General features: G+C 37.6%; 1 protein-coding gene across 3 annotated transcripts; it reads right to left on the bottom strand.

Annotated features, from left to right (window-relative positions):
- Nucleotides 1-1,323: 1,323 nt before the first annotated feature.
- HERC2 (HECT and RLD domain containing E3 ubiquitin protein ligase 2) lies at nt 1,324-103,803 on the bottom strand. 3 transcript variants are annotated; one of them, XM_059493267.1, is made up of 93 exons: nt 103,724-103,803; nt 102,876-102,992; nt 92,511-92,625; nt 84,756-84,893; nt 76,759-76,978; nt 74,940-75,040; nt 74,036-74,192; nt 73,132-73,242; nt 72,648-72,819; nt 71,904-72,077; nt 71,093-71,281; nt 70,325-70,476; nt 69,332-69,489; nt 68,773-68,886; nt 67,163-67,414; nt 66,140-66,333; nt 65,403-65,603; nt 64,543-64,771; nt 64,344-64,468; nt 63,721-63,899; nt 62,616-62,800; nt 62,109-62,264; nt 61,667-61,852; nt 60,668-60,838; nt 60,458-60,561; nt 60,223-60,373; nt 59,403-59,617; nt 58,403-58,535; nt 58,170-58,297; nt 57,852-58,047; nt 57,127-57,263; nt 56,444-56,617; nt 56,218-56,354; nt 55,988-56,139; nt 55,376-55,567; nt 54,352-54,539; nt 52,923-53,115; nt 52,142-52,324; nt 51,417-51,601; nt 49,654-49,801; nt 49,365-49,561; nt 48,902-49,132; nt 48,094-48,229; nt 47,411-47,554; nt 45,885-46,027; nt 45,410-45,677; nt 45,014-45,156; nt 43,541-43,639; nt 43,277-43,445; nt 43,038-43,163; nt 42,319-42,427; nt 42,044-42,183; nt 40,455-40,645; nt 39,255-39,360; nt 39,006-39,097; nt 38,293-38,468; nt 37,731-37,842; nt 36,835-36,916; nt 36,593-36,736; nt 35,925-36,015; nt 34,350-34,527; nt 33,838-33,919; nt 33,584-33,755; nt 31,523-31,667; nt 30,638-30,863; nt 29,730-29,901; nt 29,005-29,191; nt 28,116-28,256; nt 27,769-27,960; nt 26,361-26,514; nt 25,150-25,257; nt 23,933-24,064; nt 23,253-23,411; nt 23,042-23,160; nt 22,535-22,660; nt 21,427-21,582; nt 21,164-21,279; nt 20,847-21,045; nt 19,457-19,671; nt 19,013-19,190; nt 18,023-18,184; nt 16,802-16,893; nt 15,797-15,936; nt 14,615-14,802; nt 13,749-13,946; nt 11,990-12,073; nt 7,776-7,917; nt 6,817-7,011; nt 6,607-6,719; nt 5,550-5,740; nt 3,720-3,825; nt 2,966-3,178; nt 1,324-2,326 (listed from the first exon to the last, which is right to left on the bottom strand). In XM_059493267.1, exons 2-93 carry the CDS (start codon nt 102,945-102,947, stop codon nt 2,054-2,056), a joined length of 14,520 nt encoding a protein of 4,839 aa, XP_059349250.1. In that variant the 5' UTR covers nt 102,948-102,992; nt 103,724-103,803; the 3' UTR covers nt 1,324-2,053. The 3 variants fall into 3 exon arrangements, with proteins under 3 accessions (XP_059349250.1, XP_059349249.1, XP_059349251.1); XM_059493266.1 differs by having other exon boundaries at nt 102,876-102,995; nt 103,724-103,797; XM_059493268.1 differs by having other exon boundaries at nt 74,051-74,192; nt 102,876-102,995; nt 103,724-103,797.
- Nucleotides 103,804-109,517: the final 5,714 nt, after the last annotated feature.

Here is a 109,517-nt window from a genome sequence, read left to right as displayed (position 1 = left end):
AGATTCCTTTCCTTAAGCATGCTTCCTTTTTGCTTTTCTTGGATAGAAAACCCTGACATTGTTTTTCTTTTCCTACAGCAAGCTATAAACTCCATGTTACAGTAGTCCATTTGCTTCTGAAACGGGGCTTGAAATTCAAGAATGGCAATTGAACTTGGTCAAAGATCTTGTACTGAGATTTGGGCATGACTCATTCATCCCCTCTCCTGAAAAGCTGGCTATAGAATCTCTTTGATTGGGCTGGATGCCTACAGGGCTCTGGTTTTAGCCTGATGAGGGGCAGCAGACAACCACATGAGCACTTCTGTACTACTTCTTCACTCCTCACCCTCAGAAGAAATTAAATTCAGCAGCTAAGATAAAAGAGATTTAAGATTTTTGAGTTTTGCATCTTAGAGACTCAAAAAGACAGAGCATTTTTCAGCAGCAGACAGAGAAAATTTGGAGGACCAAGCACAGGCCTGAGTTCTGGAACCTCTGATGATACAGAAGATCAGGAAAGGGGCATTTATTGCACAAGATCTTTAGCATTAAACAGAGGACTCTAAAGGTAACATATTTCAAACCACTGACATCTGACTACCAGTAGTTTCACCACTATAATGAAATACCAAGTCTGTCTTATGAAAACTTAGTTCATGATCACAGTTAATATTTAATCTAGCTGGAACAGAAGTCAAATGCACTCACTAAAAAATAATGAATCCGCTCATAATTGTAAAATGTTAAATACTCACATATACCTATCCTAATAATTACAGAAGCAATGGTATGACATCACCTACTAATAGATTTTAAAGTAAAATATTAGTGCTTTGGCACATTAATCTTCTTCCATTTTGAAAAACTAGTGCATAAACTGTGTGGTCAGGAATGGGCCATGATCTGTGTGTCCTGTTCCAAGGTGTCATGACCAGGCGTCATAAGGGTAACTAAATTTTCTCAGTGGTAAGATGTTACATGAGTATCATCAGACTCTTCTCCTCATGTTCAGGTACTTCATGACACCTCTCCCTTACACTTCCTCAATTTTCTTCCCCTAGTATCCAAGAATTCACCATTCACCATCCAGTAATTCACCGTTACTGACAACAGCATCCTTGGGAACAACTGCATAAACAAGGTGTACCTAATCACTACAATGATGATGGTATCTAGACTTGCTCAAGTTTACTGTAGCTCACAAAATCTCTCTGGCAATGCACCTACTATTGGTGGAGCAGTTTGGTCAAAGGCTGTGCATTGCAGAAACATTTCTTAGCAGAGCTGTTTCAATGTTCATCCCATGTCCGAGCTGCATTACCACAAAAAAACACATCCTGGTTCTTAATGTGGCAGAACTTTTATTTAGAGGGAAATTATAACTTTTGCATTTACATGGCACCAATTATATACAGTACACTTTCCATGATAAGAATTATGATGCTGTTCACAGAAAGGTATCAAATTTGAGATAAATAATGCATAAGCTAAAATATACAAACCAGGGGTGGAGGTGAAACTATTGGCCATTTTTAATTATCTATAGAAGAATTTCAAGGAATAATGTTTGTTCAATGTTCAAAAACTTTTAACAAACTTCTAGTAAAGTTAATTGAAATATTTATAATACTATTCCGTTGTTGCACAGTATTTCCAATATACAATCAAGAAGATGCACAGAACACAACACTTAATATGAAAAAACCTATTGCACCCACAATTTAAAGGTTTCACTGCCTTTTGGACGCTGCACTACCATATTTATATAAACATTTACAACACTTCAGTAAACACAAAGGTTCTAAATGTAGTGCAGCATTATGGGGGGCCATTTTCAGCTCTTAAAATAAATGTTAAATGCCCATATACTGTGCCATTTATTTTAAGCTGATGGATTAAGCTGTAATCCTTAAGTCCTACTGTGAGTAGCAAACACACTTTCCCCACGCTCAGAAGATTACCATCCCTCTGACTGTATAGTCTCTATTCTGAAACATAAACTGTCCTTGGCTTCATTATAATTTTGGCATTTTGCCTCAGTGTTTTTAACAACTATTCCTTATCCTACTTTTCAATGGCCTGTTAAGTAGTCCTGTGTAGAATCTGAAGCAAAAGAATCTGCATCCTCATTATCAGAGTCGTCGCTGCTGTCGTCGGCCGCCGGCTCCCCCGTCAGCGCAATGCGGGCGTAGTCATCCGTGTCGATGGACTTGCAGAAGTGGATGGCATACTTGAGCTTCTCCTCCAGCACCTGCTTACAGGAATACCTGGGCAGCTTCAGCAGAAAGAAGCATGTGTATGACTCAGGAAGGAAGTGGTCTGGAGGATTGTACTTATCCAATACCTGTTAACAAAAAAAAAAAAGAAAAAAAAAGCACTGTATTTTTGATTTTTGTTCACAGTCCAAAACACAAATAAGTATTGAAATAATAACTGCGATTGTTTTTTAGCACCTTGTGGTATTTTTTGATTCTGATGCTGAAGTTTCTTAAAAAAACCATGAAGATGCCAAATCCATTTTCCCTCCACCAAATCAATAAATAAACCCAGACATTTATGAGCTGCTTTGATTATGAATACGGGGTTGAGAGCAATCTAAAAAAGATCCTAATACTTCAGACAGTATCAAAAAGTGATTTGAAGATTGTGTGGTCTTAATTTAGCTGAAATTATTAACTGAACTGAATGAAATGCTAAATAAATGCCAGGAAAAACAGCTGCCTGACAGTGGAAAATGATCAAAATTCACAGAAACAAACAGCTGGAAAATTAAAGGAATATCCACTTGTCCAAGTCAAGAGAGAAGAAATAGTTCTATACATTATATAACTATCACAGACATCATTCAACTGTTGCACTGTTAAATCTACAATGTAAAGCTGCAGAACAGTTTAATGAAATCAGGCCTTTGTTATGCCACGCTGCTACTTCTCCACTACTAGCTTTTTAACTTCCCCATCCTACACAACAATACCTGAATTACCTGAATAACAAAGTCCCTCCCCCTGAAGTCTGCAATAGTCCTGGGCAGCCTCGTTCTGCCCCACACAAAACGCAGGAAGAGCGATCGCTCCGTGTTGGAGAAGGACTCCATCACTTCCCAGAACCACTGTATCAGGGAAGCTGTTGGTTCAATGCCTTTGTAAGTTGCTACAGATTTCAGGAGATGAAGTGGGATATCTGGGCTTCCACATACCTGAAAAATAAAACACAGTGATAGGCTAAAGAAGTCTGATCAAATAAATTACAGCTGATTTGTTCCCTGCCTTCCTTTAAAATATTTAATCAGCTTTTACACTGACAAACCTAGCATTCAGATCTTTGAGATGCCATGCATAGTCTCCTAGTACAAAAATAGTAAATATACATCTTCCCATCAGGCAACAGTAATGAACATTTTTCATACTCCTGAACTTAAAACAAGTATCTCCAATTTACTTTCTAGATCACTGGAATGAGACGACTGGCATGCGAGGTTTTTTTGGTTTTGCTTGTTTGTTTCTTCCTGTAATAATTATAATGAATTATTACATCACTGCTCAGCTATGTCAAAATAATTTTACTAGCACCAAGAGGGCAATTAAACATTTTCTGGTTCTTCCCTTGAACTGATGTTTTCAACCACACAGCAATCATTGTAAACAGCATGAAATGTGGGGTTTGTATTAGTAAAGCAAATGAATGAATAATATCACTCCAAGTTGATCTGTCAGAAGTAACAAAGCAGAAATTGATACCATAGTTTCCAGTTCATAGCCTGTAAAGAGTGAAAGTAGAGGAACTGGAACAACACGGGCCATCCCCTCACGAACTGCTGCAACTTGCTCATCAAACTCATGAAGCCTGTAAAAAAACATTTTCAGAGTTTCTGTGAATGTCATTTCTAGCAATTATTTATAGCAATTACTTTACTGTCTTATCAAAGCAACTTAAACCATTCTCCTCAAATATCCAGCTATGTACCAAAGAACATTAACATTTTTTACACAATACTTGATTTACTACACCAATTCCTATTGCACAGCAAGCTCAATATGGAGGAGAGATCTCCCAATGTTTTAGATATTTTATTTCCAGCATTATTCATGTGCTATACTTGGCAAAAACAAAACAATATCCCATTTGGAACAATATACTCTTGGAAAAAAGAGCGCCTGTATCTTGAAATTCTAACTTCAAACATTCTCGGCACTAGACAGATCTTACAGTATAAAAACAAAAAAGGGTCTGAACTAAAATAGCATGTCTGAGGGGACAGTAGGTTTTTTTATTTCAAGACAGACACAGATAAGTAACAGATTTTGCTACTTCTGATGCCACACATGATTTGTGTTTGGCTTTTTTCTTACCCAGTCAAATAATTTCTGAGATGTTTTACAGAGCCCTCCAGAGCAGAGACATCTCTTACAAGTGCTGTCCTCAGGCTATTCATCATCAAAATAAACAAAGATGTCGGGACAAGTTTGATCTTTTGCGTCCACTTTTCAACATGGATTCTATTCAGGAGCTAGTTTTCCCTCTCAAGAGATTCATATAATTAAAAAAACTTGATACTTAACCTTTCAATGTTTCTCCAAAAGGGCTTTTAACTGTAAAATGCTTTAGAAATGCTTGGGTCCTCTGAGGACAGCCACAACTGGCAAGAGAGCAGACATTTCTTCAAAGAAATATCAGCTCCAAATGAAACCTCTCTCTTTTCTGTTAGAAACTGGTCTAAGAATTTTTCCCACTACTTAAAGTGGGAAAAAAAAGAAAAACTAAGGCTGTGATTTGTAATTGCTGGCAGACACTGTAACTATGAACTAATAAGCAAGCATATAAGACAGTGATGATACAGTCTTGCTCAAGCATTCTCTAAAGAAGAGGAATATGGGGGATTGAATAAAACAAGCCTGAACCAATTTCTTATCCAAATTACCTAAATTTACATATTTCAGTAGGCATTAGGCCCACTGCTTCAGAGACAAGATGCTTATGATTGTTTCTGAGATGCACTCATCTAGATAAGCTACCTGGCCACAGAAGCAACCAAAGGCCAGTCTTCTCAAACACTGAGCACCTCACTGATCTCTGTGGGGCACCCAGGGATGTGCATCAGTGTCCCACCCAAGGAATGAACATTTTGGTTTGTACATTCCAACTTGGAGTAAGAATTCAGCTGATACTGCCCTTGACTGCAGTTGATGATTTGAAAAAGTATGAATGCAGCAGTACTAGATCTAAGCTCTCTCCACAAGGAGCTTACTGATCAAGCCTATTACTTTAGCCCACAGGAAGAATTAGACACCTGGGACATTACTCCACCAATAAAACTGGCTGCCAAAACTGCTTAGTCAGGACAAATCTAGAGGCACATCTGCTCGTTCATTTTGCTTCCAAAAAATCAAGTTTAAGAATCTTCTCCTTGGATAAAATAAGTGAAACCAGAAAATCAACACTGTAATTACATGAAAATATTTATATACTTGTATGTAAAAGGCTAAAGTAGCATTGTTTAAAAGCTGATATATATATTTTAAATAAAATGCATATTCATATCAGTAATTTTAATGATTTATTCAACAAACCTGTAGTTTATTGCCAGCCTCACATATTCTGCTCTGTTATCCAGTGTAATATGGGTGTACTTGGAACTCAACTGAATATCCTGACCACTTGCATTAGGCACAGTGAATGGGAGGCTCATAGCTTCAAATTCTTCTGAAGTAGCTTCATTGTCTCGAATGTACATAAGCCCAGGAATAAAATCTTTATCAACCTTTGAAAGCAAGAAACCCGAGTTAAAGGCAGTTTACTAGCACTATATAACAGCATCTCTTGCATACCAACAGCAGTGCATCATGTGTCACTTACCAAAAGCTTTGACCAGTGTCTGACCACAATTCATTTAACTTGAATTCAAAGCCATAAAATAGCCTAGTACTTTATAAAAAGCTTCATTATGTTGGATGGGGGAGAGTGCACATATTCTAGATGTCAATCTTTTTGGAGGGCATTTGCCAAAAAACTGTATCATACAAGAAAATTTATTTAAAGGCTTAAAAGCATAATCATCTCTCCCAGCACTGGATTTGGTACAAAAGGAATCCCCTCAATGACAAGTAAATGACTCAATGCTTTTATAGGAAATACATTTCTACATGACAGTATTTGAGAAGGAACTTTTCTTCATAATGAAGACCTAAGTCTGATTCCACATTTACCAAGCTCGGTAAGCAGAAACTGAAAGCTTGTGAAATTCAGTATGTGAGCACAAACTAGTAACAGACTGAACTGACTTTCTTGTACTTCAAATCAGTTATTGCATCTGGGTACAACAGACAGTAACAGCTACAGAAAGGTCTACTGGGAAGTAGGAACTGAATCACAAAGATTGTCTAGTCAAACCCATAGGAAGATTTGAGAATGCTCTAGAATTCAAACAGATTATTTAACTACTCTTGAACAACTTAATTTACAGTTTTAATAGTCAGTACAAATCACCCCTCTAAGGTGGCTCAAAATATAAAAGGCCAGTCAAAATACAAGGACATAAAAACCACAGAAACCAATCACTTGAGAAATTCATGCCAGAGTCTGCTTGTCTTCTCTAAGTTATATCCTACCCAGGAACTTTCTTCTCACCTCACTGAGATCAGCAATTGTGAGGTTCATTCCTGCAAGCTGTTTCCACACTGGCTCAGCCAGGTTGAGGCTCAGAGGGCTGCCCGTCCGGATAGCAATGCCCAGAAGTACACCTGTAAGTTTAAACACAGTCCATTGCTTTTGTTAGATTCCCAATATTCTGACTGCACATAAAGCACACAGAATGCCACAAAGTTGCTAAGAAATTACCAAGAAAGCGAAACATGTTCATATGCAGGAGTGACTTGGCAGCAGGATTTAACAGGAAACAATCTCTGTTTGCTCCAGATTCATCTCTTCCATTTGGAGTCACAATTAACAGAGGGGTCAGCCCATTCTGAAGTTCTTCACACATTTCTGCTATTGATTCACTATAACCTCCACCACAATCATCCACAGATTCACCTTGGAGAGGAAAAAAGACTAAAAGTTAAATATTCTTTCAAAAATAACTGAAACAAACTCTATTTCCTCTCTGGGGATAATTGTGTAAACAAAAGTTCAGTAAAAGCTACACTGTTGTATCCGTTCATATGAAAACCCAGAAGTCTGGCTCTGTATTTGATGCTTCCAGTTCACTGCAAAATGTGTCATTTAGATTATATGACATATCACAATGCCAAAAAATACTGTTTTAACAGAGTGTAGAAAATATTTTATGCCATATGCTAATCACAATAAAATAGAACAGAAATAGTATTGCTTTTTCATGAGTAGCAGTTTAAAGTAGGTATGTTTTATTTAGCCCATACACAATAGATAGAATGACTCTTCAATCAAAAGTATTTTTTATTAAAAAGCTCAGAGTGATAGGTGAATTGTAAAAACTACCCTACCAGTAAAACTAGCTAGCCAGGATTATTTGCCAATTCAGACAGCTGAAAAATTAGGTTTATATTTTGCAGAATGTTTGTTGTAAGCAGAAGAGCTGCCCAAGACGCTGAAGAGAATTACAGACACGCTTCCATTAATCTTGAGGGGTTTTATAAAATTTATTTGAAAGGTTTTTTACTTCCCAGCATTTTAAACACCTTCCTCTGCCCACACACAAACACTGTTTTTCTGGACCCCTTTCTTCCTTCTATCAGGTTCTCCAAAAGAGTAAGCCCCAAGAAAACTGTCAAGTTAAGTGCCAAGTAGGAGGGGTGGAGTGTTGAGAATTTTCTTACCAACAAACTTGACTTTCCAAACACGATGAGGAAGCAGAAGGCTATCAGGGCTAAAGGAGCTCATTTTAGCACACATCTGTCCAAAGACTGACTTTGTACCATCAGGTCCAGCCAGTCCTCCTTTACTCCTGGAACGTTTTACCTATTGAGTAAGCACATTATAAAAGCCACTGTAAGACATATTTCAACTGGCATGACTGTGCAGATAAATAAGGAATTTTCAGTTCCCCCAGCCACCAACACCTTATCTTGAATTTCCAAGCATTCTTTGTTCATCTGTCATTAATCAGCACTATATCTGTTCAGCTTTAAAGGAAAATGGAAAAAGACAGAGGGATAGCAAAGATGAAGTCTGATGATAAAGACATCTCTTGTTTCTAAAAAAACAGCTGATTACTTGGCTAATTAGGTTTTTCTGATTTCAGTCCATTTAGTTAATTCATCCTATCTCTACTCTCAGATTCAACTGACAAATCTGGGTAAGTTTTTCACTCACAAGACAGATTAGAGACTGGGTTGTTGGCCAGAAAACTGAATGTGTTATTCTTATATTCATTAATAGTAACAGCTAAATATGCATCTATGATACTTACTAGAAGCCTCTAAAAGAGAGTAAATACTACTAAAAAACATCTGTATATAGATACACAAATAATGTTTTCTTACAGAAAAAGTGTATTTTAATATTTGATGGAGATCCCTAAGATTGGCATGAAAGAAAATTCCCATGGATTTTGCTGCAAGAGATGCACACAAAGAGGGTAAGAATACAAAAATCATTTCACCACTATTGAGAGGAAAGAAATGGAAAGTGAACAGAGAGCTGAAGAAACACAAGGCTTTTTTTTTTCACCATTTGGTGTTCTGCAATTTATCTTTTCAACCTGTTCTGACTGCAAATGGACTCCTACATGCACACAGATCATCAGTATCTGTGAGAAAATTCATTCAGAAATAGCTGAAACTTATCCCACTGTATTTAGTCACACTACAAGCTACAGTGCATCTCAAAATCCAGTTGTTCTCATGCTGTGTATTTCTGACAGCTCCAGATGAAACAACTACCAGATTTCTTTCAGGTTTTAGTGAAAGGCTGACACACCCAGATCCTCCTCATGTGTAAAATGCTCTATCAACAGCTGGTTTAAATTCAATGGATTTCTACGAAACTTGTATTCCCAAGAAGTTTTCAATTGAGAAACTTTTTATTAATCTTAAGCAGCTTGAAAAATACTGGCCATCCCATGAGACACTCTTCAACCCAGAAGAATTCTCTCCCCAGAGCAGAGAGAAATCTAGCACACAAAGCCATGCACTGAGACACTAACAAAAAAGGTTTACAAAAAGATGACAGCTTCTGAGTTGGAATCAGCTAAGGAAGAGGAATATATGTTAAGACAGATCTATGAAGGAAACACAATTCAAAGATGTCACAAAATCACCAGAAGTAGTAGAGAAGTATCACTGTAATAATTTCAAAAGTACACTGTTCTCACTTGTACCCTGAGTTCCATTTTTCTATGCTCAAACTTAAACGCTACAGAATAAATGACAGTATAAAAACATGAAGAGTACAGAAAAGACTATTCTACACAAGGAGATAAAAAAACCTTAGTCTGATCAGTGTACAAAAATTAAGGCTGTCATGAAATGAATGTTCTTTAAAGGGACATTTGATAAGGGAGGAGGCAATAACCAGGAAGGAGGGATGTTATTTAATTTGAAATAACACTCAAAAAGAACAAATCATTAATTTAATCATATGCTGTGCCTACTTTAAGATCAGACCATTTTTATTTATCCTGTTAGTGAGATTCCTATAACCTACATTGCATAAGAAGTCCTTGTAAGGAGGAAGAAACTCAAAGTGGTACTTCATATATCCATACATATCACATTCCTCCCTTCAGAGTGAAGAACATTAAACCATGAGATTCTTTGCCATACTACATTCATGAAAGTAGACATTCTCCTTAATAGCTGACATCTGCATCCTTTTGAGAAGGAAGAAATCCTTTTCCACTGCTGTGCAAAGATGTTTTAACACAGCATTATGAAAGTATCTGCTTAGAGGCCAAAACACACTGTCCAATTGACACTGCATGAACTACAGCACAACTTAAACACTAGGAAAATCTGATCTGAAGTAAGAGGGTGAGTAAGTAAACCTGAGCACTGTAACCCTGTCTAGTCATTTAACTGTTAGTTCACTTCTGGCTTAGTTTTTGACTATCCATATCACACATTTCCAGAAGCACAAAATATCAACACTGCATTTTATGTTACAGAAACACCAGGGTGGCACACAGTTAAGTTACAGTACAGCCACCACATTGTTTCTCACATACCCAGAGCAGAAAAACCACAGAAAACCACCATGTTGCACCATTACAAGGCTCCCAACAGAAAAGAGCCAGGGCCAAGAAGTATGTAAGGTGGATGTGATCTACCCTGAAGGAATCTGGTCCCTGTATCACTGGACCCCAGGAGAAAGGAATGTTGCTTTGTTGGGTTTACACTGCTGTTATGCTCAGTTCTGCTATTTCCAAAGAAACCACTAAACAGCAAGGGACACTGGAGAGTATTGTAAAAGACAAGTCAATACCTGGAAAACAAGTTTAAATTAAAAACTCATCTGGTTTTTTTTACACCAAGGAAGATGAAGAGAACTGACTGCACCATATAATCTATAAACTGCAAGAAGAGTCTTCTGAAAACCAAGGGGTCTTAAAGTCCAACTGCACTTCGACTTACAACTGCAAGGAAGATTTAACACTGACATTTAGCTTTTCTGAGACTACACAAAGCAGCCTTGAACCTTCAATTAAAGGATCAAACAGTTTCAGAATCCACATTTTCATTCTGAGCAAAAGCTAACTCAAGAAATTGTAAGCCATATTTGGTACAGTGTAATCAGGGCACATTATGAATATGACCTTTTTTAGCCTTCACTTGGCTACACTGAGAGAGTTAGTTACAGCAATATTTTATTTCCCCTAGAAGCTATGAAGAAGGGAAGCTGCCAATGCTTTCCTAGGGTTCAAGACAGATTTAAATAATAAACTGAAATGCAAGGGAAAGCCTGTCTCAATTAACAAAGGAGGACACTAGGAAACTATCCCAAAACCTACTCATCACTAGTTTCCTTCTTAAAATACCAGCAATATGTATTGGACTGTCTGAATTCACACACTTATAAAGTAATTTCAAAAATCTCTGCTACGCTCTTCAGCTTCCCAATTCATACAGTTGGACTCAATAAGTAAAGACTCAGCAATTCTAAGGTTCTAATAAACTAGAGCAACACAGTCACAGAACATTAGCACAAGAAATTTAACATGTCCACAGAAAATTGTAAAGAAGTAGAAACAGGGTCCAACCAAAACGGGATATATTTCTGTTCACTAACAAAAAATAACAAGTTTAAATTTTCACATTTTCTCCACTCTAACCTCACAAATGGTAATGGTTTTGCATATTAAGGGAAAAAAAAAAAAAAAGAAAAAAGAACCCACCACAACAGGAAAGAAATGCATGCAGACTCTAAGATCAGGCTGCAGTCCATTTAAATGAAAACAGTGTTTTACTATTCTGTGTTACAGAAGTATCTATGGAAAAAAGGCACATCTGGCCTAAGGCACAACATTACATTTTCTAACATCAATGACAAAGAAAAAAGCCTTTTTGTATCAAAGACTTCTGCAATCAATATGACTACATGTGATGATCACCAAAGGACAAGAGTTTATCATCCTGAATTTTAATTATATTCAAGAGCTTTCTTTCCTTGCCTTTTTTTCCCCTCACCCTTCAGTTTTTTCTCCTTTTTTACCCTTCATTCAGCTGAGCATTAGGAAAGGTAAGAAAAGCATCAGAATCACTACTCTCTTAAACTGTGTAATGTAGTGAGCTCTGAAAAGGCAGTCTTTTATCAAGCATGACATACTTTGCTCCTTAAGAGCTTAAATCATTCACTTAACATTTCAACAAGTGCCACCCTCTCCCCAAACAACTGCAGTATGGATAAAAACATACTGAAAAGAATGTAAGCAGCCTTAAAACTGCAGTCACTTCTTTATTGCTTGATTCTCTGATAAAAATTCCACCCTTTAGCATTCAGATACCAAACAGCTGAAACAGAGAAAGGGCTTTGACCAACACAGCACTGTGGGCTAAACACACAGAGAGTGAATCAGAACTTCAGCTGAAGATACCTGTATCCTGTTGAGCTCCACGACTGGCCCATGCTGACGGTCTCTCACCATGGTAGCTTGCACAACTTTTCTGAAAGCTGCCTCCTAAGAAAAAAAAAAAAAAAAAAAAAACAAAATAGCAAAACTGAAATCAAGCAAGAACCCTGCACATATTCTGCAGATTAACACATAGTTCAACCCAGGAAATAAAAAAGCACCAGAATATGAAGATGCAAGATGCAAGTCAATGATCATATTATTTGTGCTAATCTGTATCACGTCTAAAACAGCAGGGATGCTAAAAAAGTAAAGAAATTCCATCTGTATCACTTTAAACCATGGCTTGAAAGGTTGCACTGCACCCAAATACAATTATAAAGCAACCAATGTATTGCTGAGTACAAGTATAAATTAGTTCATACCAGAAAAATGTAGGTATATAGAGGCTAATTAACATAGAGAACAGCAATAAAAAAAGCCAAATATGAGATCATCTTGCTATGGAAAGCAATAAATAAACAACAAATAATTTTTTTAAAAAGCAAATTCAAGTATCCAAGCATCCCACACTAAATATTTGGATATAACTTTGCAGTCAATTTCAAGCAAGATTAAGATGATTTTGAAGTATTTAGAATCTCTGAAGGTAATCTCGATTTAAATGCCTAGATATGAATATGGCATCACAACCTCTGATGCCTCGTGAATGTTTCTGGTGCATTTATGCCCGATATCCCACTTTTTCTTACATCTGAAGCATTTCTGCAGACTTGAAATCAGGTTCAATGTGCCTTCTGCACACACTTATATATAACATTATGTATGTAAGGACTTAGAATTAATAGCATTAACAAATAAAAGTCTCATGAACAGAACAGCAAGAATTTCCTTTCTAGTTTAGGTTTTGATGACTTCCCTTGGTCTGTGAAGTATGTACACAGCCTTGTTGTTCTACTACACAATTTTACTGGAGTCTAGAGAAAGAGACCCTGAGACAACAGATACTAAGTCGTCTAGTTACAGGCCATGTGTCTTATTTAAGGACACAGAACAGCACTGCAGGGGAAAGCTTCATCAATTCTCTTCTCAAACATATCTCTCAGCAATTCTCTCTGTATAATGTTTTCTTTTTCAGTTAGATGAATTATTGTGACAGTGAAAAAATTCAGACCCAAACCTCATGACTACACTGAAGGCAAACCAGGTTTTTATGGCTTATCCTGTCTGAAGTTCTGAATGAGTGTTGTGGCTTTGAAGCATTTTAGCAGTTATCTACATTTTCTCACGACTGACTTGACTTAACTACTAAAAACTCCTTTCACTACCACTTGGAATTGAACTCCTAAGTATTCTATTTTCACCTTTAGCTCAATCTAAAACAAGTTTGTGTCTGCACAGAGCTTTGGTTTAACTAGTATATCACCTGAACTTGATAACTGAAATACAAACAGGTGTGAATTGATCATTGTCTACTATCTTACATTTTTTTCCAGGATATCACCCACTTAATACTCAAGAAGAATTCAGCTATACTACCAACTGAAGATTTACAGTGTAAAGCTATTTTCAAGATCAACACACAAAAGCACCATGATGAAGAACTGAGAAAAACACCGAAGAACGAACACAAATAAAGAAGTTTGCATCGCCAGATTGCAAATATCTGATACACAACTTACAGAACAAATTGAGCTATACAGCTCTTTTTTCTCCAGAAACAGCTTAAACAGCACTTCTCTGTTATAGTTACAAACCTCTCCCTTAGAGTTTGACACAATACCTTTCCCTGTGATATCAGTATTCCCCGTAATGTGTCAAACCCAACTGAGGGTCCTTGACCAGTCTCATCAAGTCTTCCTTCAAGATCAAACATTGGAATGCAAGGACAGAAGAGTTCTGAAATGTGATGCAGGAGCAGAAGCCTGTTTCTTAAGGAAATGATGGGAATTTCCTGCAGATGATTGTACTCCATAGGAACCTATGATAAGGCAATGATATCCAAATGTTAATTACAATTATTATACACTTTACTGTATTCAACAGAACAACAATCTTTAGATTTGTAGGTAAATTTGTATTAGAAATTCACATATTTGCTTATTCACACTGTTAAAACTTCATACATGGAGTTCAGTTGTTTATATAAAAGATACTAATAGTATCCATCTAAACCGAACCAATTATTTTATATATATGATGGCTAGAATACAAGTGGTGTTCCATATCTTAAAATTTCTCCATAAACAAATACATTTTACATCCTGTCATCAGTACTTCCAGGCATAGCTGAAATGCAGAATATTCAAAAAACAAGTCTTCTCAATATAAAGCAAGCAACAAAGAACTCCCTTGGAAGGCATAACATTTTCATAGCTGCAAGGCAGAACTAAATTCCTGCCAATTTTAAAACTGAGTTACTGTTCCACATTTGGATTAAAAACTGAATGAAGAGGCCTTTTCAGCTTAGAAAAATGGAATCCTTTGGAAATACAGAAGTAAAACAAAGTAACTGGCTCAAACCTGAAGTCAAACTAAAGCACACTGAGCTTATACAAGGATTTGGAAAGGAAGTACATTTACTGAAAGGTCAGCAATGAGCACACTAAGTATGCTTAACATCTGAATTCAATAAGCCAAAACCATTACCTGTGTAGGCAGCTTGCCAGCATTAGCAGGTTTACTGGTTGACCAAGCCAAAGTATGTGCTGAGCCACAGGCTACTCTGTTGATCTTTTTACCCTGAAGTGCAGCAACCAGGCGTGGTCTTTGGATGGCATTAGTTGTTCCATCTCCAAGCTGCCCTTCATCATTATCTCCCCATGTATACACTTCCCCTAAACCAATACAGATAATTTATTATCCAGAGGCTAATATACAACCTTTTATCAATTATTTGACCAGATAAGGCCTTGGGCTGTAAACAAGATTTCTGTGGCTGATGGCCATCCTGAAATCCACTATCTAGTGCAAGTAAATCTTGATTGACACAGTCAGATCCACAGTCTCTACAGAGCAGCTGCATAAGATGCATTTCTTTCCTCATAGTTTGTATAACAAAGGTTCTGGTCCAGAATAGGAGGAGATGGTAGAGCACTATACTCTGGAACAGAACATCAGGAACAGCCTCTATTTGACAGTTTCATAGCAAAATCAAAGCCAATATTAAAAAAAGGCTTAATAATTTATGAAAGACAAAAATCCTATAAAAAGCTCCATTACAAGACAAGATACTAAAATAGGTGCTTACTGTTGCAAGATAATTGGGAAACTTTAAAAGTAACAACCTCATTCCTGGGCATTTATTTTCTGCAGCTATATTCATTACTCACATTCATTTTCAGCTTGTATATTTCACTAGCACCTATAAAACACTCAGTTATTGCGCAGAGTTGTTAATTGTGGGAGCAAATCTCCTACAAAGAAGATTCACAAACTAAACCTGCTATACAAGAACCAATGTTGTTTGTGCAGTGCTTCATTTGGTACTTTAAACACTTCAACAAACCCACAGGACCCAAAAAAAGGCCAAGTCCATTCAATGCTACTGCTTGACCATTCTGTAATCACCTTCAGAGCTCTCTATTTTTCTTTGATCAGTGCTTATGCAACTTGAATTCTTTAATTTCCACTAATTTAGTTTTATGTGATCACTTTAATGTCATGCTTGCTGCTCAAGAAATATGCAGCATCTGCAAATACAAAATATGTCCATGCACACAGAATCAGCATTTTTAGCAAGGACAGCCTACCAAGAGTTGACTAAAAGACAAAGTTTTATTTTTTTCAAATTCAGTGCTAAGAACTAAGTAAATGATTGGATTTTTATACCATCTTCAGTGCAGCAAACACAGTGCAAAGACCCCGTAGCAATTGCAATGACTTTCTTTCCTTGCAGTCCCTGCACTTGGCGTGGTCTTCTAACGTGGTCATCAGATCCATGGCCTAAGCGATGGTAATCTCCCTTGCCCCTGCACAGAGAATTAAACATTTAAAAACTGAGTTTTAACTGTGGAAAAAAAGTAATGACAGGCTATGTCTGACATTTGACCTTTAGATGTACTTATTAAGTCCAATACCAAAATATTCTCCAAACATTCCACATGAATCATCTCTACTTTGTATGGATGCAATTCTGCTGACTCAGTACAGATTCTTATAGCTCCAATACAATGTTTCTACTTAATCTGGGTAGTTCTAGTTCCTTTTATCACTTTCCCAGGGGGTGGTCTTTATTTTTAACTCTTAAAGGAGTCAAGTATTAGAAGCATTTATCTGCAAAAACAGTGTATTTACTATCTCAGAGACTGGAACTTCATACAGTTTAAGGATACCTAAATGTCATACAAACAAGGTAGCTGAGGGAAGTTGGGAAGGTATTTTGCTAAGTCTTTTTAAACATTTCAGTCTAGCAGTTTAAACTACAAAATTTGGAATGGTATAAGGATGATTAAAACAATGATTTCTAAAATCAAATTCTCAAACTACAGCCACAAGCTAGACCCAGTTTTGATAATACATGAGAACACTATTTATGTTACTACTTTCTGCCATGCATGACACTTCATGCTTATCCTACAGACCTCCTTGCATCTTGCAGTGGTCAGTGTCTGGATTGACAACCCTGTGCTTACGTTTCCAAGAAAAAATACCTGGATTTTTCATTCATGGCAGTAGAAAATGTTTCCCAGAGTGGGAAAATTTATTACTAATCAAGACTCAGGAACTCAATTTTTGAAAGAGAAGATCAAAACAGTGAAGGAAGTGTAATGCTTATATCTGTTAGAGATGAGGTGACTTCTAACACTGTCAAAATAACAAATATAGAACACTCACCATGTATACACAGCTCCAGATTTGGTAAGGGCCACAGAAAATTGTGATCCACACTCTACTTTAACCACTCCAAGACCTGTAAGTGAATCAATCTAGAAAAACAATATCAAAGTAAAATTAAATTAGTTTATTGAGGAGACTGTAGACTCAACTGCCTTAAGTAAAATATAACAACCTACTGTATGTCTATATGTATATTTACAAATTAAAATGTTTATGTAGATGATTTAGAAGAATTCCACTCCTGTCATCTTTCTATAATTTACTGAAAAGAAGCTCAAATTTCACAAACTGTTGAAAATCAGCTCTAGAATGTTTTGCCCACAGTTACTCTGCTATCATCCACAGCAGAAATGACAAGGTTTTGTCTACTAACACTCAATCATCCTTAGCTTGTAAGACATGGGTGTGATTCTGCTGACATAATAAAAATATTTCCATCTCCAGCAGACCCTTCCTATTTATTCTGTGTAGGACCTTATGCTGCTTTACCATCGGTCCTACAGGACTGACTGATGAAACATAAACAAGCTATTTTTACTTTGTTACACCATGCTGGAAATATTTGGAAACAGAATGGGGATACCTGTATCCAAGTAATTAAGTGTGATTATCTATTTAGGAGCTAAAATCCGCTGTGCACAGGTACACACAGTGACAGACACATTTCTCAAACACAAGCAACATTCACCTTCATAACAAATGCTTTTTGTTATGAAGGTGAATGTTGCTTATGTTTAAGAAAATTCAGTGGCTATGGGGATTTCATCCATAAGATGTGAAGAAATTCTAAGTCAACCATGCATTCACAGAAAGTGTTCAATATAAAACAACATTATTTTTCAATGAATTTATACCCCTTTCTGGACTGACCTTATGACTACTGTAAATTTATTAACACAAGGAAACATGAAGATTTCTTGACAAAACCTAATGTTTTGACTGGAACCAAAATTAAAATTAGCAGTTTTTACACCAACAATGCTTTCCAAAGTGCAACTTGGCAGTCCATTAAAGTGCAACTTTAACAGTCAGCACAAAGCTCACAAAGCTTAAAGTCCAGTTACTATAGTCTACATATAGTCTACTATATTCTTAACCACCAGAAGAATCCTGATGTTCCAGGATGGATGAAAGTTGGCACATATTGACAAATCTGTCTTCAGCATTCTCCGCCAACACCATAGCTTCTAAAGTGATGAGAAAATTACACAGAAATACCTTCATGGGTACTTTACAGCCATCACTGCCTCCTCTCCCAAGTTTTCCATAATCTCCATCACCCCAGGACCAGACTGTATCATCATCAGTGAGGCACAGTGTCTGTGCATCTCCACTGCCACAGGCTATATCAATCACACGGTAACCCTGGAGAGCTTCCACCTGGAACGACATCACCCAGTTTTGTTTACCTTAAAATACTCAGTTATTTAGTTTCACAAAAGATCACAAACTCAGCTTAGAGAGGTGATGACTGGAACTACAAGTTTGAAACAGCACAGGAACAAGGAAATAAAGGCAACTCTAAGAGCTTTGCTCTTTTCAAACAGCAAAATGAAAACTAACTATGTATTTTAAATACAGGATTTATTGTCTTTTAATTGGTGAACTAGTTGAATATTTTACCTCAGTGTCAGGGAGAACAATACAAAACACCTAAGGTTATTAAAGACTACATTCTGTTGAAATAATTTCAGGCACTCTGGGCTTGTACTGAATACGGTATGTGAAAAAAAAATCTTAATTTCAAGTAATCTTTTACTAGTTTACAATTTTTGGGCACTTGCATGATAATTTGAATTTAGTCGACATCTTTTGAGATGATGCCACCTAGTGATGAAGTATGGGATCTGGAATCACAAAGTAAAAGGTCGGTGACCCACACACATCACTCCTACCACACATCCTTCCTATCCTTGCCACTACTTGAAACAGATTCCAAATGGCACAATCCATCATTCAAAGCAGCATGAAACTTCACATATTTCTTTAAATCTTTAAAATAAATTCCTTGTAAGCTGTTTGGCGACCACAAGCAAAGTTTTGCAGCTCCTCTTTCATTTTATCCTTTCAATCACAGCAGCTTGTTCATTTCTTAAAAACACATGCCACTGTTTTGCCCTTTCATTCTTTGTGCACAGAAATGCAAAAAGTTATAATCAGAAGATATTAACTGGACTGAGACTGCTGAGTGCTCCAAAGGTTTCTTACCAGTTTAGGCTTTAGCTGGTCCTCACTGTCTCCATGGCCAAGGCGTCCATACCGCCCCTTTCCCCACGTGAAAAGGTCTCCTGCAGCTGTAATGCAAGCGCTGTGTGCTCCCCCAGCAGCAATGTCAACCACTTCTATGCCTCTCAGAGACTCAATCACACGAGGGCGATCACAAGGGCTGAAAAGAAAACATCTGTCTGGACAAAACTTCTGAGATAGGCCATTCACATTCACCAGGGTATGGAGAACCCTCTCTTAAAATGAGAATGAGGACACCTAAAATCACTGAGTATCTGCTTTGCTCCAGTTTAATATCCTAAGGATTTATTTTTGACTAGAAAAATTCATTAATATACATCAACTATAAGTATCCATTAATCACTTTTTTAAAGCAAATTTTCAAGTTAATCACTTTTTTAAAGTACATTTTGAAGTGTTACTTGCCTTCGGTTTCCATGACCAAGTTTGCCATCCTCTGCTTCACCCCAGGAATAAACTTCTCCTTCAAAAGACAATGCCAAACAGTGCTTTCCTCCTGAGTTCACTGCAACTTTCTTTATGAACACGTGCTGAATGGATTCCAGTAAAGTTGGAGTAGAAACTGATTCTGTTCCTCCAATTCCAAGTCTACCACCTGCTCCATATCCAGTGGCATACAGCTTTAAAGTAAAGAATAAAGTTTAGTTTTGTTTGTCTCATGCAGAACATTCCCTAGAAATGAACTCTAGAGAAGAATTCTTAATGTATAGGTGTCAGAATGCAGTTCAAGGGAAGTCTAAAAAAAACCAGTTTCTTACAGGCTTCTTATTTTCTCTTTTGGAAAATAAGGAAATAATTTTAAATACTTGACAAAAATATTTGGGAAAACATGGCTACATTCAAGTCAATAATAACTCTCACTGACTTAATGGATTTAGTGTGAAATATTAAAGCTTATTTTGTAAAACTATCAAGGGACCACAGCTTTGCTTGATAGCATTACAAAGTCACCTACTACCTGTAGCTCTCCTTCCAAGCAGCACTATTCTAGTTTTCTTTCTTTCTTCTGTAGAATATACACACCTAAACACAGTTGCTTCTCTCCCTTCCATCTCATAAGTAGTTTTAATTACTGTTTTTTACTCTTTTTGTCTCTCTGAAAATAATTTCTTTCAACAGAATAATGTCAAGAAATGCCACTAATCTGCTCTTTACCCTTCTGTGAATTATTAACAAGGATGATACTGACCCCAAGGAATCATTACAGTAACTCACTAGATGAAAGTAACTGTTACACAAAGCTATAGCCAAAATTCTCTATCATGTCCTTAACAGCTGCCATCTGCATAAAAATGAAAACTTTTCAAATTCATGTACTGATTTTTTTCTCCTACACCTTAGACTAAATTTCTGCACTGAGATTTTTTTTCACACAGTATTTCAGCACCAGGAAATTAGATCCTGCAATATCTAACTTACTTTTAGCCAACTGTGAACAATCTCACATTACACCTCTCCCCTGTTAGAGAGAAATAATCACCCCTGTTTTAGGGAACTCCGTGAGCATGCTGCTTGTACCCAACTTTGTTTGACAAAATCTGATCACATTTTTGAACTGAGAACTCAAATACATTTCTTGTTTCAACTCTTTAATGCAATAGTAACTGTAGTCCTAGAAAATACTGGTGGGGTTGGTACAGTTCCGTTTCTTTAATAATAATAAAACAAAGTTACTACTATCAATAAAAATTAACCCTGTACTGTGCACACTATTTTTCATTTAGCCAAACCCATTCTGAGTGAGGGTGAAATATTTCAAGATAGTCAAATAAGCAATCATTTGTTATATCCTTACTTTCCCATCAGCAGTCACTGCAAACAGAGTCTGTTCGCCACCAATTAATTGCACTGGTCTAAGGGTGGCAAGAGCTTCACATGGAGTTGGGACTTTGACCTTTGCTCCTTCAATTCCACCAAGCTGTCCTCTGTGATTATGACCCCAACCATAAATGGTTCCACTGCCTCCAGCTGAAAGTGTCCAATCATCAGGTCGTCTGCAGGAAATGCAAAACAAAATCTTAAATGAGCTTTTTATAAGTCACAAAACCAGCAGTTTATCATTGTACAACAAAGTATCACAAGACCAAACCAGTAACAGGAGAAAGAAATTACCTATTCATCCACTGGACAAGCTGCTCATCCTGCTCTCTCTTAAAGACATCATGGCACTCATGAAGAACATCCATATTTTCATTATCTGCCATTAATTCTCGGATTTTCTTTGCCACCTGTGAAATATTGTGCATTAAACAACATTATTCATGTTATCAATTACTCCTATCACAGTTGGCATAAAATAACTCAAACTCATTGTATCTTTTTACATGAGACACTTTCACAGGTTCCATTAACCATGTGAAGTATTCCTGCAGTACCTCATCAAGGAACAGGCGAGGTAAGGGTGTCCTTTTATCAAGGGCCACAGCAACCCTGGATGCCATGCAGTATCTCCTGAACCAGGCCCATTTGTGTGTCTCTGCACAGCAAGGGAGTGTGTCCAACTCCAGATCACAAGCAAGAGCCACAAGCACCTACAGACAATTAAAAAATAAACATTTTAGAGAGGGATCAAAAATGCGCAATAAAAATCAGTAAGTGTTTGACATAGATGAACAGCTCATAGGCCAGTAGGGCCTGAAAAGTCTCAAAGACTTCAACAGCCTTAAAGTCACTAAGAACCATCTTCATTACCCTCATGGATGGGGTAACATCAAGTCTAGCCCCACTATCTCATATAGTTAGGTATCTAATTTCCTCTTTCAATCCAAAAATTTTCATAACCTCCTTGTGAAAAACATTCCCAGATTAATTACCTTTTCCTCATCAAACCCCACATGCTTAACATTTTACCTTCCATTTCTAAACTAAGTCTCCTTTCTACAATTCAATGAATTTCCAATTGATTTTCAGTTTGACTCAATTTTAAATCAATGTTCCAGATTAATATTGTGAACAACATATTACTTCCTCCTTCTATAAACTTAAGATTTTCTTTCTGTTTAAATAGGTACACCCTCTTAGTTTCACTTTTATTACAAAGGAGGCTTTTTCACCTTTTGTTCTTCTTGTTCTTCTCTAGAATTCCTCAACTTGTGCATTTTTACTTTGAAGTACAAGGGTCCATTTAAGACATCTTCATTTTTTCCAACCGGATATTAAAAAAACCTTCAGAGTACTAAACTAACTGAATAGAAATATACAACACTCCTATTAGGAAAACTCAAAATCACTAACCAAAAAGTGTGCTTACAAGATGTTTTCCTGAGTTTCTCTGCCTAGCTAAGTAGTCTTTGTTTTTCATTTGTGTATTTGATTTTCCTTTTAGAAGCAGGATTCTGGTTTTGTGTATTTGATCCTCATTTTAGAAGCAGGATTCTGATTTTGTCAGTAAACATGACTGATATAGGACTAAGTGAACTTAGCACATCTCAAAAAAATCCCACAACTATTTTAATGTGTTCTTTACTGATTGTCCTGCATTACCTTAAAGAAAGGGCTGTGGAGCAATTGTTTTCCACCTCTCACAATGGGGTCTTCATAATCAAACTGTCGCTGCAAAGCTTCTGGAAGACCTTTAACCAAAGCAGCTAAAGCACTCCCTGTGAAACTCTAGAGACACCACACAACAGGAAAGTTAAAGTTCATGTATAACAGGAAATACATTATTTACATGACTGTGACAAAACAAAAATAACTTCCCAACCTACAACTAGCTGTGTGAAATACCATTTCCATCCGTTTGATAAAAAAAAAAAAATTATTTCTACCCTTTTTTTGGCAATTCAGAAAGCGCACCTGTTAAGTCTTGGAATTAGCCATTTTTTGCTTTCTAAACTGGAATACTTTTTACACACTTGCAGACCTGTACAAGAAGACTATTAATTTGCTCATTTCCTATATTGCCATGAACACAAAAAATGTTGTACATCCAGGCTAGCACTTGAATCTTAATGTGAAAATGTGGAGAGGAGAGCACTACTGCCTTCTCACCAAAGCTCGTGTTTCTCCCTCATTGTCCCCCAGGATGCGGTTGATGTTAATGGACTGGCCAAACTCCGTGGTGAGCAGCTTCCTCAGCCTCTGCAAGGCCCACATTCTGTGGCCAGCAGCTAAGGGAAAATAAGCACACAAAGAACATAATTATTTAAAACAAATCACCATAACTTCAAAAAAACAGACCTAATTTTAAGACTATACTCACCTAAGGCACTCAGCTGAGCACAAGCTGCAAGGGAAGCGGCCAAGCGAGGAACTATGCTCCTGTTGGAAGCAAAATTTAGGCGGAAATCCAACAAACACGTAACCAAATCCATTGAGGGACATGAAAGAATGCAACGATCTGAGAGAAGGTCTTTAGGGCCTGCAAGAAACAAAAAGGAACAACAGAAAAAAAAGCTGGGTAAGGTTTGTCCTCAGACTGAAATAAGAACAGAACACAGGCAGGACTCAGTTGACCAAACACAGCACTCTAGAGGGCTCATCTGCCTGAGTTATCTATTCTACTTCCCTTTGAAGAGACAGGAATAAAGATGCGCTATCATGACTTAATTTACATAATTTTCAAACCAGATGGATTTTAAAATATAAGGGCATTTCAGATGACTTGTGTCCCAGAGGTATCCTCTCTTCGCTTATGAAGAGGCAAACGAGAGTGGCTATAAAATATTTTTCTCTCTTCTCTATGTACAAGTGCACCTCTCAGGACTTAGTTGAAAATGCTTCCAAAGGATGAATGAAAATGTTTTGTTAGCATAAATGTAAATGAACTATTGAACTTTGGCACGTAAATACCATGCAGTGAGTGCAGTGTAAAAAGGAAACAAAGTAGTAGTAGTAAAATCTGCTCTTGGCCTCCTGCAAATGCTGTATGTGATACCTTACCTGCAGCTGGCATGATAGGATAAACTGTGAATCGCCATCCCCATCCATTCACAGACCCATCACTGATGAACTTCCACTTCAACTCATCCCCAGGAATTCGCAGCTCACTAGACCAATCTGACCACTCACGACCTGTCAGAGCAGGCAAGACAAACATACTCAGCTACACTGTCTGAGCCATACAGAGCCACTCACCAATAGCAACTGGTTAAAAAGTATAAACAGCACACAAAGGCAATAAATAAAAAAAGCTACGTAAAGTACATGAACATAAATGTAAAGATGTTACATTGAGTCTTAAGAAGTTCAAAACCAAGTCTTAAAAGGTTCAGTTAGCACTGCTAGTAGACAGCTGAGTACCACAAGCAGGAGGCAACTATAAGAGCTTACTAAAATCCCTTGTCCTATTTTCAAATTATCTTTCATATTAAAAAAAATATATAATAACCTGTACATTAAATAAAGCTTTACAGCTTCCAACCAGGAACCAACCAGAAATATCTCAGTAATGAAACACCTTCGAGGAAAAATGGGTCAACATGAAAAGCCTACATTATGACTGCACAGGCAATAGCTACTGAGAGCCTTGCACATAATGTAGTGTATGGGCAGGTTCAACACAAAATTCGGTGAGATTAAAAATATTCCTCTAAAATCTACTAGAAATTAGTAGTGCCTAAAAATTAAATCAGAGATATCAAGATTAAAGATGTGAAGAATTCATGTAGTGTCACATGCAAAAGCCAGAGCAGGAAACAGAAAAACCGAGCACCAAGTTATTATTTTGGACATTTGACAGCAGAAGAGCATTTGTCTTGACTGCATGAAAGCTGAAATTTCTTTAAGTACTACCTGAAAAAGGAGAAAGCTAGCAAAATAAATATCCTTTTCCAATTTTTTGATTATACTGAAATTCACACATGTTGGCAGGGGCGCTGAACACTGAATTTTACACTCCATCCACGCTTTGGAAGAACTGGACTACCTAACATGCACTTCCCAGAGATTCTCCATATCCAAAGACACAAGATCGAACTTTGTGTCTACATCCTGCAAGACTTTTTAGTTTAAAAAACACTACCAATTTACACAGGTTTCCTTTCTTTGACTAGTCTATCCCTAACAAGAGGTCAGTTAGCAGCAGGGGCACATTTCATTCAGCATTCAGGAGTGAATCCCACAGGACACTTTGGGAAGGCCTCTCTCTCCATCCCTACCTGATCGGACGGACACGATCCTGTTGACGCCGTCCATTATGGTGAGGGGATCGTGGCGCCGCTCGGTGGAACACTGCCGGTCAAACTCCACCCTCAGCCCCTCAGCACCTGAACAGAACAAAGAGTTCACACTTCTACAGCAATCAACAGCACAGACAAATGCAGTAGTTCACAAACCCACATGAAATCAAACAGTTGTGTGGAAGCCATAGTGCCAATTAATAAAAGTAACTTCTTTTGATTTAATGACATTATTTGCCTGTAATTTCTTCTCATTCAAGGCTTAAATCACAGCAAGCTCATGTGAATGGGGCTAGCAGACAAAAGACCATACCAGAACATTCAAAACTAAAGTAGCAAAAGACAAAAAAATGCCTATTTACAGTTAAGGCAGATAGCTCTCTGTTGTCTGTAACTTTTGCTAAGTACTAGGTTATTGGTGATACTTTTGCCCAACATCCGGGAGCAATGATGCATCTGACTCCACTGATATCAGAAGGTTAATGAATTACTTTATTAAACTATACTATTCTATAGTATGTTACACTACATCTAAACTGAATCTGCACAAGCACTCAACTCAACTGCACAGAATCTCGTTACTGTCTGCTGACCAACAGTCTGCAGATGTTCTTGGCCCTGACAGGCCAAGGAAACAAACCACCATCACTTTGGGTAAACAATCTCCATATTGCGTTCCACTCCGGCACAACACACGAGCAGGGAATGAGATAAGAGTTGCTTTGATCATTCTTTTCTCTGCTTCTCTCAGGTTCAGAGAATGTGAATCCCACACTAGGTATATTACTGAAGGAAGCACTAAATAAAAGACAGCATTACAACAAAGAAGTATTTCCCTTGCTCAAGATTAGGAGATGAGTTTCCAATTACTAAATCTGAAAAAGACTCAGTCCTTCTCAGCTTCATAACTAAATGGAGAACAGAAATGATATGCAACTGGAATCACACCAGTGAACTCAGGAATACACACTGTACAGAATTGAGATCTTCATCAGCATGTAAGACATCAGCTTCAAGAAATACTTTTTTATAGCAACAGGATCATGGACATCAAGAGGACCATGCTACAGCAAAAGTCGTAACATGGCTTTAAAAGTTCAATACACATTTTTTTAAGCTAAAAAACAACTTAATGCAGGCAGGCTTCAAAATAATTGAATCTTAGCAACATAACTCTAAGAATTCTGTACCTGGTATTTTAACTGTGCCACTAGATGATGTATCATCAGTATATGGATGGCTGCTCTCTACCACAACTGGTTGTGAAGAGAGGCGACCACTTTGTGAATCAGTTGCTACATCTTCTAGTTCTGTGACACAAAGCTCCAACAACATATCAGCAACCTAGGAAAGGAAAAATACACATTTTATAAACTGTGTGTTGATTAACCCAAGAAATTTAAAATAAATAACTTGGTTTTGGAAATCTGATTCAAAACCATTATATTACCTCAAAAATACTCCTTTTGGTAGTGTAAGAGCTAGAAAAACTCCTAAAACTAAAGGCCAAAAAACTTCAGTTTTCAGTAAGTAAAGGACAACACAAATAATTGTTTTCCCTCACAGAAAAAGCAAACTATTAAATCTAAGCTATAGGGCATACACCAGCATGGAAAGGTATAAATATTTAACTAGTATGAACTATTGCAAAACCCTGTTTAGGAAGGAAATGCCAAAGGCATTAATCTTAAAGAGTTTCTAATAAAAACTCTAGCTCCAAAATGCTAAAAAGTCCACACAAACCCAAAGCTGTTCAGTTACTCACTATTAATGATAAAGAAAGCCAGAATTTATGTCTAAGTGCACATACAGCATGTACATAATTTGACTGGGAAAACTCAAGCCCAAAATAAAAATACATAGCTAATCACCACAAATTGAGCAGGAGGAGTAACAGTTTTAGAAATCTTAAAAAAAAAAAAAGTATTGTTACTCATTAGGAACATTATTAGTTGAAAGGTAAAGCTAGCAGAAATATTAAACAGCTTTCAGTTCATCACTGCACACACATATTCTAGAAATAATTTATGATTTGTTACATTCTGCCAGCTGTGTCAAAAAAAACCCCCAAATCCATGGATATTTTGTGAAAAATCAGAAGCTTCAATGCATGAAATGTACATCTTAACAGTTCAGAAGATTTATTGTATAGTTAACAATACAATATACTAACAGCATTTTTAGCTAGTAATAATGACTGCATCAATTTGAAAAATAAACTCAGATGCAAAAAAACTCCCATCATGGAAGTTTTTTAACTAACATTCTACAGATTAAGTGGATAGAACTTGGTTAATTTAGCTTCATTCCAATACCCACTGACACTTGGTCAATACGTAAATGCATTTTATCTTAATGTCTAATTGCAGCACGAAAAATGGAGAAATTAGTCTGTTACTGACATCTGCAGCACATGCATATATTCACATAGTATTTCCATTAAAACAGTTAAAGCTCACATGCATTTGAGCTCAGCTCAAATTTTCATGTGTAGCAAGTTTCTCAGGATGCCAAACTGCATTTCCATTTCAAGAAAGTATTCCAGCAAGCTAGTAATAAAAAGGGCACAGTTAAAATGCAACAGAAGCAAGAGCTGACCTGTGGGTAAGCTGTGCCCATGCCAGACAGCACAGCTGAGAGAACATCTCGTCCCTTCTCGCCCGCCCGGTTGGACACCGCAAGCTTCAGCAGGTCAACCATGACTCGCGTGTCATCTGGTACCAGGAGACTTGTAAACTCATCCAAGTACTGTGGCTCTGGGCCAGACACCTTACTCTGGCTTTCCACATCCTACAAAACAAACAATAAACATCCCTCTGTCTTTGCACAGATTTTTAAAATTGCAGTCATTTACAGAGTCATTTTTAAAGCGTAAAAAACAGAAAAACTGCTTGATAAAAGTATGGTAAGGACTTAAGTTTTGAGAAGAGTATTGACAACATTACTTCTTTGGTTTTTGTCATGGTTTCTGCAATAATACTGGCAGCTCCAGGATCATCTGTGACTGGAATGAAAGGACGGGAAGAGGCAGCAGCAGCTGAGGGAGTCACAGCAGATGGCGTCACAGCATCTTCTGAAGGAACAACCTAGCCAGAACAAATAATAACTTATGAAACCTTCAACAAGACACTGTAAAACCTTGAAGAGTTTAAATATTTATTAGAAGGTCTAGTGCTCAAAGACAGCAGCAATTTAAAACAGCCATAAGTTCAAAATGAACAGATTCACTGCCTGTATTTTTAGCTCCTATTTTTTTTCCTAGTGTGCATAAACCAGCAAACACTCCCCTCAGTGCCAGCTGCTACAAAAACATAAAAAAAAAATCAATGCCTGCAGAAAAGTCAACAAAGCAGAAGGCAAGCCCTGAAAATACACCCAGTTCACAGTTTATAAATGCAGAAGACCTGTTCAGTAGCAAGCCTTTTCTTTTTTCTGCTCTGTTAGCAGTTAGGAATCAATATAGTACAATTTCATTCAGGGCTTCATGTCTACATCAGTTATCTAAGTTTACAACTATATTTCATTCATTAATGGTCAAATATTCTGCTATTCTTGACTTTTTAAAAATATCACTCCTGCAAAATGAATTCAATACCTCTACAATATTGCTAGAAATCATCATGATTGCCTTTAAATGACACAATGCTTTCTCAAAGTTCAAAACTGATCTTACACTAAAAGTTTAGTTTTTTCAAATCTGACATGTGCAGAGAACCTAGTCCTGAAATTAGAGCATGAAGGCATTTTTTATTCTCTGCTACTATCAGACTAATTGAGATATTTGTCAGCTTTACAGTTAAAAACTACTGAAAACAAAATAAAGTGACACTTTACCTCCCCTCTCCTGTCCTGCCACGGGTTTGGGCTCAGCCTCTCCTCGATATCTCCCACAAGCACACACTCATCTCCATTTGCAGGGCTTCCTGCAGAAGTGGCATCTGATGGGGGGGCTGGTGATGAAGAGGGACATTCTACTGGTGCAATCATACTTGCAGGCATCAATGCTCCAACAACTGCATCCCTGAAATCATTTAGGATGGATTAACATAAACCTCATTATACTCCCTTGTTGAACTTAAAAACTTATTATTAGCTTGTCTTAACAAAATAAGGTAAGTTTTCCAAGCTGTAGAATCTAGATGGTAGTTCATTGATATTCTCCCTTGGGCCTGATGCTTCAATGTTTAATATGAGTTTCTCTTTATAAATTTTAGCACAAATACTCTGTTCTCTACTAACAATGATGGTACTGCAAAGTTTTATTGTTATTTCCACTCTGCCCTCTACTGCTTCCTCCATATCATCCATCATGATTTTCTTACACGGCTTCTACATTATTTACTTGAGCATTTCTGAATGAAAGATTTTTTTCTCCAGGCAATAAAAACTTCTTTAAACATAACAACATAAAGCTAACATCAACATCAAAAGAAAAGTTAGATGAAGCTTAGGCCCATCCTGAGGAGTTAAAACAATTTATACCTGATTCAAAAGTCCCTAATAGATGGTAAGCTACATCATCCTTTGTTCAGCAACAGAAAGAATGTTCCCATGCCTACCTGGCATACATGATCTGTAATGCTATCAGTATGTGAGACAATGCCTGCTGTTTGGCAACGTTCCCATCAAGTGACAGGAGAATCTTAGCAAGGGAAGGGCGATTCGGCTTGGAACTGTTTGCGCCACTGATTTTGTTACTGGCAGCAGAAGAATCTGCATCTGAAGGAACACCTAAAAAGAGGCAGGAGGAAGGAGAAGGTAAGCACTTTTTAATGGTATAATACATAAAAGGACATGGTTTATCTAATTTCTTGTTAAATCAGAAGAGATGACTGAAACTAACCCTACAGGACATTCGTAAACAGCAGTACCTACAGTTACAATATTAAAGTTAATACTGTGGCTTTGCAACAAGGGCTTTCATAAAATAGTATTTGGTCTTGTTACTCACTTTTGAGGATTAAGGTAATAACAGATAGAAATATTTTAGTGATCAGCATGTAAAACAAGTTTTACTAACACAAACATTCTGAAATAACAAGAATATTTATTAGGTACAAATTGCTTTGGTCATGAAAAGGCTTAATTTGCAAGATGCTTGATGCTTTCATACTCAACACAAACCACTGCTGTTTTGATTCCCTAATTCTTAACTCACTTACCTTAGAAACAAGAGGTAATGCATAAGATTAATACTAGTGTAACATTCATCTATCATTACCTCCATAAAGAGAAACTCCTTAGGGTGTTTGAGGAAGCATGTTGAATTTTAATCTAAAAATTCCGCTTCCATAAAGAGTTTTGGTTGACCACTTTTTTTTTACCAGAGACACATTTTGTTGTTTTGTGATTTTTTTTTTTTTCTAAACCTTTTTTTTTGCACTCTTCTATCACCTACTAAACCACACACAAAACAAACATACCAATGGCAGTAAAGGAAAAACAATGTAAGGAAACAAATACCAACCAAGATAAGAAGCACCTAAAGGGTCCCTGGCTGTCTGGAAAAGCACTGGCTCATGAACAGACGGTGTAGCTACATCCACCGTTGTCCACGCTACACTGTGGGAAGACCCACAGGCAACCCGAGTGATCTTCTGGCCTTCCAAGCCCTGGACAAGAGTGGGTTTTCTATTCACTGTGGTAGTTCCATTGCCTTGTTGCCCATGGTCATTGTCACCCCAAGCATAAACCTGCATGGAAAAATGTCCATGTATTACTTGGCTTCACTGCTTATCTCAATTTAGTGCTTTCTTAAAAACTCCTAAAGAGAATGTTTGTGATTTGTGCTAGTAATCTAGGACACTTTGGACAGTCTATTGTCATTACATTTCCCCCCTCCATTAAATAATGCAGGCATTATCATACAGATCATACAGTAAAAAAAAAAAAAATCAAAGCAGCACTTTATCAGATAATTCATAAATTATCACCAAATTATAATTGATCAGTTGATTCCTAAATGACTCAATGTTCACAGTAAGTTAGAAGAATTAATTGCCTAGTAATTGCACTGGAGACCTGAAACAATATTATGATAAAGCTGAAAAATCTGTCCAGAATACTATGACTGCTGCTACATTTCCAGAGTAAGAAGAAGAAAACTGATCATGCGATAATACAAGGAAAACACTACAAAAGCTACTATAACAAAAATATTTTAACTCCAGTACTAATATTTTAAATACCAATACATTTTAAATTACAATTGTGCTTATATTTATGCCGGACTTTTAAAAGCAAAGAATAAAATTAGGAATTTTTATTTCATTTAACCAATTCTGTTATAGTTCCCTTCCTAAACAGTTCCTTCCTTTCTGCATGGGGGAAAGGAGGGTGGCACACAACATACCTGTCCAGTGTCAGTCACTGCCAGACAGTGGAGGGCTCCCACAGCCACGTGCACAATCTTTTTGCCCCTCAGTCCTTCCACGACCTGCGGCTTTCGCACGTGCACATCTGTGCCATGGCCTAGCCTGAAGTAATCACCCTTACCCCTGCAACAGACAGCAAATGTAGCACTCAGAACAACGGGACTGTTCACACAATCCTCTTCAACACAGGTCCCAACTGAATACACTTCATTTATCACTGCCTGAAACACACACACCCCAACTAGCAAATGCTTCAAAACTGAATTCCATAGGCATAAGAAGGAGAATAACTGCAGTTCTATAACACTGTAGCTTCTCACCTCAATACAGAAGAGCATGATTATGACTCTTTTTATATGCAAAGCAACTGGTATTACATTTAATTTCCTCTACTGCAATTGTAAACACTTCCAAAATTCACGTGGTTTGATAAGACTTGGGCATATTTAACTATGGAGGATAAACCTTAAAACAACATAACTTTTAACTTAAGTCTGCTCCCATGAAACTAAACTGCTCACAGGAAACTAAAATGTTTTGAGAATCGAGGGGTTTTTTCCCATTGTCGGAAGCCTCAATATAGATTCTGAAGTCTCCATAATTTAAATTTACCCAAAATTGTTATACACAAATGGCACTAAAAAAAAATAGCATACACAAAAGTAAACACCTTAAAATGCTTCCACCAAGAATATCAGTAAAGAATAAAAAAACCCTGATATTTCTTCCATTATGTTTTTAGTAACCACTCACTTGGTTCTTTTGCTTACCACCCATTTTTCTGAAGAAAGGTTATATTATGCTAGAGAGAAATATGCTATAGAGTACTGTTATTTACCTATAGACACAACCCAGAAGCTATGATTTTTTTCCTCAAACCATTAAAAAATTCAAGGAGAATAAAAGTTTAAAAGCAATTCAGCCATCCCCAGCTGAAACAGACCCAAAAATCTCCTTGTAGACCTGTAATGTCATGAAATAGCTGTGGATTTATGACTAGATGTAGCAAGCATTGAGAAAAAACTAGGGCAAGGAAGGAACAAACAAGAATTCTGGCATGAGTTCTTTAAAAAAAAAGATTGTCAAATTATCTTTCCTCTTGCTCCTTTTGTCACTACAAAAGAAATTTAGACAGAGAGCAAAGAAAAAAATACAATTTTCAGTGGCCACTCTAAAAACAACACCTCTGTTAAAAACTTCTCTTCCTTTTAACAGTAGTAGCAACTTATAAAAATGAAAGTTTTGAGGATTTCTCTTTATGTTATTCAGCAACTGCTGACAACACAACAAAAATGATTGGTTTAAGTCTGCTTAGTTTTGATATACATCAAATAGGTCACAGTCTTATTACACAAGGATGGGGTAAGACCTTGATCTGATTAGTGCCCTAAAGTTGACCTGCCATGCAGTAAGCTCTCAGATTTTACAAAAAGGTTTATAAATTCAAAAAGGCAGATTTGTGTTCAAAACAAAGCAGAAGCAAGCAGGCAAAGAGGAGAAAAATAAAACCATATCTGAGTAGCTCTCAGTGATCATCTCATAGCAATTCTTGCTCCAAGGCATCATTACTGACAATTCAGGGGCCTTCTGAGCAACAACAAGCTGTTGCTGTGCTCCTGTGCTCCCAAGGAAGTTCTTCCCATCTGCTCTGAATTTCAGCTTACTTCCTTACTCTCTGACATGCTTACTCTCTCAAGTCTCTGCTTTACCTGTAGGCTTCATAGTCCAGGCTATGGCTCTCAAGTTTTCTTTTTTCCTCTCCACTCTCAACATTCCTTTACATGTCTCACAGTGGCCAAGAGAAGAAATGATCTTCCCTTTCTGCCTCTAATTCAATAGGAGCCAGGCATTCTAACAGAGTACAGCACACAGGAAAGCATGCTACAATGTTAAAGTGATTGAATGGATGCAGCTCTCCTGGAAGAGCTGCCAGTTTAAAAGAAAAAGCACACAGGTAAGGCACAAATGGAGTTAAAAAAAGCATTAAATACAGCACAGAGCAACTGCTTGGAAGATACTTCCTGGCAAATTTAACATACCATGTCCACACCACTCCTGACTTGGTCAGTGCCAACGAGAACTGTGCACCACACTCGATCTGACAAACGCCTTGGCCGTTCAGCCTTTCGATGTTCTGAGGAATGTTGCATCCTTCACTTCCTCCTCGGCCCAGTTTTCCAAAATCACCATCACCCCAAGAAAACACCAAACCTAACAAACATCAAATTGCAGGTCAAACAACGATCACAGTATTCCCACATGCTAGAAAGCTTCTGGAACAAGATAATCCTACCTTCATCTGTCAAAGCAAGAGTCTGAGCATCTCTGCTTCCACATGCAACCTGAATGACTCGGTGGCCAAGGAGCACTTTAACCTACCAAACAGAAGGAGTAACAAAGAAGTTTTCAAAGAAATTATGTTTTAAAACCTTACAAACATATCCAAGGTCTTATGACTCATCTCAGTCACTGTGCCCAGCCTGAGCAAAGAAACACCCAGCCATGTCCAGAATCCAACACTGCTACATGGCAGCTTCCAGCTATGCATCAAAGTAGATGCAGGACATGAATGCTGAAAGCAGCAGTTGCCATTTTACAACACTTTACAAGAAAGAAACTGGATCTTTTTGATTTTTCTGAAATAGCTTAACTTTCACCAGAGGTATGGACACCAAAACCTAATTTAGATCACTCCAAAACAATGCCTTCATACAGCCTCCGTGGTTTTTGTTACTTTAGCTTCATGCTGCTTTCATTTATTTAACACGTTTGCATTTCATCAGAAACAGGAAACATCAATTTTACCATCTTAGGCTTCAGCTGTGTGGTATTATCTCCATGTCCTAGTCTTCCATACTCTCCAAGACCCCAGGTATACAGTTCCCCACTGGAGGTAATGGCAGCACTGTGGGAGCTGCCACAGGCAATATCACGGATGCGTTTGGTTTTCAACGCTTCGATCAGCCTGGGTTTATCACAGTTCCTGGAGAAAAGGAACAACAAACCCATTGTGTTAATCAAAAAATAGCCACACAATATACTCCAACTCTTGCAATACACATCTTGTAGTAACTAACAGCAATCTCAAGATAAAGTAATATGCAACATGATTCCAAGATATACTTTTTAGCAGCAGCATAAATCTAAATTTTATGCTGTCTTAATGTACTTCAAATTTTATTTAAAGAATATTTTATGTATATGCTGCCAAACTTAGGTGAGAAATTCAAAATCAATCAATTAAACAGCACATAACAGAAAGTGAAAACCCATTTCCTGTCACTGCCCAAAGCTCAGTGACTTATTAGCAGTGGACACACAGTAAAATTAGGAGATGACACTCCCATCCCAACTTTGCTCTTCACAACAGAGAAATCAAACTAGAATTTAGTGTTAGACTTCTATGTGAGTACTGCTAAGATTTATTCTTCATGTGGTTACAGTGTTCTCTTACTTCCACAAAAGGATTCAACTCAAGATTTCCTAATATTGGTGTACCAGAAGCACTAATAAGATCCTACAAAATTATGCAGGGCCTCTGGTAATATTTCTACTATGAAATGCCCATGAGTTCCAAATCTCACTTTCAATAAAATTACATAAAATATGAGTCACTTGAGCAATAAACAATAATACTGCTCTCATCTGGACTTCCCTTTCCATTAGTCTGACCAAGCCTTATAAAAATTTATTTCCTGTAACATATTAACTATCTGATTTAATTTTTAATGTATTATGGGCAGGTCCTCAAAATATATCAATGACAAAAGTATTTACCAATGGGCTTTTTTTTATCAGGGTTTTTTCTTTCAAAACATTGTTCTGTGCATACATATAAAGTAAAATCTTGTAAAATTCAAATTTTGTTAAAGCTGTCCTGTGGAAGGTTAAACTACCATTACTAAAAAGTGGAAGAAGTTAATTTCTGCCTAACAAGTTCACAGTCTGTGAACTGAAGTCTAAAGAAAGGGCTACAAAATGACAGCTTAAGTTATAAGCTGTTACAGCTCAGGAATACAAAATTGCTATGGTTTTACTCCTCAAGGTGCATCTGAAAACCATCCCTTAAAAAAGTAAACAAAAACTGTATGTCCAAAAGTATGGAATTTCATCAGTGAAATTTGAAAATACTAGTCAAGATTTTATCTATCTTTCTAAGTATTATATTAATTTAATGCCTCCTTTCTAAATGGCTGAAGCCTGCTACAAATGCTGCAGCATAAATTGGAATATACTGTGGGGGGGAAAAAAGTCTTCTTAAAAACCATTTTTTTATTTCTACTGTGTTTTTAATATGGTAGAAATTGTTGTTGTTTTCAATAGTGGTGGTCAGCTGTGCTGTAATAATCAACACAATACAGACAAATTTGGTGTCCTCACATTCTACTGAAGTGACCAAGTTTTCCATCATCTCCTTCACCCCACGAAAACACCTTTCCATCAACAGTCAATGCCATAGCATGCCGGCCACCTGAAATTGTAAACATACATTTACATTTTTGAGCTTTCAAGCAGGCAGCAGGTCTTAGCAACAATTTAACATTGCTGTTCTTCTACAATGCAACTGTATGAGCATTTCAGCTCCACAGACATTATTTATTTTCTTTGAAGCTTTCATATGATTTAATTTAAAATAAAAAATTTTTGTGACAGTAGGTCTCCTGGCACACTTAAAGACAAAAAACCACCAAACCAATAATCACTCAATTTACTATTTTCAGAGCTGCAAGAAAAAATAATGAGAAAAACAAACCCACCATCTGGAAATATTAAAAATGAAAACACCTTCTTTCAACCAAATGGAAACACCAAAGTTACCTTCCAGCAAATAAGAAAACTTGTATGGTCTAAATTCACAGAATTTAATAACAGAACCATTAGATTTAATCTGACATAGTATAAAACAGACAGAATTCAATCATCTGTATTTATTAAAAAAACAAAATCTGATATGCTAGGGCATCACAGCACCCAAGAAGACTGCAAAGGAACTATTTTCAGGTTTAATATGTCACATTTATGAATATAAGGACAGCAATAGTCAATACCTGAGTGAACAGCCACCTTCTTTACCACGTAGTTGCTGAGAGCTGTAATCTGGCGGGGAATAGGCACAGTTCCACTGGATATTCCCAAACCCAGCCTTCCATTTGTGGCTTCTCCACAGGCATACACTTTGCCCTCTACAGTCACTAAAATGAAGAAAAAAGTTTGAAACACCATTAGTGTTTCACAATTCAGAATCTGCTTCTGCCCTTAAATAATAACATTTATTTTAAACTTATGTTACCTGCAAAAAGGCTTTTGGATCCTCCAGCTACTTGCACAACATTCAAGGCAGACAGGGTTTCAGAAAAGGAAGGGACTTTTATCTAGAGCAGGCAGGAAATAGAAACCATTACAATTCACTTCAACATTTTACACTCTAAAAAGAAGAGCTCTTAAGTGATAAACCAGTTAATCTAACAGGTACTTTCAGATGCTTCACCCATGCCAATTAATATTACACCAGGCAAAGGACAAAAACCAATTAAAAAAATTTAATACTGAAACTATGATAAATATAAAACCTGATAAAAAATGAAAGGTTATATAAACAAGGATTTTCTTTTAGTAAAGTTTTCTTCAGAAAACTGAAGAATCCAGGAAAGGTTAACTTTTTGATTCTTCAAGGTACTCTACGGATACAATATTATACTTTGACAACATCAACTGAAGAAATGCTCTGAACATAATTTTTAGATGGATGAATGACATTTCAAATTGATAAGCATTTGGGATCTATCTCATCTTGTATTATATTAAAACTACATGTAAATGGCTGCACACTGGGCCTAAGTTCCTATTGTACAATTGCCAGATACAAGTAATACATAGGAAAGTTCACCGGAAGTTTTATTTTATGTGTGCAGACTCAATAGGAACAGAACATGTCAAGTGTTAGACAATTTTTAAACAATTAGTTCATTATGATCTAAAACACTGAGCGGCTGCTGAAAATCAAGCCAGATTTCAGACTACCAACCAAAATGCAAATTTTCTCCAATTTTCCACCCAGCAGACATCTACATGTCTTAACACTAAAAAGCTATCAAAACCTAATCTTTGTAGCTAATTTTAAGTTGTGTAACTCATACATTTTATTTTTCACTGTTTCTCTCGTACTTAAATGTGAAAATAACCTACCTTGGAACCTTTCAGCCCTCCCAATTGGTCTTTGTCATTCAGTCCCCAAACAAAAACTTTGGTTCTTATTGTAGCTGCTGATTCAAGCCCAGCTGCCTTCTTTCTAACAAGACTGAATATATTGAGAAAAGAAAACAGGGTCAGTTTAGTAAACAGCATGCTGTAGCACAGGCACCTTTTTATAGTATTTACTGGTTTTTACAGTTGGGAACAGTTTCAAGACTCAAACTGCACTACCACAGTTGGGAAAAAAAAAAAAAAGAAAACCAAGTATCAAATATAACCACATCAAGTTTTTAGCTCAGTTTCCAACCCTAAGTATCCACCAAAAGGGAATGAGTCATACAAAATGTTACACCTCACCAGTGTAATCATCTCAGAGAACTTATTTCTTGAGAAAGGATCTACTTACAACTCCAATAAACTAAGACACCGATTTCTCTTTACTACCATTCAACCTAATCAATGTGTTCTTCCTCCAATCATCTCCAGAATTATAGGAATATATAGACACTAAGGTTGTTTTCCATTTCCCCCTGCCTTCGCACCTGCAGTTACCTACCTCCCAGTGTTAGCTTTATCATCATCCTCTTCCTCATTATCTGAAGCCAGGAAAGGGACTGCAGCCAAATCTTCATCCTCAGCACGTACACGTCCCAGTATGCTGAGGCCGTGTATTTTGCAATCAATGCCAGAGCTTCTGCACTGCTTGATTGCAATCTCAATGTATCTGTGGTACTAACAAGAAAAATACTCTGTTAACATCTTTTGGGTTCTATGTAACGTCATAAAACATAGGAAAGAATTAGATCTTTTGCTTGACTTTGTCACTTTAAGAAAATGAATCTGTCAATTTAAATGCTTGTCACTTCAGCTCTAAATAATTCATGCTTTATCATTAGCATACGGCCTCATTCATATAAAAAATTTCACTCCCTATCTCAGAAAATTCATTATGCATTTCTCCTTGTTGTTAGAAAAGATCAGAACTGCTATCCAAAATTATCCCAAACATTTAAGTTTATTGGAATGTGTTACTGGTTCTCAGGTACATCAATTTACATAAACACCCCTAAAATATCTATTCTAGTGTTACTTTGTGATTATGGTAAAACTTTTTAGAATAATTAACTTGACTAGCTTGCCAGAAATACTGTTAAGAGTAAAAATAAAATATCAGGCTTTAATGATCACAACAATACTTTTCATTTATCTCTTGCAGCACAATATTTTTCTGCTGTACACAAGAGTAATTCTCACACAAACTTCACTTACTTCAGTACAATCACTGAGTAGAGGCACTGTGGTGTCTGTAGGATTTATATTGATTGTCTTTAGCTCTATAAGGTTATTTAAGGAATTACCCCCTAGAAAAGAAAGCACAGAATGAAAAACATTTTAGGATATAGTGTTTGTTTCACATACAGGCATCTGTGTAACAGATGACTGTCAACAAAAACCAGATAAATACCTGCTATTGGGTGCAAAAAAAAAAATTTGACTTCTTAGAGAACATACACATACCTGAAACTACAACTAAGGAGGGCATGTAGCTGCTGTCTGCAGGGTCCACTATCATCTTTAGTCTGTGAACAAGAACATCTGGAAAAATCTCCAAGCGAATCCAGTGCTAGTGGAAACACAGAATTTCATCTTTAAATAGTATTGTTATGACCACCATATGATTAACAAGAATATATATGTGATGTTTTTGAAGAAAGAATGGGAAACATCTCTGAATGGTACACAACAGCTGCAATATATGGCAGCTGGCCAAAGGGAAATGACCTTGTGAACTTCTTGTTTGTCCAATGTTCAATTACAAGAGAAACAGTTGTAGCAAACAATTTATTTCAGCCAAGACCAACACCACTGAGAACACAGAAAGCACAGTACCAATGGAGGTTAAGTAATGGGACATAATGTAACTACTAGGTTACAGTCTGTAGAAAACCTGGAGTAAGAGTACTTAGGCATACTCTCAGCATGGCCATCAACAGAGCATCAAAACACACTGGAGAGATGCCCAGCTGCACATCCTGGTGCCTAGGCTGGTCACAAAGCACTGCTGCCAATGAAACTGATAAACCATAAACTAAGGAACACCACATTTTTTAAGTTATCTGGCTGCAGGAGTCAAATGTACATTAAGTAACTTTGTCAAAGACACTAAACCACGAGAAGCTGTTGACTCCATCCAAGGCAGAGAGGCCTTGATAGACCAGAGGGCTGAGTAATCAACAATTGTATGAAATTTAACCAGGACAAGTGTGGCATTCTCCATCTGGGATGGGGTGATCCTGCTCATACTAACACTCTGGGGGATGAGGCTGGAGACTGGCCCCACTGAAAGACAGCTGGGGGTTCCAGTGGATGAACAGCTGCACACAGGTCACCAGTGTTCTCTCACAGTCCAGAAAGTCAACTGAATCCTGGGCTGCATCTAAAGAGCTGTGACCAGCAGGTCAAGGGAGGGGATTCTCTCTCTCTGCTCCTGTGAGACCCCAACTGGAGTGCTGCAACCAGCTCTGGGGTCCTCAGCACAAAACCCCTCATGGGCCTGACAGACGGGATCAGAAGAGGGTCACAAAAGCAATCAGAGATGGACCACCTCTCCTACAAAGACAGGCTGAGAGAGTTGGGGCTGCTCAGTCTGGAGAAGGGAAGGCTCTGGGGAGATCCTTTTAAGCATGAAGTATAAAAGCATTTAGAGCTTAAAGTTACCTTTCCTTGTGAACCAGAAGACTGCCAGCACTGCTCACTACCGTCAATGAGACGGGAAGCCTGATTCACAGAGGATGAGACATTCAAATTCTTGACTATCCTTGACCAATCATCCAGTAACATCCCCCGCTGGCTACTGTGCCGTCTCTTCAGCTGCTTTCCAGAACGCCCACTGAACACAGGAGACTGACCTGCAGGGTTAAGTGACACATTTAGCATGCCCCTCGCAAAGAAAATTGCTCCTTTGAAACCCATAAGCAGGTTGAAAGGCAATGTAAGAAATTTTGGAGATGTAGGGGTACCCATTTTGAGTATGTAGGCTGCATTTAGGACACAGGCACAGATCACATTAGCATGTTGATGCTCCTTTTTTTAAAGAAGTTTTAACTTTCCAAGTTCTTGACTAGACAGCTACTTGAAAAGGTCATTCCCTTTAAAACAAATCAGATCAAAACTTAGGATGATATGTAATTCAAAATACAGGCCACAGCACACCCATTTTTTACACCACTACAGCATATGAAAACCGCAACTAAACCTCAACAAAAATCCCCTACTAAAGAATAGAAAAAGAAAAGTTGGAACACTGGAAAATTCAAAGTTCCAGAAGAAGGTGGTTTAGTGAGATGTGGATTTCCTCCCTGCAAAAACCTTACTTCCACTACCCTTCACTGATTTTGTAGCATTTTGATGAAAAGAATATTTTAACTTCTCTGCCCTACAGCACAGGGCAAGGGGAAGGATTACATATTCACACCATTCTAGTTGCACAGCTCTATCAGCTGACTCATTAAATGAATGTCTTTCTTGCCCACACAACCCATGCTCACAATCTCTAGGTGGGAATCAGGTTTGTTCATTTTCCAAAACAATTACACTGGCAATGTGCAAATACAAAGAAATTTAGTCCAGAAGTCAGCATAATCCTGCAAATACCAGGGATAAGATTAATTGTTAGACAGGTGGATGAAAAAGAAGTAAAACAAAACATCAGGTAAGTTTTGCATAACAAAGCAAAGCCCCAAAATTTTGGAGCTAAAATGGCTGTACCTGTTCTTGCCCTAGAGAAAAAAAGTCTGATTATGAGTCTTTCAAAAGGCTTCCCTTTCCCTCTACACTCCTCTGCAGCCTCCACATCACAGAGGAACTGAGGCAACAGCCATCACACACCAACAGGCAAAACAGCTGAAGAGCAACTGAGGCATAAGAAGACATCTTAGGTATTTCCAGCTGCCCCTGGCACTATGAGGATTCTATTCATCTACATCTAGGCTGACAGCAAAAGGCAGGAGGATTAGAAAATTACACAGTTTATTCTTGGTGTAAGTAAAAATGCCATTCTGACATGTAGAGTTACTGTCATATAGACATTTTTTAAACTTTTTAACACCACAGAAAAGGTTTAGGGGTTAATGCTTTGTTGAAGTCCATCACATGCAAGTGCAGCAATGCCATAAATGTTTCATTGTCCAGGGGGTCAATCTGAACACTAAGTTCATCATATTAAGGAGCTGAAATTTAAAACTGTGTTTTCCAAAACAACTTAAACACATTTTAAATTAATCTAAGAGACACACAGCAAAACTTACCTGGTTCATTTATTCTGCCAAAAGTATGCCGGGTGTTATGCTTCCTGGTTTTAAAACATGTTTCACAAAAGTCAAAATCATCACAATTTCTGCATTTGAATCTAGGCCCATTGATAGGAAACATCTGACAGCCATCACACCTGATTTGACAAGAGAAGAACAAGTCTATATAACTATGGTACAAATTACTTGTTAATGAGACAAGATAACAGAATCAAGACAATAAGATATAGAATAACCCTTATACACTAAGATAAAAGGAAATCATCACTTACGTGACTCCAGGATGAATGCTGGGAACCAATTCCATTTCTGACAACAAGCCAGTCCAGTGTGACTGCTGAGGGAAGTCTACAATAACATCTTTTCCATTGGCACTAAAGGCTGTGACAAAAGCATGGAGAAAACACAAGGTGTTGCAAATCTATATAAAATGAAGCCGAAAGTCCTTAGAGCAGTATTCCATTTCAATTCTTCTACTCTGATTTTTTTATTTGTTTTAGAAGCAGTTCCCAAGCAAGCACATAATTCTAAGCACAGATACAGTATGAGCAAAATCTGTACCTCCTCAAAGAACCTGTGTTCCACAGATTACTTTAATTACATCCATTACAGCCTGACACAAGTGCATCCCACTTTCTCCTGGCTTCCTTATGAAGCTCTCAAGCTACAACTACTTCTTAAAGGAAAATCATTTGTGGTTCATCCAAAGTGTAAATGAGAACTATAACTAGAAGCTGCGCAAATGCTCAAAGACTTTTACTGTGTGCAAATAAAGTGGCTCAAAAGCAGATGGACGCGCTAACAAAATGGGCTGCCACAGAGCACGTCTATGAACTCACCACAGACTTCAAATGCATTCTATATTCTCTATCATCATACAACACTCCACAAAACAGTGGGATTTTTAAGTGTTTCTAGAAGAAAGCATGCATGCTCTTGAGCTTCTTACCCCTCCATGCCCCATGCTGAATATATACTGGATACACATTACCTTTGACAATGCCCACACTTCGGTGAGTGACTGATCCCCACTTGTATTTGGGTGTGGTGACAGAGCTTTTCACACGCACTTTGTCACCTATCTTGATATGGGAGGCAGAGCTCTGGGGCGGGAATCCTAGCAGATGCAAGAATAAATGGATTGTGAGTGGGGTTTCCCCCTCCAAAACTACATCTACCTTAGTCTACCATTCACTTTTTCAGTTAGAAAGCAGTCAGAAGTGAACTCACCTAAAAGCTCAACGTGGATATATCTGACCCAGTAAGTACCACCCTTTTGTTGCCAATCACACTGCACATTCAGGTCATGCAATCCATCTCGATCCAATTTAATAACTTTGCCTACATCTCCTTCACAAACTTCCTCATAGGTTCTGCAGCACCTAACCATCATCCCCACCTAGGGAAAAGGGACAACAGAATGCAATAGATCTGTAAAGGCTTTAGTACCAAGAGAAAAGCAGTTTCTATGTTGCTTTTGATCATCATACTTACCTGAATATTCTCCCTAACATAGACAGCATAGTCATCATTGCTTAAGAAATCAGCTCGTTTCTTATAGGTCTGGCTCTCTGTTACAACAGCACCACTTGACTGGAAAAAAAGTCCAAAATAAATATGAAACAATTACACAATTTGTTTTCAACTCAGATAAATAAAATTGTTGGCAAAGACTGAAGATAACCCAACAAAAATAAGCCCTTACAATATCCCAGCTCCATGCCAGAATGGGAAAAAACTTCAACAGGTTCAACTCACAGTAAGGATAACATTTACAATCTACTTGATTTTAAATTAAAATTTACTTTCCAAAATTACTTATCAAGGAACATAGATGCAAATTTTCAAAATGTTTGAAGGAAGCTGCAAATTGCTTTTATGAAACGTGATTGCCAAGGAAAATCAGAACAGAGAGGATTTGTCACAACTTGAATTAGCCTTGAAGACACACATTCACATTCCCCTTCTTAGGACGTTTGTTGGGAGAGGAAAAAAAAAAAGTGGTAAATGGTAATGTCTAACCTAAAGTTTAGTAACTTTTCTTTAGATAGAACAATGAGATTTAAAGTACTCCTTTAGAAAAATAAGCTAAAAAATTAAATTGTATTTGTTAAAAATTATTATTTTCCAGATTTGATTAGCTTAATTTCTTTTAAGAGAACTACTAAATTCCACCTGTAAGGACAATTTTCAGAAAATTTTGTTCTGTTTTGAGGATTAAATGTTTTTTTTCATAAAAGGCAATATATAGCAGTTTTTCACTGCAATCCTGATAAAGATAGCAAAAGTTTTCAAGTTAATCTCCTTCAAAATATAATGCATTAATTTAAATTACAAAATCTCACATGTGAATGAAAACTCAATACGAGTCCTTCAAGGATAAACAGAAATACGAAACCCACTTAATTTTATTGACAAATCCTTTTTTGAAACAGTTCATGAAAGTCAACATAAGACTAACACAAATTCACATTAAAGCTATCACACTTAATAGGCACTGTAATGGTAATTTTATCATCAGTAAGAAGGAAAAGGCTAAGTTATTTAATAGACTTTTTGCCATTCATTCACCAGTTCTTAAGTTCTTTCTTGTAGGTAACATATGTTGGTTTTTCAGACCAAGGGAAAGGAGAAGGGAGAACTCCTTCACCAATATTACACTATAACATCAACTATTTTTATAGAAACTAAGACCATCTATCAGGGATACTTGGAACTACCACCTGCATGGTGAAACATTTAGCTGCATTCTACTCTCCCCTGTGCTAACTCACAAACTGTTTATGGATTATCCTCAATTGTTTTACGTCATGTATTAGAAACATAGGGCAAGCATGATCCTTGTTACTGTTCTGAAAGCATGGGACAGCAGGTTGTCCTTGTACTCACGCCATTTTCCCAAAAAGGGAAGAACTACAAAATTTGCAGCTAGCTAGCATAACTTAGGTTTACTAAGTTAATACTCACAACAGGACAAGCAGCTTCCGCTTCTTCCACTTCTTCTGCTATTTCCTCATCTGAATATTCATCAGAGATAGTATCAGCATCAGAAAGATCCGTGATTTGAACATCAGGGTGATCCAACAACCAGCCAACTAGGGCTTCCACTCCTACCACAGAAAGCAAACTCAGCTTATCTCCAAGGGATTCTCTGATATTGTTAAGATTGTATTCTAAAAAAAGATGTCCTGGTTTAGGACAAAGAAGAAGAGAGAAGGCACAGCTGCCAGACACAACACACGATATTGGGATAAAGGCTGTCAACCCACGACAAAAGATAACTTCTTCATCCTAAGTACTCTTTTAATCAGCTTACAACTCTTCTTTTCCTTCTAATATTATTGATTTTACTAAACAAAATACCTGGTAATCCAGAAGCACTTCCAGAGGTTCCCGACAGAGATTTTAGTGCAAATTCTATGTTTTTCCTAGGAAATCCCATTTCCATAAGCTGAACTACAATGGGGAGGGGTGGAATTGGAGACTGCTTGCGTTTCTTCACTTTTGTGGGTCGGATATGTTGCACTGTGATGGGTGTTGTAGCTTCACTAGAGCTGCAGTCTTCAAACAGTGGAGTTGAAGGATGTGTAGACTCTACAGCCAGATACTGGCACACTGCCAAAGCAGCAGCCTAGAGGAGAAAAAAAACCAATCAGTCCAAGCAAACCAAGAATATTTAGTATGTTTGTGTGTGTGAACATGCATGCCTTAAACATTATTTGCCCAAAAGGGTTCAGAGTAACTTCTTTTTTAAACCTATAGTTTAATAAGCTTCAACTGGAATGCAGATTACACAGAGTTATTTCTCAGGTTACTTAGCAGAAAACACAGACTCTACCTCAAGCTCCTGTTTGTCAAATATGGCTTTCACAGGTGATGGCTGCGTAGCAGCTGACAAAAGCTGCTGCAAAAGGATCATGGGAGGCTGAGGTCCTTCAGGAGACATATCTCCTATGTCTGGAGAGGCAGCTGCTCCATCCTCTTAAAGAAAAACATTATTTTAACCAAAACCATGTAACACAGTTAATCAATCAAAAGATTTATTCTAGGGTTTATTGTTATTTCTCATATATTTCTTCTCTAAAGATACAATGCATTTAAGATTAAGACATTTGTACCATAATCTCTGGACAAAAAAACCAAGTACATACAAAATTTATAAATAAACAATATATTTATTAAAATACACCTAAGACAGGTCTAACAGAAACTACTCAGTGGACAGTGAATTTACACCTTGTATCTTTTGACACCTTTTTTTCACAATAAGACTATTAGCTAGAGATACTTCCATGATAAACCACTTGATACAGACAACCAAGAACTTTAGTGATCCCAAAAGCATGCTTTCTGGATTTCTTTCAAAATATAATGCATTAATTATAGGAGTTATTTTCCGTATTATGTACCTCTTGGGAAGAGATCCCTTTAGGTATCTTTGTACCTTCAAAATAGGCTAATTTTATTGAACCAACTTGATCACAATTCTGCACCTTTCATATTTAATTTTGTATTCCTGCTGGCATAAACATTCATGTTTCCTAATTCTTTACAGTGACTACCACGTGAAAATGTTCTCTTGTCATTAAGCAATAATAAAACAGTTAATAGTCCTCAACATATGTTGTTCGGGTTAAAAAGAAGTGTTACTTTTTTTCCCCCCTTTAAAAATGATGGTAAGAGTGAAACGCTGTTCCATTCCTAAAAAACCCCTGTAGATTCTGTTGACTTAAAATCTGGCTGGTGACAAAAATATGGATATTTTTTCTGGGATTTAAGACAAATATATTATTATATTTAAAGATATTGCATATTCACAAATACCCAAGGAATTAATACATACTCCAAAGGCATTAATAACTATCTCAAAAGCTGATACAGTTATTGTATTTATTTTTATATGTAGAATGCAGGTAGAAGAAACTACAGCTCTTTCAACTCCTTTAATATTATGATTAAGAAATTATATTTCTATACTTGTTTCACTGGAAGCTGAAAGATATTTGAAGTAAAATCAATAGCCAATTTTAACTTTTGAAGCAGAAAAATAAAACCACTGCAAAAAGTATTAAGTATTTTAAAATTACTTACAAAGTTTACCAACTATAGAAGACCTACAAATTTAGCCAACTCCAGTACTTAGAGCTTCAAACACTTGATAATGTTCTTGATTTTCAAAACTTAAGTTAAAAAGTCAAAATCTTTTTAACATAGAAGCTTAAAACTTGCAAGAATTTTAATTTTTCATCTTTACAGAGCAAACTGAATTTCTACCATCCAACTGCCACTAGCAAGGGTTATGGTCACATACTCTATCTACCATCTAAACCAAGACCAGCAGAGTCAGGTAGCACTCCAGAATACCTGCAGGATTTGATGCACACTCCTGAACAGCTGGCTGAGATAAGATCTGCCTGAGTGTATCCTGGTGAGAGAGCAGAGCTCGTCCAGCTTTTAGTATGTACAGCTTCAACTGCTGGCACCGCAGCAGATCCAGATCAACTTGACCTAGCAGAAACATTAAGCAGCCATTAGTGCTAGAAATCTCTGGTATTAGGGAAGATTATCATTCATACAACCTCAGTCCAAACATCAGTTTACATCTTAACTCACTGTGTACTGCTCACATGAGTCAGTTTAAACAGCACATGGATCAAAAGTCTGCACACATTGTACGACTCATGGTGTTAAAAATACTGCCTTCCTACTTTTCACAACCTGGACAATCATACAGCTGATTTATAACACAGTCAGTGCAGATAGAGATGTTACTTGGATCTGGTATTTTAAACAACTCAGCAGAGTAAGATCAGCCCCAAACTTTATTTACAATTTTCCATCAAAGATATTTCACTTAAAGCACAGAGCAATTCACCATCTAGCTAAATTTGTCTTTTAAGTGCCTGTTATCCAGTGCTGAATAACAAAACAGGTGAGGTTCCAGGACACCCTTTTCCTTATCTATGTTTGCTGATACTAGTATTTTTCTCAGAACATATTCATCTACTTCCAAAGAAAACAAACAGCAAAAAAGTCCCCAGCTGTACCTGAAAGACCTTGATTGGGAGACTTCATTCTTTGTTTTTCTATTTTACTTCCAGCCAAATTCACTAGCTGAGCCCAAATGGATAGCATAGGTTCAGTGAAAGGCAAGTTGTTCACATTAAAAGCCACAACTGGAAGCTAGACAGTGGGAGAAGAATCAGACAAAAAACTAACAAAAAGAACAGGTAAGCATTTTCCTAAAATCTCACTGAGTCACTAAACAATTTCAACGGTTATTAACTGTGAAAGACGAAAAGTTGCATTTGTCTTACTGCTCTTGACCAGGAAAAGCTACAGGGGATTTCTATTCCCTACACAGCTCCTAAGCCTGTATTTGTACCACACAATTGCAGGCCTTCTTGGTGAAAAAGCAGAACAGAGTGAGAACAAGAAAGAACTCCAGACTCTGAAGCAGAACCAAGCACTTGGCCGGTGCTTTCACTAAAGTCGTATCAACCAAATCAAGATTCAATTGCGAATACCCAAGACTTTCTAAGATGAATTAGCAAATCAAGTTAAATAGAAAGCTCCTCTCATCTAAGAGCTATAAAACACATGACAACAACTTGGGACTTTACATCAAATCAAACAACTCCAGCTTAAATCCCTCTTCTTTTCACCTTCCCAGCAAATGAGGATGGGATTTAAAGGTCCTAAGAGGTTTGCATGAGGACCATCTTAGACATCCATCCAGAGCATTGTGTGTACTGAATGTCAGTGTATTTAGCCAATGAAGAACTAATGTTTTCTTTGGTCCATATCAGAGTTTTACACCTTCCCAGTGCTGAAGCTTTAGTAAAACAAACTCACTGGTTTCAGTTGATTCAGAGGGCACACTCTGCACGTCCGCATGTCATAGAACTGCACAGTGATTTTCCCTTTTGGGGTGATGCGTGTCACCGTGCCTTCTCCAAATTCATCGTGAACTACTTGTCCACCCAGTCTCAAGCGACTGTCTATGCCACCAATCACAGCCAAGACTGCCATCAGAGCTCCCACCTCTGGATTCTCAGTGTCAGGGAAGTAGTCATCCAACACAGCCTAACAAAGAACAATAAAATTTAACTGTAGGGAGAAAACACACCCTTCCATCTGCTTTAAAATACAAAGTAAATCACACATATTTCAACTTAAAAATTACAACACAAATATATATAAAAGTAGAAAAATGGTTTCAATATTAAGCTTAATATTGTTTATAAAGATTTAGTATTTATAATTTCAAAATAAATATTGCTATAAAAATGAGCTTATTTTAAAACGTGGAAACTACCCCTTCTGACTGTTTTCCTGCAAAGATGTGGGTGATGGAGGTTAGCTGAGAGTTGATGTACTTGTTTATGAGTCCATTCCACTGGCTGAGCGAATGCAGCGTCCTCAGCAGTGCCACTATCTCTTCTGCTAAAGTACTACTATGAGTGGCAGTTAGAGATGCTTGGGGCCTGGCCTTTCTCCTCCTCAGAGTAGATTCTGCAAAGACAAAGCAGTGGCAGAACAGTCAGGAGTTTAATGCACACACTTCCCATACAGAAAAACAAGCCACTGAGGGAAAATTCCTCTACCTCTGAGTAGTGGGATATCCGAAGAACAAGTAGTAAGCAGGCTCCCTAAAAATCCAAACAGTTTTTCCACAAGAAATTTCATGTCTCTTGACCTTTCATTTTTATCCCAGGATGGAAGTACTGCTTTCAATAAATGTACAGCAAGGATCTAAAAAGAGAACAAAATTAGTGTTATTCTAGTCTATGTTACCAAATACTAAAGAAGCTCTCAAGAAGAATGATGTTTTTAAAAATCTGCTTTCCTTTGTAGTTGTTTTTACAATGCTGATTTCTTTTGTGCTGCAGAAATTACAGAGCTACTGATCTTGAGTTTGCTAAGGGATATTTTAAAATAAGTGGATACAGTTCGGAGCCAGTAACAATTTTACTGGCACATTATATTAGTGAACAAATCTCCTAGGACATGAGACACACACACTGACAAAAAAACAAATAGGAAAAATAGGAATACAGAATGGGAAAGCGTTCAGGCTGCAGAGTCAGAAATTAGTACTAAGATGTATTTCAGAAAGAAAGTGTTCTGCAAAGAAGCTGTAATAGTTAACACTCATGAGATATAAAGCTGAATGGTGGAAGGCAGGCAACAGCAGCCACAGTGACACTCAGAAGTAGGCACTGTGAAACCAGGGCCTCCAACACGGTACAGAAGGAACAGGCTGGCATCCCTGAACCCAGACACCCAGTGCAGGACTGACAAGGAACAGGGGAAGGTGCAGCACTGCAGTATCAAAGAACAGAGGGGATTGCATATTTTGAGTAGGAGCCCTTCAGGTTTTGAGTTTCCTCATCTTCCACCCAGAAGACCAATACAAGTGACTAACAGCAAAGATAACTCTCCTCTTGCCAACTTCTGCCAATAACATGTCTTTATAGAACTTCAAGGTCTCATCTTTTTGCTGTTCTTCAGTTGGTACATGAAGTACATGAGGAACGGTCATTTCTCTTGAGTATTCCCTGGACAGCACAGATTACTCTACTGCACTAAGTCGAGGATGATAACAGAAATATCAAACAGGCATATTAAAAATACTGGTAAGAATTTACTGCAAGATCACACAAAAAAGAACAGGCCTTTATGATACAAGGCTTTAGTCAACAAATGTTGATTAGCTTATCAAGGAAAAGAATAAGATGATCTTTTGATCCCCAAGCCTTAAAATTTGGCAGTTATTCCATAAAAAAATTTCTTTTCAGTCTCATGTAAAAGGCACTAATAACATGCTAAGGAACAGCAGAAGAGGAAAAAAAGAGATAAAAAATAAAAGAAGAAATTAGAAAAGGGCAAAGATGCCAAGGGAAATACAATACCAAAATAAGATGCAAAGATGCAGCTTCTTAAGAGAGACTGTAATTTAAATAATATTAACAGTTTCCGATGGAAATAGGGGCAGTACACAATACATAATTTGGAAAGTTTAAAGGAAATGTAACTTTTTCCTAACCATATACTTGTTATTCTTTCATTTATTCAACTTGTAGGAAATATTATATGGGAGTTTCTGAAGCACAGTTCTGGAACACTATTTTGACCTTTCTTTCAATAGAACAAGGGAGTCCATAGTATCCTGAAGGCTCAAAACTCAAGAGATGTAAATTTAAAACAGTAATTCCTAAATATGAAGAAAAGATTATCTTTTTCCCTAACTAAAATCTGATTTATGGACACCTCACAGCTGTTTTGTAAAATATACCTTTCTTTTTAAGAAAACTAAAGTCTACTAATTTTATTGGCTATTGAAGTAATTTGGAAATGCACACATTACCTGTCTCTGTAGTGAAGCAGCAGTGAAAGATTCATGCCCCTCAACAATTTTCATTAGCAAAGTTATCCACTGAGAGGTACTCAGAGTGCTGCACATCTGAGGCATGAGTGCTATACTTCGAATGAATCCCAACGTGCACCAACTCCTATGCTGTTCTTTATAAACTAATTTATTTGGCAAGGAAGCTAAAAACAAAAAGATATATATATGTAACAGTTGACTTTTTCACCAGCTATGTAGCTATATGCTACACTGGACATTTTTGGACAAATCAGAACACCAAGCTGTTTCACTGTCTTTATGTGAACTGTTAATTTCAATTTTAGAGCCTGTAATTAATTTTATAAAATAAACCTTTAAAACAATTCTCATCATTACACTGTTTCCTCATTTCAAAGTAGTTAACAGCATTACTTCTGAATTCACACAAAAGCTACAAAAAGGAGTATGACACACCTAGTCATACTGTTGTTGCCAAACACAAAAAGATTGCTAATAAATTGTCTAAGTCAACAATTCACATCTCATGCATTTTTTCTGCTTTTACTGTTTATATTCTAAGAATGCACAGGATCACTTACATTACCTTTAAAAATTAAGATTTTAAAAGCTCTGAAAATGCATTTTCCAGCCATTGGCCATAAAAGGATTAAAAACAGTAATAAAATATTTACAAACTTACAAGACAAGCAACTGCTCAGTCAGATTGCTGCTATGTAATATACCTGATTTATCTATTGTTCCACTCTCCACAAGCATGCGGAGCAGCCCACACAAAGTCCGAGTAGCATCACTCTGCATGACTTCAGCATGGACACCAGCAGAGAGACACAGTGTCTGCAACAGGTTCACAGTGCTGGTCAGCATCATGGAAGTAGGGTGGAGATTCCTTTCAACTTGCTCTCCTTCTGAAGGGGGACACAAAAGGCACAGGAACACATTAATACTGAGTTACTTTATTTCAAAAAGGTTCTCAAACAAACATTTTGTGAATGATTTGCCATAAATAGTTTCTCTGAGATGGTCTGATATGAAGAAGATTCCTTACTGCCAACTCCTAAGCAGTGCAAAATATAAACAAGGTATTTTGCACATATATTTTCAAGTTTTTTTCTAGCAGTACCCAGCAGAAAGGCATTCCAAAGTATTGCCAAGAATAGGGAAACACTCTAACTAAATGTATAAGTAGACCATATATAAAGCCCCCTTCAGAATGCTATTAACATATGTTAAAATATATACCTCCAAGTATCTGTAACTATTTCAACCAAATAATATTATTTCCTCTGACCCATGAATGTGCAACAATGGGACACCATCCTGTTTATCTTCCTTTCTCTCAGTAAAGTTACATTAAGAAGATTCTGGTCAGAAGTGCACACCTATTAAATGAATCTTCTTTGATGAAGCACTTGCTCCTGTGAAAAAACTATTTTATATTACAAGATATCAATTGTAAAATTCAACTACAACTGTGCCTCTACTTTTATAATTTGTTTTTTTTACCAGAATCATCCTCAGTGTCTGAATCCTCTGTTGTGGGCTGCGTTGCAGGTGGTGGCTCAGCTAGTTTGAGATCGTATTTTCCCTCCTTTCCCATTCTGTAAGAATTTGTACTTCCAGTATCCCACTGCACTCTAATCCAGCCATCTTCTCCCAGTTCTCCAATCACACGACCCAAACCTGGTGTGGGTCCATCCTGACAGAAGAGACAGGTTCAAGTTACTCAATCAACAACATTAATTCATACCAAAAGCTCATAAAATAATAATGCAATTGCTCCTTTTTGCTGCTAACCCAATGATTGGGCAGTAAACATGCAATGGGGTTTTAAAAAGCAAACATGAACTTAAAAAGCATTTCACAATTTTCAAAAGAATCACCTCAGCAAGCTGCATATTTGGACACTCATTAGATCTCTTTTAATATGTCTTACCATAAGTAGAAGCTATGTCCTATATAGTTGGAAATGGACACTATTATAGCATAGTTTTAAATTCAGTTCCTTCAGGAGATAAGGATGCACACCAAGACCCTCTGATGAAGGCCAGAGAGCCCCTACTGTTGCCTCAGTACATGGAGGAGGACCAAAGTGTTTATTCTACCTCTTCTGTCAACTATAAATTCTGACAGAAGGTAACTGAGACCCTCATTGAGCCCTATTATTGACTTAGGCACCCCTCAGGATACAGATGAAGGGAAACATGGGATGTGCAATAATGACATACGGCCAAAGTGACCAAACCCCACCTACAACATGATTGTTACATCCCGTGGGGACAAAATTTACAGTATAAAAAAGAGTGGCTTTGGGAAAATTCTGCCTGCTCAAGATCTGTTAGCAGACTACATCTCTTTTCTTTTCCCAAAGAGAAGCCTTTATGTGAACTTTGCATCTCCAACAGCACTGGGAATATTAATTTACATACATACATATATATGTGTGTGTGTGTGTGCATATATATATAGTTCTATTAGATCTCTTGCTATACTTTGTGTCACAACACATGCTAACACTCTGTAGTTAGTGCAATTAACAATCCTGAGCCTGCTTTTCTGGTGCTTCAATTAACCACACTACTTGTGAATTGGGATGATGCAAGTCCTTACTGAATCCATCAGACCTACAGAACTGCACTGGGAAGCTGCACTGTTTGTGCTTCTGTGCTCATGCAAGTTCTCCTCCAAACTCAGACTTACAATGCTAGACTGGGCTACAATCAGAATTCAAGCCCAGCTGCAATCAGCTCCTCTGATTTCTGAGGACCAGCTGGAATGCAAGGTTTATTTTCTGTTAAATTCCCATATCCTTAAATCAACATTTTTGGAGTGTAAAATGCCCTTAAGTTTGATGGACCAGAAACTTCACAGACAGTCCACTGAACAGAGACTTTAGATATTAACACACCCAACACCTGTATGAAAGAAGTTGTACCTGATCACCCCATTTCCAGTCTACCCCTCTGACCACTCTGGTACCAATTTTCATCATGGCTGCCAGCTCTGGTCCAGAAACAGGGAGCTGAACAGGTGTAGTTTCCTTTCTTGACTCCTCCAGGACCGTGGCAGAAGCCCCATGAGAAGAGGCAATCATATCCTCTTCAATATTATCAGAACTGGGTCCTAACAAGGAAAAAAACACAAAAGAGGTTTTATCCAGCAACACATGTATATATGTACCTTTGTCACATGTAAACTTACAGGCACATAAACTTTGTAATATAAAAGCAGCAACAAACAGGAAAGCTGACTAGCAGGTGATAAGTCAAATGACCTTTTAGAAGACTGGGGTGTAATGGTTTTGAATGCACAGAAATTGAAATACTTAATTTTGAATGAAAAAACAAGTGACAAGTAAAAGACATTAATAATGATGACTCAATTAGCTCAGTGAGTCTACAAACAGATTTTTTTTAAAAACTTTCGGTGCACACTTCAGTTAAACACAAGTTACAGGTACAAATGCTTGCTATTATATAAGAAAACAGAGAAAAAACACAGCAATTTGAATCATAGCAAAACACACCAGAGAACTTGTATAACAGAACAAAGAAAGCTTCAAGCTTAAATATGCAGACTGGGAACATTTTTCATATATAGAATAAATGAAATAGAGAGTAGAGAGTAGGCAGTTTTTACTACTTTAATTTTAAATTTTCTGGTTTTAATTTAGTTGCAACAGTTCCACCAAAACTACACATTAACTGAAATTTTAAAAGAGGATGGCCAAAGCAAACACCTAATAATAAAAAAAAAGATTTAATATAGACTGCAATTAAATAAACCTCCTTCTCAATCACGCTTGCAGATGTGGTTTCTGTATCAGGGTAAAGGTAAATAGCATTAAGCACTATCTTCAAGTAGCACAGTGATTCTGTAATTTGGGTACACCAACAGGCAGAAAACACAAGGGATTTGTAAAGCAAATGCTTTCTCCAAGTAAGAAAGAAGAACTGTACCTATCAGCCGCAGTGTGGTTTGTGTCAAGGCCAGCATGCCAGAATTGAGGAGCAGGCTCAGGGTATTTGCACCATGCTGCAGGGTCAACATGTTCAGCATGACCAGCAGAAAACGTGCTTGGGGAATGGTTCCAAGACTTGGTCCTGCTGGATTCTCATTAGTAATTGTTTGAAGAGGAACAGGCTGCAGACCTAGTTCAAACATAACATAAACAACAAAGTCAGCTGGCATTTGGGAGCTACAATAAAATAGGCTATAGATTTGTTTGATTGATGGTTTAAATTATTTTTTATTCCCTGCTTGGCTTTGAGAACTTAAAAGCAGAAGTTCCAAGAAACTGACTAATTTGTATTATAATGCTAAAATGTTACTAATGAGTAATCAATCACCTGTTGCTGGGAAATCAGCAATATACTCAAATACTGAGAAGTGAGTTAACACATCACGGTGGGAAGGTAGGAACAACACACAGAAACAAACACAAAGTAATTCTCAACACAAATCAAGGGAACTGATTTCAACAGCCCAATTATTTGGAACTTAAAACAAATGCAATAATATTAATGTAAAACAGTTCTCTCCACAGAAAACAACAAGGAGATGAGATTCACCTAGCTCTTTAAACTTTGCATTAGCATCCAGCAGGATGTTCCGGACATTCTGAATGGCCCAGGCATACAACTTCCCAAAAGTCACTTCCAGCAGCATCCTGTTAAACGGTGGGATCAGATCAACGTCCTTCAGGCAGTCGGTGAGAGGCTCCCTTCAAAGAAAAACAACAAAAATAAATATTGTTCTCTCATTAAAGAATTGTGGAAGCAAAAGCAACAAGAAGTTTTACCCTATATTGGCTCCTTCTGGGATAAGCCTCTGCCATCCACAGAACATGGCATACTGCACAGATGGGAGCAAGAAATTTTTAGCTGACAATTTCAGAATAGTGTCTATTCCCTCCAGACGAACTTCTGCTCTTTCCAACTGTCAAAGGGAAAAAAAAATTGTCATGCTTATGTAAATTGCTAATAACTGTCAGAATTATGTAATTGGCACATTTTTGTTCATGTCACCTGTTTCAATAAACATTTTCTCATTTTTTCTACATCCACTGGCTCTTCTTTAAGTGCAAATTCAACAATGGTGTTAAGGAGGGCAGACTGTGGATACAAGCCTTGAACATTTTGCTTCAGCCATTTGTATTTGTGGACACCTGTAACTGTACTCAAAATTGGCTGCCACTTATCCTGCAAAACAAGAAGGTAGTACGCTAAAATTTTTTAAACAACTTGAAATTACTGAAAATGTACGTTATTTCATGCAAAACGATTTCCAAATTTAAAATACAGGGGGGACCTGGGGGAAAATGAAAACTTCTCAAAAGTCAGGAAAGAACTTAGTATTATTTTAATCATTATCACTTTTACTATTACTACATAAAATTTCAAATGCCTTAATGTTCAAAAGAAGAGGAAGTAACCAACCACAACATTTTATTTTGAAATGAAGCTTTAGCTAAGATTATCAATAATTTAAAAATCAGGGAAGGTATATTCACATATGCTAAATACACAGTACAACCTTATCTTTAAAAATCATTCCAGGCTCCACTGAAACAACTTGTCACACTTAATTATACATACCAAACACCATTATCAGAACATTAAATGTCAAGTTATAGTAATCATGCTTTAGCTTATTCTTTTCTCTTTTGTTATTTTTATTGACAAGGTTGATTCAGAATCTAATATCCTACCTTGGGTGATTTGATTGGTATGGGCTTTTTATCTATAGGTACAGGACTGTGAGGTACCACACAAGATTCTTCTAAATCACTCTCTTCATTTCCTATTTTGGATTCTTCTACATCAGCAGATTCAGATTTTTTTGGCACTATAAAAAAAAAAGTATTATTTTTTCATACAGTACAGTTGGATTTTATGGGTCATATTTTTAGATTTGCATGATAATCTAAGCACACACAATGCTCAAGATCTGTCTGTAATAAAATGGAAATGCATTCTTGGTGAAGTCTATGTCCAACTATTACCAAGTTAACTCTGGTATTACCTGCAGCATGCTTTTACCTTTAAAGACAAACCTGAAAAACTCTTTAGTGTCTGTTCACCACATTAATTTATTTCCAGTTATATCACTGTTTGACTACACTTTAATAAAACCCAATTTCTAAAAAGGTGCCACTTCCAGTGGAATGCTACAAAAACCAATTCAGAGGGTCTGATATTGAAGGATCATTTTTAAAACACTGGAAGAAATACCTCTCAACTAAACCTGACACTTTATTTTGCCAGTTGTTGCTGTAGGATCTGACGTGCAACCACTGGTTTAGAAAACTTTAAAAAGCAGCAGAAACAAATGGCTTTGATGCTTTATCTAAGGAGAGTCTCATATAGCAGCAAATCTTGAAATAAGATGGAGTCCCATTGTATCAAAGAGAATACAACACTAATTCTGCCTTACCTCTTTTTTTCCTTTTTTCTCGAATGATTTTCTGAGCTACCCTTCTCCATCGGGGCAAGGAACTAAGAAGTTTAAATTTGGACATTATAGAGAGATCATTGCACACTGCAGGACGCAGCTCATTGAATAAGAATCTCAAGCGCTCAATGACAGGAGCACAAACTTCCTTGTAAGAACGCCCTTGTTCCTGATGTGTCTACAAAAGACAATGAAAGATTAAATTATTGCATAATGCACATTAAAATGAACAATATATAACTTTTTAATAAAACACTTCAAATGAAAATTAATCTTAACATCAGCAGCTTAGAGGCTTACCTTAATCAGTGAGCATTTTGCTTGGTAGACAACACGACACACATCCACTACAGATTTTGGTAAGGTTTTGTGCTTTACCTGGTCAACTCCAAGGGTACCAGGATGAACAAGAGACAGTGCTACATGACCTTAATGGGAAAAGACAATGTTTGAACATACATTTCCAAAGCCATCCATAGCAGAGTTTAAACTGATCAAAGCAATCAAAACAATCACACCACAAGCCTACCTACCCAAATCTTCATGCTTCAGAAGACAGCACAGTAACAGACGTCCTACTTCTTCCACAGGATGCTCAGGGGGGAATGTGATTGGTGTTGTTAAGTGACACTGTTTACAGTACCTCTCTATTTGACACAAGAAGTCCTAATAAAACACACAACAGCTTCTGTTTAACTTCATTTTCAAATACAATGTAAGCACTCAAAACACCAATGGCAGCATTTAAGTAACACTGAATAAACTCCACAATCTGAACTAACATTCCTGAGATACAATAGGCAGTATGTGCAATTTAACACACAGCAACTACAACCCAATCCTATAAAACCCTACATCCTTCCTCAGGAGAAACATGACTCAAGGAATAAAGCTTCTACTGCTTTGATTTCCTCATGAGATAGTCAGGTCAGCTAATAAAATTTTCAATTGTCTTCTGATAAATCATGATTGATCATTATCACTATTCCCAAAGACTTATTTAGGGGTATTTTCATAAAGGAGGTGAACTCAGAGGGTTAGAAAATCTGAATGTACTACAAAATATAGTGATCAATGTAAATCACAGGGTTTTTCATAATATTCACAATTCCAACCTTGTGAAACCTGAACCTCAAGGCTCAAAGGGATTTTAAGACAAAGGCATAAGTGAATCTGAAACATAAAATACACTTGCATATTGACAAAAAAACTACATTTTAGTTCCACTGAAGGTGAGCAGAATCTCTCAATGTTACTGAAACTTGACATTAGAAGTAATGCATTACCATTTTTTTGTAAGAATATTCAAATTTTTTAGTTCCCACACTCAAAAATTCTGAAGAAATAACATACTATTATGCTATTAAGGGAAATAAACACATTTTATCCACTAGTAGTACTCAACTATTCCTTTCACAAATAGTAATTCTGAAATAACTTTTTCGATTGTTTTGCTATAACTTTCGGAGAATTTTCATCATCACTACCACCCTTCAGAAACAGTATTTGTGCACAGAACTACTGAGGGCTTACCTTCACAGTGTGATCCTGAATATTATTATCAGCAATAGCTTGGAGAAAGGGCTGTGAATGGTCACTCAGAGTTAATCGATGTGTATATAGTTTTGATTTATTTGGGGTAGTGTTACCAGGTGAACTGCAATGGTCTTCATCTTTTTCCTCATTGTAACTGTAATGAATCTGACTAGTTTGCAAGCCTCCAGAAAAGATTGATGACTTCAACCATTCTAAAATAAAGGAAACATGAGTGAATCTTCTGATCAAAGACTAAGCTATCAAGACTCGATTTCCTCTAATAAAATGCATTCACAGGCTTCAACAACATTTAGCAACTTTCTCATTTGCTGGAACTTTATCACAGGGAAAAAAAAAGGTTCTGTAATCAAGAAACAATTAACTAACAGGGCAGCCATCATATATTTAGAGATATAGGGTCTTAGAAATTTTTCTGCTATTAATGCTGAATTATACCTTCTATTCACCAAACCAAGACACCGAATAAGAAAACATCCAATACCACATGATTGACTCTTAACTGACAAGAAATTGGTGAGATAGGAGACTGTGCAGCATCATTTGCTATTTTATGTTGCATACGAAGAAATTCTAAATTCTACTGCTCAAAATCATCTAATCCCCATTTAAATCTTGTTAAATTATTGGGATCTTGATGAGTGTGGTAGCTAATGCTAAGACTAAAGAACGCCTATGGAAGATATCAAGATTAGCGAAGTGCTAAATTTTTGGTTAACTTATTTGTCCTTTGTCTTTTCCTTGCATGCTTTGACAAGTATTTATCACTTAATAAAGCTCAAAATGACATCCTGCTTACTGGCACATTCAATTTCCAGAGGAGAAAGTGGTGTGCTCATTGCCAGGTAGGAAGCGTGCAGGCCGAGGAGAAGACCCAAATTCCGTTCAGTGTCTATCAGTGGCGATGACAATGTGCTGAGATCTGGTGTTGTAATCACCTCCTGGTCAGGCTGCACAAAAGAAACAGCAACTGTAAGCTTGAACTGAGCTGCAACAAGAAATCTGATAGTAAATCAATGCAGTAACATTTTTACCTCTATATATTGGCCAACACAGAAGGCGTGCATTGATTCCCGTGTGTCCTCAAACTGCAAAGCAGCTTCCAAAGCAACAACTGGGTCCTCACCAGCAAACTGAGCTAATGAGACAATGAGGGAGTCAATACAGTATCTAAAATTCTGTTAATTCCACCTGGCTTTGAAACAAAGGTAATTTGTGTCTTTAAGTCAAATGAAAATTCTCACCAAGTATGCTACTGCCAGTTAAAGACTGGGTTTGGAAGTCCTTTATATCATACACTTTGCCATCGATCACTGTCCAAAATCCTCCATCTTTGTTGTGGTTCTCTAGATCAGCCTTACGTATAAGGGTCACCTCCTCATTATTTCTGCAACTCTGGCCAGTAAAAAATGAACCTGTCCATATAAAACAGAAAAGAGAAGTTATCAACAGAAAATCAGAAAGTCAGGGGGTTTTCATGAACATTCTTTTAATAACTGCCTAATCCAATTTTTCATATCTGTTCAAAAGTTGCTTATTTTTTTATATGCTCAAAAGTAAAAGTGGCTATTAGTATGTTCCTGTCTACGTATTGTGCAATTAAATTGTCTGAATACTGTGTTCCAATGCACTAATCTTTAATGTCACCTAGCATTGCCCAGCTATATGGCTGTTTTGTGTGGAGGTGGAGCAGATAATCAGTTTGCTGGTAAATCACTGCTCTAATCCTTCTTCCTCCAAATTACTTTGGTTTTATTATTCACTTGCCTGCAAGGAATTTGCTGTATATTTAATTTCAGCTTAAATTCAGATTTTTTAAATATAAAAGAAGTCTCTCTTTTGTCACAGACACAACGCATATTACAAAGTGCCCTGAGAAAATAAGAATTCTTTATTTCAAAGCTTTCATATTACTCATTCTTTGTATAACAGACAATTTAGTAGCAAAATGCCTAGATGTACTACTCAAGTTTTCACTGCAAGTTTTCATACTCAAAATGCAAAATTATGTGAACTACTTCTTGAAAAAGCAGCATCTGTATTCTCCTTAATTATACCTCTATATTTAACTTCCTTAAGAACTTACTGACAGAAATAAATACTGCCTTATGACTGCCATATAGTTTGGTTAATAAAACTTTGTACTGTTAAGTAGGATTCCCTTCCTGAGAGTAGTTCATGAACAGCCACCACTTTTATACAGCTACTTTATGAAAGCAGTCAAGATGCTGCTAAGTTCATACCCATTATTCCTGGCCATGCTAAATCCTCATTGTCATCCCTTTCCTTTCCAGGGGCTAAGTGGTTAAATCTGTCTAGATGTTCCAACAAGCCAGCCAACAGAGGGATAGCACCAGCTTCCTGCATTAATCCAGCATTTTTACTGAGGAGCAGCACTATAGAAACCACCAGTTCTGGAAGAAGAATGCCTAAAACAAAAAACAAACACAGAAGATACAATTAGTTCAAGTTCTACATTCATTGCATTGCAGAAGTAAATCACCGTTAATATATTCTGCCTTTGACTAGTGTTGAGTACAAAGCTCTTGCCTTCCTCATTGAATTTTCCCTCCTTCTCTCCCATTAACCAATACAATTAAACTGACTCCTTCTTATTCATTTAGAACTTTCAAGAAGGTCTTAAAATTCTGTGGAAGGACTAGAAAAGAGGAAGTAAAAACCTACCTGTTAAATCTCCATCCACAACACAAGATACTTCTGCAAAATGCCTATGACTAGTACAAGCAATGCTGGTTGCCACAGGAAGTATATCACTAATGTGTGTGCACAGAAGAGCAGTGTATTTCTTCAGTAAAGAACCAACACCTAAGAGGTCAGGACCTGTGTAAAAACAAAGAGCACAGAAAGCCATCACATAGTCACATTTAAGAAACAGACTTCAAAAGCTGACAAACTCTTCTGAAATTTTGCCACTGGATATTAGCACTAATTTAGGAAATTACATATTTTTAAAAATTTATAAAAAGTTTATTATCTAGATCAAAAATAATTCACTTACAGAAAACAATGTAAATAAACTACTTTCAAACACTGTTCAGACAGCAACTAGGCTGATAAATGAGACAAGAAGATAAACTAAAATAAGAAACTACTATCCTGTAAAAGCTATTACAGAAATACTTGGGGAGGAGCCAGATGTTATTTGCTTTTAATTTTAAAACTACAACTTACTGTATGTGTTAGGGACCTGACCAACACAATCTGCTGGGTAAAGTTTGCTAACAAGCAGCCGCTGAAAACGGAGCAACAGGTCCAGAGAAGCAGATCTCTCCTTGCTATAAAGCTCCTGGTCCATGCAGGAAGAAATCCGACGAGCAACATCTTTTAGTTTGGCTATGGTCTGGGAAGCGATGTTCCTAAGTGGTACAAAAGTATCACTTAAGGGGAGCTCAGAGTGAAGACAGTCCATGGGTTAAGTTTTTGCTACAATTTTGCATAAATATCTAAGAAGCCTCTGCAAATTTTCTGCTCAGAACTTGCACTCCTCTGCACTGTAGTGCTCAAGAAGTCAATGGTTTTGTAGATACATTCTGGTTAACAGGATTTTTAAAATACCTCCAGCTTGTGCTTTTTGTCATCACTCACTACAAAACACAATTTGACAATCTTCACTGAGAGCCTGCAGTGAAAGCCATGACACTATGTAGCTCAAAAGAGTCTCAGTATTGATTAATTTACATGGTTGCCATCACAATGAAGTGAAAAAGCAAACTCATAATTATTTCCTGCTATACATCCTCTATGTTAAGAATTCCTTTAGCTCCTCTGGCTGATATAAAGCAGCTTTGTTTCCAGCACCTTAATTGGTCATGCACTCAAAACTCTCTGTCAAGAACTTAAAATGGAGGTTTCTTCCCCACTGACTGTCTTCTTGAGGCAGTTCTAAACAAATAGCACAAAATAATCAGTTCTAAACAGATTTGTGGTGATTCTCACACTTTGTAAGGACAATCTTTTAAACATTTGTCCTGTATCTGGTACAAAAACTTTCAGTACATCTTTCAGACACTTCTTTCAGAGAAGAAGTATCAAAGTCCATAAAACCAAGGCAATCTTTCTAAAATTGAGTAATTTAGTGTAGAACATTGTTCCTTGGCAAACAGAACAGAACTACAGACAAGCTACAAGAATGTTTAATATTTTGAATTCTGAAGAGCTAAAAATGCTAGCAAGAGACTTTATTTACTAAGCAAAATTAACCGTTTAGCTGACTAGTTTACAGAACATCTAAATACATATTCTGGACAAAAGTAAAAGACAAATTCAAAACAATTACCTTAGTAATTGCTGAATTAACTGAACTAATGGTAAACTTTGTTTTCCTGCAGATTCATAGATTCCAGTGTTAATAAGGTCTTTGTCCAATGGAGTTCTGCTCCTATGAAGTGTTGATGCATTTGCTTCTTGTTCATCAATTTCTTTTTCTTTCTGTGCCTCTTTTTTTGCTTCAATATCCTAAAAAAGAAAATCAAGTTAAAGAAAACACATGAACTTCCACTATGATTATGAAACATTTTGCTAACAAGCACTCATGGTAATAAGATCAAGTTACTTTAACCTACAGAAAAAATGAAACAGATATATGATACAATACCAGATAGAACACGTATTGTATATTCTGCAACAACTACATGGGCACACTTTTAAGAAAACAATTATAATTGGTTTTGATATAAATGTACAATTACAACAATTATAAAAAGAAAGGCAAAGTGAGGGATGAAGGTGGTGAAGATAAAAAAGTGTAGAGGAACTCCACAAAACCAGGGTGGACACATGCCAGCAGCTGCTGCACAGTTCACAACTGAAGGCACATTTACTCTTGTATTTATATAAGTAACAAATCCAGTCTCCAGTCCCCTGCAGAAGAACCTGAACTGCAAAGCTGATGAACCATACCTGGATTTCTGCAGTAATAGCAGCATTCAGTGCAGACTCTAAACCTCCATCAGCCATCAAGCTGCCCACCAAGAGGTCAATCATAAATCTACGTCCTGGGCTGACATTCATTTCATTCCCTGAAACTAAGAACGGAAGAAGCCATGAATGGAGTCAAAACACAAGGGCCAAACAAGGAGGCTTCAGTGTGAGGACCGACCTGCGCTGGGCAGGAGCGCTGAGAGCGCCCTGGCGCGCTCCTCGGCCGTGGGCAGCAGCACGGACCAGCCGCTCTGCAGCACCGCCTGCGCCGCCGACTGCACCGTGTTCAGAACCCCAGCGTTGCTGGCCAGTGTCACCACTGTCTGCTTCAGGCTGTTGAGCAGGATGCTGCCCAAACCTAAGCCAAGGCATTCTGGATCCACCTGATGACTAATGGCAGCATGAAGCTGAAAAAAAAAAAAAAAAAAAGGTAAATTTTAATTAATAAGTGATATAAACTTGTTGGGGTTGCCAGGAAGTCATTCCTGGAGCAAGAAACTTCAGTGACCAAGATACGAACTTACACCTGCAAATCTGTAAAATTAAAGGGAAATGCTGGCTTGCCTACATCCTGAATTTACACCAATACTCAAAGATGACGAATGGTAGCTATAAGCCCCAAAGATCTGAAGTAAACCTAAAGAATAACTTAAACTGTTTCTGCATCACTACATTATGCTAGAAAAAACAGCACATGTTTTGTGACTGTCAGACTCCAATTAAAGAGGTACTTCACTTTTAAATATGCTATTTAAAAAATCATAAAAATGCTCAGAATCTCTGACTATACCAGGCTTAATCCATTTAGATATTGTTGTTATAGTTCATTCTTAATGAAACTCAGAAGCTGTCAAGAAGAACAAAAAACAACCACTAGATGCCAAATTTCAAAGACCATAAAATGATAGTGTAGTTATTTCACTTTTTAAAATCAATAGAAGTGCTCTAAGGCACATTAAAGGTCATGGTTTCCATCCACGCAACTTAGTGAAAACATTCAGCTCAATGACTGCTCGAAGTGTAAGAAATCGAAGGTACCTGAAGCCTTAGAAGATTTAATGTTGCCACAGCCATACACTCCTTTTCCTGAGGAGGGGGCCAGTCAGAGGATCCATCCATTCCCTCAGTCACTTGTCTCAGTAACAGATCCAGCTGCTCAAATGTCATGGGGCAAACATCCACCACAAAAGGTACCCGCAAGCCTATTGACCACTCTGAACATGATGACCAAGCAAAACTCTATAAATGGAAACAACACACAAAGTTCCACAGTTTTTTATTTTCTAAATATGACACTGACTACAGACAGGAGTGTAAAGCTAAATCTGCCTTCAAACAGTAATAGATGATTTGGAAATAATACCAACACAACTATCAAAGAGAATGCTTGACTTGCATCCTTGTAAACATAGATAAATCCATACAGATCCAGAACTCTCTTATCACATTTTCCAATGTGTTGTCAAACCCAATCCAGATACCTCACTACTTCTGCCACAGGAAACCTTCTGCTGACAACTCTTCAACTGCTGTATTGCACAACACAAAACAGGTAAATTGCTGCTTCTCAGAACACCCAACAGAGGGAAAGCTGATCACCCCTTTTTTTTTGGCAGAACAACTGTGCAAGATTTGTTTTTTTCAAAGCCTTCATTTACTCAGAATAAGGAAGAATACAAAAAGTCACGCAAGCACAGAAAGAAGGACCAGGATTATAATACAGAACAGTAACCTCAGTGGGAAGTAAAACCAAAGAATTCAAAATTAAAACCTACCTGAGCAGGTCCACAAGCAATTCCAACTATGTGCTTTGTGTCTAATCCTGGTAGAGCTGCGGGCTCTGGTTTAGTGATACGCAAAGTATCAAAATGCTGGCACTGATCATTGCTTCCCCAGCTGTGCACTTCACTGTCTTCAGTCAGTGCTAAACAATGGGTAGATCCAGCTGCCACATCTATCACTTTCTTTCCTGATAAGAAAGTGAGATATGGAAAATATAACTTAGGTACAACAATCATTGACAGAAAAACAGCTGACATAAGGAAAACTATGCTAATTACAACCATGCTTAATTAGGAACGTGTGATGGATGCCATGAGCCTCATTTCTGCCTCAGTAGTGGATTGGAAGAGTACAGCAAAGCATAAACCAAGAGACAGATAAGTACAGAAGTTTACAAGTTTAAAAAAATTATTCTGCTTTGTGTCCCTTCAACTTAGAAACTTTTTTGGGAAAGAGTTATTTAAAGATCTCCCCATCTATGATGAGAGACTGTAAAATTATTCTCATTTAGATCATTCAACATATATGAGTAACAATTTAAAGGAAAGACAGAGCAATAAAAGAGGTTTCTTCCTCATCTTCCCCGACAGAACCTCAGGTCTTCTCTCAAATGAAGGAAGTAATTTTCTCTCCATTACAAACTGGTCAGAAGTCAAACATATATTTAGTGCCATTTTTCGTTGTCTGTTATTCTCATTTATTCTACTCACCTGCCTTAATCTAAGCATATATTATATATATTTATTTGCATGGCAATGCAAACATACTTGCTTTAAAGAAGCATTTTTGTGAATCTAATAAAAGAAAAGCAGTAAGAACACAGAGAACACAAGACATGCAGCATTTAAAGTGGCCATAATATAGTGCCTTTAAGCCTGCTAAAATCTTGTAGGTGTAAAGAAGTAAAAATATGACAGAGTACACAGTACCATCACTCAAAGCAGAGTTCATTTGTGTCAGGTAAAAAGCTCCAACAACACAAAGAGCTCTGGAGCATTTCCAACTCTGATAATTACCTTTCAAGCCTTCCAGCAGTTTGGGATATCGAACGTGCTCTTCTGTCCCATGCCCAAGTCTCTGATTGTCACCTTTCCCCCAGGTGTAGACCTGGCCATCTTTGGTTAAAGCAATAGAGAACTGACTCCCACAGCGCACTTTCACAATGTCCAGATCTTGAAGCTTTTCTATCAACTTGGGAGTTTTGCAACCATCACTGCCTCCTCTTCCCAGTTTTCCATAGTCTCCATCACCCCAAGACCACACCTGGCCTTTAAATCAGAAGAAAGAAAACAAAAAATAATTGAACTGCTTTTTTTTAAGGAACGAAGCCATCCATTTAAACAAATAAATTCTTCATAATCTGAGATTCTACAACAAGCACAAATTTTAAACTGTATTTTAAGGAAAGCAGTTCCAAAATAATGTCTAATTGTTTGCGACAATAATAAAGAACAGTATTTGAAAAACAGTCATGATGACACAACTAAACATAAAAAGTGCAATATATAACATTCATGGAAAATCTATCAGTGTACGGAAAGGCCTTCTAAAAATAAATTAAGTATAGAATTTACTGTAAATCAAGCAAGTTAAAAACTGCTTTCTTTAATTATTTATAAGAACTTGCAAAATGTTTTCTACATCCAATGGCCAAATTTTCTGTTAAACCTATATTAATTTTCAGTTTATATCATTCAAGTGTTTCTCAAAATGAAATGAAATCATCACGTTTATCATGTTCTTTTGAAATACACTACAAAATCTAAGTCTTGATGTAGAAACTTAGAAACAGTCAAGTCATTGTGCATCTGTAGTAAATAAAATTATGGTTCAAGGATGGTGACCCATGCATGCCCAAACAGAAAGTCTTGTTTTATGTTCTGATGCATTTTTGTTCCCTACCCGCATCAACAGAGTCCCTAAGGTACTCTGATAAGCAATAGAAGCATGCAAAGCAGAGACCAGGAAAGAGGAAAAAAATTGATAAAATCTGGGTTTCCATTTCCTGTATGAGCAAACATTTCAGTTTTTAAATAATGCACATCATATAACCAGCTGTATTTCAAAGGAACAACTAGCCTCCAAGAACTATCTGCTTTCTAAGAGATGACTTTGGGGTTTGACCTTACAATGACATGAAAGTTTTTAATCTGTCTCACCCTAGGCACCTTGGTCAGGGATGTTGGAAAGATAAATTTCCATGCAGCTTCTCTTTTGCACTTCCAACGGGTTAAGAGAGACAGCTCTCCTACTCTGAATTCTGACTTTTGTAACAACATGAGATATTTGCACTTATATAGCAACAAATAAAATTCAGACACTTGCACATATATGGGGGTTTTTGTGGGTCCATTATACATTTATATTAAATATACATACACCATAACTCAATATATTTACATATTCATAAGGAAGATACTGCATATCTATGAATGGAAATACTGCTGCAACATTATCTACAAAATGTATAAATGTACATATTTTTTCCCCAGAAGGAATTTCAGCTTCAAATTCTTACAGAATTCAAGCTGCTAGAAATAAGAATATCTTCAGTACAAATATCTTCAGAGTAAAAGGAAGGACAGGTAACCTTACTTAAAATTTTAACTTTTGTTTTGCTACTAACCATTTTCAGTAACTGCAAGAGTCTGAGCATCTCCACTCCCACACGACACATCAATAACTTTGAGTCCTTTCAGCCCCGTGACCAGCATTGGGATGGTCTGATCTTCACTGGAACCTTCAAAACAAAGTGGTTCTGTGAGAAGCAAAACCCAGAAGGCCTTACAAGCTCTTTTGTTTGGATTTTTTGCTTCTTTGCTTTTGGATGTTTTATTGTGAGGGTGCAGGGTAGCATTGTTTAGTTTTGTTTTCAGATTTGAGTGTAATGACTAAGCTCCTGCATGGTTTTTGAGAGACACCCAACAAGGATTTAACCCACTAAATAGTCTTAGCTTCATGAGGAAAGGAACAGAGAATATTGTGCAGATTTTTCTTCTCCATCCAATTGCTTATTTCCAGATAACTCAGGGAATTTAATGGGTTTGAGACAATCCCTCCCATAATTATTTCAATTCACATGAAACCAGATAATGTTCACAAATCAGCTTTAGGTGGGATGCAAGATCATTTGCAACAGGCACTAAATTCTTCAACAACTTATCTGAAGCTATCAACTAACTCACCATGCCCAAGCCTGCCGTAGTTTCCTCGTCCCCACGTATAGAGCTCTCCCTCAGCAGTAATGGCTGCACTGTAGGTGCTCCCACATGCAATATGAACAACATGTTTGCCAGCTTGCTTCCCAGATAAAGCAGATATCATCTTAGGCTCCTCCAGAGGGCTATTTAAAGAGAAGGTGACATACTTCACAAAAAGTGATTTGATGAGTAGGTGATAAAAGGTGCTAGACATACTTGCTAGAATTGCTGCAATTTTACCTGCAAGCCTTATTATTAGACTGAAGTAACAAAATACAAATAGAACTAAAAGCCAAAATTAAGTTCAAATTGTTCAACAATACTACACTAACCACTGAAGGAATGTCTAACAACTGCAACTTCTGTTTTCAACTGGGTTCATGCAATGTTCTTAAAAAATATTTGTCTATTGTTAAAAATACTACCTTTAAGTACTGTATCTGACCAATTAACTTCATGACACTGATAACCTTTCTGTAGTCTCTCTTGTCTCAGAGGGAATTCTGCACTGGGGGAAGACACAAAATCTCTAAAATTAAACAAAACTAAACAATCTATTGACACACACCCCCTATACAATACCATTGTAGAAGACTGCTTCTACACAAAAGCAGGACAGTAATGTCCCAGAAAAATGGAGTAACGTACAACATGACTGCATAAAAAATAATGACCCTGCTCCAACATGTGAGTCAACGTTTCAGAGAAAATGTGCTCTGGATTCATAAAACCATTGATAAAAGGCCTGATAACAGTGCTCACTACTACACCTTCCACCTATGAGAACTTCAGAAAGTAACATTAATAGACAACTAGGAATATTCCAGACAGAGAAAACAAGCAGGGAGAATGCAACTTTTGTTCAATAACAGAGTCAAATGTCAAATGCTGAGCATTGCTTATATACACAACAAAAGAATTTTTACTAAGAATCCAGAATACTTGCAAATAAATGTTATGATTATTTTTAATACATACACTGTATCCCCATGACCTAGTCTTCCACCATCTCCACAACCCCAAGAGAAAACTTCACCATTTGCTGACAAAGCCAGATAGTGATGCCCATCTGAATGTGCTGCTATCTTCACAATATTTCTGGAAGCTAGACTCTGCACCAGCTGTGGTCCCTGAAAATCAAGCAAAAGCAATATGCTTACAAAATCTGCTGACATTTTCCATCACATAACTAGGTACAGTTTTCCTATTTCCAGTTTTATCAAAACTTGGCTCTCAAATTAATGAGTGAAGGCATGAAGAAAAAAATGGTCAAGCATGACAAAAGCAATGCTTTGAAGATTTGTTGCCAATCTTACAGGTCTTCAGTACATATGAAAATGGTGTTTATCTCAACATTACAGGCTATCTTAGTGACAAAGGCTTCTATTTACAGTGTATTTTTCTCTGAGAAACTACACAGCTTGGACACAGTTATATCTCTAAAGTAAAATCCATTTCATATCTTCCAATTTCTGAAGTTACCAAGGCCAGCATAGCAATAAAAGCAACTATCATAGTATCCTTAACCTCTAGCATAATCAAAGCTACAGAATCAATATGCTTTTCATCTAATCAACCCAGGAGACAAACCCCACTATTTCTGAAAGTTCAAATACAACACTACAGAAAGCTCACAAAAAATCAGCATGCCTCCATCTACTCTCCTAAGAAATTGTAAATATTTAGCAGAGGAAACTTATGAAGTAATACAGAACAAATTTTTAAAAACACGTAAAAAACTCTCACCAGAGTGTCGCTGTTATATGCTTGTGTATAAACTCTTCCATTTCTAGATAATATCAGAAAACGTTTCTCTGCACAAGCAACCTGCACAACACCAAGGTTGGCCAGTCCTTCACACTGAATTGGACCACTCACATTAGCATAGTACTTCCAACCTATTAATCCCCAAGCAATGACCTCTTGCAGTGATCCCTAGGAAATAAGAAATTCTGTCAGTACTAAATTTTGAAACCAACAGCTTAGTAAAATCCACAGAGCAAATTATTTTTTAAAACTTATTATACCAATTGTGTCCAAATCTGAGACTGTCATTCTTTCCAATAGTCAATAAAACCTACCTAATTAGAAGATACCAAAAATAAAGACTTGCATGCATCATATTCAGTTCAGACTGGTACTAAATGAGCAATAAGTGGCTATGGTAAGAGATTCAGAGATTTTCAGGTTGGAAAGTTTGGCATTTATCTTTTTCTTTCTTTTATTTTTCTAGTAAGTCAGACCCCCAACATTTATAAAGTCTGGTCTTGAGAATTTAATCTAAGAAACACAACAACAGCTCAAAATATGACAGAATTAGCCACAGTGTGGTAAGAAAGAATGGTTCATAAACCATAAAACTGCACTCCAAGGCTCACGCAAAAAGGGCTGATAAAAGTTAAAGGCAATAAAAGTTACCCAAGTAAGACAAATTTCAGAACTCAAGGTTATGTGGTGAAAATCAGAAAGGATCTTAGGAGCTGTTTTCCTTGCATTCTGAAATTCAGTGCTGCTTTTAGGGAAAACATCTTACTGTATTTGATATTGCAAAAATTACCTTATGAGATGTAGGAGAGCTACACTGTGGAGGCATACAAGGGGTGGCAAGGCGGTCCAAATGGGCCATGATCACCACAGCTGTTTGTCTCAGATCAATGGCCAGCTCATTGTCCTGTGGCAAAATCAGATACCGCAGAAAACTTTCATTGGGACTTAGAGGGTAAGTCAGGAGCTGGAAAAGAGAAACATTCAGAATGTCAGAAAAACATTCAAGGTATATCTGAGACCACACGATAAAGCTGACACAAGATGACTATCTGCAGAAGTGTAAGAGAAAAAGAATTAACTCTGCACATCCTTTCTTCACATTAGAGAAAAATGTGAAACATGAATGCTGACAAAATAGTCAGATCGTGTATATAATAGAAAGCTACAAGCATAATAAAATTTATTGTTTTATCAACCTCAGTTAATAGCTATGACAAAGAGTCATAGTTCAATTAATTTTAAACACAAAATAAAAGCAATCCAAATATGAGAAAAGTTAGCCACATCTAAGTTCATTATCACATCATCATTAACTACAAAACACAATGCTTACCTCTAATCATGCTGTGACATTCTTCCCCCTACCTCAAGAAACTCAAGTGTTCACATGAAAACCAAACAACCATGGTGTATATGCACCTTACATGGAAAACACTACCACCAACTTTGTTTGGATAACTTTGATTATTTTAGGTAGGCAAATGAACTTTCATTCCATCATAATGACTCTTTTAAATAAACCAAGAATACGTACCTGAATCTCTTCCTCAGTATTGGGCATGTCTTTATTACATATTATACTCTGAAACCTTTGTAGCAAAGGTAGAAGGGGTGCACTTGTTCCCTGTGCAGATCGCTCATTATCCGTTTCCCTCGTTCCGTTATCCCACAGTTGAAGCAGCAACATAACTGCAGACAACATTTGGCTGAAAGAGGCAATCAACATTTTCTATTAATAAGCATTCCTAAAACCATTGGGTTAGGTTATCCATACAATTCAATCTCTACATTTTGAAATTTAGCAAAATTGGATGTCAGGGCTTTCTGTTTTAAACAGATCATTAACATAAAAAATCGATTTTGCAGTCTAGATAACATTAGGTCTCAATCACCATTGCTTTAGTAAAAAAGTGCATATGAACTACAATTATTACATTAAACCTAAATTCATGAAAACTGAAGCCTGTCAGCCCTTTCCAACAGTGATGGCTAAAAATCAGAGTGCTCATGCTTCTCACCTTAGTGTACCCCTCTGCACTGCCAGTTCAAGCAATATGGCAAGTGCCAAGTGCTGGTCTTGCAAAGGAATGTTTCCTGGCCCCTTGGTACTGGGAGCTCCATGCACATCTCTATTTAAAAGTCAAACAATATACATTAACCAATAGGAAATAATACACAATTGCTTACCAAAAGCATCTACAGCACCCAAGAACCACTACAGAACTTACAGGAAAATATCAAAAGGGTGATGAAAACAGCTGGGAAGAAAAGCCCACACATTCCAAACTAGATCAAATTTTAAAGGGACAGCTAGGCTTTAAAAACACCCCAAGCTTCACTATCTATCTACAGTTCTATTAAACGTGCTAAGAATATGAAAAACATTTTTCACAGGTGAAATTCAAATGTGTTTTATGATATTCACCTTAAGGACTTAGTTCCAGTATTGAAAAGACATAGTAACTTCTAGTAACTACTGTAAAAAGGTAATAACTTGAAGCCTACTTAAATAACAGGGAAAAGCAGAGGACTGTTCCAAGTCCAACATGAGTGCATTTTCCCTCAAGCACAAAAATCTGTATTATTTTACTATACTTGAAAGGCACAGTTAAGAGTGCACATACATGGCATTACCAAAGCATTCTTCTGCAGATGTATTTACATTAGTAAAACACAATTGTTTTGCTAAATTTTATGCAGTCATTCAGAATATACAAATTCAGATTTTTCTTAAGCAGCTAAAATCATTAAATCATGTTTACAGAGCAGCATTTCAATAGTTCATTAATTTTTTGCTTGCTGGTATAACTACATTGTAAAAGGAAGGAAATCTCTCAAATTTTCTATAAATCACTATGTTTATACCCCCAGCTTCTGAGAGATGCAAGCTTGCCACTTAACAGCTCAAAAAAAGGAACTTACCCAGTCACAACAGACCTTAGGAATTTAGTAGCTCTTTCTACCACTTCCAGCCACACAGAAGACACAGTCCCTTCATCAAAAAGGGATGCCTCTGGTAGAGCTCGCAGTGCATCAAGTGATTCCTGTAACAATTCACTGCACAAGTCTGCATCTTCACCTAAGGAACACAGCAAGAGCAGTTACATTCCCACCTTCACAGAAGTTAGAGAAATGGCTGTACACCATATTTTATGGAGCTTTTTTCAATACAACTTACTTCCTACACACAAAGTTCTCAATTTTCACATGAACATTTGACTGCAAGATTCTGAAGAAATTTTCACCAAAGAAAAAAGAATTCAGGAAGGTAGAAACCCAAACCAGCTGATTTCACTATGCAGCCACTGAGAAAAGAGGAGAACTAGGGCTGGCTGAAGTAAGCCATCACCTGCCATCTGACCAAATGGTGCAGACTGAGGCAGGCAGGTTTAGTGGCACAGGTGACAATTCTGCCAACCTCTGCAATTTGACAATAGCTGACAAGTACACCAACTAAACACAAGCTTCACATTCAAAGCTTTTTCTAAGCTGCTGCTATCATGTAATAATACAGTGGCTTGACCTTGTCTGAAGAATAAATCCAACTTTTCTGAAATCTAGCACTAAAAACCCATGTTTTTCATGAAATCCCAACTTACTTTCCTCAGCATAAAACAGCCCAGAAAAACCCAACATTTATACTGGCTTGTGTGGCTTTGATCAACAACAACATTGCTGGGCATAACACCACATTAGTGCAATTATGCAAATCCATCATTCACAAATTCATAGTTCTATGCCAATATTTAACACAGATATAGACACTTTAATGAGTCACATGGCTTCAAATGAAATATATATGCAAAATGCTCAAGAGCAGACCTACCTGATCTCCAGGCTCTACGAAGAAAAGCAAATGCAAATGAAAGTGCTGCTCGGGATCCAACACGTGCAAGTCCTTCCACACCTTTGCCCACAGGTCTTGAGCTAAATAAAATTATGTATGAATAGTTTCAATAAACTTGTATTACAATAATATATATTTATGCTATGATTATTTTTATAACATATATTCAATGATTTTATAATTTAGCCATATACATGCATATACAATGATACAATTTTTATTTGTAGAGAATCATAGCTGTGCCTTGAGAAACAAGGTGAACAACATCAAAACGTCAGCAACCAAAATTCAACTTCAACCACTTCAAAGAAACAATTCAATGTCCAAATCAAAAAGCGTCACAGAAGAAAATATAAACCAGACCAGCATAATGGACTGCCACCAAAAAAATGCCCATACTTACTCAAAGTGAAATGATGATGCTTTACTCAAAATACACAAACATAAGGCACTTCATGTACTAATTATCTACTTGGGAAGTGTATATTGTTAGTTAGTTTGGACTGCATAATCTAAGCTTACAGACTTCTTAAAATTAATCTTTAATTATTGATAATTAGTTCCACCCATTTTGCCACTGCTTATCTTTCTATTCAAGTCTCAATGCCAAAAATCTCTTTGCAGTTTCTGTACTTGTGTGTGTAAGGAAGAGAGATCACTTCAACTTTTGGTAATCTTCACTGGACTCACATTCACTTTGTTAACTTCTCACACAGACAATCAAACTAATTTAAGCAAGCTCCCCTTTGTAGCCAGCAACAAGAGATTCCCCACCACTTCCAACACTGAACCACCAAGTCTAGTTTGTTTTGTTTTGAGATAACAACAAAAGTGAACAGCCTAGGACTTTTTCAAAACCTATACTTGCATTTTTAGCAATCTAATAACTTAAACATATCAGTACTCTTTTTAATCAGAGCTGAAAAAAAATTCAAGGGAACAGTCTATTCAAAGATATCCTTGTCAGAACTCCAATTCCATAATAACTAGTTGTGATATCTACTTACATTCCCCTTTCATATCTGAATCTAGAGATTCAATCTAACAAAAATTTCTCTAGACAAATTGCTTGTTCTGTCAGACAGCTACTGAACACTTTATTTAATGCCTTATCTGATAGATTTTTCTATTTTTAGGTCTAGACAGCTATCCAGACATGAAAAGTAATCAGATGGTTCCTCACTCAGTTACTTCTCTTGAAACAGTTGCATATAAAATGTATAATTACATCATTTCTCACTCAAACTAAGGAAAACTGCGTTCAGCCTTTTTTGTATTTGTATTAAATAGTTGCATATAAAATGCACAATTACATCATTTCTCACCCAAGCTAAGGTTTTATGTTCTGCTTTTAGGTATTTGTATTTTTTCATTTATGTGAGCTGAGCAACTATTTAACTGAGCAACTATTGACAAAAAATATATTGTTATTCAAACAATGTAATTTCCATTAGCACCATTTCTGAAACAGGCTTCTCCATACTTTCTAGCTGAGCAGAACAAAAGAAATACTTCAATAAATGTATTCTTATAGCTCAAAGTTTAATATCTACAGCAATGTATTACAATAAAAACCTACTAGCACAAAGAGACAGACTGTAAGAAAGCACCAGGCAAGAAGGAGGACTGATGGCAGGGAACACCACATAGTATGGTAAAGCCATCTTAAGAAATAAGAAGTTTCTTGACCATTAATGTTTCACAAGAAGGAATAAATCACATTAAGCCCCCACAGACAGGTTGATAACCTTTCTATGGCTTTTCTAATGGATCAACTTGTTCATGCACGTGTTATTACCTTTTCTTATCCACAGCAGGCAGAGGAACACTACTGCTTTTCCACTTCACTTTGATGTTCTCCTGAAGAACTGCTCTGTTCAGAGCAATGAAATATCGTTCCAGGATGACCAGCCTCTGCTTTAGCCTCATAGCTGAGAGAGCTGTTGTTGCAGACTGTGTGGCTAGAGTCTGCTGTTCCTTTACTAGTACCTGGAGGCATTCCTTCAGTTCATTCACATCTGAGAATCAGAGAGAAATATCATCTTTGTTATATACAGTTTCAGGAAAAATAAAGACAAACTGAAAATTGTAAATTGACCAGAAGTCTGAACACAGTGGAACTCCCCATTTCTATATTTAATGCACATGGTATGACATAAATAAAACAGGTGTTTAAACACAGGTTATCATCAAAACTAAACATATCTAAACCTTCATATTTCATGTCTGAAATTAAAACATCAGGAAATGTTTTACGCCTTTCAAAAAAACAAGTTAGACAACAACTTCTTATCATCATGCAACCTCAGAGTCAGACTTCTCTTAAGTGCAGGCAAGTCCCTTTCAAGTCCCCACAAGAATATGCTTTCATTTTACATATTATCTAAAGTTTCCCAGAAGTTATAGAACTGCTCTCAGAAGCTCTAGGATCATTGCCAAGACCTGCTATGCTTCTGAAACAACATCATTAATAACATAAGATGCTTTCAATTGCAATTAGCAAATAAAAGATCTCACTTAGGTACCAATGCTATAATATTAATTATTCTTTCTCTTCACCACAGCAAGTATGCAACAGCCCAAAGTCTTATTAATCTAATAACTGATGGTGGCAAGTACAGTGTCAAAAACAACTACAACAAAAAACCACTCTAAAATAAAAATTTGGAAACTGTATTTTTATATACTCTGTAGCTTTAATTCCTAAGACAAACACCAACAATGTACATTCCTAAAGGAGTTCTTTTCTGTCCCTTCATTAACAGTCTGGTCACTGACAACCCCACTCTGCTCTGCACTGCATTACTATACTTGTCCCTAAGCCAACCACATTTGTTGCCTGGCAGCTACACAGAAGTATCTTTGTTTTAAATGACACCTGACTAGGGGTATGAAAAAAACCCATATGTCTGCATATATGTAACAATGTGAGAAGACGGACACATTTCAAAATAATTATAAAAAAACCAAACCCAAAACCATACAAAATCAACATTGTTTTTGGAACAAGTGCCTCCTAACTATAGAAATTTAGACACTTTTATGGTAGTCTCTATGGTTAAAGGCTTTAATCTAAGGAGGTATAAAACTTCTTTTGCAACTGCAGCTGTAAAAAGTATTGCAAAATTTTGTCCCCCATCTTTGTGTACCCAGGAAAGAATTCAAGCAACTCTTCCTGCCACTGGATCACACTGCACAGACACTTAGGGTTTGCTGTCAGGCAGCATCCCAGCCTGTTTTCAACATTGCTACTCACCTTTCACCATTTCATAATGTGTTAGATTCCTTCCCTTAGGCAGTTCATATCTTTCCACCTGACTATGAGGGACTTATTTTTTTCAGCAGGAAAGGAAGATTTAAAAAAATTCCTTGCAGTCTAGACCTCTCAGATAGAAGTGACAGCAACAATTATACATCCTGACTCAAACAACAAGAAATATGACAAAATCAACAAGAAATTTTATAAAAAGCCACATCACACTTAATTTTCGCTCTACAAAATTTCCCAAACAACTGTGTAGCACAGAGCAAAAACACACAAAAAAACCATCTCACAATGTACCACAACAGAACATAGTCAATGCTGACATCCCATTTTCATGATCCCTCTAGGCAAGCCACTCAAAGACATAAGTCAGGACTTTTTTCTTCTCTTCCTGAACACTGAAGACCTATCACCTTCTAAAATATTAGCAGGCTATAACACCAAAGTACAAAATGACCATGCTCTCCTCTTCACAAAGAGACTTTGATTAACACTGTTTCAACAAATAAATTTATCCTGCCTGGATATTCAATTATTATTTATTATATAATATTATTCAATTCCCAAATTATGGTCTCATATCCATACGAAAAGTAAAGAAATAGTCAATGAAGAAAAAAGAAGGCACTTTAACAGTTGTGTTTGAGGAAAAGACTCTAGCTTTGGTGCTACAGAAAACAAGCACTGGGTGATAGATTCAGCAGTCTGTCAAGTAATACAGAGCTACAGCATTCGTCCTTCATTCCTGCCTGGCAAGTTACCTAATTGTGGAAACTCTCTAAAATTGCTCCTGAAGTTGAAGACTAAAGTGAAAAAGCACTTTGTTTCAAAACAACACACTAATGAAAAATCCATCATGAGGACTACTAGAAAGAAATACTTAGGACAAGCACAGACCACCTACTCTCCAATCCTCCAGCAATTACTTCACAAGGAACTTTCCCTGAAAGCCTGCAACTGCAAACCTTTCCAACCACTTTCACTCAGCCACAATGACATCCAGGTATTACATAAATGAACAAAGATACATTTCTTGCCAGCAGAATTGCCTTGTTAAGGTTTAGAATTTGACATGTTTCAATGATCTCAGACCCAGGCGAGGTTAAGAAAGCCGGGGGAGAAGGATGTGTCTTCACAGTTAAAAATGGCTACAATTTTAGGAAGGCTTTCTACCAAAATTAAAATATTCTGCTCACAAATACTTTATAAACACTTTCTTTAGTATTTCAAGAATGCAAAACAAAGTTCATATACAAAGTGTAGTAAAGGCTGGAACAGGTAATAGTATCCTTATAACTCAGACATCTAAAAACTGAACCAAGGACTGTCTTGTTTTATTAAAAGCAACACTATTTTAAGTGAGATATATCTATACACTTCCGTACTTTAAATCTTCTCTTTTTCCACAATAAGTAAATTTATCTTTACAAAAAAATTAGTTAAGCTTTCAAAAGATTTAAACATATCTGGGAATCAAAGCAGTGAAACTCATTTCAAAAAACCTTCAAATGTGAGCAACACTTGTTACCGATGAACTGAACAGTCAAATGAGAGAATAGCTTATTAATAGTAACGATTCAGATTTCATCTGAGAAGGTTACAGGGAACTCTTAAAACAAAACTGTTCCCATGTCACTACACCAGCCCTTGATGCCAGCCATCCTATGCTTTGTCAGTTATTCTGTGAAAGGCAGACACATTATTTACCTATTCTGCACCTGCATTGTAGGAGCTGGAGTCATACCACACCAGTTTAATTTCTCAAACCACCATTAGCAGAATACTTGTTAACTGGAAGCTACAGTCAGGTATGTTGCTGGCTGCAGTAGAGCTAGGCAAGGGTTAAAATTCATCACATCTCTCCCTCCTCTCAGCAAACAACACAACTAACACATTTTCACTTCCTAATTCCTCCTGCCCGAAGTTCCCTGCATTAGAAGGAAAAACACAGGAATTGTTCAACCCAGCCTATCTGACAGAAGAGTTAAGAAGTGGTGCTATTCAGATATTTGAACAAAACAAACAGCTGAAGAGAGCAGCTTCTCAAGCCACGTCTGACACTAGCCCTAAGACAGGCAGCATGTCCAAAGGCAGTATGCTCCTGTTTGAGTAGAACAAAGAGATAACTTAACATGCTAGGTGGTTTTTAACACTCATTTCATTAGCTGTTTTAGGGAACACTACATGCTTGTGACAGATAAATTAGGCATCTTAAAAATGCCAATATCAGGCTGAAAAGTTTCCAGGTTGACTCACAAACTTCAGTAACAGCAAATATAGATGTTACAATGTGGAGAGATTTCAGACTTGGAAACACATTTCAAGCAGATTTTGGCATGAATCTACTGTTATAATGAGTACACATTCCTGTCACCAGCAGAACTAATGTGCTCTAATTTCCTAGAGAATTTCATATTTTGTCTTCTCTTTCCCCTTCCACTACAAACTATTTCCAATGGACAAAGAGGAGATAAAGGATGCAGTTGGCTTGGCTTAACAGGCTTCTAACAACCCTTCAAACCTCTAGAATGAGCAAATTCAGAAGTTAGAGGGAAGGACAAAAATGCCATCATATACACACAATTTCCTTCAGAAAATAGGCTTTCAAAGTTACTTTGTACCAACAAAGACTAAAATGCCTAAAGGTCATTTAGCTTTTAGCTTTCTGCTCCCCTCTTCAAAAGATGAACAACATAAAAGTTCACCTTATTAGTATTCAATAGGAGAAAGAAAGTGAAGTGTCTGAAGCCTTATGAGAAGGATCTGAGAACATCTGGTTTGTTAAGCCTGGAGGAGAATGAGGGGAGACCTCATTGTGATCTTCAATATCTTTGTTAGGGGAAGTGAAGGGGTAGGTACCTGTCCTTCACTCTTGTGACCAGTGACAGGACTCAAGGATATGGCACAAAGCTGAGGCAGGGGAGGTTTGGGTTGGATTTCAGGAAAAAGTTTTTCACTCAGAGGGTGGTTGGGCACTGCAGTTCCTCAGGGAAGTGGTCACAGTGAGTAGCAGTGTTTGGACAATGCTCTCAGGCACATAGTGTGACTTATTGGGGTGACTTGGAGAGGGCCAAGAGTTGGACTCAATGATCCTCATGGGTCCCTTCCAACTCAGCATATTCTACAATTCTATGATTTTCAAAGTTTTACAGCAAAACTTGTTTAAATTTATGCTCTAATACTCATGCACAGAATTTAAATTCCTGTCTGTGTGTAAAAAATACTAACACATTTGTAAATCAATTGTAAAGCATCTACACTTGAAAGTATGAACCAAGAAATTTGATAAAAGCCAAAAGTATCTCAATAAAGAAGGCTACAAGAAGGGTTTTTTTCAATGTCATGACTACTTTTTAATTACTTCTGAACACAGTGTAAATTTAGATTTCATTGTGTAACTAAAAGCCCCTTACAGGATGGAAGTCCTGCCTATCTCCTTCTCTCACAACACAAATGCAGGAACACAAGTGCACTGGGTAATGACAAGTATCTCAACAGGCTCACTGAAGTCACATGGTTAATTTTAACCTTGCCTCTTCAGTAGTGCCCATAAAGCATTTCCTGGTGCAATCTTGGGGATATTGTACTAACAATATCAGAACAGTAAGGTGCAACACTGAAAAAAGTATGCTCAATATAGCCACCCTTAAGCATATTATGACTAAGAAAAAGAAGCCCAAGAAGATGAAATACTGCTCTATTTTCTGCAGGCTTTGAACAACCACTTCAAAGAGTTTCCTCTTTTTTTTTCCCCATACCTAGGGCTGAACACCTGGACCTCAGATCATGTAAGATGTTAAAACCTGAAAGATCTTCAGAAAAGAAAACTGAAAAAAGAAGAAAGTAGTAAACAAGGATTTTTAGGAAGAATCAGAGGAACTTCTTTATGAATGTACTCAACCTGGTATGAATACAACAGGCAGAAGATATTTCAAGGGAGCATTCATCTAAAAAAGGAATAGTTTAACAGTGGTATCACAAAAGAGCTGCATATGAAATAGAAGAACACTAAGATGCAAAAGAGAGAGAAAAAACCCACCTTAAAAGTAAAAAAATGACTTACACATGTATTTATTATTATCTTATGTATTCTTACAGTTCTTGGAATAGTAGGATTGTCACCAAAAATAAGAAAAAAAGAAAACCACTGTGATATCTTTGCCCTGTACTGACAGCACAGTGATCTCAGCATAAATGAGACCTAGAGAAAGCATTTTGTTTCTCTGAACTTGTGCCAGGATGACAAAACAAGCACGGAGTTGAGGGGCACATGAAGTACTGCTCCTCAGCACATTTCATGAGCAGGTTTCCATCTGTGCTCCCACAACCTCCCAGCCCTCATGGGGAGGGTGTCACAAGGCCCACTGACCTAGATTAGCCTGCTCAAGTTCAACACCAAGATACCCCACACTTGGCAAAATGAGATTGCATTACAGCACCTCTCAAACATACAGTGTCCAATATCTAGTTACTATTTTCATAATGTAAGGCTGTAAATCATTCAACTCAGCAGAAACACTGCCTTTAAATGCCTCTTCAGTTCTTTTTGTAACATAACTTTAAATCTCCACCTCTGAGTTACACCTTACTTGTAAAGGAATATAAAACTGTAAATGAAGACATAGTAAGTCTTTAATTCTTACTTGATCAGCAATGATATATTTAAGAAATAACTCTCCTTTTAAGAAGTTCCCTCATGGATTTGACAAGGAAATGTTTAGAAGTTCATTTTTCAAAGGATAATAGAAGAAATGCTTAAAACAGTTCTCATTTTATGAAACATTAACAGGAAGAATCAAAATGGAACGGATGCTGTAGCTTTTTCAAAAATAATTACCAAGCCACAATTAGGATGGCTCTAAAGGCAGCTATTAGCTATATTTCTGACAAATGCAAAACAAAAATTTACAAGTTAACCTCCAGTCATGAACAAAAGCCCCACTTGTGGTTTACTTATACAATAAATGTGTTTATTGTATAAATAAACCACAAGTGTGCCCCTAACACTGTTTAAGGATTTTTATCACAGCTAGGTGATACAAACTTCAAGCACAAATGGTAACTTGTGCTTGAAGTCAAGGAATACAAATTTATTTCTGACAAATTATAACATCTTCACATGTTATTTCTAGAACAAGAATCCATACATGTGGCAAACCATACTATATATAAGTATTAAAAGTAACTACAAGACAGAAAGCTGTTTCTTTCTGAAAGCTTCAAACACACAAATATCCTTTTTATTTTGAAAAACCGCTTCTTCACTTTTTTAAAAAATAATTGGAGGGTGAGCTTAAAGACCAAATTGGAGGGTGAATTTAAAGACTTTGGTCAGCTGGAAGAAATTTGTTAAGATCTTTGACATTTAGCTTACTATTCTGTAAAACAGTTTTATTTTACTTTTCAGCAACACGCATTAAATAAGAATATAAGACATAAAAAATGTGACCTTCAGCTCACATCTCTACAGCACCTTCAATTCTCACTCCCTCTTCCACTGTAGTGGCAATTCTTGTCATTCCTGATATACTGCAAGATTCTGTCCTACTACCAGAGTGACAGCAAATCCATCTGTCCTCCTGTCCTCAAGGAAAGGGAGCAAGCAGGCTGGCACAGAGCAGAGGACAGCAGCCTGGCAGCTGACCTGTGGCTCATCAGAAACAAGTATATCTCCCCCAGCAAACACAGCTACACAGATGCAGATTCTGGCACTGAAGAGATAATACTTTTCCCAGGGATCCTCAAGTGCTTCTGGGTAAGGGGAAAGGACAAGTGACACAACAGATGTCTCTGAAGTTTGTACATGCCAACATCAGAATCAGGCAATATCATGTACCAGGAACTGTAAAATAAACTACTGAACTGAGGCTTCTTCTGATCTGCTATTTTTAAACATGGACAATTTTAGACAATAAACTGCTGCTCTAGAGTAGCAAACAGCCACAAACCTCAAATGGCTTCAGTATCAAAAGCAGTATTTTTTGGACCTCCACACGAAGATGTGAACACACAAACTGCTGTTCCACTGGCACCACAGGTGCAATTACTGTCAGCAAAGGTCAGGACAAACAGTTAACTGAACTAACCATTTCAGCCTTCCTCCCATGATTCACACAAAACTATCTACCAGACCATGAAACCAAAGAGAAAAATCGCCCATTAAACCATTAAACTGCCTGCAGAAAATTCAGGCTTCAGAAACAAAGCAATTTCTTTATAATATCTGCAACTGAAAAGAAATATTCTGAAGACATTGGAACTTTTCACTGGGTTACTTCATTTATTTCAAGCTGGTCTATCACTCCTTCAAGCAGCCTGAAAGGGACAAATTGACTCTTCAAGTCAAGAGTCTAATTAAACTTGAAATTAATTACAGCAAATGTTTAATTTCAGTCACAGTTAAACCATGTATCCAACTTACTTCACTAACCTAACAGATGTAGATGTCAGCAAGAACATTTGATACAAACACTTCCTGATGTATACAGAATACATGATGGCAGTGAAAATGACCAAAACAGCTGTGATACCTGGTTGTTTACCCCACACCCAACTCTCAACAATCGATTTGGCCCTGTAGGTGGGCAGTGGAGTCTCTTCTTCATCCTTCTTTTCTTTGTCGTTCTGCTCTTCTTTCTTTGATGCAGTTTGGCATTCAGTGCTATCATCTAAAGAAAACAAAAGGGAGGGGGGAAAAAAGACCAGTTAAGCTACCTTCAAGTCAGGTTGGAATTCAGGTCTAGATTAGAAATATAGAGGTGAAATCCCCAGTCCACAAGCTTATAGAAATGTTGTCTACCATTAAGAGAACATGGCGGGGGAAGTTGAAGTTATATTTTACCAGGTTAACTGTCACAGGTGCTGGGTCTCATGTTGCATTTCATAAGACAGTGACCTTGCAATCCAGAAATCACCTCTGTAACCTCCTCAGCATGATGGACATTTAATATAGGTACCATCATGTAAGAATTGCAGAGGATTTGCAATACACAGTACTGCAAAGAAGGCACTTGAAGTCAGACTGTGCTCCCAGCTATCTGTATTGCTGTAGCATTTACTTGGTTTTATATTCTGTTTCCAAGAATAAAAAAAAAGACAGCAATAGCCTATATTTCAAAATCAAGGAGAGCTACACATTGGCATTTACACTACTTTTATGCAGCAGTATGTCAACATCTGTAAAACATCTAGCATCTTAGTAATTACTGGCAAGTACTGAAAATAATACCACCATTTTCTGCCCAAGCAACAAAACATCATGTGCAATCTTTTTGAGACTACTTTCACAAAGTCAGAACACAGACATTAGTCACTTATCTCTGTAATCAAAGGCTGCCTGAAAGTCACAATTTTCTAAATGGAGTAGAACTAGACAGCTGGAAGTTTCTCTTTATTTATACTGGGACATGGGATTTCCATATCCATACCTTCAGTCAGCTCAATGCATAGGATTGCCTTGCAACTGAGGGACAAATGGCCAGCCACTTTCCTCACCCTGACATTCTTTTCAAACCATACTGCTCAAAATTTCTCAAGTCCAGCATTTGAAATTTGCCTATGAAGAGTTTAGTTCCAGCCTTTTTTACCTGGCTTCTAGAACTGATCCATCCTTCATTCCTATCTGCCAGTCTAGTCCAGAGACTCCCTCCCTAAATGTCCCAGCCACAACATGACAGATAATCACCATTATTTTGTCTTTTTTCCTTTCTCATCCCACATACCCCACCAAAATAATACATTTGTACCAGCATATATCAGAAGAAAATAATAGGCAAGAGGTTTACATCAGTAGCCAGACATGGAACATCTGCCTGCAGCCTGCCTCACACTCATGGAGTGAGATCAAAGGCTCTCATTACCTCAGAATGTACAAAATGCACCTATCACAATGTACAAGAACATTCAACTATTCTTTCCATCTGGCCTAACAGAAAATTAATGCCTAATCTGGTTGGAACTGGATCTGTGATTGCCTCTTTGGTTTTTTTTTTTGGTTTTTTTTTTTTTTTTTTTAACTGGAGACAATAAGACCTCCCAAAATAAAGTTCTTTTGTGCCACCTTAATTACCCAAATTTTAAATTAAAGCTGTTTCCTGACCTGTAACTGACAGGTGTTTAGGAGGTGGAAGATGAAGACTGAAGGGCAGGAAAAAAGGAAAGGAAGCATAATTGCAGTACCCATGAGGGAGCTGAGATTGTGGGCCAAGGAAGAGATAGCAAAGTCACTTGAGAACAGGAAAATGCAATTTGGATATACTTCTTGTAAGTGGCAAACAGAGAATCCAACCGTGTCCCTCAAACAGAACAGCCTGTGAGTCACCAGTTTGATAACAATGTCCAAAATGTGATTCAATGCAGCTGTTTCTTTTCAGAGGCACAGGAGAATAACATGAAAAGTACTGAACCCATTATAGACCAAGGACCCTGCTCAGCCCCAGTGGCTCAGAATACTTCCACAGTAACACCATAAATCTCACTGTTTCTCCACTCACCCACACGTCTAGGGACACACTTTGCAGGGTCTGGAATTTTAGTTAGTGGGTAGAAGGATGCTGTGCCAAGACACAATTTACAGGCAGATGTAGGAGAACTTGTTATGCTTTTCAACAGATCCTTGGCAAAGGATGACAACCAAGGGCTACAAACTTAGTCATTTAACCAAACTCCTCATTGCAAATAGAGAAGATCCCAATCCAGGTGGGAACTCAATCTTTGTATGGAATAAAAACAACCCTGGCACATAAATCCACAGGAGGATTTCTTTCTCAATTGTCTGTATGAACCAGGAAGAGGAGCAATGAGAGAAAAAGTGGGAAGGAAATGAGCTAAAAATCACATTAAAAGACCTTGTCAAATTGTTCCACAAAGACAGTTCACTAAACTTGCAAAAAAACTACTTGCCACATAACAGACAAAGCTGGTATCAGTCTAGACTGAAACCAGCAACACAGACATCATAATTATGGAAGTTCTGTTATGCTTCATTAAAGATTTTTAAACAGGAAGACCCAAAGATTTTTCAGAAAGAGGGGCAGGGAGGAGAAATATCTTGAGCAAAACCAGAACAGACCAAAGTAACAAGACAATTTTGCAAACAATGCATTCAAAAATACAGTGCAGTGTGTCAGTATGATTTAACTTAATTTTGTGAATATTGTGGTGGGGGAAGCAACATAACATCTCTCTGAAAGACTTTTCCCTTTATTATGTTTTAGTATACAGCCTTATACCTCTAAAGTGAGGCAGGCAGGCACAGCCAGCAGTCAGAACTGAGCAACTGAAGTAACCCTCCTCAGCTAGAAATGAGCTCCCAAACCAAAGCACAGCAGCTCACCATGTGTGCACTATCTTGCACAGCCATGGCCTAATCTGGTATAAACAGAGCATAAAAAGGAAGCACTAAAAATGGAACTTACATTTCATAATCAATGAGGGAAAAAACCTGACACTGCATAGCGGCCTCCACCACCTGTTCTAGTATGGTCTTGTGCTGCTCTGAAATGCCAATGAACTCATGTAGTTGGGAATCCCTCCGTGGCAAGAGAAAGCCTGCAACAGTTCCCCTACAGATGTTGACAGGGCAAAAAGTCACACAGAGTGCTTTAGAAAAGGGCTGTGTTCTATAACCATCCTAAACCACTATTTGGTAATCCCAGATCCAGGAAATGTTTCAGCTGCAATGTATTTTCTGTCAAAAATCCTTGATGTTTTACACACACACCCATATATATATACACATCTACATACACAAAATTGATACTTGTTATTTGTGAGGGAAAGATCTGCTTTACCATTTGCAAACCATATTTATACAGCCTTCTAGGTCAGATGATAAGATTTGATCTCCTAATCCTAATTAGAAATAAAGTTTCTTTTCTTCCCTGTACACTATTTTTGAATGCATTAAATTATTGTTTGAATTGACAATAGAGCATTCTACACTTCTGAAGTCAAGCTGTCCAACAGAGTGATTACAGACTTCCCTATCCTGCAGAGTATGAAAATCCACAGCTGAGCACTGAATTCTTGAGTCTCTGTGTACAGCCCACAGCTGGCTCAGGGGAAGCAGAAGAGAAAAGTGCCACTTCTCACTTTTAACAAGTTCTCCCTTGCACAAAAAAAAAAGAAGGCTCAAAGCAAGAGCCAGCCCACATCCCTACACACTGCTAGTTTGATTTATAACGTGGTTTGCACAGCAGCCACCATAACCAATTCCCACATGCTGTTATTCTTGTCATAAATATTTTGTTCCTGCCAGCCTCTCTGGAATTGCTTGTGGCATTTGGACTTCATTTAACCTGCCTGCAGGTGCAACACTGCATGAGGTTTGTGTATTTAGAGGCAACAGGCAGAGAAAGTCCAACTTTCAGGAAAGGGGGAACAGAAGAGGAAGCCCACAGTGTTTACCAAAAAGCAGGACAGATGTATGAAGCTGACAATTTTCTATTTTTGTTCTGGAACTGAAAACACCTAATTGAAACAGAATCTTCCACCTATGAAGCCTGAGGAATCAAAAATAACTAAAAAATAGCAAGCCACAAAAGAGACTTGTGTGTCTTAAAGAGACTGCTATGTCTTAAAATTTTACAGTAACAGTTCTCTAACTTGAAAATTTAGTGAGAATAATATTATTTGATACTTTTTATTATTTTCAGAACACAGATTGAAGTATACAAGGTATTAATCTAATCCAAATATCCTGAGGGCAGCCTGATTGTCTTTGAAATACAGGCCATGCTAAAAGTGCACCTGTATTTGGACATCACTACTGTCACAGCTGTGTCCTCAGATGGTACTTGGAAACACACAAACACATTCTGCTGAACACATTTATCAAACGTGTTTTTTTTAAAGTGCCACGAATTCAAAACAAAGACCTTATTCCTAACCAAACATTCTTGCTAACAGGAGAAAAAAAAAAATGCACTACTTTTATATTCTTCCTAGAGGGAAAAGGAATGGTTTTTGCCATCAATAGCATGTTCTTCCAGTCTGCTGGCACTGCTAATAACCACTGACAGCATGAAGTGCCTCTTCTGAACAGTCCAGTCAGCATCATCAGAGAGCTATAGCACTAGTGAAGAAATATATTTATATATATATGTGTGTGTGTGTGTGTATGGGCTTAAATCAAAACTTCTTTAAAAAGACTGAATAGAAGGGACTACATACAGCAATCTCTCTTGTTCATCTCTAGATTAGTCAATTTAGCAGCAAACTCTGAATATTGACATTACTCTATATTGCTTTTAATATGAAACCACTGGGTTTTATACAAATTTCATTACTTGTGTGTACTTTTCCCTCTCGTCTTGAATTATATTTGCAGATCATTTATGCAGAAAAGTAAGTACCAACTAAACAGTTGTAAATACTTTAGATTTTTAATTTCATTAAACTCAACTTAAGATGCAAGTTCAGAGGTGCAAACTGACCATCAATTTTTCTGCTTCCATGATCAAACATACAACCTGATTGACAGTGACCTAAAATAGCCCTTTTTTTCCCCTCAAGCCTGGTAAGCAAGATAGCTGTATTTTAGAATCCTGTAAGCCAACACAACAGCATTTATGAAGACTAACTTCACTGAAACACAGTTCATACATTAATCCTAAGAGCTAAAATCCTACAAAAAGCTGTTATTTAAATCTCCAAACTACTGCAGTGTTTCAAGAGATATGTAGAAGGACATACACCCTCCAGCTGTGGAAAGGAACAGGTATGATCTGTGCTGTGTAATACCTACACTTAACTCCTCCAGAAGCAAAGACCAGTGGAAGGTGGCATTTTAGTTTTTACCTTTGTTACTCACCATACAATTTTAGTGTTTATTTTAGTTGGCACTATCTTAATTGGCACTAAAATAAACTAAATTAATTTTTCCCACAACAGTAACAGGTAAGTGATCTCCCTGGCTTTATCTCAACTCCCAAGCTTTTATATTTTTATTTTTATATTTATTTTAATATTTTATTTCCACCTCTCATGGAGGAGGGGCAGCAGGCAAGGAGCTGGAAGGGTGAGCACCTGGCTAAGGTCAACCCACCACATTACAGTACTGGAAACAAGAAGTGGCAGTCTGTCTTCACCACTATGTACATGAAGAAGCTTTCAAAAGCCTCATCACAGCTTGGACATTTTAGCATAACATAAAAGCCTTATTTATACAGTGAAGTGTCAGAAACTCTGTATTTTTAAATAACAGTGTTCTACAATTTTTCTCTCAATCAACACTTTTTGAACTTTCTGAGATGTGTACACACAGCTGGCATTAAAAAATAAATTCTCATCATTGTTCAGAACAAGTGTCATAAGGGTGGACAAACATGAAGTCACAGACGATTGACTTAGCACTTCTGGATTTTTATTTTATACTGCTGTCTATATTTTGCATCAGAAGTGACAGATTGCATTTTCCTAGCTGATATTTCAAGGATTACCCTGAAAATTAAAAACAATTATACTTCAACATCTCTCTATAAGCTTTCTCAGAATTACTAAAAGCACTAAAGCACCATAAGTAACTAAAAATCTCAATTCTCTGCAGCTACTTAGCTATAAAGATATTGGAAGAACAGTTTTCTGTCAAGGACTAGCACAGGTACAACTCTAAAAAGCAATGTGTAAGTATCCAGCACAAAAAGATAATTTTGCTAAGCAAGAAAAAATATATACATCATATAATTTATATGGCTAATAAAATCTAGATTATGTATATTTTAATATATATATTAAAACATATATAAATAAATAAATAACTATAAATATATATAGATATATAAATATATAAATAATACCCTTCAGTACTACAGATGTTTGTTATCCTCCTTCTAGATGAAAGCACAGTGTGTTGAATTGTTTTCCCACAACCACCACAACACTTCTATCACGAGCTGTCAGTAAACAGGAAAGCATTTCCTACAATTCCTTTAGGAGGTAATACTTCCCTTTATTGCAAAAAGTTTACAATGCCTTTTGTTACTACACATGGCAGTAGCCAACCCAAAGAACAAACCATTACTCTACCTCCACTCATTTCATGAGCAGCTTTGTAGTAGCCTCCCTGATAAGATCAGCTGTATTTTCACCCAGTGGCAACAACAATACTCCAAAGGACCAGCAGCATAGGGAAGACAAAAGTTTTCTAACTCTGAAACAGTTAGGAGCATAACCTGATTTTTACTACAGCATGCAGCCACTAACAACCTACAAAGCTCATACTCTTGATAAGTAAACGTATAATTCATTCTTCTTTCATAAATTATTTACTGTATCTTACTTCCTGTAAAAATTACTACCTCCTCCAGTCAAAAACACATCCATTCCTCCTATTTTTAAAGGAGGCATACTATAGGTATGAAAAAATTGTCTACATGAGTAATTGAGCATTACTGGTTTGAAATATCATGTCTATCCCACAGTACAATTCAGGAAGTAACAGATGCCAAAAAAATAGTTCACTGTTACCAAAGGCAGTATTTCTACACATCTCCTCATTTATCTGGGAATTTTACAAATTACTGACAAAACTTATCTGACCACTTGGTGAGTCCATTTCAGCCAGATCAGGAAACAAATATTTTAGTTTTTGACCAGTTTAATTTTCTGTTCAGTACAGAGTTAAAAGAGAACCACCTTTGTGGTGAAAATGAAAAAAAGGCAAGAGCATTCCAGTATACCCCATCACAAAACAAAATCCACCCCCACCAAAGTAATCTCTCTAAGCAGATGCATTATTCTGCCATTTGCAATATTTGCAGTGTTATAACTGCTCTCAAGTATATTGGAGAAGTTAAAAAAAAAGCAAAAAAACCCCCCAAAAAACCCCACACACTACATTCTCAGGCAGATTGTGGACAGTTCTTAAGCTGACCTTTCAGTTACTTGCTGAAGACTGTAAACAAAATTAGAAATAGCAGTATCAGCTTTATCCCATTCCTCAGTGCACTTCCTTTAAACAAAGGCTACAGCTGTAAACACACCAAGCATACCAAACAAAAAGACACTGCCAAGCCTCTCTCATAGTAACATGCCTAGCTATGAAGTTAAATTTCACAAGGCTGTAACAGATTTAAGTCTTCATTTGGAGGCCTGGACATTACCTTTTCATACATTTTTTAGAAATCACTTTCAAACATATTTCATTCAAAACATTAACACCTGCAAATTGTACAGACAGGCGATGATAAACAAAAGTTTTGTGACAGTATGAAAACTGAACTCCATTTTCAACACCACACTGAAAGAGAAAAATGAACAAATTAAAAGAAGTTAAAAATTCATACCTTTTCTTGGAGGTAGTTCACCACTCTGTATTAATTCTGTTCCAGGATATACAATCTCTCCATCTTTTACCATTTCATTCCACAAGCCACACAATCCATCTCGTGTAAAAGCAAGCTGTTAAAAATAATACATTGCATACAGTTACACACACTTTTCTCTCAAGGTGACTCAAGCTAACACTTAAAACACATCTGACTTTATACATCATCCCAGAAGAAAGAAAACACATGTACCATCTCATTGGAAATGAGATTGTGTGTGTGTGTGTGTGTGTGTGTGTATCAAGGATTTAAAACAATATTCAGAATCTCTGATTGTCTAGCTATGCTATTTTCAGGTTAAAAGTGCAAAATGGTAAATTTTAGGTTCAAGTCCAGAAAAATGAACTTTTTTTTGGTGACAAGTTTTCATTAAAGGCATGGAATTGGTCACCCCAGAACTATCCACCCATTCAAGATGACACTGGCTGGGGGGCAGGGAGAGGGTGTGGGGAGTCCTTTTTCTCTTTTTCTCTTCAAGAAAAGCTATTCAAATAAAGTCAAGCTGCATAAAACCCCAAGACACAGAAGCTCACAGTCCCCTCGCCAACCAGCAGCTGAAGAGCTGGGCATCTTAACCAGAATGATGACATCAAGGCACAGATTTGTAAATGAATTCAGCCAGTTCAATCTGGTCCTGCTGTGCAAAGCATCTCTCACCACCCTCCCTCCTCCTTCCAACTGCTCCAATGCCTCCTCTCCCAGGAAGAGGCAGATTATGGAATGGATCAGCCTAAAACCAGCAACACCCAGAGCAAGAGCAAAGGGCTGCCTGAGCCCAGGTCAGCTCCCAACACACTCTGTGCTCAAGAGCACAAATACTGGCAACAGAACATAGACTCTGCTAGCTGGAACCACTCACAAAAGCACTGGCTGTAACACAAGTCTCCTAATGATTTAGGAATTTGGATGTCCCTTGGAGAATCCTAATGAGCAGGACAACTTCTCTTCTATGGATGTTGTTGTTTGCTTTATAAAACGCTGCAGAACAGGTATCTACATCCCAAGGGAATGCCATAATAACCAGGCTGTAGCTGTTATTCACAACTGTATAGCATAAGGGAGGAGGGCAGGACACAAAACTGAAAAACAGAATATTTTCTGCATACCACAGTGGTGCAGTGGACCACATTAAAAAAAAACCAAAAAACCACCAACAATACCATAAAAAAAATTAAAAAAAAAAAAACACCACCTGCTGAAGGCTCATTCAGAAGCATCTTTGTGTGATGTAACTAACATCCAAATTCAAAGTGTTTTAACTGAGAGGTAATACAAAGATGTGGCTTACACCAACTGCCATAAAATATTTACTACTACACAAAAGTCCACTTGTCTCTAGAAAATAGCTCAAAATAAAATCATTACATTGTAATGATTAAGGACTACAGGTTTTAAGAGACTCATCCACCAGCAGGGCAGAGATTTGCTGATCCAGCTCATCCCAGTTAACAGGAATTAAAACAAAGGTTGCATGCTTTCACACCACTGTAACACATTAAATGCCCATAGTAATTCCTTGACTTCATATTGCATACTTCAGCAATACACTCCAACATGTATCAATGATTTCCATAATTCCTCTTTCAGCATAAAATATGAGTTGACACATTGTACTTGTCTGTCACTTACTATTGCCTGATCAAGGGCAGAATCATGCAGTGTGAGCTGGATGTTATTCATCTTATCTATCAATTGAACAGCACCAGAATCAAACTCTGACCATGCCTTACTGAAAGGTACAGTCCCTGTTCCTCAGTGTTACACAGGACAAGGAGATTTTGCAAAGATCTGCTTTGTGTTTTGCTAAGAACTTTACATTTGGCTTCATTTTTAAAAAATTGGAATAATCTGAAGCTGCATTTCAACTATGAAAAAAATCATCAAAAAATCACCATTAATTGATTTCCTTGATTGTTCCCAGTTTATGAATATTTCAACAATAAATTGTTGAAATATTTGGTTTCCACTTTCTCCTTCTTTAGATGTGATCATATATTTTAGTGGGACACCTAGGGAATTTCTTTTCATAGTTTTTTTCCCGTGTAAAAAAAGTAAAGCAGTTGTTTCACTGATTTTGGTTCATATTGTGGTGATACATTATTTTTTTATCTTTCACCTGTTAAATGCTAACCTATGGTAAAATACAAGATTGAAAAATATTAAGTGAGGCGACCCTCCAGATGGACTGCATAATAAATTACAGTTTTCACAAATTAAAGATCTTTTTCTAATAAACTGTCTTTTCCACACATTTTATTTTACATTCTCAGATCACCTTGGTATGGAAAATCATTCTCACAGCTCATAGCATCTAAATGTCTCCAGGATTTGAATGCTAGATTTTTCATAATACAGCACTGTTCTATTTCAGAAAACTTATTAATTTGAAAGCATTCATATAAAGCAGAATCTGGAACTGTTTTCTCCTTCAACTTCAACCTCTAATTCTTTTACAGAGCACAAAGTTCACTCAACTCTTTCATGCAACTAAAAACTGTAAAAGTAAACAAAATTTCTTTGGCCTTGGGTTTGGTTCAAAGTCTTATCAAAGTAATTTTTTCTTGGTATGTTGCAAAAAGATAGAGGAAGCACCAAGACTACGGGTCACAGAGTTCCACCTCCCTCTCCAAATACCACAAGCAGCCTTCAGATAAACAATTTTGCTCAGGTTGTAGTTCACATTTTGTCAGTAGTATCTGGGTCAGGGGAAGGGAAAAATGAGACAAGTTCGAAAGTAAAAAAACACTGGACTGACTTTACAGCAATAATCAAAGCAACCAACTGAACAGATAATTAAGAAATTGTATTTACAACCAATTCACCTGTCATAACATGGCAACTTAATTTCAGCTGTGACAAAATGACTATTAATCTACTCGCCATTCAGCAGATATCTAGTATTTGCTATATATATTAGCCAAAAGTGAAAGAAAAGTCTGAGTTTTTAAGTGATAAATTATTTAAGCAAGTTTATTTTCATGATCTCAAAATTGCATAATCATGATAGAAAATTTACAGCTCCCTTAAGGGAAATATTTCTTTTAGCCAAGAGAAATGGGGCAGAGTGGCTGATACAAAAGAGGGTGGTGCTGACATCCAGAGGGTCCTTGTCAAGCTGGAGAAATGGATTGACCTCATGAACCTAAACCTCAAGTCCCACAGCTGGGGAGGAACAGCCTCAGGCATCAGTACAGGTCCAGTGTAGGCTCAGTGTAAGAGACATGGACAAAAAGGAGAGAGCCCAGCAAAGAGCCATGAAAATTTTTAAGGGACTGGAACTCCCCTTTTTATGAGGAAAGGCAGGGAGAAAGGGTTTGTGAGGAAAGCTCATCTATATATATATATGTATAAAATCTGAAGGGAAGGTGTAAAAAAGATGGATCCAGGCTTTGCTCAGTGGTACCCGGGGACAGGACCAAAAGGAATAGGTGTAAACTGAAATGCAGAGCTTCCCTCTGACCACCAGGAAACACATTTTCCTTGTGAGAGAGAGACCAAGCACTGGCACAAGGTGCCCAGGGAGGTTGCAGATTCCCAAGTTGTGAAGATATTCAGAAGACATTCAAACACAGACCTGGGCACCAGACTCTAGGTGGCTCTTCAACAGGGGAGTTGGACCAGATGACTTCCAAAGGTCCCTTCCAATCTCAAACATCTGTGACCCTGTGAAACTTGCAGCTGAAGATAACACTCTTCTGTGTAGTGGAAAAGTGTCTGCTTTAACTTCCCAATCCTGCATTTTTTTCTTCCTACAGTATTTTATGACTTTCTTCCTTTGCTCCCACCAATACCTCTGACATTCAGTCATTCATAACGAGTCTACCACACATCTACCTCACTGTTCAAACTAGAGACCTAAAACTTTGTACAGAACAAAAAAAAAAAAAAAAAAAAAAAAAAGAGGTACTTCCCTCCACTAAATTATTTGAAGAATGTTCACAAGGCAATTGGTGGTACAGAGCAAGACAAGAAAAACACACTTGGTGTCTTCATTGTTTCTGACATACTGGACATCCAAACACAAGAGCAGCCAAAGTCTCTCTCATTAGATTGCTTGATTCATATGAATATCTTTCCCTCTAATAATTTGGCAATTTAATTTGTAAATGTTTAAAGGGATGAATTTGAACTCAGTAAGTTAATAAATTAAGAATAATGAAGTTTGCACTAAACTTCTGCAACTGACAACAGTACCAGAGATGTGCCCGCTGTACATGTCCCCCAAGGCCCTGCTTGCCCATCACTTACACACTTCCTTCCAAAGACCAGGACAACAGCAGCTCTGTACTCCATGACTACTATCCACTGCCTTGCAACTTTGGCCCGTGTTCGTAGTCCTCCTACTCATTCCCCAAGCTAAAAATCTCCCTTGTCCTTTCACATGACATCTACTGACCTCTTCTCAATCCCCATCTCCTACGCATCTCACCTTCGGAAACCCCAAGCCTCTTCCATCATTTGTCACACTTTCTCATCCCCAGACCATGTCTTGATCACTTGAAAGCCATATATCTCAACAAATCCACACTTCCCACACAGACCTAAGGCTCAGCCCTGCTCACTCATCCCAAACTAAAAACACAAGGGCCTTGGGAGACTTTAAAGTGCACTTCTACTGTAAACTGGGCTGCCTCCACTTTAATCTTTAGCTAATCTTATCTCTGCAGTAGAACTGTAATTTATTCTGTCTGGTACAACATCTGATTAAGTCCAAGGGGTATCTAGTTTGGTTGCTGACATATGCTGCTGCCAACCTCCAACAGGGCTGACAGTGAAATTCCCATCCATCCCTATCACCTTTAGACAATAAGACCCTGGCATTAACATTTCCTTCCATTTCAAGAAAATTAAATCTTGCAACCATAACTGGGTAAGCTCCTGAGAATTCTCAAAGCACTGCTAAAATTTTGCTTTCAGTAAGTTATTTTAAGAATAATCAGCAGCTCTGATTTTGCTTTGAAGTCAACTATTTTAATTAGACAAACTCTATGTAGTACATTAGATTATGTTATCAAGGTGGTTTCATAAACTCCCCTGCAAAAAGCATAGAAGCCTTCATAAAAGTTAACTTGAACTCAAGAAAAATGTAGCCAGGAAAAGGACAAAGGATTGACTTAGGTAGGATTCTTGGTTATATAATTGCACTGGAAATTTAAGAAACTGACTTCATAACCACAGAACATCAATATGGATTTAAAATATAAGCTACTTAAATAATCTTAACCTCAGAATTGCCAAGGGTAGTGGAGAATCTGTTCTGCTATTCACTTATTTTTGCATTAGCCACTGGCTGTATTTCAAAGACTACATGAAAAACTTTTCTCACTAGAAAAATACTTAAGTGAAAAAAACTTTCAGCCCAGTAGTAGTGAAGAAAATCACAGAAGAATAAGTCCTTTACTAAGTCTCTTTTGTTTTTGCTTTTTTGAATCCATTCAATTTGTGTTTCCTTTCTCATTGTTGTCTTGGTATTTTGTCCTAGCTTCCTTCCTCCCCTGCAGAAGGAGGCATGCCCTGAGAGCACAGCTGCTTATCACACCTATGCAGAGCACAGTGCAACATCACTACCCCTAAACACAGTGCTCGAGAGCTCAGAGAGCAAAATTGGAAAGTTCAGCAGCCCCACTTTACTTCAACAGATTTGGGGTTAAACTAGAAACATCCCCGTAAGAGCAGGGTGCTGGTTTTCCACTTGCTGGAAAATTAACAGTTAATAGTCACACACACAAAAAACTAAGTAATTCCCTATCTTTCAGCATCTGAAGAATAGCTCTGTCTGAACTCAAATATTTGAACCTATGTGTTAAATCTAATTTCTCTAACCTATCACACCACATATAGTGTTTTTCCCTCCATCTGGAAATCACTTATTTAGGAGAGACAGCACTACTTCACTTTTAAAATAACTTTTAAAAATTGGTATCACAAAGTTCATTTCCTTTAATTCCAAAGGAGTCCTCATTTGCAGTTTACTGTAAGAGCTTCCAAATAAGCCCTTTATTTTTTTCATCAGAAAACCAAAGCAAAGAAGATTAACCAGAAACAACAAAATAGAGAAGGCAACTTTCACCAACTTCTTGCTTTTAATAGCCAAGACATCATTTCTTTACATAATTTTCTCCCAAGTAAATACACTCATCTGAATGTTGGAAGGTAGGATTTTCAAGATAATAAAAATGATGAATGTAACTTCAAAGGAAAGATAAAAATGTTTCAAACTAATGCAACTCTTAAAGGTGGCTATTTAATTTAAAAAAAAATACTTTCATCTCTGTGACAAAAGATAATGACAGAAATAGTCTGCCAAGCATGAACTCAATCAAAACTGATGGAAATAACTTCCTTTTCCTATTGCAGACAGCTCCTATACCTTGACTGTTGCCTAAAGTTTTTCTCCACACTACAGGAAAATGAAAGTTTTTCCCTCTAACTCTTGCTATTAAGGACAACAGTTCTCCACAGGATCCAGAATAAGCAGCCCAATTAAACTCCATTTGAACACACACATGCATCCCATTAGCTCACAGCAATTCTAGTTTTTAGTTATTCATCCATCACTAATTAAAGGACTCTGCATAAGATTCTAATTTACTTGTACAGTACATCTATTTAATCAAAATTATTTTAAGCACAGTTTGATTCCACAAACTGGGTACCTACCTAGGTTTAAGTAAACAATTTTAATCTTCTCTTTTTATAATAAAGCATGTCTCCCTTAGGAACAGTCATTGAAACACAATCTCCCATGACACACAAAGTTTGCTATAAATGTTTCTACTAGTAATAGTCAACAATGGGTAGGCCTTTTCAATGCATTAATTCAAATCTAAAGAAATAACTTATAAATTCAAGCAACTGTATTAAGAATGATACACGAAAAAGTGGCCTACACTAAAATCCACCTATTTCATAACTTCACAAGACTATTTTATTAATGGTGATGTTATACACATCCTGTTGATACATGTCATAGAAGAACATACTACATATTGTGTACTGATGTTCTCATATTCAGCTGTACTACCCTGATATTTCAGCTGTTGTAACAGTCTGTTTTTACAGATAACACAGAATATCCTATTTTGCTCCACCAGGAAATTTAGATTTTTTTAAGTACAAGAAATGTTTCTGAGCACTTCAAAATTACACTAGTAGCCATAAATCATACAAATAATTACAAAGTTTTAAAAAAGACAGGTTGCATTTGGATCTTTGTGGAGCACTTTGGCCTCCTAAAATAGCCTTGCTCAGTTTCAGAAAAATTAATGTAAGCAAAAAACATTGTGAAGATTCAGTTCCATTAACATTTCACAGCATGTCAGGTAATTGTGCAGGCCAGAAGGTCACTGCTACTACAGAAGGACTTGTGCCTTTGATATTCACTTAAGAGCAGTAATAACATGCTACATCCCACTGCCCTTATCTCACAGCAGTAACATCCCAAAACTGAGGAAGAACATTTCAATTTGGCCTGGACACCAGCTGCAACAGTGACGCACACAGGTGATTAAACACAAGCCATGCTACAATCCACATGTCATTCTTTTCTTATTGTATTAACACCACACATAATACTTATTAATGCAAATGGTACTAGAATATTGAGTATTGCACTATTCATGCAACATCTTCTTGAGCTAATACCAAAAAGAATACAATCATTTTCAGAGAGATTTCATTGGCCTAATCATCAGTAACTGCCAGTTACCAAGTCTATAAAACAAACTCCCTGGCAATAGCCACAAAGTAAAAAAAGTAAAACAAAAAGGTACTTTGAAGCTACTAGGCCACCAAATGACCAAATGAAACCATTTTACTTCCAATCTTAGCTATACACCCCAAATTTTGTAGTCTTTGTATGCCTCCTAAGGTAATTCCCCAGAATAATTCTGTTTCTACAAGGACTGTCACCTACTCATTCTTGGACTGCTGTACAATGAGAAGTTAAAAATGTAGCTACAAATTGAAGAGTTCCAGGGTCCAATTCCAAACAATTTGTAGTCATCTTAATCCTTCCACATAAATTTAGTGTGTCTTCTTCAGACCTCTCATAGTACTGTTTCAATTCCTGACAGTCCCTTGAGCACCAATGGGGTTCTTCTACAGCTGAGCCAGTAAAAACAAGCACATTAAGAAATCTACATATTCAGTACACATAAAACTTAAAGGATTAAGACACAGGATTTATACCTATTAAAAAAATAACCACATGCTGCTAGGTCATGCTAGCCAACCAGTAGCTAAAACAATCATTCATGTAGTAGAAAAATTCTCCAGAGGCCAGAACCCCTGTCCTTTACAGAAGGCATCTGCCATTTAATACATTAAAAGATGCTACTCAATATTCACAGGCTCAATTTTTCAAAATACTGAACACACACATCCAATTAAGTATTCTGTGATGAGGACTTGTGTAATACCAAGAACAGGTAACCTAATAAGAAAATTATATTATACCCAGGAGGCCTGGCTTGTCTTCAGATTCCAGAGAAATGATGTTGCATTCAGCACATGACAAATCATTACTGTTCTCTTATTTCATTATTCTCATTATTCTGACTACAGCTTGATTGGAAGAAAGAAAAAAAAAAGGGTACTCTGGCAATTAAGAGTTTAACTTGTTATTACACATAAAGAACTTGTGTAAGTAAGAGCATTTATTAATAGAAATATGCTGCAAATGAAGATTTTTATTATTAAAAGGAAGTCTTGTAACATATCAACTAAGCTACAGTCTCATAAATCACAAATATTATCATTGCATTTATACACACAACTGAAAATAACCCATAAAACTTAGGATGGCAACTGAAACCTCCTATAAAAGTTTAAATAAATAGGAAAAAAAAGGGATGTAGGAAAAAAGGCACTACGAAAAAGGAAAATCTGATAAATCACATGAACAGTCACATTTTTCACCCCATATAATAGAGAAGTAAAAAAAGGCAATGCATAGTCAGCAGGTGTTACAAACAAAGGTTGCCACTTTTTCAGATAAATTTCCCCGTATTCAACAATCATTATATACAATATACTTGTAATCTAAAAGCCACTCTTCTGAAAACAAAAAGTATTTCTCTATTTCTTAATATGCTTACCTCCAAAATGTTGTACAGCATCTTTATTTACTTTAGAGAAAACCTCTAACTTTGACTGAAATTTTACTTTGGTAGGAACGAAAGATGAAAATAAAATTAATCTAACCAAATCAAGAGCAAGCCCTGTCATTTCATAGCATTTACATTCAAGACCTACTAAATAATGGAACCTCTTAGGCTATATCTGTCACTTCTGATTCCAATTTATCTTGTTTGATGTAAAATACTGGAGAAAGGCTGCTTTCAAATCACAACTGCATGGGGAAAAACCCTTGTCTAACCATAAGAACAACTCAAGCATGTAGACTATCAGCAGCTAATCTGGAATAAAGTCACAAAGATGGAATTTTTAAGAGTTTTTCAGGAGCATTATCATTAACAGTAACAAAAGAATAACACTGGCTGGCCCATCCCAAAAAGAATTTCACAGTTTTGAGTTGAAACGTGGAAAGGTTATTCAGAGTAAGAGATCCATATGCAATATCTGGGTAAAGGAAGGTGAAGAGACAAGGACTTAATCTAGTTATTCATTTCATCTACAACAAACATAACTGGTCCAAACTACTCTATTTCTCTGTATTTTCCACTTATTCACAAAATCTGAATTGAGAAAACATATTAATATCCTCCTCCTCCCCATATCACACAACTTTGCTAAATGAAGAAATCTTCTAAGACAAAAGAAAACTTCCACCAAATACTGGTATCTTTCAATGAAGACCATTTCCATTTACACCTTGTACCTTTGACAAAAAACTCAAAAAGACATAATTTAAAGGAACCCTCTATTCATAATGCAAACAACTACAGCAAAATCTAATTGGAATCCTTCAAAATATAAATTACATTTGCATCGCCTTTTGCTTCAGTTCTCCTGTGCATTAAAACTGCCAGCTCATATGCAGGCAAGACATTTAGCAACAGCCTAAATAAGAATTTATAGTTCTAGCAGACATACTCTGCTAGGAGCTTTGACACTCAGCAAAGATAACACACATATGTAGCCCAGCTTGTTTCAAAGCAGAAGGGACTGGACTGAAAACGCAGATCTATTTGCAGATCAAAATAACCTGCTGTTTCTTCAAAGCCACTTATAAATCAGCATACTTGGGAAAACCTATACATATCTCAAGAGCTGCAATCTTCTACTTGTCAGCTTTTTGGACTAAAAGCATCCTTGAACAGCACCTGAAAGGTCAGAATGCAATATGACCAAAGTCCTTACCTGCAAGTCTGTCTTCAACCATTTGGAGTCAAACCTTGCTTGAGCAGACAGACAAAAAGAATCAGAAGACATGTTTCCTTCTTCAGCCTTCTCTCCAGGCTGGCTGAGCAGCCCAACCTGCTACAGAATGAGCAGAGAGAAGGAAAAAATAAAAAAAAAGGACAATCTAGCACATGAAGTAAACCACACAAGGTTATTTTTGTTCAGACTAGGTCGACTTCCACTTGATCTTCAAAAATATATCACGAAGAAGGACCTCGCTCGTTCACATCCCCCGAATTCGCACGGGGAGAGGAACACGCATCAGGAATACTACCTGAACCCAGAAAAAAGCCTGCACATCCCCTCCCTATCACACCCGTGGGAAGGAAGCCTCCCTTCTGCTGCACTGAGCCACACCAAAGGCCTGAACGCTGCCCCTCAGCCCCGCAAGTGGTGCATGAAATAAATAATTGATCGCAGATTACGCAAGCCGCAGGCCAACATAAAGCGATTATCAGGGTCACCCGCACCCCCTCCTCCCCGAGGCGGGGGCTCCCCCTCTCCCGAGCATCCCACCCCCGCGCTCCCGCCCCGCTGTCACCGCCCTGACGGCGCCCACCCGCCGGGCAGCCCGGGGCCGGCCCGGGGGCGCGGGGAGCGTGGGCAGAGCCAGAGCCAGAGCCAGAGCCGGAGCCCCGCCCGGGCAGGGGGCGCCGCGGGGGCCGGCCCTGCCCTGCCCTGCCCCGCCTGCCCCTCCCGCGGCGCCCCCGGGATGCGGAGCGGAGGCCGCGCTCCCCCCGCCGCCCCACGGCGCTGCCGCCCCTGCCTCCCGCCGCCCCCGAGCCCGCCGGGGCTCCCACACTCACCGAGCAGCCGCAGCAGCGACGGCGGCTCCGGCTCCGGCTCCCGCTGCACCGCCGCCCGCTCGGCCCCGGGTAATCCTCGCCCCTCCTTCCCTCGCCCGCCCACCCCCCACCCCTCCGCCGGCAGAGCCGCCGGCCGATCCCTCCCTCGCTCCGCCGCTACTGGAGACGGGCAAAGCTCGGCCCCCCGTACGCCAGCGGAGCTCCCTGCCAATGGGGAGAGCGGCGGGAGGCGGGACATCCTGTCCCGCAGCGGGGCGGGCAGCGCCGCGGGCAGGCGGGCGGAGCCGCGCCGGCAGTAACGGGCATCCGAGCATCCTTACCGCCGGGATGTAGAGATTAAAGTTAAAAAAAACGAAAAGGGTTGTTTAAGTCATTGAAGGGCCATCTGCAAACTGTGCTGTTGATTTCTTAAATAAAGTAGCTTTTAAGTGTTTCAGATGAGAAAGGTTAGTAATGAGTAGCTCGGAGGCAAACAGAATCTCAGAGTGGGAAAGGTTGGAAGGGACCACCCTGGGGCATCTGGTGCAGCCTCCCTGCTCAGGCAGGGCCATCCTGGAGCACGGGCTCAGCACGCTGTGTCTCTCTGGAGACATCCGGAGCCCACCTTGCTGCGTTCCTGTGCAGCCTGCTCTAGGTGACCCTGCCTTGGCAGAGGGGTTGGACTGGATGACCTCCAAAGGCTTTGCCAACCCTAATAATACTGTGACTCTGATTGTCCTCATGCTTCTTGAATATCTCCAACGAACGGGACTCCACAACCCCTCTGCACAATCTGTTCCAGTGCAAGGTCAGTCACATGCTAAAGAAACTCATATTCAGCTGGACCTTCCTGTGCGTCAATTTCTGCCCATTGCTGGTCGTGTAAGTAAAGACCAATGCAAAGAAGACATCAGTAACTCTGCCTCCTCTGCATCTTCTGTAACCAGGGAAGGAACAGAGGCTGGGAACAGTGAAGTGACACCACTACACATGAAGGAATAAGGATGCTGGGGAATAAAGTGTGAACTTGCTAATGGCAGGCAATGACAGGAGTCTGGAGGCAACTATGACTGATTGCTCAAGGGAAAAGCTGCTCTGAGGCAAATAATCATCCTTCAGCATAAGTTTGTTGGGGATGTATATTACTAGTTTGAAATTCAAATAAACCAAAAGTCAAGTTTCTCACAATACTTAGACTCCTGTTCCCTGGCAGCTAAGGAATTAGGAATGTAGAGCAAGACTTGGCAGATGGGACTATTATTGGCTTTGGCCAGCATGAAGCCACAGACTGAATGTCAATGAAATGCTAACAGAACTGAGACCATTTGCTGGCATTTAGGCAAAGGTACACAACATTTAGTTGTAGTTATTATGTAAGAAGCATTGTAATAAAACAGGGAATTTTATTCTCCAGGCTTCTTTTCAAAGTAAAATATGAAACCATGACCTAACTGGTTAGTGTGTCATTTATCACAGACCTCTCTTGAATCAAGATGTAGTAGGCACTTGAAGCAAAACACTCTACAAAACTTCTAAAATGCCTCAAAATTTATATGAAAATATAGAAATACTCCATTTCCCCATGTTACTCATAGAAATTTTAAAATATAAGCCTTCAAAACCAAAAGTAGTTTCCTTTGAAAAACCTTCCCAAATGCCTACAATGTTAGTGCAGCAGGATGGGAAATACTTTACTCTTGTCTTACCTGGCAGACTGAAAATGTAAGAAAGTAGTCATATTGACATAATTCAGAAAGGGATAAAAAACTGCTTTGAAAGATAAGGATTAAGGGACAGACAAATAAAGCGGATGTCATCGTCGGAGTTTAATATAGGTCACCCAGCCAGGACAGCAACACTGATGAATTATTCTTTAAAGAATGAAGGGACACCTCTAAATCAATCACCCTTGAAATCCACCATCCTTATGGCGGATTTCAACTTGCCAGATGTTAACAGGGTTAACACAGCTGGTACAAGCAGGCCCAGAAGTTTCCTAAAACACCCAGCCAATAACTCCCAGCCAATAACTTCTTGATACAGATGTTAAGGCAGCTGACTAGGAAGGGTGCCCTCCTTGATTTTTCAGTTTGCTAACTGAGAGGGTGTCAGGATGAGGTGGTGATTTATGGCTGTATTTGCCACAACAGTCCCAAAGCAACTCAGTTTAAATTCTCTGTTGGCAAGAGGCAAAGTGCCATCAAAACTTCACCTCTGGATATGAGGAGAACAGACTTCAGGCTGCTCAGGGAACTAGTTAGCATGGTCCCCTGTGAAAATGCTTTTGAAGGCACCGGAGCCCATCAGTGTTATCCCAATTTTCAAGCAGGGCAAGAGGGATAGCCCTGGTAACTCCAGGCCCATCAGTTTCATTGCTCATCATTCAGATGGATAAACACATGCAATGGGTGAGCAACTGGCTCATGGGTCAGACACAAAGGGTTACAGTAAGTGGTGTTACATCAGGCTGGTGACCTGGCACTAGTGCAGTTTGGTAGGGCTCCATTTTAGGGTCAGTGCTCTTCAATATTTTCATAAATTACTTTGGATACTAAATAAGTTTGCCAGTGATACTAATTGGAAGGAGTTGTGGACTCCCCCAAAACCAGAGAGACCTTGCAGAGATATCTTGACAGATCAGAGGGCTGGGCAATGAGTTTCAGCAAGGACAAGTGCCAGATTCTACACCTGAGATGGGGCATCCCTGGATGTGCATCCCAACTGAGGAACGAGGTGCTGGAGAGCAGCAGAAGATCTGTGGGTCCTGGTTGATGGCAAGTTGAACATGAGCCAGCAGTGCCCTGGCAGCCAGGATGGCCAGCCATGCCCTGGGGTGCATCAGGCACATCATGGCCAGCTGGGCAAGGGAGGGAATTGTCCTGCTCTTCTCTGCACTGGGACAGCCTCACCTTGAATATTGTGTGCAGTTTTGGGCACTGCAATATAGAAAAGATGTCAAGCTCTTAGAGAGTGTCCAAAGGAGGGACACAACGATAGTGAAGGACCTTGAAGGGAAGTTGTATGAGTAGGACCTGAGGTCACTTTGTCTGTTTAGCTAGGAGAAGAGGAGACTGAGGGGTGACCCCATCACAGCATACAACTCCCTCGTGAGAGAAAGAGGAGGGGCAGACACAGCTCTTTGTGTTGGCTAGTGACAAGACCCAATGAAATGGCCTGAAGTTGCCAGGGGAGGCTTATGCTGGCTACTAAGAAAGTGATTTTCACCCAGAGGGTGGTTGGGCAACAGAACAGGCTTCCCAGGAAAGTGGTCACAGCACCAGCCTGACAGAGTTCAAGAAGCATTTGGACAACATTCTCAGGAATATGGTGTGATTCTTGGAAGTGTCCTATGCAGGGCCAGGAGTCGGACTCGATGCATGTGGGTCCCTTCCAAGTCAGGATATTTTTATGATTCTATATTTTATGTATGGAGCCCAATCTAAAAGGAATTATAAAAACTTGCTTGAAACCACAGTGCCCACTGCTTGTTCCTACTGCTTGTTTAAATGATTTGCAAGTCATATCTAAATAACATAATTTGTATATGCAACATTCACTGCTACTTTTGGTTTGGCTTTTCGAGATTATCGTCTTTAGACAGTCTACATTGATGTCCAGAAGTTTTCTTTTATTAAATAAAAAATTGCAATAGCCTTTACTGTAGCTCCTGATGTGAAGAATTTGAAAAATGCTCAATGATCCAATTTGTTAGATTTGAATCACTGGTCCAATTAGCAGGTACACACTCACTTCAACAAAAATTGTATTTGGGTGCAGTAACCATGGAAATTCAAAGCCAGAGATACTTATGAAGAATTTATGGGTTATTTTGTATACCCAGATTTAGACTTCACTTCTGATGAACATTTTTTTCCATTTGAAATGCACTATAATAGCATGGGGCAATATCAAATGGCATTCTCAATTATAAAAATATGCACCCGCCACATTTTCCAGACAGTAAGTATGTCTGGTACAACTACATGAATAATTCATTTGATAACATTATTAAAAACAATTTTATTTTTCAAATAATCAGAAAATTTGAAGTCTCAGAAGCCTGAAGTTTGACTTTATACAGAGCATTTGCAGTATTAAGACCACCAATAGCTGTTATTCTGATGTTATTTACATAGCAATGGCGAGCTGTATCACTTTAGACTGGCCAACATAATGAAGATCTGACAGACTTCAGAAGGCAAGTTCAAAAGAAAGTGTTGAAATGTTACCAGTCTAAGCCTTGTGTTTCACTCTCCTGATGCATATTTCCATCTTAAAGCAGGGTTATATGATCCTGCAAATCAGTTCTCCAGGCATCATTCTTAGTGCTGCAGCTTGCTCAAAAATTGAGGCAATTGCATTCTCAAATAACGAAATGCAAAACCATAAGAGCCAATGAACAAATGGTGAGAGCAATTTTTACTTTTTTTTTTTCATGAAGAGGGACAAAAATAAGCAAGTATATGTTTACTTAAAAAGAGCATCTAGTCCTACCTGCAGGTCTTCTCAGTGTCAGCATGAAATCTTTTCTAATTAATAATAATTTTAAATGTGTGCGCTCTAGGGAATCCATTCTAGTGATAACAGCAGTGGAATATGGGGTGGTTTTGTCTCTCATTAGTGAATATCAAGAAGTGTTATGCATGTGAACGGGACACAAAACCATCTCTGTAAGAGCAGTGCCTAGCTCCTCACTGCGAGACAATGCCTGTTTTGTTTGTCATTTTTTTTGTCAAGAGCCATTTGTGTTGAGCTGTCCCACTGAGTTTGGAAGCCTTTGTGTATTATTACACACAAAACACAAAATCCAGTCCACTTCAGGCTTAAAACAAGTCCCAGAGAATTCCCTGCCTTACTTCTGAAGTATGGAGGCTTTCCCAAAGAAAGGGGAAAATTTCTACAATTAGCCTTTATTTTTTCAGTACTCTCTGAACTGAGCAGTTGGCCAAAATTTCAGTTTTATACAATTAAAAGCTCATGGTAAGGCCCATTGTTTCTTTACTGTGTTATTTGCAAAGAATGCCCTCAGTTCAAATTGGTCAATACATGTTATTATGCCACACCAGTGCTTTCTACAGGGAGAAAACAGAACAGTAAGGATACAAGAGGATTCTCCTCCTTTCCCATATTCACTAATATTTCTAAACAGTCACAATAGCACTTTCTACTAACCATTTTCATTACTGAATAAATATTATTTACATAAGTAAAAGAATAACCAAACAAAGGAAGCAGCTTCCATGTTCAGAAACCCAAGCCTCCTGCAATCAGTATACTGTCTTTCCTCACACTCCTCAGAACAATGAAACAAGATCTTCCATCTGTGGGCATGGATTTCTGTCCCTTTCTCATTTTCAGCAGTAACAGCCCTGCTACATCTCTTCCATTTGTCTAATGGATCTCCCTTCCAACCTATATCCTTTGCATTATTACTTCCAAGGTGATTTCACTCCTACCTTTACTAGGCAGTCATGTAAGTTCTAGTGTGGAAACTGTGTTGTTTCTCCATTGAACAGAACTAGGTTAACCCTTCCCTGTCTTTTATTATTCCAGTTCAAAATGACAAATATTGCTTACAGTCAAAATTTTAACAAGTTCTTCTCCTGTGACAACTTTTCTTTGTGAGAACACTGTTGTGTGAATCACAGTATACTGCACAGCTGACACAGCTCAGTTGCAGAGGTGGTGTTGGAAAAGCAATTCACAGTACAGAGGAGTGGGAAAAAAAAGAAAAAGGAAAACTGTGACAGTAAAGGCACAATTTCCACAGGTAGCTAATTAGAATTCATTGTTAATTACATTTTGCATAGTTAAT

The sequence above is a fragment of the Ammospiza nelsoni genome, chromosome 2 (genome assembly GCF_027579445.1).
Source record: "Ammospiza nelsoni isolate bAmmNel1 chromosome 2, bAmmNel1.pri, whole genome shotgun sequence".
Lineage (NCBI taxonomy): Eukaryota > Metazoa > Chordata > Aves > Passeriformes > Passerellidae > Ammospiza > Ammospiza nelsoni.
This window is presented reverse-complemented; position numbering and strand designations above follow the sequence as displayed.

Excerpts from the sequence above, each read along its gene's own strand:
- HERC2 (XM_059493267.1), bottom strand. The coding sequence starts at position 102,947 with ATGTCTTCTGATTCTTTTTGTCTGTCTGCTCAAGCAAGGTTTGACTCC. Across the intron at positions 40,646-42,043 it reads TGGCAGAATAAATGAACCAG|GTCAGTCTCCTGTGTTCAGT; the intron begins GTAAGTTTTGCT and ends TTAACCCTGCAG. Across the intron at positions 3,179-3,719 it reads GCTATGAACTGGAAACTATG|GTATGTGGAAGCCCAGATAT; the intron begins GTATCAATTTCT and ends TTTATTTTTCAG.